The sequence below is a fragment of the Carassius carassius genome, chromosome 39 (genome assembly GCF_963082965.1).
Source record: "Carassius carassius chromosome 39, fCarCar2.1, whole genome shotgun sequence".
In the NCBI taxonomy this organism is placed as follows: Eukaryota; Metazoa; Chordata; class Actinopteri; order Cypriniformes; family Cyprinidae; genus Carassius; species Carassius carassius.
Window position 1 is genome coordinate 19,223,861 of NC_081793.1, and position 144,179 is coordinate 19,368,039.

General features: G+C 37.7%; 6 protein-coding genes across 7 annotated transcripts in view; 3 read left to right on the forward strand and 3 right to left on the reverse strand.

The window, feature by feature from the left end:
* Window positions 1–15,934: 15,934 nt before the first annotated feature.
* Window positions 15,935–30,531, forward strand: LOC132121566 (adhesion G protein-coupled receptor A1-like). The gene is made up of 7 exons (XM_059531087.1): window positions 15,935–16,259; window positions 16,792–16,940; window positions 23,427–23,554; window positions 24,730–24,853; window positions 27,521–27,672; window positions 28,402–28,497; window positions 28,705–30,531. The coding sequence occupies exons 2-7, from the start codon at window positions 16,857–16,859 to the stop codon at window positions 30,164–30,166; spliced, it is 2,046 nt and encodes a 681-aa protein (XP_059387070.1). The 5' UTR covers window positions 15,935–16,259; window positions 16,792–16,856; the 3' UTR covers window positions 30,167–30,531.
* A 12,888-nt stretch (window positions 30,532–43,419) lies between these two features.
* On the reverse strand, window positions 43,420–58,836 carry LOC132121567 (zinc finger protein 518A-like). Its single transcript, XM_059531088.1, has 2 exons — window positions 58,536–58,836; window positions 43,420–50,332 (listed from the first exon to the last, which is right to left on the reverse strand). The coding sequence occupies exon 2, from the start codon at window positions 50,312–50,314 to the stop codon at window positions 45,842–45,844; it is 4,473 nt and encodes a 1,490-aa protein (XP_059387071.1). The 5' UTR covers window positions 50,315–50,332; window positions 58,536–58,836; the 3' UTR covers window positions 43,420–45,841.
* A 5,238-nt stretch (window positions 58,837–64,074) lies between these two features.
* Window positions 64,075–65,635, forward strand: LOC132121085 (homeobox protein SEBOX-like). Its single transcript, XM_059530266.1, has 3 exons — window positions 64,075–64,171; window positions 64,317–64,489; window positions 64,594–65,635. Exons 1-3 carry the CDS (start codon window positions 64,153–64,155, stop codon window positions 65,296–65,298), a joined length of 897 nt encoding a protein of 298 aa, XP_059386249.1. The 5' UTR covers window positions 64,075–64,152; the 3' UTR covers window positions 65,299–65,635.
* Window positions 65,636–66,162: 527 nt separating this feature from the next.
* Window positions 66,163–84,102, forward strand: LOC132121568 (ribosome biogenesis protein BMS1 homolog). Its single transcript, XM_059531091.1, has 23 exons — window positions 66,163–66,322; window positions 66,847–67,026; window positions 67,248–67,438; window positions 67,587–67,666; window positions 72,147–72,335; window positions 72,413–72,555; window positions 72,661–72,782; window positions 73,234–73,427; window positions 73,662–73,801; window positions 73,954–74,528; window positions 74,982–75,083; window positions 76,618–76,772; window positions 76,892–76,973; window positions 78,365–78,444; window positions 78,522–78,731; window positions 79,188–79,376; window positions 79,550–79,730; window positions 80,296–80,354; window positions 80,490–80,612; window positions 80,733–80,880; window positions 81,765–81,940; window positions 82,033–82,194; window positions 83,572–84,102. Exons 2-23 carry the CDS (start codon window positions 66,857–66,859, stop codon window positions 83,797–83,799), a joined length of 3,699 nt encoding a protein of 1,232 aa, XP_059387074.1. The 5' UTR covers window positions 66,163–66,322; window positions 66,847–66,856; the 3' UTR covers window positions 83,800–84,102.
* A 3,988-nt stretch (window positions 84,103–88,090) lies between these two features.
* Window positions 88,091–93,917, reverse strand: LOC132121086 (SH2 domain-containing protein 4B-like). Its single transcript, XM_059530267.1, is given in 8 exon segments — window positions 88,091–88,439; window positions 88,525–88,745; window positions 89,791–89,979; window positions 90,270–90,419; window positions 90,517–90,655; window positions 91,853–92,006; window positions 92,195–92,354; window positions 93,625–93,917. Coding segments are annotated over 8 exon segments (1,269 nt in total). The 5' UTR covers window positions 93,788–93,917; the 3' UTR covers window positions 88,091–88,346.
* A 17,053-nt stretch (window positions 93,918–110,970) lies between these two features.
* Window positions 110,971–144,179, reverse strand: part of LOC132121569 (pro-neuregulin-3, membrane-bound isoform-like) — a 161,819-nt gene continuing 128,610 nt past the window's right edge. The window contains exons 3-9 of one of the 2 annotated variants that reach the window (XM_059531093.1): window positions 133,074–133,147; window positions 122,851–122,877; window positions 120,549–120,651; window positions 119,767–119,893; window positions 116,858–116,970; window positions 116,288–116,476; window positions 110,971–112,048 (exon numbers count right to left, since the gene is read on the reverse strand). In XM_059531093.1, coding sequence (XP_059387076.1) covers window positions 111,379–112,048; window positions 116,288–116,476; window positions 116,858–116,970; window positions 119,767–119,893; window positions 120,549–120,651; window positions 122,851–122,877; window positions 133,074–133,147 — 1,303 coding nt within the window. In that variant the 3' untranslated portion in view covers window positions 110,971–111,378. Of the gene's footprint in view, window positions 112,049–116,287; window positions 116,477–116,857; window positions 116,971–119,766; window positions 119,894–120,548; window positions 120,652–122,850; window positions 122,881–133,073; window positions 133,148–144,179 lie in introns of both variants that reach the window. The other variant, XM_059531092.1, reaches the window with a different exon arrangement.

Here is a 144,179-nt window from a genome sequence, read left to right on the forward strand (position 1 = left end):
AATGTGAATTTATTTATTTATTTATTTTTGATGTAGTAAGATACTTCACATTTCACTATGCATGTAAATTAATGTAATAAAATCTTTTTACTGAAAGATGAATGTTTGTGCATTTATCAGTTTATAATAATTTTTTCCACCACCCAGAAATGTGATTTCTTAGCTTCCTTGTTAAAAACAATTACCAATTAATTCACCAACATTTCATTAACATCATTATTATTCAAAGCCTGATGAAACCAAACCACATGGAGGCGCTATGTTCTCATTGATTTTCTCCATTAAGAAGAATCTCAGTCTCTCTCGTCTTCTTCTAGAGCATGACCCGAAACCTATTATCTTGGTCCCAAATCTGTGTAATCAGCTGTCTCTTAACCCTGAAGATAGCATGTCTGAGATGGTTTAATAGATGAAGAGATGGGAATATGGGCCATGGGGTTGTAAACATCTCAGTGAGATGCCCAGTCAGCCATGCTTAGGGTAGACTCTTTCTCCTGTTTCATCTAGGATCACACAAAAAGGGAACACTTCATCAAAACCCCCTCCTTTATCAGTCATACTTGTGACAGCTGCAAGCATTACAGTTTTGTGCTATAGTTTGGTATTAGGCTGGTAACATTGCGACCTATAATATTCATTATGATTAATTATATTAAAAGAAATTACATAAAAAAATGTAAAACTTAAATATCAAACGTACAAAAAAATGTAGAATGTAACTATATATTATTTTAAATTAATTTAATTTATTACATTAAATTAATCACATTTTGTTATAATAATAATAATATTCTTAGCAGTATAAAGTGTATATATATATACATTGTTTTTAAAAAAAATATTATTATTTATTGCCTTGAACAGAACTTTATATAATCATAATAATAAGAATAATGTAATTAAAAGTAAAATAAATAAACAAATGTAATATATTACAATAGTATAATAAAAATAAAATTTCACACATTTTTGTTTATAAATAATACTAATAATACATAAACTTAAAAATAACATTCAAAACACACACACATATGTAACATTTACAATATATGATTTATACATTGTATATAAATTATATGCTATATATATACAGGTCCTTCTAAAAAATTAGTATATTGTGATAAAGTTCATTATTTTCCATAATGTAATGATAAAAATTAAACTTTCATATATTTTAGATTCATTGCACACCAACTGAAATATTTCAGGTCTTTTATTGTTTTAATACTGATGATTTTGGCATACAGCTCATTAAAACCCAAAATTCCTATCTCAAAAAATTAGCATATCATGAAAAGGTTCTCTAAACAAGCTATTAACCTAATCATCTGAATCAACTAATTAACTCTAAACACCTGCAAAAGATTCCTGAGGCTTTTAAAAACTCCCAGCCTGGTTCATTACTCAAAACCGCAATCATGGGTAAGACTGCCGACCTGACTGCTGTCCAGAAGGCCATCATTGACACCCTCAAGCGAGAGGGTAAGACACAGAAAGAAATTTCTGAACGAATAGGCTGTTCCCAGAGTGCTGTATCAAGGCACCTCAGTGGGAAGTCTGTCGGAAGGAAAAAGTGTGGCAAAAAACGCTGCACAACGAGAAGAGGTGACCGGACCCTGAGGAAGATAGTGGAGAAGGACCGATTCCAGACCTTGGGGGACCTGCGGAAGCAGTGGACTGAGTCTGGAGTAGAAACATCCATAGCCACCGTGCACAGGCGTGTGCAGGAAATGGGCTACAGAGAAGCAGCACTGGACTGTTGCTCAGTGGTCCAAAGTACTTTTTTCGGATGAAAGCAAATTTTGCATGTCATTCGGAAATCAAGGTGCCAGAGTCTGGAGGAAGACTGGGGAGAAGGAAATGCCAAAATACCTGAAGTCCAGTGTCAAGTACTCACAGTCAGTGATGATCTGGGGTGCCATGTCAGCTGCTGGTGTTGGTCCACTGTGTTTTATCAAGGGCAGGGTCAATGCAGCTAGCTATCAGGAGATTTTGGAGCACTTCATGCTTCCATCTGCTGAAAAGCTTTATGGAGATCAAGATTTCGTTTTTCAGCACGACCTGGCACCTGCTCACAGTGCCACTGGTAAATGGTTTACTGACAATGGTATTACTGTGCTCAATTGGCCTGCCAACTCTCCTGACCTGAACCCCATAGAGAATCTGTGGGATATTGTGAAGAGAAAGTTGAGAGACGCAAGACCCAACACTCTGGATGAGCTTAAGGCCGCTATCGAAGCATCCTGGGCCTCCATAACACCTCAGCAGTGCCACAGGCTGATTGCCTCAATGCCACGCCGCACTGAAGCAGTCATTTCTGCAAAAGGATTCCCGACCAAGTATTGAGTGCATAACTGAACATAATTATTTGAAGGTTGACTTTTTTTGTATTAAAAACACTTTTCTTTTATTGGTCGGATGAAATATGCTAATTTTTTGAGATAGGAATTTTGGGTTTTCATGAGCTGTATGCCAAAATCATCAGTATTAAAACAATAAAAGACCTGAAATATTTCAGTTGGTGTGCAATGAATCTAAAATATATGAAAGTTTAATTTTTATCATTACATTATGGAAAATAATGAACTTTATCACAATATGCTAATTTTTTTAGAAGGACCTGTATGTCTCTGTGTGTACACATATTAACTGTATTGCAAGAAATTGATTTAATTTAATGTAACAGAGACTTAAAAGCAAGAAACTGGTTTCAAAGATTACAAATCATCCAGAGGAAATCTGTGAAGCATGCATAATGTTTGAGCTTTAGCCTTTATTTATTTAGCTTGACGAAACATTGAGTCACTCCACTTTCTTCACAGATGAGCTGCTCTCTACTCCCCTCTCACACTCTCCAAACTCTCAACTAATAAGCACATTTGGCGAGTAAGGAAAAGAGCCAGTACATTCTGTCTGCACCTGGAGCAATGAAGGCCAGGTGGTATGCATATGGCTCAGGGACAGGAAGGTCAAAAGCTGTACAACATGGATAATTTTCCACTTTAGTCCTTTTTTCCCATCTCATAAAGGGTAAAAGCCCTGCCCCATCCGCTCTATTTTCAGATTTCAGGTCACATGTTAATCGGCAGTCATTTTATATTCGGTTCACACGATGTACAGGAATGTGCATATTGAGCAGAATATCCAGCATTTGAATTCAATAGTGTAACATATAGGATTTGTGTGTGTCTGTGTGTAAACCTGTAGTGTGAAAGCTATCAGAGGAATATAGTAGACAACTAAATTATGGATGAGGTCATCTTCCAGCAATGTTTGTATATAAAATTTTTAATTGATTTTGTCAGCAAGACCATGTTGGTTGTTGTGTTTGAGGGGGGTTAAAGAAGCCCTCAAAGTAGAGCAATGACCATATCCCATATCAAAACTATAAATATGTAATTTCCATAACTAAAATAAATAATGTAGGGCCTATTTTACAGTCACTGTTTGGCAGATTGATTTTAAACACAGCTAAAAGGCTTCCTAGCAGTGTTCATCTTTCACAAAACTTAACATCTACCACAGTTTTATCATAGGTAGAATGCAAAATTTTTCAATACAAGCATTTCAATCAAATATGCAATATTTAAAACCTTCAACCCCCAGGAGAAAATCAAGCGAAGAATGGGAACCTAAGAAGAAGAAGACGCATCAAACGCTGGCTGTTGAGAACTCGCTCAGGACCATTCGGAAATTGTGGTGAATCAGAGGTAAAAAGCTATATAAATAATGTTCAGTTTCTTGCACAGACCGATCGTTTCGTGTCATACACATCAGTGTATCATCATGAGCTGCATGAGCTTTTTTTTTTTACTCTAAAACAATGATTCCCATTTACTTCCATTATATGATTGACAGATTGCAACGGTTTGAGTTAAAAATCTATGTTTGTGTTCTACTGAAGAAACAAAGTCACCTACATCTTGGATGCCCTGGAGGTAATCAGATGAACATCAAATTTTCATTTTTAGGTGAACTATCCCTTTAAGCAGTGATTTTACTTTTATGTTGAACACGCTCGAAAATGAATAGAAAATGCCGCTCAGAAACACAACAGGTAAGAGACGTACTGAGCTGGGTGAGAGACAACTTAAAATAGAGTAAAAAGATTAAAATAGCTGTAGGTTTTGTGTAAACAAGTAAACTCATAACAAACACACTGTCATACATTGAGGCAACAGTAACTTTATGTTGAAGTTAGATAGGGACAGGTTGTCCAAATTTATTGTATTTAATAAATTTTAAGTACATGGTCAAAACCATTAATATTTTTTATGTTACTGTTAACATTTTTTTGTTACTCTTTTGAGTTTATGCTTCAAGAGGGTCTGGCTGCAGACTTGCACTTGCACTCTCAGACTTGCACTCTCCATTGGCAACATGCATGATTTGTGTTGATTGCAAGTGACGTCATAGGTAGCGGAGAGTGCAAGTGGCGATTGCAAGTGACATTGTAATTTAGTCTCTTTTTTCTTGTCTTCACCACCTGGCTACTGTTAAATGTTGAGAGATTCAAACAAAAAGTTTTCAATAAATAGAACAAAATAAAAAAATAAAGACTGCAAGTGACGTTGCTAGCGGAAGCACAAGTGTCTGAGAGTGCAAAGTCTGAGAATGCAAGTCTGAAGAGTGCAAGTGCACTTTTTAAACATCAGCCCCCCCTTGCCCCACCATTGCTAATGTGTCAATTGAACAATATCTTTTTATTATCAATAGTGGTGAAAATGTTCAGTAGTTTATTTTATTAAATTTTTTTTGTTGCCAAGACTTGGTTAGAAACATTTTCTCTCTGTGCACAGAGAAACTGGCTTTCAAAAAATAAACCTACTGAGCAATTGGCCTACCCTAAAGTAAAATATGACAACTAGTCAGTTACCCAATGTATTTCACCGAGTTGGTATGTTGGTAGTGGAAGGTGCAATCATTAGAAGCAGTTTTTTGTCAAGACACAGTGCAAGAATATTTTCAGCCATTATTTTCAGTTTGGCCATATCATTTTCTATGCCAATAGATGCCAACTGGTACATACATTGACTTTTTCTGAGGTGTGGAGGAGTGTATAATGTAATTACTAAGCATACAGGGTTCACATAAGGTGTAGGACTCAGTCCCAGCACATTTGTATCCTTTTTTTTCTCCCCCATTTTATTTTTAGTTTTCAGACTGCAATCTATCCCTAAGGGTCTTCATGAATATTCATCTCCCAGTTTTTATGAGAAAAGATTCACAAATGCAAGAATAACTATTATACATTCTCAGAAGCTTTTAGACGCATAACCGCGCCATAAATGTCTATTTGGCACTTAATGTACAGGGACTATAAATGTCATACAGCTCGTATTTTCCTCTACATTTGTAATGGCATGCAGATTTTCATATACAGTTGGGCCACAGCTGAATACGAGACCTGCATTATAAGAATGCATGATGGAAATGGGTAAATCTTAGGTTAGAGCTGTAAGCATTATAGTCTACCACTGCTATCTGGTACTGTTAACACGGTGACCTATTTCCAATTGATCACGTGTTCATAAATGTAAAATAAGGTTATTAGGAGAATGAACATGAAGGAAAAATGGAATGGACCAGCAAAGGATAAAGAGGAGTGTGTGTGAATGATGAAAAGCATGGTGCGGTTCTCAGGGCACTACGCTTCAGAGCACACTGCTTCCACACAGGGAGTGGTGTTCTTTGGCATGCTGTAAATCTAGGCCATTTACTTGGCTGTCCGGCAATGGCACACATACATGCACGTGCATATTTAAACACACACAGCAAGTCTATGGGCAGACAGCAAGTGCATATATGACGGGCCAGGGGGTACAAACATGAAGAGCCGTGTTATCTTGGACATATCTCATGCTGTCATTCTGGCTTGTGCGGTATGTGGGGGTGGGGCGAGCAGCTTTTCGCAGGACACTACTAATTAGAAGAAAGTCAGTGTGGTTCAGTGCTGCAAATGTTGATTCATATGAGGATGTATATCAGCCTGGGTGGTCAAAATGAAAATCTCATAGGATATTATAATAGATTGAGGCTATTTAAATAAATTTACCATAGTTGGCCACTGGCTTATGATATTGTTTTCTGTGTTAATGAAAAGAAATCTGAGCTGTGTAACATTAAGTCACTGAAGTAATTGCCTCTTTGCAAGTGTGAGCATTTTTCTTAGCCAGTGAAACATTGATTTCATGGATGTTTTCAGGTCAGATCATCATGTTTCAGGGGTCCACACATTTTGATTTTTAATGACTGTAAAGGGTCTTGTTATATAAATGGAAACCATTATGACAGAATATACACAGAATGCAGCATCAAAATTGCCCCATTTACTGTCTTGATGCATCCCTCTGGCCTTATTGTGAGTGATTAATGCATGATATATATATATATATATATATATATATATATATATATATATATATATATATATAAATCTTATGAAAAACCCAAAAAATGGTTCAAATGTTACAATGAGGCGTTTACATGAAGTAATAGGGGCCAATTTTGGAAGATTTAGAAGCAGATTTAGAAGCTTTCTTTTCTTTACATTTATTATTATTATTTTAGATCTTTAGATAAAAGAGGGGACAAGAGGAAATTCGTTTTGTGATAATAACATTAATATACCACAAACGCTGCTGATTGAACTTAATTTGTATTGAACCTGGAACATTCCTTTAAGTTTACAACTGTTTAGTAGATATTTAGGCATTGTTTTAGGCTCAATTCTGCTATGTAATGCCCATCCAATCACATTACATAAGTAAATTGGGTTACAGGCTGCATTTTTCTGTTGGTTTTAGGCCTTTTGTTTCTTAGAGCAGCACAAAAAGAAGAGTTTGACCTCTGTAAGGAGAAAGCCAAAGAGACAAATGGGCTGCTCCCATTACCCCATCTCTCTGTAGAAGCAGGCTGATGTTATTTCATGCATAACATTACATAGATGTCAGCTCACACATTCTGTCAGGGTGGCTGTGTTTTTATTTTTAGGAGAGCACAGATTTTGATCATACTAATGTTTGAGCACTTGCCCTCATGCTGACTCTTTGTACTGACCCAGAAATGTGTTTATATTTGCAAACAATATATATATAAAGGCAGACAGAAACAAGTGGATGCAGATAGGGAGCGATGGAGAGATTTATATGACTGATCACATATGACATGTCTAATGATAGATGCTGACAGCAGATCCCCTTAAACTATGTGCTGGACTTGCAAAGGTAACTAGCTGAGACATGTCTCTTGCATTGGATGAATTGAACAGAACTGATGGGAACATGCAGAACTACCACCGGAATGCAGGAAGTATTGTACAACTCTCTGAAGACTCACCTTATATTTTCACAACTACAACAGTCAGAGTAGTCTTAGGTAGCCTTCTTTGTTGCTTTTTCTAGCCAAGGGTTGCCCACTTTAATAGGAACAAGCCATCTGAGTAATATGAACAATGATCAACTTGTTTTGTTTTAATGTCAGGGCTGGATTATCTGCAACGATATGATTAGCACAATAATTGTCATGGGATTTTTTTTTTTTGAGTCTCAATTGTGAACAATTTGAACAACTGTTTTCTGTTTTAATATAGGCTATATTAATGTGATGGTGGAAAAGTTAAATTTTCAGCAGCCAAGCACATTGCTCAATGTTTAATGTCAAACAAGCCTTCAGAAATAGATTTTTGTTTTCTTTGATTAAAAAGAACAAAAGACCATTTTCTTTGTAATACAAATCTTTTATAACATTATAACTGCCTTTACTGTTGCTTTTGATCAAATTAATGCAGCATGCTCAATAAAAGACATTCTTCATCAAAGTTTATGCAATAAAAAAACAAATGGTGTAGAAAACTTTTTTTTATCAACACTCAGAGTTCTGATTCTGAATCTACTATAAAATATTCACTAATATCAGATTTTTCTGAAAAGAAACTGTTATTTTCCTTCACATTATACAATTGTAATGTTTTTATTCTGCTTTGCATCAAAGGCCTCGGTCATGCAAATCATTTAATGAAGTGTCCTGTTGTGTCATTTGCATATTTGCACAGAAAAGAAAAGCACTGTGATGCAATATTAACTCACTCTTTCTGCAACCAACTGATGTTTTAATGACAAAATCTGACCCTCTGGCATAATGTCGCTACATTTTAACACCTCTGTGCTCTTTTGAGCTTTAACTAATGCCACAGACTGTACGGGATGTTGACCTCAACAGGAACAGATGTTGCTCCTTAATTACCAAGCTACTGACAACTGCATTTCTAAAGGAAAATGACTTAATTTGATAGTTTAGTGAACTAAAAGCTGTGATTGCCACAGGAAACTTCACACACAGTAATGGTTATGTGAGCGAAAATATCTAATCTATAACATCTCTAACACACACCAATGAGAGAAATCCCACAGAGGCTCCAGCTTAGCACTGTAGTATGGTTTAACTAGTTCAAATCAATAGATTATCTGACCAGCTGTTGACTACTGTGGTGCAGAGTGAGTGTTTCTAAGATGCTAATGACACGTGAAAAATATTGGGTAGTTCACTAAGCTGTAAGCTGTGATTTTAGTGCATAAAATGCAATGCATTTTTAAAAAATAGGTAAAATAAAAAATATAATTACATTGCTCAGTAAAATACTTGATTCTGATTAGTCAATTGTGGCATTCTGTGGTCATACATTCTTAATAATAACCACTAAGTTGTACAGTTAACAGTTGCCATTAACAGGTATTGAAATTATGGAGACTAATGTTGTTTTGGACCTCACTGACGTTCATTAGACAAAATAGTTGAAATTTCTTTAATGTTCAGCATAAGATGATTCATTAAGGTTTAAACAATACCCAGTATAACATTATTACTGTTTAATTTTGGTGGGCACATGTCAATGGCTATATTTTGATGCTGTATATCTGAAAAAGCTGCAGCTGCTCTCAGGGTTTGCCCCCTTTCACCATGCTCATGATTAAGTAAAACTGTGCATAGCTATCAGTGCACTTAGCTGCCATCAGCACTGACACTTGCATGGTGATGTACATTCTGCTCTCAAGCACTCTCTCTCTCTCTCTCTCTCTCTCTCTCTAACTCTCACTATGAAGAATAAGAGCACTTTATTGTTTCTGTGCCAAAATGCAGGATATAAAGCTCTCCACTGCATTATAATGTAGGGTATCAGTCCTGTTGACCAAATTATGGAAAAGAGAGGATTGTACAGCTAATAATAGGTAGCTAGCTTTTGAATGATGTGTAGTAGGTAAAATTTGTGTGTCATCGTGTTTATTAATTAAATAAATGGTACATTATAATTATAAAACTCTAAATTCTGATTAGACAAGCCAGACTCAAAACTGTTGTTTTATTACATTTCCCTAAAGGTTCAAACAATTCAACAGCAAATAGCTTTCTAAATTGATCTCAATAGGACTTATGGTGTGGTAAGGGGAATAATAAAAAAGAATTACATATATATGTTTAAAGAGCCCTCTGTACTTCTTATTGTAATCAGTGAATCATTGTGAAAGCTGGTAGTAACAAATACCATTGCAAAAGTCGGTTAATTCCGTTTACAAAGAAATTAACTGTTGCACTCAATTTATTTTCTCATCCCCAATATTGCAGTTATGAAAGTCCTACTTGATTGGATTTAATTTTATTGAGTTCTTCTTTTGAATTAGAGATATGTGATTTAGCCTTCTGAGATCTTTGAATGCATCTCACCTGTACTATAAAAAAACATTTTTTTCCCCACTCAGATCTCAATACGGACAGTGCAATGCAATGCTCATTCAAGCTTCATAGTGTGTCTTAAAATGTTAGCTTGATGTCCATTTTCAGGGGTTTGTTTGCTTATGTGTCTGAGAGTATGCTAGGATGTACTGTAACCCTTCTTGTGACTCTTTGTCATTGCATCTTTTAACAGACATATTCTCATACACAATTAATGACTTTTTAAATCACTGAGATGGGCTGCTGCACAGTAAAATAGAAACCTCTATCACATGCTATCTGAGTGCTCTTTGACTATTTGGGGAAGTGTTGCCTTGGCAGCGGTTTTCACCATATGACACATAATCTTAATCTCAGAATCACGTTAACCCCTGATCCTCTTGAACTTTGTTGACCCCTGACCTCAGTTGACCCAGACCTTTTGCTCAGAGGAACTGGATTGTTTCCATAGTAACAAAGATGTGGGCTGGTCCATGTGGAAAATGAACTGTGATTTACACTCCCAGGTGACATTTCCTGTAACTTAGCCATATCATCTTGTCTCAGTAATCCTGTTGCTTCTGTTTTACTATGACAGGACATACTTCACTTTGTTTATGATTTTTTATTCTTCACATTTGTGAAAATCTTTTGGACTTTTGGATGCAATAAATAAAGAGTTCTGGCATGAAACTCTAGATGGCGCAGTCCGATAGGTCTAATTCAACCTGACCTAATGACATCATTATCACATGACACAGCTGATTGGTTCTCTCCTGTATCGGTAGCCAATGAGCTTGCTGCTTAGCATTCAAATATATGACTAGGGCTTACCGAAACAGTTGCAGCTTGCTTCAGAAACCCTCCACCTATCCCAGCTCCACCTGTATAGATCTGCTAGATGATTCAAGTATGCTATGGGGGTTATTTCATGTATGTTATATTTGCAGCAGCAATATTTCTTACATGCTCACAGCAGCATGTTTTGGATGTATTGGCAGTAGCAAGTCTTGGTATTTTAGTCTAGGTAGTCCAGGTACTCTAGGTACCAAATACATTAACATTATCATATACATTATCATGCCAATCCCTCCGAGAGTTGTCACAACAGACATAATATTAATTATCAATGTTTAAATATACTACTGTTAAAAACTTTAGGGCTTGGGATTATTATTATTATTTTTTTTAAAGAATCTTATCGTATTTTGTGCTCACCAAGGCTGCAATTGTTTGATCAGTAATAATGGTAATAAACATTAATATTGCAGAATATTACTGCAATTTCACATAAATTAATTTTCTGACTAAATTTTCTATTGTAATATATTTTTCAAATGTTTTTTTTTTCTCTGTGATGGCAAAGCTGAATTTGCGGCAGCCATTACTTCAGTCTTCAGTGTTACAGAAATAATTGTAATATGCTGATGTGTTGCTCAAGAAACATTTCTTATTATTATCAATCTTAAAAATAATTGTGCTCCTATTATATTTTTACGAAATCATGATACATTTTTTCAAATTTCTTTGATGAATAGTACATTCAAAAGAACAGCATTTATTTGAAATAGAAATCTATTTAGAAACACATTATAAATGTTGATTTCAGTGATTTAATGCATGCTTGCTAAATAAAAAATACTGGTCCCAAACATATTGAATGGTAGTGTATATTCTCAGAATTTTGCCCAATGGCGACATTTACCATTGTAAATCTGACAAATTCTGTCTGGTAATCAAGCACTCTGTAAAAGCTTCATCTCCTCTACCATATACTCTTCCAGTGCTGTTGCTAGCTAATTATTGTACATTCATCACTTTGGCTCACTGCCCAACATTTAGCACCTTCTCCATCCAAAATCCTAAAATAACAATGCATCCACAATACTGTTATGCTGCTTAAAATGAACAAGAAAAAAAATCAAGTATCTCTCATGTTTAAAGGGGTCGTATGATGCGATTTCAAGTTTTCCTTTCTCTTTGGAGTGTTACAAGCTGTTCATGAATAGATAAGATCCCTAAAGTGGCAAAGACTAAAACCCAAAGAGATATTCTTTATAAAAGTTAAAACTTGTTAAAAAGTTAAAACCATGTCCACCTAAAACGGTTTGTTCTAACATGCCCCCACATCTCTATGTCACGATGTGGGAAGATTTGCATAACACTGCCCCAAATGTTTACGCAAATAAAGAAGGCGTAACTGTATTGTTGCTGCCACCACCGCCGACAAGTTGTGGAGACGCTATGTGTTTCGGTGTGAAAGAGAAACTACTTTATTTAAAAGAGGACACAACTAGAAATCAGTGGTTAAGTTGTATTTACAACACTGTTCCAGAACAGTTCAACACAAATATTCAGATGTGTGAAGCGTATTTTACGGAGGACTGTTTTCCTGATCCTGGGATAGTAGACTACAATGCCAGTGTCCTGACATTTTATCCTACTCATCAGATTTTCCTACCAGAGTTTATTGTGCATGCGTACATCAATACTGCGTCCTTTTTCTCATGCTGAATTACATTTAAAATATGTGCATCACTTTAAGAGTAGGTTTAGGGTTGGGGTAGGTGAAGACATTAATAAACCATAGACAACATTTTTTGTTGATTAATTTTGTACTACCTACTGTTTTAATGGAAGGTAGCAAAATCTAAAAGGGTAGCACAAATCGACAGAACACCCGCTGAATCACAAACTGTATGTTTTCAAATTTAAAGGATTTGCCACTGATGATTGAAATGCGAGTTTTGAGCATTGTAGAGAGTAGTGCTTGTTATTTGTCATTTCTCCGATCACATATCCAGACATGGTTTTATGTTAACGCGGCGCAACACAATGCGTAAAAAACAGTATAAGTAATTATAATCCAGTTTCTAGAGAACAGTGATTGATTGAGGCAGCCTGTCCAAGAGGATGGCAAGTATTTAACATACCTGTAATCACATATGACAGTTGACAGGCACTTCCTGTCCAAGACAATGCTGTCACTCAATCACAGCCTCATGGGGAGAGCCAGGCCATTGATATCAAATTGATATAAATAATATTTTCCCTACTTGGACTCTTATGGGCTTAATGAGAACACTCAGTGGAGAGACATCTGCCCCTCATCTTGCTGACTCTTGCACATTATTAAAGATTAAATACTCTGTAGTAGAAGAACATGTCCCCAAGTATGCAATTTTATATCATAGTCCACTCAAAATAGACATATGCCACTTGTGATGTCATTACAAAACCCCATGAAATCTTGTTGTAGTCTTCTCTCTTGTGTGACATAATTTCTTATCGAAGCTTTAAGTTAGGACTGAACTTACTATATATATATATATATATATTTATCATCCATCCATCCATCCATGCATCAGCCTTTAGTACTTGCTACTTCCTTTGCTAGTCAAAAGTACCTGGCATTAAGGATGACATTACATATATACACTGACTCTTTTCTGCATTTACTATAGTCAAAACCATCAAGTTATGCCAAGGCAATTACAACATTCATTAACAAAGTCATCAACTTATTTTTTTACAAAGTGCTAGGTATGCATCAATAGCTATGTTTACATGTAGACAAATAATCTGTTTTTAATCAGATTGATGGCTCAATAGGACTGAAAAGCCTTCATGTAAATGTCTCAATTAATCTAACTGTGCTCATCCAAATGACATTTCAATTGGATTGGAAGGAGTGGTGTAGACCTGGAATAATCTGATAATAAGGGAAATTTTAAAGTTCTAATCATCTAACCAACCTAAATTTGTGCTTTTATCAAAGTTACACAATAAACTTTCACATAGATGTTACTACTTTAGTTTTACTGATGTTCATGCATCCAGACATTTCCTGACCCAAGGCAGAACATTTTGTTTGAGGTGCCTGATAGGTCATTTTATTTAATATATATTTTCACAATGCAATACATAGAATATTTGCAATGAATAAGGAATAATTTCATCTTGTCTTAAATTGAAAACAGTCACTTGCTGGCATGGAAACCAAGTTACAGGGTTTAATTATGCTTGGCTAGTTATGCTTTTAACACAGCAACAACTGGATAAGGGACCTTTCAGAATTCTCTAGGGCAATTGCTTTATACATTTCAATTAGCATGCTAATATAACCATATTGAATAGCATTGTAGTGTAACTGCATATAATGAGTCATATAATGAGAAAACAATAACAACAACAACAAAAACAGGCACACTTGTGAAAAAACATGAGTGCATTGCATGAAAGCTAGCAGCTGTTCCATTGCTGATAAAACAGGTAAGTATTAAGATGGGGACTGTTTTCATTTAGCAATGTGGGTGACAGGGTAAAAACACGCCCCACGGAATTGCATTACTGAGACCTAACATGGCAGAAAACAAGTGGGTGGTCATAGTTTTAAGAGGAATTTGAAAAAGAGTGACAGTTTTACCACCTCAGGAAAAAGGAAAAAAAACTACAACACATCTTTGGTATATGACTATCTTTGTCTGTATTCTGCTTCTAACCTTAATCCAGAAATAAAAGTGGCATCACATATCTTCTGACATCTCTGTTCAATTTATCTTATTTTTCTGAGCAGCAGAGTAGCTTATTGATAATTAGAAGATGCTTTTATTCACTTGAGTCTGTGTTAATAGTTATTAGGAAAAACATTCCAAGATTTTCCTCCATGTAATGGACTTCAATGGTGGACATCGGGTTCCAAATTGCAGTTTCATTGGACTCTACACAATCCCAGCCAAAATTCATGCATTATGTAATCATGTTGGAAATGTCATATGCAGTTAGCTCTTCGACTGTGAACTCCGGTCCAAAAAGGTAGGGTAGGGCAGAGAAAAAAACTCCATCCTTTAAGCAGTGATTCTATAGAATTATACACTTGTTTTTATGACAAGGTCTGTAAAATGCAAAAAAACAAGAAAAAAAGAAGAGGTCCGAATTCATATTATTTGAAAAACACCCGGAAAGTACCCAGATGACTTACTATTTCTACCAAGATTATGGAGTGTGCATTCAATGGCAATTTACTGTAACATGGCAGATGTAATACATCCAAATTTTATTTGTACTACCAATATTCATACTATATAGAGCAAACTTTTTAACTGCTGTGGAGTGTCAAACCAAATACCTTCTAGTATGTTATATTGAACACAGTGTAGGCCTATGCAGTATACTCAACTGTCAATTGTACAACTAGTGATGTTGTGGCACCAATATTCATACTATATAGAGCAAACTTTTTAACTGCTGTGGAGTGTCAAACCAAATACCTTCTAGTATGTTATATTGAACACAGTGTAGGCCTATGCAGTATACTCAACTGTCAATTGTACAACTAGTGATGTTGTGGCATCATCCATGGAGGAAGCAAACCGCTTTTTGAGAAATTTCATAAATTGATGGTCAATTCTTTTAAGTATGATTTTTTTTTTTTTTTGCAGAACATTATTAAGTATACCTTTAACATAATATTAGCCTGAAATTAACATAAAACAGCACTTTCTTTCATTCACACACACACATGCAAATACAGACAAACGCATAGAAATCTTATAAGAAACGCGCACTATTTTTAGTGCGGCTTTTAAGCAATAACAGTGTGGGGTGAAACCTCCCGATGATTCCCAAAAACGCGCTGCTTGCGAAGGGTAAAACCTGGTAGGTTGTCTCTTTGAATCAGCGCTGCAGCGGTGATGTGCCCGCGAGCACAGAAGGTTACAACCATTTCCACCTCTGTTGTGGGTAACTTCAACCACGCGCGCGCGCTCAACAGCCTCTCACGCGACACGTCATTCAGCGTTCACACACTCCTACAGATTGTAGATCCCACGCTAAAGTAAAAACTCCAAAATTTAAGAAATACCAAAAATTCAACCCACGATATTTCTGAGAAACTTTTTACTTTTCTTCCCACTCATAGGGCTTTAATAGGGGCCATCGTCAGACCTGATTTTTGTTACTCAACGGCTCAATTAACTATATAGTCTAGACCTAAGTAGCCTACTTTTGATGAATAATTATTTTGGTGGAAAATAAATCGATTTCTGACTGAATTTATGGCCAACGACAGATTTTTCAATGATGATTCAAAAGTGTTTTGATTCTCAATAAAGAACCGACTCATTGGAATCATTTGCTCGAGAATCGGACTAAGGATATTGTAGTATTATAGGCTACGTTTTTGACTGACAAAAAGATCCGGCTTATGAGAGTAATTCGTTAAACACCGGTCGGGCTGTGTGTCTCACGCTGTAAAGATTCAGTGGCGGACGGTGATGCGGTGAATGGTAGGATACACACACTGTCAGAGTATTTAACTACGGTTGTCCTTCTGCATCGGAGGAACTATTCAGATCCGAGAACCATTAATGGAGCCGAACGTCATGTAAATAATTGGGTTCCGCTTAGTTATTTGAAAAATGGAACATCCCAAGACCTGATATTTGGCTTCCTTAGAGATGGATTTTATTACATGCGCTCACGCTCGTCAAGTCTATCAGATAATGGGACGTAAAGATGGGGTTCGACACCAGTTGCTCTCTTTAAAATAGGTAAGGATATATGCAGTAAATGTTACCTTTAGTAGCCAATATCTCGCTCTGATACGGTAGCCTAAGTGATATTGCCAAAACATGGTAGCTCATACTCCTGTGTTCATTTAAAAACATTTTCGATTGAGTCCTCAGTGTGCCATTCTGGTATAAGGTAAGGGGTGTTGGCTTTGTTTGCTTGTCATATGATTACGATTTTGGAGACGCGAGAGTGTTAAACTGTTCTTAGGGCTCTCAAACGGCAGTAAGATTGTTTTAAAACCATCTTCACACTGCCTACCTTGTCAAGAGGTCGTGCTGTTCTTTTTCTCCAATGCTTGTGCTTTAACGTTCCACGAGTGATATTTCTAAAGACTTACGTCACGGCGAAAGCGCACGTGCCCGACTGAAATCGCCGCAAATGACTGAAGTTAATCAATTCTGAACTGTTTTCACAAGGAATGGTTTATGGTCATGCTCGCTATTTTTGTTTGTTTGTTTGTTTTGTTATTTATTTATTTATTTTTGTTGCTTTTTCTCGGATGTTCTGCAGCCTCTCCTGCTGGAGAATGACCCCCCCTCAGCGCCTGTCGGAATGCCGTTTCTCTCGGCGTGCGCATGGGCCACGCGCCAGATGGCCACATCATAACCGACTGTGATACTATTGAACTAAAGCTGGAGCCTAACTTTGCGGATCTGATGGTGAGTGACTTTAAGTACCTCCTTTATATTTTTTATTACATTTTAAGACAGATTATGTTACAAGATAAAACTTTGGTCGCTCTTCCTGTGTTGACAACACGCAAAAAAAAAAAAAAACTTTTGGTGATGATATAAATCAACTGTTTCTTTTTAGTTGAAACACCATTGAATTGAGAGTTTCTCCCAAACAAATTGGCGTTTACGTGGCCATTAGCATTGATCTCAGATGTGATATACGAAATTAAAGCGATGCCTTACAATGGCATCGCACCATAGATTATCGTTGCATTTTCTCAGCTGCAGAGAAAGAGGATCCATTTGTAGCAGTAACAGACGCTTGCTCAGTATCGCTGCACTGGTAAATACATTTTTATTAAATTACGTATAGATGCAATGTATTTGAATCTTTGAAAATGGTAGAGATTGTGTAGACGGGATTTAGTCCGCGCTGGTGGCTCTGGAAGCTGGAGAGCGCGTGCAATGAATATCAATTGTCATTGTTAGCTAATCATCAAAAAGGGCTGTGGCGTGTCCGTGGCGATTTTACTTTGTTTTCCGATTACACTGTTTTTATCTATGACAACACCAAGGTATACTCGTGGCTTTATGACGTGGATGGAGGTTTTAATTGTGCGTTATGACGTCTACATTGGTTATATGACCGGCTGTAGCCGCTTCCTCTTTTCAGATATCCAGCCAATCAGGTCACTGGTATTAGCCAACCAGGCAAAAAAAATTTTTTATTTTTTTTTTCATACAGAAAGCACATAAGATCACTGCAGCACCATGGAGAGTGCCTTTAGCGCTTTATCTGTTTTAAGCACCAAGGACAGAGACCCGAATCAACTAGGCCTACAGTCAATGACAATGTCCGAAATTGACTTGATCTAATAATTTAAGAACATAGATCTGAGCAAGGGCATAGGTTTGCCTTGAAAACAAAGACATATTGCAAGGAAGCAGGGGAAATGATTAGGATAAGATTAGAATCTTTGTAAACAAACCAGCTATTAAAACAAAATGGTGATGATGTTGAGAAACGTCATTTGGTGGACGTACATCTGTGATGAAGAGAAAATAACATTTATTCCATCTTATCACAAGACACATATTGTATACTTTTCTCAGCCCCAAAATATTATGACAGCTGACCGATTCTGTAATTAAATCCTAAAATCTAGCCCAAGAGATCCACTTTCCTGCAGAGTTTAGCTCTAACCCTAATCCTAATCAAACACCTATTTATTTTTCTATTTATTTCTTTATTTTAAAGAGGACGTATTATGCTTTGTTATGTTATTTCACCTGTACTATGTAATATAGCTTTTGTTTAAAGGGAGTTAATTGTTTAAACAGAAAACATGTCTTAAACACCTCGTTTGTAGTTCTCACATTATTTCTGTAATGTAGCTATGTCCCCATGTAGTACATCTGAGCAGATTGGGCTTTTCAGAAGGCAGGCTTTAAATAAAACAAAAGTAAAATACAATGTTCAGCGGGTGAAAATTGGTTCTGCAGTAATGTAAAAAAAAAAAAAAAAAAAAAAAATTCCTACCACCTCTATCATCTAAAGGTATACATATAGATATCAGAATGCTTTTAAATGTAGTCAGCAACAAGTTGTTTCTTCTATTTATTCAAGATCTTCTTTGTGTCTATGTAGTGTCTTAGACAGCTTCTACCGTTTTGAAATTAAGTGATTAGGACCACCCTGAAGATATTTAAATATTAATAGATATAAATAAATAAATAAATGGAAATTAAATATTGATTATTTCATTATCCTTCTTGTAGAGACCATGTAGGGGCAGAACAGAAGTTAAATTGGAAACATAGATAACCTGGCTGAGCGGTCAGTTGCACATCATTGCCTGTGTATGAAAATATATGAATGCTGCGAATGACCAATCAGAATCGAGTTTTCCAGAGAGTCATGTAAAATACAAAGTATGTTCTCCCCAATGCCACATTATACATTAGACCTTGCAAAAGAGCTTTTTCAGATTACAGAGGACATGAAAGTGCACAGGATGCGCAGAGCAGCTCTTTTAAACCGCACACAAGTGCACACTTTCCACAAGGATTACAGTGAAGATCATAGCTCCCTACCACCAACATTGCATATGAAAATTGAATTGCATACAGAAGTCAGTTTAATTATAGATCATATGGTAATTCATTTTAGTTGTCTACACGGAAGTGAAATTTTGAATATTAAACAGTATTTGTTGAAAGAATGCAAAGATGGTTGTTATATAATGAGTGTGTTACTGCTTTTTGTTTTGTGCTGTGTGTGAGAGTATAAGAGAGAGAAAAGGAATAAAGAGAGTATGTTAGCAAGACTGTAGGCCTTCTGGATGCACATGCACGTGACTTTTATACATTGCACTGTGTATGTTTGCAACATTTGTCTACACATGTGTAAATGTGAGTGTGCATAGTTGGTATATGATTATGAATATATCTATAAGTGCCTGCAACAAACAAAGCAGTCATATTCTGTTGGAGAGATGAGTCTGTGCACTGGAGCAGACTGATTGACCAAGTTTTGTCTCCAAGATAGGCATGCTCACTGAGGCACACAGAAGGAGAAGCCAAGAACCCTCTTAATGCTCAAGATGCATCAAAGACCTAAATACGGAGGAGTCACGACAATTTTTATAACACCAATTTCATATCAAATGAACAAGTTTTATGAGATTGAACGCTTTTAGCTTTGTAGAATGCTGTAAAGGTGCTGTATTGATCAATCAATTTCAATGCCTCTTTAAATGTCAGTTTCCTCATATGACTGTGTGAAAAGTGTCAATCACAATGACTCCTGAGTGTACGATGTACTCTAAACAATTAAAGGGCCATAGTCAGATGCTATTTTGCTATTTTTTCATAAACCCCCCCCCCCCCCCCCCCCTCATCTCAAGAAATATCTGCATCCCCATGAAACCACAAAAGTGACACAAAACAATGTAGTATACATTCCAGACCAGTATATGGCGCTGTAATTCTGCCACAGAGATACACTAAAAACAGAGAAGAAGACTTGGACTATGCCCATAAAACTTGCGGATGGTATACAAACGAACATGGAACAATACATTTATTGATCTGTGTTAATGTTAGGTAAAACAAAGACAATTTGTCAGTGTCTGACTAGGGGCGAGATGTGGGCTGATGATGTCATCGTTTCAGAAAATATATGGATTCGCTGTACACATGAAAACGCAAGGGTGACGTTTTCAAATTTATCCACTCTGGGACTCAGGTTTTAAAAAAAAATTCGGTTTCAATCTCCCAAAAACACCAGATCCATGTAGACGAAATGCCTATACGATACAAAATTTATGCAAAAAACAGCTAAACGCGTCTCCATTTGGACGGGGCTAAGTGACAGCTGCCAGTTTTTTACTATTGTTCACTGCCTCCATTTGCTTCAGAATTGGATCTGTCAGTTTTCATATGATCACCATCTCAAAACTACAATTCGTCTATCAAGGGCACACATCTTTAAACTGATTTTAGATGTCATGTTTTATCAGTAGGATTGGGAATCGGTCGAAATTTTCTGGTTCCGACGTGCACAGTTATCAAAGGTGCGAGTGCGTGTACAGTCGTGGGAAATGTGTTCGGCAGTTAAAGACACGATGCGTGTTTGATTCATCAAATTATGCAGCCTTGGTAAGAATAAGGAGCTTACTTCAAAAAAATCTTACTCACCCCAAACATTTGAATGGTAATGTATATATTTTGGAAGCAACTTTTGTCTGGAAAAAGACCATTTATTGTCAGTGAAAGGGGTGGTTGTTCATAGAGCTTGAAGATTGGGCACACTCTCATGAAACTGCCATTGATGGGTGGATGAGCAATGGAGTGCCTATGTAATCGTCACAGACATCAGATGGAGTTTATTTTTACCCATCCCTAATGAAAGATCGTATTTTGGCCTGATATTTTGAGATTTCTTACAAGTGAATCCAATGTTGCCTACAAGAGTGTTGGCAGCTCTGTTGATATCAATTAAAACTATAGAAGAGTGACAACATAAACGCTTTTACTTAGGCCTTGTCATGGGCTGTCCAGTATAAAGTGCAGAACAAAGAAGTGGAGTCTATGAAAGTAATTTTAATAAATCCACAGGGAGAAAAGAACAGCAACATAGGCACAAAACAGTAGCAGACAAAGAATCTGAGAAAAACACAGGGCTTAAATACACGGAAACATAATCAAGATGAAAACAGAACAGGTGTGGAGTCGATTAACAACTAAGGGAAAAAACTAGGGAGCTAATGCAGGGGAACAGAAAATATTGAAAACTAAACCAAAATGGAACAGAACAGAACATAAATGTGACAGGCCTACACCATAGAATGAAAATCATTTTTGTTTCTTTTTTCTTTTTTTCCTGTAGTGAGGTGACACTGATTATATCTTTATTTAGTACAAACTCTGACTATAGCAGGCCCCAAAGCCTTGATAATCATTTTATGGGCACGTTGTTTAAAATTACTTCCTCTGCTTTGGGGCACTAATGGAGTTGATATTAATCAGCATTAACTTTCAGTGCAATAGTGGTTTGATGTCTTAGGGCATTAAAGGTATGGTATCTTTGCTGAAGAACTGAGGTCAAAGGATCAATAATGTGACGCTGAATGATACTTTATGGGAAACTGATTAATGAGTAGCAATTGTGCTGATCTCACCTTGGATTGAGGCAGACATGCACTCTGGGAGACAGGGCATAATGCTAAATCATAAAATATAACCAGGATTTTAGGGTTATATTTGCTTTTTGTTTTATGATCATGTGTCAAATTTAAATGTAACCGTCTTTTAGTTTTAAAATAGCCAATCTTGTGCATAATAGCATTATGCTGACCTAAAAAATAACTCGCTGTACTCTTCGAGATTGAAGGAAGTGTTGAATGAGGTCTGCATATTTGTCACACATTTAAAGATGGAGACTAACGGAAATTGGCTGTTGTAATGTGGAGCGTAGAGTAGGGGTGTGCGATATGTTAATTATGGACGACTAAAATGTCTCTGTGATCTGCTTTTGAAGAAAAATTAAACTATTGTGCTACAGGGCACATTTTATCCATTGCAGCTCTGGTGCCTCTATCTCAATATACTGTACAACGTGACATTCATTCACATCAAATCTTAAGTCAGCGGTAAAGTTACATTCATAGGACACTGCATTTAAAGTACATTATTTGCATGTGCTTTAAAGCCTTGCCAGTTAAGGATTTCATTCATGTGCAGTTCTGATATGTGCTATTCCTGAGCATATACAGCTGTGGCGTGCACAAACTAGGAAGCCTATCAGTACAGTACCTGATTACTGTACTAAGTTATCTTTCACATCTTATTGTGCTAATACTGTCAAAACAACACAAGGTTTACATATAAACACAGTTTGTTATGTCTAAGCTGAAAGTAAACAGTTGAGAGAAAAATTGATGTGTGCTTGTATGTTAGATGCATTTAATAAGAATCAATGTATAAACTGCACAGTGAATTATATGTAGTGTTTTACTTTATATTTGTTAATTTAGTTTCTTGAATGCTACTGCTAACTACACATATCTGAAAAATAAATCAGTGTTTGTTTTATTTGTATATTGTATATGTTGTATATGTTCTTATCTTATACTGTAATAACAAATATAAAATAATAACAAAGATTTTTATCTTCGCCCACTTTGGGCTAAATATCTGTCATTTTTTATTTTATTTTGTATTTAGCAATTCTTTGTTTTTAAAATAGGCAAATTAGTTTGGTTGTACTACTATACTCAGAAAACTTGCAAAATAGTAAAACCAAAATGATGAAGAATTGTGATAAAATCAAGAATCATGATTGTCCTGAAAAAAATCGGGATGTGATATTTTTGTCATATCGCCCACCCCAGCGCAGAGCGTTTTCAGTCTGTTGGAGTGTAAAGACATGCATGTACATCTGTGGTAATGCTTTCCAGGGGGGAAGAATCCCTTCAGGCACACAACAAAAGGGCTCTTCGGGCCGGATGATAAAATAGACATACTGAAAGAGATTGATGCAATGGGGGCGCAGTCTTTGGCTCAAAGGGACAATGCTCCTGTCTTGTATTGTTTTTCTTTCTTCCTGTCACCTTCTCCAACTCTCCCTCCTTTTCTTTTATTTAGAAAGATAAAACTGTTTTAATGATCAGTTTCTTAAATCCAACATCTTTATTCATGTTGTGCATCCGTACTGCAGTGCATACTTTACCACTAAGAGACTGATTACTACAATCACTACATGAACAAAATGATTTTGCTTAAATACGATTCTGCAAATATTAGAACCAGAGACATAGGTTAGCGGTATGCATTAATAAATACATACAGAAGCAAATTTGCAGACTGGTTCTATTAGGGAAATGCATATGTACAATATACAGATTGGTGTTTCTTATCATTTGACATGCTCTTTTATTTCTAATTTTTTTATTCTGATTTTATTGACAGGATTTAAAGAGGGTGCTGTCCTTTCCTCCATATCCAGGGGATTATTTGCACCCAGTGGTATATGCCTGCACTGCAGTGATGCTGCTCTGCCAGTTGATTTCTATCATGACATACATTGTACACCACAGGTATATGCTTTTTTCTGTAATTAAGCTGAACAAGTGGCATAACAAAATGTAGATCCCAGGGCTCAAGACGAAAAAATAAATAAAATAAAAAATAAATAAATTAAGGAGCCATTGTCTCCTATATGAAACAAAATTAGGTGCCAATATTTATATTTTTAAATGCCATAGAATAAAAAATGTTTTATTTTATCGTTTTAACACTTTAACATTTCAGTCATACTGTCATGTTTATGTCTCATATTTTATTATCTTTATTAGCATTTTAATCCATCTTGCAGATTTCCTGGAAACTAAGGTTCACTTAAAGTGGGAACTAAACATCCCAACTTGAGAACTATATATACAGTCACAAAGAATTGTTTATTACACAGAATCAGTGCCAATATCATGGATCATGGATATAGGGCATACATTTAGAAAAAATGCTCCTCTTTATAGTTATTTTTTTCTAGCTGACTGATGAGCATATGGACACCGAAAAGTTATCCTGAGGAAAATGTTTTGTTACGTGGCATTGTTTACAAGCTTTACAAGTATTGTTATAAACTGATAAATTAACAAGCCTAATTTTGAGTTTGAAATGAATTCATAGTTAAATAGACACTTGTCAACAAATATCTATAGGCCTTATTTGCATAACATAATAGGTTTGTTTTGGTCCAGTGTATTTCTGCAGCTGAATTACAGCAATAAAATTTACTAGTGAAATTTTGTATTTTTTGAGTGCTGCCTTTTTGCATTGTTAAACTGCTTTAGTCAAAAATAGTTTAAAGCTTTCCTCTATTCAAAACATGCCATTTGCAGCAATACTAAAAGATCACAGTAGGCAATGTTTTTGGGACAGACTGCCACAATAGTGCTGTGATCCTGAGACAGACCGCTAATATTTATAGTATCATTACCCCTGACTGTCACAGATATTTCCAGTGAGTAATGCTTGCTCTGTGGAGAACGGGCCACTTCTAACCTTAGAGGGACAGTGCCAAATTTAGTGACCTGCTCTACTTTGCAGACACTTTGCAGAAAGGGTCAAAAGATTCTTTAGTCATAGCATTGTACTTCAAGCGCAGTTACTTGTTCCCTTTAGTAATGAGCTGTTGATGTATTACTCATGGTGCAACTCTTTCTTCATCTGATGTAAGTGTGTGTGTGTGTGTGTGTGTGTGTGTCTACAGCATAATCCGAATCAGCAGGAAAGCATGGCACATGCTCCTCAACTTCCTCTTTCACACTGCCATGACGTTTGGGGTGTTTGCAGGAGGCATCAACCAGATCAAGTACCCTGTGATCTGTCAAGTGGTAAGTCTCACAGTTCTCTACCCTGTTTCTTTGGTCTGAGGGATCCACATTATTCATGCTCTGTTTCTGTGGCTCTCAGTTCAGAGTCACTAGCATATGGCCTCTTTGACTCTCGAACTGGCATGGTTGCTATTTACTAAGGCACAGAGAGCATTGTTTGACACGGCTGCCTAGTGTTAAGAAGCTAATGCACTGGGGTTTCTAGGATAGGATTCCCATAGCCTTTCAAATTGTAGTGCTTATTCCTTCATAACAGATAATTTACAGCCTGGACCAGTGAGTTAGATTAATTTGTTTATGTTTATAGCTGCACACTTATTAAACATATTTTAGTTAATAACAGCAGTTGATTCACTTTCAGTAAAGCTTCAGAATTAAAAGCATCAGATTTATGACTGGAAGCATAATGAGCATAAATTACAGATGCGCCTATACACAGTATATATACACCAGGGCGGTGAAGGTAAAATACTGCATAATATAAATGACTGTCATTCATCAACAAAAAATTATATATGATCTGTCTATCAGTCTATCTTATTTGTTTTGTTTGTCATTTTTTAAACTTTTCTTGTAGTTAAAATTACATTTATCCACCCTTTTCCTAGCTGCGTTTTAAATTATGGGGGGCACTTCCACATTATTTTCCTCCTTATTATTTGTATTTAGCTGTAACAATATGGAAAAAAGACAACGTACTGCATATTAGTGGTAGTAGTAATGCTACAATGATATTTAAATTAAATTAAATTAAATTAAATTAAATTAAATTAAATTAAATTAAATTAAATTAAATTAAATTAAATTAAATTAAATTAAATTAAATTAAATTAAATTAAATTAAATTAAATTAATGCATTTAGCAGACGCTTTTATCCAAAGCGACTTACAGTGCATTCAGGTTATCAATTTTTACTTATCATAAGTAAATAATAATATTTAAATATAAATAATAAAATTCATGTTAATATTTAACATGTGCATGATATTGTTGCAGAAATTATCAGGCTTTTGGGGTTATTCAAGGCATGTTTAAAGTAATTTATTATTGCTTTTACAATTTTAAATTTCCTTTTAATGATCGATGGTTGAAGGGTGAGTGAAATAATAATTACCTCATTATACCCAATCCTTATTATTGCATTCATACAGTATACCTTTCTTCATGGGGTGCAGGAAAATGGTTGATAATTATTTCTTCGAATTTCAGTTCATTTCAATTCTACTTTCTTCAAGTTCAGATCGCAAATCTGTTTCCTGTTTGCTTCAAAATAAATTGCTCAAATTAAATTTAGGAACTGAATTGGTGTTTAAAAAGGAATTCTCACTACATTCTGAACTGGTGCACAATACTGGAAACTAAACTGTAACTGTAAACATGGCTGACCGAGGACGTTTGATTGAAGGAAACTGTTATTAAGTTGCTCAACACCAAATGTAATGTTTACATAGCTGTGCTTATTGTGTATGTGTAGAGATATGGATTTTATGGATAAATGTAGATGATTGATTTTGATGTGCAGTACAGTGCCCTCTCAAACAAGCAGGCATGGGCCCATGCCCAAGTTGTGGGCATCAGAAGGAGGGAGGCACAGAGTCACACCATGATAGATGCAGCTAAATGAAATCTGAATCTGCAAAATTTTGTTGGATTGTGGAAAATATATATAATGATTAATGTTAAAGGAAACATTTACAACTGTAGCAAACTTTGTGAGTTTTGAGAATTTGTAGTTCTTCATATACATCGGTAAAAAACAAAAACAAAACACTGACACAAAAGATACACTACTGTTTAAAAGTTTGGGGTCAGTAGGATTTCTATTTTCAATTAAAATGAATGTTTATTCAACAAGAATGCATTAATTTTATCAAAAGTGACAGTAAAGGTATTTGTTTATGTGAATTATGTAAATTACATTTTAAAATATAGTAAAATAGAAATTGTAGTAATATTTAAATTGTATTTAAATTGTAGTAATATTTGAATATTACTGTTTTATTGTATATTGGATCAAATTAATGCAGCCTTGGTATAGGCATAAGAGACTTCTGTGAAAACATTTAAAAAAAAAACTTTAAAAATCATTTAAAAAAACTACTACCGCTTTTGAGTGCTAATAGTTTGAATCTGTAATAGTCTTGTACTGCTTCTAGGTTTTAGTGTTTTTAAGTTGGAAAAGACAATTGTGTATGTGTTGTATATTTTGTATTGAGTACACTTGTCTGGTTTCTGAAAGTGTTCTGTATTTAAGTGACAGTTTTTCCTTAGGTTTATTTATAAAGTATTTTCATTTTCCTAGATATAAACAAAAAAGTGAATTTCACATTCACTTTTTATACATTTATACATTTTCTAAAAAAGCATGAGAGACATTCATAGCACATAATTTACATCCAGTGCCCCATATAAATGTCATTTATTTCATATATGAATGGATGGTTGGGTGGGTTTGATGCAGTATGTGCATTGGAGCAAAGAGGACAACAGCATGACCTCACTGTCTGAGGAGGATTACCTCAAACTCCCCCTCAGTGCATCCTTCCTCACACACCATGGCAGCTACACACACACATACATACACACTGCTGCTTTAGTTTTCTGTGCCAGTCTGCTCTCTGTGAGTGAGCTTTCAATGTTTAATGTTTCATCTTGTTCATTGACAGGTTGGCATTATCTTGCACTACTCCTCCCTTTCTAGCATGCTATGGCTGCTCTTCACTGCCAGGAATATTTGTATGGAGGTGTCCAAGGCTCCACCCATACCTCAGGACAGGGACCTTCCCCACCAGCCACGCCCTAAAGCCACCATTTTCAGGTACACAACATGAAGGGTTATGAATTTACTAAAGGTTGAGAATTCTGATTCAGTAGTGGTTCTTCTTTAGAACTGAATTTGTTTATTTAAACATTTTTGTATTTAAGATATTTTGATTGATTGATTAAAAATACATACCCAATAAATGCAACAATAAATACTATAGATTAATTAAAAAGTAATAGTAAAACATTTTAAAGCGTTAAGTTGATAGATACAATATATACCTTTATACTATAAATACAATATATACTACCATTCAAAGGTTGGGATCAGTAAGATTAGTCTTTTATGCTTACCAAAGCTGCAGTTATTAATCAAACATACATTATTATTGTTATCAATACTGAACACAGCTCTGCACAATTAGGCAGTACTGCTTAATATTTTTGTGGAAACCATAATAATTTTCAGGACTCTTTGAATAGAAGTTTCAAAAGAACAACATTTATTTGAAATAGAGATATTTTGTAACATTTTAAATGTCTTTACTGTCACTTCTGATTTTACTTCTAAATAAAAGTATTCTTTTTTTTATCGACCCCAAACTTTTGATAGTAGTGCATATTTTCTCTTTTAATTGGCATGCATTGTTGGCAGGCAAACAAAATGACATTCTTATGGTTCACATCTCTAGACAAAATAACTTAATTAGATATGAAATTCCTTGTAAGACAAGATTAAAATCTGTTTTTTTTCTGTCTTTTTTTTCCACCCTCATCTTGTCAGGTTTTATCTGGTCAGTGGTGGAATCCCTCTAATCATAGTGGGTGTTACGGCTGCTGTTAGCTTGGATAACTATGGTAGCAGAGATGATGCCCCTTAGTAAGTATCATATTTCCTGGTAGTGTCCAGTTAGCTGTCAGATGTAATATGTGTATTTTGTTTTTAGTAAGCCAGTAAAAATCACAAATGTCATTGATTCCGGGAAATGGATCTTAATTAAAGCTATAAATTACCATGAGGTCCGTAATTAGATCTAGAGTGGTAACAACACTGTCAGTTTAATCATTGTATCTGTCTGTGTTGCAGCTGTTGGATGGCCTTGGAGCCCAGTCTAGGTGGCTTTTATGGACCCACTGCCTTTTTGGTCTTGGTAATGTGCATCTACTTTCTGTGGACATTTGTGCAGCTTAAGCAGCACCCGGAGCGCAAGTATGAGCTCAAGGCCATGACAGAAGAACAGCAGCGTTTAGCAGTAGCTGAAATCAGGCACTGTCACGCCATCAGTGGAGAGCCAGGTGAGCATGGTGATCACACAGGCTGCACAGCCATCACAGCCTCCATGTTGGCCAATGAACACTCTTTCAAAGCTCAGCTGAGGGCCACTGCCTTTACACTGTTCCTCTTCCTGGCCACCTGGGTTTTCGGAGCACTGGCCATATCACAGGGCCATTTTCTAGACATGATCTTTAGTTGCCTATATGGAGCATTTTCAGTCACATTGGGGCTTTTTCTGCTGATTCAGCACTGTGCAAAATGTGATGATGTGTGGCACCGTTGGTGGGCCTGTTGCCCTAACAAACCAAAGGTGGAGGTCAATGGAGAAGCGGCAGGGAACACCGCATCCCTAACTCTAAGTCACAGCCATAATCCGTCCCATGGGCAGAACCAAATCCACTGCCAGATCGACTCATCTTGCCTGGGTAAACCATTGCTTACCCCGCACCTACACTCCCCTTTGCCGCACTGCAAATTGGATACATTGCCCTCCACCCAGAACCACACAAGCACCTGCTGTGCCACCCTTCACAGTCCCTCCTCTTTGACGACCCACCCGCAGTCCCTCCCTGATGAACTGCCCAGGCCAACCCTTCCCCTGCAAAGCTGCTTGAAGGACAGGTCTAAGTCTCGCTCCTTCAACCGACCTCGGCCCTGCCTCAGGGACTATTCTTACCACATGACCTCCACCAGCATGGACGGCAGTGTGCACAGCTCCCACCTGGACAGCCCCCACAGTGTGCAGCTGGACAACCCTCTCACCTGCCACATGTCCCACTTGGATACTCAACTCTCTTGTCACAGCCCCCACCTGGACAACCAGCTGCACTGCCCCAGTCCCAGTCCTCACCTTGAGAATTTGGCCTCACACGGCCTTCACGATAGCCTCTCCTGCCATAGTGCACACTTGGACAGTCAGCTCTCCTGTCATAGACACATGTGCTGTGCCAAAGCAGACCCATTCTCGAGCATATGCTGCCATAAAGCTGACCCATTTGTCAGCCCTTGCCAGGCAGAGGATCCTGACACGGGGCTGCTGATGTACAGTTGCACAAAGATGGCTGATAAAGAGGATGAAACCATGCTGCACTTGGATATAACTCCTCCAAAGGTCACATTGTCATGCTCCCAGGCCACACTCAGCAGGAAAGGCACCCTCAGCCGGAGAGGGACACTGAGCCGGAACAATAGTCAGCAGGAGGACTATGTACTTACCTCTGATTGCACAGGTAACATTAGGACTGGACCTTGGAAAAACGAGACAACCGTGTAGGTCTGTAAATTATGTGCTAACCTGTTTCTCTCGCCTGAGCTAAACTACTGTGTAGTCCCAGGGCTGTTACCCAAAGGCCCTCTCTTCTTTGAGCTAAGCTACTGTGTAGTCCCCCTGCTGTGACTTCCCCTCTCTGACCCACCCCATATACCTTCTTTTCCCCTTTAAAGAGGTTTGAACCTCTGCTTACCTCTGCTCAGACTTCATCTCACGTCTCATCCCAGCTCCATTCTATTTGTCCTCTTGCCATTTTAATATTGTTGCAAAGATCACATGCCATACATTTTAATTTGGATAAACTTTTATAATCAAACTGATTTTTGTACATGTGTTTTTGGGTATGGTAACATAATGTTCAATTATATTGTTATGGGTGTGTGTGGTGGGGTGGGGGGGGGGGTTTCTGTTTAATAGGTGAGAAAGATCAGAGTGCATGTGTTTGTGTCTATTTGCATGACAACATGCCCATCTGTATATAGATAGCAAGATTTCCATTCGTATAAGAAAAGTCCTTTGTTTTAAAACCAAAATCTTCTACATGTCTGTTTTGCCTTTTAATAATAAAAAAAAACAGTGAATCCAAAAGAATCACCATGTGTGAAACCACCAGCACTTTATTAGATTTTACACTTTTAGGGAAAACTGTGAATTACCACTAATGGAATTAAGATGAATCAATGAACATATATGTGAGTTACAGTATATGTGGCAATATACTGTAACTCACAGTTGAAGTGTTATAATTACAATTCAACTTTTAAAACTGAGATCTAACCCAAAGTACTGAGTAGTCTGTGATATGTGAATAATGGTATGTGGTTGTCACAACAAAGCTGTCATTTTTTCTATCTACAGACATAAAAACAGCAAACAAATAGGCTCCCTGTGTTTCCATGGTGACAAATCATGAGGAGAGGTGCCCGGGTAGAATGCATTTTGAACTGCACATGTGATGTATGCACATACAGTATTTAGTTACTGGTAAGGAGGTGCAGATTAGTTCAAGTCAATGGCCTTACAGAACGTATTGGCTTTGCGTTGATCAAAAGTCTTACATTGCACTAAAGCATTAAAGCATGTTCACCATAATGTAGGAAGCAATCATTTACATGCCTAACGAGATACATATAGCTACCGGTACAGATATGAAAGTTATTGACAGGAAAGCATCTTAGCTTACTGGAAACACTCATGGTTATTTATTCTGAGCCAAAAAAGAGTAATAATAAAAAATGGAGGGCTTCACTTTCTACAGAAAGGATACTCATGTTGTTTATATCACTTTATATCACTCATGTTAGTTTATATCACTGCCACTATGAGGGCAAACAACCAGAATTTTGAATCAAGAAATGGATCATTTTATATAATGCAACAAGTAAGTAACTAAAGTGTGTCACTGTGTAATGATTAATTTTTGTTTAGTAAAACAATTGGTCTTCTTGTTGGTCTTCTTGTTTTCATTTAAGTCAATATGTGATTTGTTTATTGAATTCTATATCTTTGATTAACTTGTTGTTTTGTTTTGAATTAGCACACTTTATTAACAGTAAATTGGTGCAGATGCAACTGTCTTTTTTGTATTAAACTTAATTTGTGGTTTGGTTTGCATATTCTATGTAATTCTTAATTTAAAAGGAGACAAACACATGATCACAGAAATCTGCTAATAGTTACATGTATCTATATTCATTTAAAGGGTTACTCCACCCCAAAATTAAAATTTTGTCGTTAATCACTTACTCCCACATCGTTCCAAACCATAAAAGTTTTGTTTATCTTCGCAACACAATTTCAGATATTTTGGATGAAAACCGGGAGGCTTGTGACTGTCCCATAGACTGCCAAGTAAGTTACACTGTCAAAGTCCAGAAAAGTATGAAAGACGTCGTCAGAATAGTCCATCTGCCAATAACTACATTTCTTCTTATTTTTTCTCAACTGTTATGTTTATTAGGTTTGTATGTTACATATAATGTTGTTAAATTAATGTTTATTGCATATTTCAGTTTAATGAGTCACACCATGATGGTGTTTAGTGCTTGTGTGATTGACACTGTGCATCTTCTATGTATCTTATCATTTAAAAGCTGCTTGTGATGGGCTTTGTTTCATCACGTGACTTGCTCATCACCACCTGCTTTTGGTGGTTACCAGTATATTACAAAGGTACAAAACAGATTTCAGTACTTCAGTAAGTTGGTATATTAATATTATATCAGTTAAATTACGATATTAAACTGTACATTTAAGGTAAAACCGTTAAACCTGAATTTGTCTCATTTTGTTCTTAATAACATGTGCCATTTATTTAATCAGAATGCCAACTGAAGAGTAATGTGAAATATTTGGAAGATTCATGTTCCTGAGGCCAAGGAGTTTCTTTGGCCGCCGCGGTTGCTATAGTTACTACAACTCACAATGATCAGAACATAACAAACCACAAACCTACCTTTACTACAACCCCAACTGAAATATATTTACGTTATAATATATTTTTTCATGAACAGTTCTCTCTCCACCTTCAATACCACGACTTAGGTGCCCTTGAGCAAGGCATCGAACCCCCAACTGCTCCCCGGGCGCCGCAACATAAATGGCTGCCCACTGCTCTGGGTGTGTGCTCACAGTGTGTGTGTGTGTTCACTGCTCTGTGTGTGTGCATTTCAGATGGGTTAAATGCAGAGCACAAATTCTGAGTATGGGTCACCATACTTGGCTGAATGTCACTTCACTCACTTCACTCACTCACTATAGAGAATACAAAGATCACAAAAAATTTAAACCAAACTGGACAGAGGATGAAAAGGCTATTCTTTCATGAATTTCAAAAGGCCCACAGTTTGTATATTGAAATACATTATTCATGGGTACCAAATACATCACTTATACTAGGCTCGCTGCACATCTAAATAAGATTTAATAAACAATAATATATTAAAATAATAAATGACCTTTGTGACGAGTGGGGCGGGGCCGTGGGCTCCAAATCTTTTCACCGGCCTTGCACCGTTCCCACGGCTCTCGGCCCTTCCCCACTCGTCACAACCTTTTACTACCATTTTCCACACTGAGCTTTGGACCTGATTGTATTTTTAGGACCCTAACACATGACCACTAACAGTGCAGATGTTAGAGTGATTTATACTAGTTTTAAGGGAGATGAAACAGCACTGACATTCTCAACAACACTGAACAAAACAGGAGAAACACTGTCCGACAACAATCTATTAAGAAGACTTTTCAAACCACAAATCACCAACATTTTAAATTGATTTTTGTAGTACTACTAACTGTAACTGTGGTATTGTGGAATGTAGGATATTCATATTGAATCGAATGAATCAATTCAAGAAATCTTGCTGTCAAGTGCACAGAGTTTCGAAAAAGTATGAAAATGTAGTTGTGAGTTCAAGAAAAGAAATAACTAACCACTTTGTTCTTCAATGCGGATGTAAGCCTTTGGGCAAGACTTCCAATCCATTAGCCACTATAGGGAAATAACGAAAAGAAAATCAAACCAGTGTGTGTTCATAATTAAGTTAATACATTTAAATAATATGGTAAAACACACCAATTTGCAGTATAAAGCAGCAAAACGGGCTGAACAGCTAAAATTAGCTGGATGTGGATGAGCCCTGAAGCCAGACACATAAAATTTACAAATGGCCGCACCCACTCTTACAGAAAAAATAAGGTTGATAAAGAAGAATCCAGAAAAATGCCTTTAAGCATGTGCCTATTGTATCAAAAGGTATTGCACTTGTTTTGGAACAATTTAATAATTGTTTTATTATGTAAAGGAGAAGGGGCCTCTGCCACAAGACCAATCCAAAACAGCGAAATTGGTTCAAGACATAATAGGGAAGGATTCTCCTACTCTAGTTGATATTGCAGGTGTTCCTCAAAGCAGTTTGAATTAATGCGGATGACCTCTAAGAATTAATAATAATAATAATAATAAACAACATAAAACCAGCCATCACATTTGAGTTTGCGATGACTTGAGGGACTTGTTTTGGTCTTTTAATTTTTTTAAGGTGAAATGGTTATTAAGAACTTTGTATCAATGCTTAAGGGAACACTTAGATAATAAAGGGGGAATAATTAATAATGACAGCCTTAAAGTTTCTTAAGTTGACCATTAGGTTTTTATCTTAACCTTATAACTAAGGGATTTCTTATAGATTAAGGGCGTTCATGCAACCGGGCCCAGGGATCATGTTGCATTTTTACAAGTACAACCACACAATATATACATTTGCATGAAATTAATATTGGCTACTGACCCCTGGGTGTTTCACCAAATTAAAAAAAAATTTATTATAAAAATTTGATTTTTTTATTTATTTATTTTTTACTTAAACTGTCCTTCACCAACCAACCCATGCTTCTTCAGATGTGTGTGTAGCACATGGATACAATAAAGCCCTCCCTTGAATCCTTAGAGGAAATTAAATTTGTAGCTGCCTGATTTACCTTGTGTTGTGCTTTATCTTTACCCACACAACCAACAAGAACTGCAGTCATTTTTTGGTCAGTAAATGTGATTTGTGCTCTGACCTGACCTGAAGCTAGTCATTTTTTTACATTTGTCTTAATTTTCAATAAATGTATTTTATCACCTCACACTGCATTCCTGTTCTCTTGCTCTCTTTTTAGAGGCATCACAGTAGTGAGCAAAAATGCAATGCATAATGCCCAAAGTTGCCTGAGTGCTTCCCTAACTAGATCTTTTTCTCATTCCATCCATTCGCAGTGTTGTGAGAAGGCCAGTGCGCTTTGTCAAAATCATCCATGAATTCGGCAGGAAGAAAAGGCATCGCCTTCGCCTTGAGTTGGGCATGTGTTTATCGTGCCTACGTCTCAGCTCTTGCTGACAGTCTTCAGAGCTGCAGGGCCTGGACGATTGTTTATTCATCAGTCCTCCCCATTCTGCAGCTGATCCCTGCTCACGCATTCTGTTGTCAAGGACTCTGACATTATCTCAGAACTGTAGGAACCAAGAGATGATGAAGAACTGCTAGTATGTCCTTACTGAACCTGTATAGATGTTTTTACCTCCCAACTAAACAGCTGTGAGAGGTTACCACTGGTACATGATTGGAAACTTTTCAATGTTTTATACTGAACATTTGCTGCAACACTTAGTTTCCCACTGGGTTTCTTGAGGTTATGACAAGAAGACTTCTTGAAACATAAAACAACCCTTTATGTTTAATTAAAGAGGAGTTAAGTCTACTTAGAAACATGTAAGAATTCAAATGAAGAAGAAAAGGAAAAGAATTAAGGGGCAAACGTAGATCATTCGTTAAAGTGGAAGGCAAACAGCAAAATGCATTCACATGGCTAAATAGGATTTAAGCAATGCTGAGTTCACTGAAAAACCCATCGGGTGTTGTTGTTAAAATGTTCTGTGGATACGGACACATTCCCTTCCAATCGCTTCAGAACTGCGCCACTCCTCACTTCTATCTGCTGGCGGATTTCATCACTCTCACTCAAACAGATTACAGTCTTGATAGGCTCAGATCAGGTGACTTGCTGTCTGAGATGATGTGCTTGATCAGCTTGCATTTTATGCTAAAACTGTGGCAGTGTTAATCTCGTAAAAAAAATAAAAAAATAATTCCAACTATAATAAGGATGAAATATGTGCATTGTGGCGATAATTTAACAATTTGAATGATTTAACGCAAGAGATTAATCACATATGAGATCTTTGCCTAACACTGACTAAAATAAATAATTACAACATAAAAAATTCCCAACATTGTTAGTGCATTTAGAGGTCTAGCATCCCCCCCCCCCCATTAAAGCGCAAACGCAAATCCCATTGGCTAGTGGTCACCTTTAACCATTTAACTCATTAGTGCACCAGACACTACTGTGCAACTGAATGCACTGGTTGGAAAATGTGAGCAAAAAGAATAGACTTGATTAGATTGACTGTAATGATGTTAAACAGATTTTACATTTTACATTTAAGTACTTATAGCGGGTTCCTAATCTCTGACTTTATTATTGTCAGTCTTTTTTTTCCACAGAAACACTGAAAGAACTCAAGCTCCACCACAAGCTCATAGTTATGTAAGTTCAGTTTAATGTCCAAAATATGCATTTTCATGTAGGATGACATGGCTGCATCATTTTAGTTACATTAAATTGGGTTATTAATGAAGGAATTCAGCCGTTTCAAATCTTTTTTATATTGTTTCATTGTTGCACTTCTCATCAACAAGAATTTTATTTAGCCAAAAGATCTAGATGTAATTTTAGATAAATGTACATTTTATATTAAATATTGACTGCATTTATATCATGTTTTGTTAAATACAGAAAGTATGACTATAACTAAAAAATGAAATTAAAATGGATGATTTTTATCTATTAATTCACTATTTTTTCACTATTTATAATTATTTAACCGTTCACATCATTACTTTTTTTACATTCATGTGACCTAATATTTAAAGGAGCTATGTGGAGGTTTTTACTTAAAAAAAATCTTTAAGATAGAGTTTTCATTTGTACATGTATGAGCCAACCATGATGTAAAAAAAAGAATGACACCTCGACTGTCCACCACGGTTGCCTCTATCAGCCTGTAGGCTCAATTGTGTGTGGAGGAGTCGGGCCCGAATTGGCGCGAAAATTCACAAAATGTGACGTCATGCGCGTTCTCGTCTACTTGGGCTTACAACCATACGGCACGCCAGCCATTATAGTAAGCAGCGGCAATAGTGTTTTCAAATGGACTCTGCGGATGGAAAGAAGCGACCAGCCTCCAGCACAATTCAGACACCCACGGCTACTCCTCGTAAGTAAAAAAAAAAAAAAAAAAAGAGCGTGCGCACTGAGAACGAGCATGAGACTGGCTGCAGTTCCTCTAACGGCCACTGGTGTCAGTAATGGTTAGGAATTTCAGAACCTACGCAATGCTCCTTTAATCATTCCAAAAAAAGGACAACACTTAAGGTCTTTGGGGTCATTTTGACCCCAAACTTTTAAAAAGCGATTGCATAAGGAAATATACATTTTTTATATGGAAAACTATATATCATTTTTTTTATTTACTTCTCAACTATACATTTATGCTGTGTTTTTGTGGAAATTTTGAAGTTTTTTACCTATTTACTGCACAATTACATAACTAGGCCATAAATTGGCTCATGAAAAATGATTTTTTAAAGAAAAAATCACTTAAATGATGATCTTAATTAAATCTAAATAGTTTCTGGACATTGCTCTATGTGTTAGGGATAGAATACTGCCATCAAAAGGTTAGTCAAAAAACTTTATTTCTTATGGGTTAGGAATTAAAGTGCAATGGCCACATGTATCCACTAGAGTGCTATAGAGACTCATTCATTTTCACTTCATTTTTCTTGATGCTTCAACTTCTCCTCACAACTTTATGATATATATTTTGTGAATATTTATTTAAACATTTTGAAATACATAAAAAATCTGTAGTTTTGTCAGAGTTAGAATTTGTTTTTGTTTTCTAATATATTTTTAATTATCTGCTTTTGCAAATTATTATACATACATTTGAAAAAAACATTACAGGTCACCACTATGACATGATTGTAATCACACACTATTTATTTCAGAAAATTATTTATCAACAACTATTTATTTTTTTAGAACAAGAGATTTTAGAACAAGATGAATTTTAAAAGTAAATAAACCAATATAATACAAAACAACAGCACCAATAAACTGTAATGAACAGGAGTGAAGGGTACACAGAACAACTTTTTTTATAAATCACATGGCTAATAAACATGTGAAAGAACAAGCAGAGTGCAAAACACTGATAATGGTACTTCATATCATGAACTAAAGTCGATGCACATCTGGCAGATGTTGACAGTATGAGCAGTGCAGATGTTCTTCCAGTTTGTGCAGTCCCATCTGAACTCCACGTCTCTGCTGCGTGGACACACCTCACAGCGCTTTCTTTTTGTGGATGGATGAACTAAAGACCTTTTGGCCATAGTGCTGTCACAGAATGAGCTGTGTGCGGGAACCAGACTGCCACTTTTATACTCTAACTGGGATGTTTTCAAAATGCTGCTGCAGCTCTTTCATCTAACTGTAAACTTTCTCAGAGTGCAAAAGTTCATCTTTCTTGTATCTGCCCTTTCCCTCTCTTTCTCTTTCTCTATCTGTGTGTGTGTGTGGGGGGGGGGGGGGGGGGGAGACAAGCTTGTTCCATGTTGCATATGTGACATTTTTCAGATTTGTGCCAGTTTAGTTGATTTTATTTGCCAATTTCTATAAAAATGCTCTCTGTTGCAGTGGCATACGTGTGTTTGTGTGTGTGTGTGTGTGTGTATGAGATAGAAAGTTTGTTCCACTTTGGGTTTATGCTCTAGGATCAGACCTTGAATTAAATGTAAAAAATTTTAGATTTATGCCAGTTTAGTTAATTTTATTTGCCAATTTCTGTAAAAATGCTCTCTGTTGCAGTCACATACATGTGTGTGTTTGTGTGTGTGTGTGTGTGTGTGTGTATGAGATACAAAGTTCGTTCTACTTTTTATTTATGCTCTAGTACCAGATCTTGGTTTATTTGTAGAAATTTTCAGATTTATAATGGATTTAGTTTTATTTTTTTGACAAACAAAATTTTAAAAAGTCATTTTTTGCATTTTCCCATTCATTTTCAATGTGAGGTCTGTGACCCCAAAGACCTTAAAAGGTAAATTTTTTTTTACACACCTTTAGAACAACCAAATCAAGCCCAGTTTTGTGCATGTTTAGATAGATTATTTAGGAAATGTCACCGAGTTTCATGCCCCTGCGATGAAGGTAACACTTTTAAAAAATGAAGGAAAAGTCCATTGGGGTCATTTTGACCCCAAAGAGTGATTAAAGGTTAAGCAAAAATATTAATGCCTCTTCCTACTTGTAATGAAATCTCTTCCTTGGTTGGGAAGAAAAGTTTGCCGCAATTTCCGATTTAGGCAACTTTAACCAAACATTGCTTAGTCATTATATGACACATTATAGTCCACAGAAATCAGATAGCTCTCAGTATTTGAGCACCACTAGAAAACTGCAATTACTTCAACCATTGGCATTCACGGGATGGTGTGACCTATTTATTTTGTGCCTTATAGAGGCAAGCGTAGGCCTACTCCCTGATGTTCTGGTTTTGGTTTGACGGGTAATGGACAGAACTCTCAACTCAAAATCAGATGACATACTATCTGAGAGAGTGGGAGGAGGAGGCAGCAATTGAAAACGAGGCATCGAAGAAAAGGAAGGAGGACAAATAGATCCATAGACAGAAGAAGGCACAGACAGGAATAGAACAGCGTGGTGAGCTGGATACGTGGACGGGTGTCTTATAAATAGACTCCTTTGCTTAAAATTTAAGGATGGTTCTTTTTTTGTAAGCATTTTGGAATTCTTGGCCATAAATGTCAAATGTGGGGTAAGATATAATATTTATGAATGTGTGTAGGGACATATACATGTTAAAGTGAAAATTACCCTGGTAAGTTGGGGCAGAAAACTCAGATTGGCTTCTTGTTGCTGGTATTTTTTACTGGTATTTAATAAAAATAATAACATTTAAAATGTCATTATTTATTCTAACATAAAAATATATAAATAGTATTCATTAATTATTAAAATAATGAATAAAATATTAATGATAATACCTAATTGTTCAATGATATTATAAAATTATATATTCCTATTAAACAGTGCAACAAAATGGTGACCGTATAACTAATGCTTAATCAGTATTGTCCTCTTCCTTTTCTCATCTTTGTGTGTTAATGCTTTATTTCTCATGGAATGTGCTGCCATCCCTCCTTCCCGCAGGCCACTTTATGGCCTGAACCCCTTTAATGACAGGAAGTCAGAGGCAGTCTGCAGACAACTCTGGTACAAGCATGACCTATTTAAATCCTGTCAAAGCAGGCGGACCTGTCTCTCACTTTCCTGTTCAGTGAGGGTCCACAGATTTTCTGGAACACAGCATTGAATACCAGCACATAAAATCAATCGGATGATCCCAAACTAATCATTCATTCCCGATTGTGGGTGTCATGAGGCCACAAGTCTCCCCTGCTACAACGCCTCTTTTATGCATCTCAAATATCCTCGTAGTGACAAAGGATAATGACTCACAGCAAATCATAGCCTGTTAGAGATTTTGCCCTCATTATCATGACAGAGCCTTCATGAGAATGAAGGTGAAATTAGCGAGTGTATGGGACAACATCTAAAATAGGATAATAAATACATTCATTTGGAGTGTCATGTACTGTTAAACTTTATTCATGTATTGATTCTCTTGTTTCATTTGATAGATAACATCCACACTATCATAACTCTCTATTGAACCGGATTCACAAAGACTGCATAAAATAGGCTAAGTGTCATTGGAATATATGAAAATGAAAAGGCTCAGAAATTTGTTGGAACAATAAGAAATTATTAGAATACACGTTTATTAGAAGAGGAATGAAGAGACCAACTGCTTAAACCCCCATTTTTTTTTACTATCATTATTTTGTTTAACTGATACATGCCTTGATTAATACTTCTATATTTACATGTATTGTACTTTATTATATTGTATTATTTACTTCTATATTTATTAATGCCATTCTAGGTGTATGCATATTTTATTCATGTTCATAATAAAAAGGCATAAATAGAAGGCACATTTTATATTTTAAATTAATACAAATATTTATTATTACAATATGTGTTGGTCAAAACAATGGTTTCATATTTTTGCATGTTATCCTTTGCTTGTTCATAATTCTTCTTCCAGGGCAATAATTTGAATACCCCAACAAACTGACACACAAATGTTTGTTTAGGTTATGTTACTAAACTGTGGCTGACACATATTAGAATATTAAAGTAATTCGTGAATTTACAACACAAAATGATCTGTGCAATATTAGACACTGCGGTCCTTATAGGGAGTATTTTTGTGAAAGAATTTTGAAATTTATTACCATCAGGTTTGGGGAGTAACAGAATACATGTAACGTCATTTTGTATTTAAAATACAAAATAGGCATAAGTATTTAATTATATAAAATGTTTACATTTTAAATGTGTTGTAATCAAATTGGCAAATTGTTGCTGATCATATCTGTGCTCAGATATTTTAGGTATTTTGCAAGACCTTATTGATGGTGGGAAATCCTTCTCCACTTTTAAGGTCTACTTAACGGCTAGTGCTACATATCATGTTAGGTTTGGTGGCACTACGGTGGGGAAACACCCCCACCATTTATTATAGATTTATGAAGGGTGCCCTTCCAGTCACCAGAAGAGTAGTTCCAGTATCGGACCTCTCTTTGGTGCTGGAAGCCTTGTCTCAACAGCCTATTGAGCCCCTGGGAGATATCTCACTTAAGCTTCTGTCTTTAAAAGACAGCTCTGCTCCTGGCCTTGGCATCAGAGATTTGCACACTCTCTGTTCATCTCTTGTGCACTAAATTCTCTCTCAGTGGAGATAAGGTCTTTCTCAGGCCTAACCCAGCCTTTATGCCAAAATGATTCCCAGCTTTACTTGTGACGTGCTTGAGCTTACTGCATTTCGCCCTCCTCCATTCTCCTCTGTGGGGGATCAGAGGCTACATGTTTTATGTCCTTTTTTTGCCCTGCAAGTTTACATTACAGGACACTTTCAGGAGGAGTGGTCAGCTCTTAGTTTGTTGGACAATGCCTCTCTCATTAGCAAATGAATCTAAGGGAGTGCGGCCTCCAGCCTCAGAGCACACTCCATTAGGGACATGGTGGGTTCATGGCCTTTGTTTAAAGGGGTTTCCTTGCATGACATTTGTGCCGCTGCAAGCTGAGCCTCACATTTGTCAGATACTACCAGCTTGAAGTTACCCAGACCCCAGTAGTTCATTGTATTTTAGGTGTGGGTTCTTTGTAGCCTTGTGCACTTACACCATTTAAGCCTGGGTTGGCTAGCTCAGCTTTTTCATGTCATTAAGCAGGTCATCTGTACTTGACTGTACCCTGACACAAATTAAATATATGTCAATATATAATATACTATATGCCTTCAGCATGAGATGTGTTGTCATGTTTTGTATGCATGTTACCACATCATTTCTATTGCTGGTATTGCATTCTCACTTTGTGTGTGTTCTGATACTTGGTGATGTGTCAAGCACCATCTTTCCAGGTGACTGTCCTCTGGCTCACAGGGCCTCACTGTGAGTGTATTGAGAAACTGGGCTTCAGAACTGTATTCTGTTGTTTATCAAGTATAGTGACAGGTTTCGGGTGAAGGTGTTGGGAGGGCTTTGTCTCATATTTCATTGATCAAAATGTTATATTTAAAACATTAATCTCATAATATTATAGATGCATTTATAATTGCTTCAAATGCATCAATGTCACTAATTTTAAGAAGTGGTTCTGTGTACATCTAACTGCCTCCTAATTATAAAAAGAAAATAAATTCTATGCCTTTACATTTTCTATTCTCTCATTATCATTTATCCCTTCCTGTTTAAGCTTTTACTATTTTAAACGATGACTGAAACCATAAGTTGCTTTGGATAAAAGTGTCTGCCGAATAAATAAATGTAAATATAACATAAAAACAAGACATCAAAGTTAATATGACCCTTACCTTAAGTATCCCAAAGTATTTAGATTTAAGTTACTGACTACCTGAGTACTAAATTACTTAATTTTAATAATTAATAATTTTTAAAGCATGTATTTTGTAATCTGTTGTGAAATACATTTTAAAAGTAACCTTCCCAGTCTTGATTACCATTCAGATCGCTTCTCAGTTCGGCATAAATATCTCTGAAATGGTTCATCAGTTGTACATCTGCAACTGTGTTGAAGTGAATTATTATATCTATTGGATTAAAAAAAAAAAAACCAAAAAAACATTGATAAGCACAGTTGCTCTATTATGTATTCATTATATGTGTAGCTGACTCCACACAAACGTAGAGAATACGTTTCTTGTCAGAGGAAAAACACCCCTGTATTTGCATCATACTGCTGAATACCAATGAAGTCAATATTATGCCAATGTGCATATAAAACACTATTTGCATGACAGTACAGTATTGTATTACTACCTTAATGCAATACTGCCATCTAGAGGCGAAAGCTCCCTTGTAACATTTCCCTGCAAGATTAAAAGTAATATATATATATATAACTGCCAACCACAGAAGCGACAAAAAAAAAAAAGAAGACATTTTTACAGTAAAAAAAAACTCCATCTCTTTCAAAGGTATTTACATTTATTAAAGAAGGAACTGCAAGGAGGTGAATACAGTACAATATAGTGTCAAACTGGTGCATCACATTTTAGGCACTTAGCATAAAAAAATAAACTTGTCTCTCAAATCCCAATAAAACCTGTCTGACATGGGCAATACAAGGAAGCAAAGAAGGAAGAACTTTTTTGCTTAAGGACAAACATTATTTGGTTGTCAAGTGTCTGAGTGAGGACTATATTTTTGCTCATTCATGGCGTGACTTGTTGCAAGTTAGGCCAATTGAGCTGAATATTAGTCAACTGTTATGGTTTTGCATAAACAACTCCACTACTTCATGTATAACAGTGATTGTCATGTCACAAGAAGGGTGACAAACATACATAGTGAATACTGAAAATAAAACTTTATAGGCCAACAACATTCTCGTGTTATAAACAAAATTAACGGACCAAACACAGGAAAGTAAAGCTTCAGAAAAAAACAAACACTTATTCTGACAACTATAAAACACTGAACACTAGCTACTTAAATCAAGGATGGATTATTACTTCTCTACCATCAAAGCCTCTTTCAAGCACAATAGACAAAGACCAATTAATGGACACAGACAAATGAATACATCTGTCTTTACAATAAGTGAGCTCTCTCAGGGAGACTTAAGTGTGGCAGATCGGAGAACTTGAGGACTTTGTGTAGATTAGATTTAAAAGAAATTCTATAAAATAAACTTTAAAAAAATCAGCAGACTCAGATTAAAAGCACCACTGAGTACACCATCAGTTCTCGACAGTGCTGACATTTAAAACAAAAGCTGCATAACATTTAAATAGTAAACCATGCTTTTAATGCAATGGATATACTGAATGTTATAACTGCGAAAACAGGTGACCACCTCAATTTTGTTTTGATTTGTGTTTTAAACTCAATTTGTGATGTAAACCATTAACCAATTGTTTCTATGGAACATACACTGAAAAGGCTTGATATTCATACTATCAATGGGAAAATAGTGTCTAAAAATAGTTAAGGAAGTCTGGACTCCTAATTTTATGGTTTACAAATCAGTTGAAAACAAAAATCAATGTAGCGAGGATGAATGGTCACAACTTAAACTTTGAACTCTGCTAAGCACACAAGAATCTTACAAATCTGGACTTTATCATGAAAAACACACCCTCTTGTTAAAACTTTGAGGCAGAATGAGGCACTCAAGTATTACAGAAAATGAAAATACAGTTAGTGTTTGGTTGGCTTTTTGAGGTTTGTTGGCTTGCATCTCAATACATCCTGTTTTATCTTTTTTGTTTTTTTGTAAAGAATAATAGTACATTGACAGGTGCATTACTTCATTTCAAATGTGAAAAAAGGACAACAAAAAGCACCAAAGCCATAACTAACAGATGTAGGTTCAGAATACCTTTACAGAGAACAATTCCAACTATTATAAAGTCCATTATTGCTACTGAAAGGACACTGGGTCTGATTTGACATAATGAAGGGAGATGCATGGAACCAGCGAAACATGAAACTGACCCGAAGAAACAATATGAGAACAAATACAGAGTATTAATGTTAAAAGGACATAATTTTAACAAGATGGTTTCCACAGGAACCAGCCGGGTTTGTTTTAGGCAATATCATGCCTCTCAAAATTCCTAAATAATACTTTGATTGTTCACACCCAAAATGAAAATTCTATCATCATTTACCCACCCTAATGTCACCTCAAACCTGTAAGACTTTCTTTGACCTCATTCACATTAATTGCACGAACAAAAACTTTTGATATAAACTTCAGAATGTATTTTTTTGTGTGTGTGTTTCACAGAAGAAAAAGTTGCACAGGTTTAGAACGACATGAGGGTGAGAAAATGTAACTTTCATTTTTGGGTGAACTATCCCTTTAAAATTTGCATTAATTGGAAATCAAAATTGGTTCAGTGATGTAGGTATGACATATGTAGCCAACTTAAACTATTAAACACAGCTTCAGAATGAGAGATAATTATTTATGAACTGGACCATTCACGCACTCAAAAATTATGGAATTACCTGAGAAATCAATTCAATTGTCTGCATTAAAAGAGGTCTATAAGAGACAGCACCATCTTATACCAGTGATCTTTCTGCTTGCACCATAAACATACAGTGTGTCCAGTTTTCACAGTTCCGTTCTATACATACTCAAGGGTTTAGATTTAAATATACAAAAGGTGAAAATTATTTACATACAAACTCATTTCAGGTACCAAACTCTTCTCTATTACACTGAAACATTTAAAAGCTTCTGAAGAGAATTCTATGGAAAAATATCATCGACAGGTTAACTTTATCTTGTACTATTAAAAGAAGAAAAGGATTACAAAAAGTCTTTTCTACAATGAAGGATGGCATTTGAACCCAATCCAGGGGCTGTGTACTTGCATTACAGCAGCTTATTCCAGTCTCTTGTTGCCTCCATTAGATGCCGTTGACCATGGCCGATCCAGTCTTCTTGGTTGTTGAAAACTCGGCCACAAAACCAGCAACAAAATGTTGACTGCTGCTCTGAACCAGAAGAAGAGGACCTCACCACCTCATATTTATTTCTGCTAGTCTTTTTTAACTTCAGTTTCAGAATGAATCTCTCTTGAACAACACCTCCTACTGGCCTTAATCTTTCACTCCCACTGCCATTGGAAGCATTCTGCTTTGAAGGTGTTCTTGGAGGCTCGGAGAGGGCTTTAACTGTATTTTGGGACAAAGCCACTTTGAGAACTTCACCTTTGTATTTGTTCACTGACCTCATGATGCTAGCAACTTCAGGAATGTCTGCATCCGGATGGTTCAGCACAACCACAGGCTGGTTTCGATGGGGACATTTGATTTCTTGAAGTGGACTAAAGGGACAGAGTCTCAGCGTTCTTACAACATCTTTTGCAACAGGCTCCCAAATTGAGATAGCATCTTTCTCAGCAGACAACTTGCTTGAGATTCTCCTCATTTTGGAGGAGCTCTCCAGCATTTCCTCAAACAAAGCCCTTCGTCTCCGTTTCCTTTGGCTTCGTGGACGGATGGAACAGGGAACATGCGGCACCTTCTGTAAAGCTACATCATGATCAGACCTGCTTTTGATTTGAACATTGGACTGGGGTAGAATGTGTTTAAACTGGGATGCGGGGATGAGTTTATGAAGTGAATAAGTAGAGGTTTGAAGACCTGACCCTAAAGATTTATTTGAGGACATTAACAAACAAGGTGACTGCAAAGAGCTTGTGGCAAGGTATACTGACTTTTTGTCTGTGGTGTATGGAGCAGTGGAGAGAAATCTAGTGCCATTAGGACCTCTTACTACCTTAAGGAAAACCCTGTTTTTGACACCCTCATTTACCCTGCCCTGGTTCAAAATTTTCCTGTCTGAATTATTCAAAAGTATACCTGACTTAGCAGGAGAAAGGTATCGAACCAAGTAAGCTTGTCTCCCAGTCTGCAAAGGACTGGTTTTATCTGCTGAATTCACAGGCATGGCCAATACAGGACGAGTTGAAAACACAGTCTTAGAACTTGAACCACTTGACTCACTACTAACAGAGGTAACAGGGAGTGGTCTCTGAACTAAGTAACAGGTCTGTGGCATGTTGGTCACGGGTTCTCCAGATGGAGACTTGACAGCACCTGATAAGAGAAGAGATGTTTTAAGAGCAGAAGCACTGACGAAGTAGCGGTTTCCACTGCCACTTGGTGCCATCTGGGCAGATGCTTGATCTTTAGTTTCAAGATTTGAACTTTGTGCAGACATGCCAATTCTGCCTCCATTTAAAGTGAGAGCTACTCCTGTAGCCTTGCTGGTCATCTCAATCCCGGGTTTCACATAAGACACATTAATGTTGGGAGAACAGGATTTAGTAATTCGCTTGAACCCGGCTCCACTTTTCAGCTGAACTGGCACAGCATATGGAGTGTCTGTGGTTTGAAGGAACATCTGCTGTTTTCCTTCAGGTGTCTGCAAGATCCGAAGTGTGGTTTTGGTCGGCCTAACAGTTTCCTGTGCTGTAACCGAAGACCTCTTTCTTTCTTTTTCAAGTTGCTGGCTGATGATGGCGTCTGAGTGCTTTTCAAGTATCTTGCCCAAATCAGCTGCACTTCTCAAGCTTGCTGCTGCATTCTCAGTGGCAAAGGTGATACCTTCCTGTTTCTCCTCTAGTGCTGATGAACAACTTCCTTTTTCTGGAGGCACAGGAACGAGTGAATCATCGACAGTAGCTATGCACTCATCGACCTCAATATCACTATCTGACACTCTCTCTAATGCATTCTCTCGGCTTTCAGAGACTGGATCACTCTCATTAGCCCCTCCCTTGCTATCTTCTTCAGTTGAAAGAGGCGGCGATGCTGGCAGAGTTAAGCTCCAATCACCAAAATCCTCCTCACACTCTTCTTCCTCCAGCCCCTGCGGTGAGTCTTCCTCAGGCAGCAATGAATCAGGAGAGCTCCCAGAGGTATCTTTAGAATAATTGTGGAAACTAAAGACCTCTTGACTTGGGGAACTGAGCAAGTTATTTTCAACTTCTGTGTTACAATCTTTGGCTTCAGTTGATTCACTTTTACTAGTTTCATTTAGCAAGTTTGCCTCTGTGGTTTCATTTTTAGTTACTTCAGAGGACTTTACAACAATGTTGTCTGAGGCTGGAGTCCCACTCGAGTAATAATGAGCATTTGAGTAAAACTGAGACCTCTCTCCAACTTCTGTGTCAGAGGTCTTAAGGTCAGTCATCTTACATATGGTCTCAACTTTGTCAGAACCAGAGTCCTGTCCTTCTTTACCCATTAAATCAAGCATGTTCTTCTTGACAGGACTTTTAATAGGGGAGTTTGGTTCAATGCTATTCTCAAGTGGTTCATCACATTTTGAGCTGAATAGAGGTTCCTGGATAAGAGATTTCTCCGACAGCACTGAAAATGTTGCATATACAGTTGTTTTTGATGGAAGTTTAGATTTCAGGATATCAGTGTTTGTGGATTTGACTTCTACAGACATTTCAGGGTCTGATTTTGAATCAGAAACTGCATCATGACCTGTGGTTTCATCAGCAGGCGACTGTGATCCTGAGGATTCATCCAAAATTGAAGCTAAGGCTGTAGCCTTATATCTAGATGAATCTATTTCAGCCATCTGCAGATCAGAAAGTATGGTCTCAGAATCAGTGGAGGAAAGCTCTGAAGTTGAAACAGGAAGTGTTCTGGCTATCTGGTTATCATCAGTGGAGCATTTCTCACTTGAACACAGGAAAGATACGTCATGAATATGAGGTGATGACCTCCCATTGGATTGACGGCTCTGACACTGGGAAATTACAGCATCTTTTGATGTCGCAGACAGTACTTTAACACTATGCAAGACATTATCCTGCCCTGCTTTACATGCACTCTCAAAGCTAATTTTGTGCTCCTCTGTCAATGGGAAATGGTTGCCAATGTGATTTTCAACTTCCTGTGACTCTTCTTTTATTGAAGACGCCTCATTTGATTCTCCTGATTCTAAACTGAGGAGAGATCCTATGCTTGGTGAAGATGAAGAGCAGGGACTGTTGGTCATTTTATCTCCGTCGTCACCGATGTGCGAATCAGAAACCTCATTTTCGGTGGAGTCCTCTTGTTTTGTCGGTATGACTTTTAGAACTAAATGTTTTTTCCCATCTACCATCTTAAAGCCCATGACTTTAGTGGTGCAGTTCGGTGGAACAGAAATTTTATTCTTCACCATCAGAACAGTCAGTCCATTGCTGTTGGTTGAATTCAGAAGATCTGGACAAATCTCAAGCTCTTGTAACTTTGTTTGTGGCGTTGTTGATGGAATGAGTTGCAAAGTTTGCGGCTCACTGTTTAGGGGAGACTTTGTCCATTTAATACTCTCTTTTTTAACCCCAACAGCTCTTTCAAGGAACTGCTGGGTCTCCTCCAAGTTTTTTTCAGGATTAAACAACCTACCGTTATGATCAAGCAGACCAAAACCAGGGATTGAGTTAAGTTTCGACATCCACTGTGGTTCTCTGGATCCTCCAACTGGAGGAGACTTTTTAAGCAACTGTTTTACTCCAGATGAATTAACTCCAGAATTGTCCTCATTTGTTTTCCACTTGTTCATCTCCTCACCATGTGCCACAGTAAGATGTTTGTTCAGGTACTCTCTGCGAGCTGCACTATATCCACAAATCTGACAAGAGAAAGGAAAAGTCCCAGAATGCATCACATTATGCCTCTGAAGCTCCCCTTGTGTGGGGCTACCATGCGGACATTTCACACATTTGTGATTACGTTCATTGTGATGATGAATGTGTTGAACAAAGGTTCCTGCATCTCGAGTGGAGAAATCACACTTTTTACAGCGAAACTGTCCATTACGGCTGTGGCAGTTGGTAAAGTGCCTCGTGAGCAAAAGAAGTGAATACTGCACCCCATCGTTGCAAATCTCACACGTAACCAAAGTGTTTCGATGTCCGATGCGATGACGTTGAAGAGATGAGAATTCATTGGTGACAAACAAGCAGAGATCACAAGGATAAGTTGGAAGTGTACCCTTGTGTGTACCTTGAAAATGTTTCAGCAAGTCGTTAGGGCTGTAAGTGGTGTCATCTTTGCATTCTGAGCAACAAAAACTCAGTATTTTTCCAGAGAAGATTGCACCCTGCTGCATCTTACATGGAGTCATTCCAGAAGCTTTGCCGTCTACTTGAAGATTATCAGTGGTTGACTCCTCATGGGGTGCTTCATCTTGGTCACAATGCTCATTGCAAGAGGCTGTCTCTGGAAGCTGATGTGCCAACTCAAGAGGCAAAGTGTGGTCCAATGAGGTTTCATCATCCTGGCTCTGGTCATGGCTCTCAGGGGGATTGTCTGATGTTGTCTGGTCAACATCCATGCTTTAGAATAAAGGTTCCTGCAATATTAAAAAACAAACAAACAGAATTATATTGTAATATGGGAATAATACTACTGCACAATTCATGTTTTACAGCATATGAGGAAATTTACCCCTTTAGTAAATGACACTGTGCTTTATGTAAGCTTTTTCTCAAACATATATGGAACATGTAGAGTATATAAGTATTACACAAATAATTTAACTTCAACTTACAGTAATTTTCAACAAAATGAATTACTTTACGCTGCATTCTCTCTCCTGTGCAGTCTACAATAATAGTATTTGTTTAAAAATTACAGACTACATCCTTTTGCCTTTTATGCTTGTGTTGGCACTGGCACGACCACTGCGTTGCCCAACTCATAAGCTCTGCCATTTCGGTGGCATCTAAGAAACATCAAACGGCAAAGAAAATGAAAACTAAACTATACCATGCTAAGTTTCAGCTGTGCAGCGCAGCCCTTTTATCAGCTCGGACCGTGACGTAAACAAACTTGTCCGAGCTCAGAACAGCTTTCCTCGGGAGCCAAAGTTGATTTTGCTACACTTGATTCATGATTTACTGCACAGATGCAACAGTTCTGTGAGATCCAGTGAGAAGCATTTGAATTCGCCACACAATGATAAGGTTACTGTGAGATCTAGTGAGAATCATTCAGTTTCTGCACAGAAATCTCTGTTATAAACAGCACTGACATAATTCAGGAAACCAGAAGCAGTAACGCTTACTGTTACCTTGGTGTTGTGGTAGAAATAGTCGAATGCATTATATCATTCATTTCAGGGTTTGTACAACCTTTAGAGAGAAATTCAAGCACTTTTCAATGACTTTCAAGCATTTCAGCACTTTTTCAAATATTTCTAGGACTTTAAAGCTCTAATATGACCCAGTTTGACAGTTTTACAGGTGCTGGTCATATAATTAGAATATCATCAAAAAGTTGATTTATTTCACTAATTCCTTTCAAAAAGTGAAACTTCTGGATTATATTCATTCATTAAACACGGACTGATATATTTCAAATGTTTATTTAAATTTTGATGATTATAACTGACAAATAAGGAAAATCCCAAATTCAGTATCTCAGAAAATTTGAATATTACGTAAGACCAATACAAAGAAAGGATTTTTAGAAATCTTGGCCAACTGAGAAGTATGAATATGAAAAGTATTAGCATGTACAGCATTCAATACTTAGTTGGGACTGCTTTTGCCTGAATTTAGAGATGCATCGATCCGATACGTGGGATTGGTATCAGCTCCGATCCTGGCCTTTTCTGCGGATCGGGTATTGGACAGACGGGACCGATCCAAATCCAATACTGTGCATGTACTATTCTGTGTAATTGTTGAGCTCCACGAAAGGCACAAAAACATTATAAAGCACCAAAACGTTTTTGGGCACTATGTTTCAAGAGTCCTGAAGCGGTTCCCTAGTTCAATGTGAGGTACAGAATAATAAATTTAAGTCATTAAATTCAAGTTCACAAACTCTTCTTTCTGCTGCGGCTGTGTCATCCTCCATTCAGCAATCAAACTGTGTGTTGTGTTCAGTTACTACAGTCGAAGCAATGAAACTCTCTTCAAGAGCGCACAGTAACTGAGGTCTAAAACTGTTCAAAGAAAAGGCTCATTAAATTAACGCACATTTAATACACTATGTATCAATATCTCTTCCCTTTGCACTAGTGAAACGGACGAATCCTTTGATTTAACCAGTTCTTCTTAGTGAACCGGTTGAACCAGTTCACCAAATTGGATTGAATCGTTTGAACCGGTTCGCGTCTCTAGTAAGCATCAATCTACAAATTACTTAAATTATTCACTTTTTTAACACTCCCTCTGAGTCTAAACAAACCAATATCCCGGAGTAATGAATTTACTCAAACAGTACACTGACTGAACAGCTGTGAAGAGAGAACTGAAGATGAACACAAGCCGAGCAGCATGTGTGTTGTACTAACTGTTCTATGTGGACTTGGAGGGCTGCGTAGCCTGCACACTGTGACTCCGTGTTGTTTCAAGCTCATAATTTTGCGCACGGGATGCGCATAAGTGCTCTGTATTGGCACCTTCAGTATTATAATATTTTCTGCGAAATCAAATATTATTAATAGTCATTCTTGTTCTGTCCTATCTATGATATGTTGCTGCCTTTATTATTGTGCTATACATTTAAAAGAAACATTTTATATTTTTATATAAATGTAAATACTTGTTCTTAAATTAATGTACTTTACAACAATACAAAGAGCAATGTGTAACATTTTACCAGATTTTAGACTTCTTTTATTTGTTAATATAATATTTTACTAGATTTTATAAAAAATATTGTGCACCTGTGATTTTTCTAGAACTAGATTTTTTGCTGCTGAATAATCCACTAACCTAGTTTATAATTTTATTATACTATTATTATAATTATTATTTTTAATTTGTTATTTTTCATTAAAATGAAGTTGTCTATATGTAGTAGATTGTGTTTAACACAAAAGAGTGATGATTAGGTCAACACAGCGTATAGAAATTCTACATATTTATATATAAAAAAAAATTCTGTGCTGGTATCGGATTGGATTGGTAACGGCAGATATTCAGAATTTTCTGTATCAGATCGGATCGTTTCTGAAAAAATGGTATCGTTACATCCCTACATGAATTACTGCAGCAATGCAGCGTGGCATGGAGTCGATCAGTCTGTGGCACTGCTCAGGTGTTATGAGAGGCCAGGTTGCTCTGATATGCTTCTGCATTGTTGGATGTGGCATATCGCATCTTCCTCTTCACAATACCCCATAGATTTTCTATGGGGTTAAGATCTGGCGAGTTTGCTGGCCAATTAAGGACAGGAATACCATGGTCCTTAAACCAGGTACTGGTAGCTTTGGCACTGTGTGCAGGTGCCAAGTCCTGTTGGAAAATGAAATCTGGATCTCCATAAAGTTGGTCAGCAGCAGGAAGCATGAAGTGCTCTAAAACTTCCTGGTATATACGGCTGCGTTGACCTTGGACCTCAGAAAACACAGAGGACCAAAATCAGCAGATGACATGGCACCCCAAACAATCAAGGACTGTGGAAAATTTACACTGGACCTCAAGCAACGTGGATTGTGTGCCTCTCCTCTCTTCCTCCAGACTCTGGGACCCTGATTTCCAAAGGAAATGCAAATTTTACTTTCATCAGAGAATATAACTTTGGACCACTCAACAGCAGTCCAGTCCTTTTTGTCTTCTTGACGCTTCTGACGTTGTCCGTTGTTCAGGAGTGGCTTGACACAAGGAATGTGACAGATGAAACTAGGGATGCACGATCATGATTTTTCATGGCCGATTCCGATACCGATTTTTTACAAGCAAACTGGCGGATTCCGATACCCGATTTATTTTTCTTTAAGCAACAAACAAAAAAGAAGGAAAGTATGCATAAACAAGATGTTTATTTGGTATTTAATAGGCCAAACTGGCTTTTGGCTATTGAAAACAATAACCATAACCATCTGAAATTAACGGCAGTAACTGCACAGTAAATAGCCTACATTCAATACAAACATAGATGGTACAGACATCAGGCTTTAGCTTTTGTTTTTGAATTGGGTTGAAACTACATAGAACTGGCGTTAAATAAAAAGATTAACTGTAACCATGTGAAATTAAAGACAATAACTGTATAGCTCTACAATCCAAACAACAAAATCAACACACATTCAATAAGATGTTTCTTAATCAGCATTCAGTATTTGTTTTAGTTTTTAAATTTGGTTTTAAATTAAAAAAGGTCTTTACTAGTGAGACTAAATAAATGTATGCTATATAAATACATTATTCTAAAATGTTAAAATCAAATAATGTTGGTGCGAATAAAACAAAGATGCAAAGTGTTTCATTCATCCAATTAAAAAAAATAAAAATAATAATAATAATAATAATAATGGGTAATGATTCACATCTATATTGTTTTACTTGAGCCAATGAATAACAACAATTATAACCAGTAGACATCAGCAGAGCACTTTTTGGCTTATTAGTCATTCATTTCTACTTTTTCAAAGTCTGCTTCATAGTCAATTCTTCCACATGTACAGCACATATATACAGATAATTTATTTTCTCTATATTTTGAAATGATAAAAATCACTATTCTAAAATATCAAATCATCAAAAAAAACAAAGTACACCTTTGTGTATGAAGCAAGTAAGAAAAGTCAAAAACTTTTCTTCAATTTGCTACTAAATCACACAATCACTGAAGATGGTCAGTTCCATAGGCAAGAAAAATAATGGTACATTTAATAAGAGTGAAATATATACATTATCTGTATTAGTGTTGTCAGGGTACCAAAATTTCAGTATTCGGTACCGATACCAGTGAAAATCCACGGTTCTCGGTACCAATTTCGGTACCAAAGCAAACACAAAACTTTTTAGCACTAAAAATAAAACCAATGCCATTCTTTATACTTATTTACAATTGTGTTTAAAGTTTTTCTACAAGTTATATAATTATGAAAAACAGTAAACAAGTTTCACCCAAATGTCATTTGTCTTTTAATTTATAAATTTAAACACATTTTATTTTTGGTAAATAAAGGGGATTTGCTATTAAAATTAAAACATGGAAGAAATATTGTGATTTATTTCTTTAAAAAATAAAGTTTAATAAATTTTTTCAACAGTAGTAGCAGTATCACATACATTTTACTAAATAATAGTAATATTTCTAGCACAATGCCTTTATGTAAAAATTAACTTTTAGGCCTAATGAATGCATATTTGTCATTTTAACTGAACTTAAGACTGGTGGTGATGCTTAAGATATTTTTAGTCATTGAGGGTTTTCTGTAAAAAAAATAGTAATAGATCATATTAATTATTAAAAGATAATACTACTATTAATTCTACTATCATACTAATGTATATACAATGCACTATGAATTGATGAGCTACTGGGTTCATGAATATTAATCATGTTGTCTGCGTTTGGTCAAACTGATTTGCTGAAATCAAAACAGGGACGGTACTAGATTAAATGAGCCACTGAAATTGCCATTTGCGCATTAGCTCCGCCCATTACCGGAGAAAACGGTATGTCTTCTGCTTGTTCGAAAATGAATATGAATAATTCTAAATGAACTCCATTATTTTGACAGGAGAAGACAACAAAGAATAGTTTACATGTAGCATGTTGATTCAGCGTGGTAAGACTCTCGCTCTCTTTGCATGTGTGAGAAACAGCGCTATCAGTAAAGCGACGGTGAGTCGTGCGCCTTCACAAAGAGTTTACAGAGCATCAAATACAGGTGCGCTGTGTGTCCATTGAGATGAACTGAAAAGTTCAGATCGCTTGATGGAGAGAGAACTCTGAAGCTCAGATGCTGAAATTAATGCAAGTGTCATGCGCTTCAGTCTATGTAGTAAACAAACCCGCACGTCTCTGCCATTCATTAATTCACATAGAGACACGCAGAACACGGATTCATATTTCAAACAACTTTTGCGGCTTAACATTTACAGATACTGGTCCATATGGAGATTTGATTTGATTAATTTACGCTAACTTTGACAAATTCCATGACTGTCCATATTAAAATGTAAGTTTCATTTTCATGACTGGATTTTGAGATTCCGTCCTCGTTTTCTGCTTCGCGGAAATCATAGCGCTGAACCGGGTTTGAACGGGACCTCGGTACTACCGGTACTTTAAGAAACCTGGTACCGTCACATTTAAATTTTTTTAGTACCGACTTGGTTCCGAAGTACCGGGTCTTTTGACAACACTAATCTGTATATAAAAAGTAGATTTTGCATGTGTTACTGTTGTTAACAAAAGTCAATTTTGTATGCATATTAACTCAAGCTTAGTGCTTTACTGTCAAATCTGTATTAACAATAAACAAAGAAAAATAAACAAGAAATTAACATGAAATATTATTAGTAACTGTACTTAAATGCAAAACAATAGTAATTTTATGATTAAATTATCTTTATTTTTAATACCCCCACACACCATCCCAAGCTCTACCAAATCTAGTATAATTTAGTGGCGCTGGTACCACTGCTCTCAGATGTTAATCTGGAGCCCTGTATAGGCAGAGTTGTATCCTATGCTGCAAAATAAGTATAAAAAAAAAACGTATAGCCATGAATGCTGATAAAAGCACTTCTATGAAATGTCAATGTAATTAAAAGTTCAATTATTACCAGGCAGCCCAGATGGATTTTAATTTTTTTTACATATATATTTTACACCATAAAGTATAATATTCCAAACAATATTTGATAAGGGGCAGATGATGTGTAGAATTTTGTGCATTGGTTATACGAGTTCTATGATAATTTTCAGAGCACTCTGCAGATTTCTATGTGGGCCTAACCATCACAACGTTTGTATGCGTTTAAGAGATGTTCCGAACAGCATACTACACTTACTGCAATCTATACTACGCATATGCAAATTTTCTGTATACATAAAATACATTAATGACCCACTACATTTTCAAAAATGACCCATTTCCAATGTGAAGAATGAACTGGCAGAGGAAATTAAAACTGCAGATTTTTAGCATATTTGACTCATGATTGAACCGAAGCCTTTTTTTAACACAAAATTGGAAATAATAAATGGATGCAATGTAAATGATAAATGGATGTAATGGAATGATGTCATGTGACAAATGTACTGAGCTAACCTAATGCTCTAATATGGTTTAATACTGTTTACTGTGGAAAAATGCTCAGAAAAACTTAGTATTTACACTTGTAGCCTATAATGAACATGTAATAAAAATTTATGTGCAAATTGAAATGAAATTATGTATAAATAAATGTCCATCATTTATCACAAATATGTTGTGATTCAAATAATTATACAACAATCAGTACAATTTGCAATTAAGTCATAATCCCACTTGTTGTGATCAACATTTTATTTTGAAGGTCATAAAAAGAGCTGTTGAACTATTTTAGATCTATTTTATCATAGTTATCATCTGTAGTGCAGTTTGTCTTGATTTCATGTGATCATTTTTATATGGCTGAACGGTCTCATGACTACAGCAGTTTAATTCTAGTTTGCCCCTCTGAAAGATGAGTTTGTGTGTTGAAAGCTTCATAAAAGTAAAATAGGTCAAAATACACATAATTTCTGAAACACAAAATAAAGCGCCTATTATTAATATATTTTAAGACTACTTTGGCACAAATAAACCTATAAACATGTAAATGTGCCAGAAGTCAACTTTGTGGACAGTGTGAATGCCTTCAAACTAATTTTCAATAATAATTAATAATTGAATTAAAATAATTTAATTTAGATTCAATAAAAACAGATTTCTTATTGATTGCATCTTATTAAGCAACTGAGCAATTTGACTACCATCGGCTGTAACTGTGATCAGCATCACTAACTTATTCAAACCTTTAGAAAATACATTTATTTCACTGAGCTATCTGGTGAGCTGTGGAAACACTGGGGCTTTTCCCCGTTTTTATCATGACTTATATACTAATATCATGAAAATACTTATATACTAATATTTTCAGTGCCCCTAGAAAGTGAATGTAGGAACAAGTAATGTATAAAATGATGTGCCATGCATCACTTCAAATGTAAACTCGCGTGTGAAGTGTAAACTTCATAATCTCATGGACATTTTAGTAGACTGCGTTGATTTATTTTCCACAACTACTGTATTAGTCAAACTTTTGACCAGATTTCATTACTTCACATTAGCTCTACAGATGCACAAACAAACTTTTTAAAAACATGACACAAAACCAGTAACAACCAACATCTTAGTTATGCATCTGCGAATGATTAAATTAGGTTAGGTTATCTGAATTAACTTGACATTCACCAACTTTGTCCGACGCGGATTCGCACAATGCACATCCAACTAAAGGAAGTGGCATGTCAAACGACTCAACACGACAATTATGGCCGTGCATTTTTAGATGCACACCGACTATCCCGGTACTCTCTTAGCGAACACGTCAACAAATGACACTCAGTCATTCACTCAAAAACCATGCTGTTTATCCACATCAACAAAAATAAAGCAAATCGCCCCCACCCACGCTGGATGTAACCAAACGGTTACAAACAAAGAAGTCCACGCAACAGCACACTATTAAAAAAAGTGACCGTTATGGTCGAACTGAATTCCATTATGCATTAATTGAAACTGCTGTTTTAAATAAGCGTAGTTTAGAGAAATGTACCTCTTTTTTTCTTTAGACTGGCAGGTCGGTGACGGCAGCCATGACAGTTCCATCCGGGTTCCGCTCCCTTCACTGCGCGTGAGGCAGGAACTCAGAGCGGATGAATATGGATTACCTGAAACTCATTAGATTGTCTTTACCAACACACACACACACACACATATATATATATATATTTAAGTCTCAAAACAATGCATATAAATGGAATACAACGTTCCTTTGGTTAATTAAAGAATATAACGTGTTGTTTAAAGTCCATGGCGCTCTCGCTCTGTTTTAGAAGCAGTTAAGTCCATTCTTAAAAGTGGCCATGCATACTGCTGTTTTGTAGACTCTAGGGACGCCATGACTCACTGATGATCATGGCGCGCCATCTTGATCTACAATATCATTCTTCTAACGATAAATAGTGGGTAATTTATAGACACACAGAGGTGACGCAAATAGATGTATTTAAGTAATGTAAACATTTTATTCAATGTCATTTAACATAACTTTATTGTCATTCTTCCACATACGCAGTATACAGGAAAGCGAAATGTCGTTTCTGACGGCCCAAGGTGCAATTGACAAAACAAGTATAAGCACTCATGACAGCAGGAATTTAAACATATGGGCACATTAAACATAACATAATAAAAGCAATAATGCAACATCATGAGCAATAAACAGGTAGGAGTGTTACATTGTAGTAATGTGAGAAATGTAAGAATAAAGTGCTAGTGCACAATTGAGGTGGATCAGAGCAGACAAAATACTGTTAAATAATGTGCATTTGTATAATGTATAGTGCACATTGGGTGGCTAAGTGCGGCTGTATGTAAACTGACCGTTGTGCAGTTGTGTAAAAGTATCTATAGTGCACAGTTTCAAGTGCAAGTGCAGGTATGTGAATATCCGTTGGAGTGGTTTTACTGTAGGCATGGGATGGGAAGGCAGTTTATAATGGGTGTAAGATGCATGGTGGGTCTATCAACTTATTTAGGATGGTATCAGCTTATTCAGGATTCTGACAGCCTGGGGGGGAAAGCTGTTGCAGAACTTTGCCATGTGGGTCCTGAAACTGCGTAGTCTCCTGCCTGATGGCAGGGGGTCAAACAGATGGTGGAAGGGGTGATGGGAGAGGCTCTGTGTACACAGAATGCCTGGAAGATGTCCTGGATAGAGAGGAGGGAGACCACTTTGATCCTTTCAGATGTCCTCACTATGCGCTGTAAGGTCTTGTGTTCTGCTGTTTTGCAGATTTTGAAATACACAGTGATACAGGATGCTCTCTACAGTTCCCCTGTAGAAGGTGGTGAGGATGGGTGGTGGGAGCCTTGCTCTCTTTAGCTTCTGAAGGAAGTGATGTCGTTGTGCCTTCTTCACAGTGGAGTTGGTGTTGATGGACCAGGTGAGGTCATCAGAGATGTGCACACAGAGAAACTTAGTGCTGCTGACTCCCTCTACAACAGAGCCATTGATGAGCAGAGGAAGATGGTCAGTTGTCCTTCTCCAGGAATCAATAAACAATCTTTTCTGTCTTCTCCACATTGAGCAACAGATTGTTGTTGTGGCACCAGCTTACCAGTTGTTCCAACTCCTCTCTGTATGTTGTTTCGTTTTCGTTGCTGATGAGGCCCACAAGTGTCATGTCATCTGCAAATTTGATAATAAAGTTGGATTCCGACTTGGCTGTGCAGTCGTGGGAAAGCAGCGTGAACAGCAGTGAATTGAACACACAGCCTTGAGGGGCACCTGTGCTCAATGTTATGGTGCCTGATGTACTGCCACCCATGCACACTGACTATGGTCTCTCTATCAGTAAGTCTAGAACCAGTTGTAGAGTGGTGTGTTGAGACCCAGTAGGGAGAGGTTACACACTAGTTGGTGGGGGATGATTGTATTGAATGCTAAGCTAAAGTCAATAAACAGCATTCTGACTTATGTGTCTTTTGTGTCAAGATGTGATGAGACAGAGTGCAGTGTGTAGGAGATAGCATCATCTGTAAAGCAGTTGGGTCGTTATGCAAATTGTAGTGGGGTAGTCCAGTGAAGAGGGCAAAGTTGAGTGAATGTGTCTTTTCACCAGACGTTCAAAGCACTTCATTGATGGGAGTCAGTACAGGGCGGTGATCATTAAGACATTTCACTGTTGACTGTGGTCTTCTTGAAGCATATAGGGACCATAACATCAATTTTGTTACACACTATCATACAATTTTTACACAAAGCAAACAATGAATTGAAAAATCGGAAAGACATTTTCCTTATATTGCAACTTGCGGCTATATCACATTTGATTATTAGATACTTTTCCATGATAGATTGATTTATGTAACAAATGCACGCCATAATTTCCAAAATATATTAATTAATACAACAATGAATGTTAGGGCAAATAAATGTAGACCTAAGACTTTTACAGGGGTCATATGATGCAATTTCAAGTTTTCCTTTTTCTTTGGAGTGTTAGAAGCTGTTTGTGAATTGATAAGATTGCAAAGTTGCAAAGGCTAAAGTCTCAAACCCAAAAATATACTCTAAATAAAAGTTTAGACTAATCCACAACCTCCTAAAACGCCTTGTTTAAATACACTGCACATGTCTATGTCACAATGAGGGAAGATTTGCATAATGCTGCCCAAATGTTCACACAAAGAAAGAAGGTGTAACCTTGATTCTCGCTGTTGCCCCGGGAACCATGTTGTGGAGACGCTGTTTCGTTGTGAAAGCGAAAATACTTTGTTTGGCCTTCCAAAAGAGGACACAACTAGAAATCAGTGGTTCCCGAACAGTTCAATACAAATATTCAGATGTGTGCAGCACATTTTATGGAGGACTGTTTCCTGATCCTGGGAGAGAAGACAACCATGCCGGCTGTTCTGACTCACAGACTGTAAGTTTACATATGTAAAGAATTTGCCACTGAAGATTCAAACGTGAGTTTTGAGCAGTGTAGAGTAGCGCTTGTTGTTTGTTGTTTCTCCAATCACAGATGCAGACATGGTTTTATGTTTACCCGACACTATGCAACACAATGTGTAAAAAGACAGTATAAATCATTATAATCAGTAATTATGTCCCCAATGGATGCAACAAATGGCCCGTTTGTAATGGGTTTTTATTGTTTTTGTCTTGTCACCCAGGTGTTCTGACCGGGACACGCAACACAGTATGTTAAGGGGCGTAACTTTTCTGTCACACGCTTGAGGCATTTTGGGTGATCACAACGCACTGGATAGCTGACCAATCAGAGCACATCTCGCTTTTCAGACCGATGAGCTTTGTAAAAAAAAAAAGACATGTTTCAGAAAGGCGGGCATAGAATCAAAAATATACAGTATGTGTAAAATTGTTTTTTTTTTAAACCACATAAACACATTTCATTACACCAAATACAAAAAATAATGTTCTTTTTGGCAACATTATATGACATTTGAAGAATTCTAAATAACTCCCACAATGATGTTAATTCACAAATAAGACAAACATTGTGCTTTAACTTGCAACTACAGTTGACCTACCGTTAAAGTACTGTAGGTCAAGAGGATCAGAATTTCACCAGCCCAGAATATCACCAAATATGACAAAAATATTTATATATTTAAATGTGTATATTTCAGATATGTTTTATAATTTTATGCATACTGTATTAGCAATATTCTATGCATAGAGTGAAATGTCTACTTTTACTGTATTTTTATGACTGTATTATAGTATTTTTAATATTTTAAATTCAATAAAAGTTATCATGAACTTTATAGGTATAGGAATTATAGGTATATATAATCATAGTTATTCGTTTACAAAAAAGACAACTAAAATGTGTGTTATAAACTGAAAAATATGGTAACATACCCCAAAATAGATTTATTTTAAAAGTAGTAAGCAGTACTTATAAATAATATTTCTGTCAATAGTCTTGCAAATTGTCTTGACAATTTAGCAAATTGATCAAGTGTTTGTTATGATCAACAAAAGAGGATGAATGAATGAAGTGTTAATTAAGGTGTAGCGTGTATGAAGGTGTGACTTGCCCATCAGAAACCTTTATGCATACAGTACTTAAAAAATTCACATTTGAGATAGTAGTTATGTTTATCGTCATAGGCCATATATGCTAAGATCCAGAATGAAGAATGATAACCAAGATCAGAAATTTACCAGGCCTTGGGGCAATAAGGCCACCAAACATGACAAAAAATACATGCATATCAAAAATGTTAGGAATTTGACATATTTCAGATATATTTAATAATATTTTTTTGTTTACATTATTCATTTGTGAATTCTACTAAAGGCATATGTGTTCACAACTGATACTATTCAATTACTATACTATTAAAGACAATTATAGCCCCTTATCTAAAGTTAATTTCTGACATTTGGCTATATTTGTCTGTCTGAACTATATTAGAGTCAAACAAAGATTTAATATGAAATTTGTATGTGTGGTAAGAAATGCAATTTTAGCCAATTCTCGATACCTATGACACAGCAGATTTAGCTCTTTTTTCCCCTTAAAGAAGAGCTCTGTCCTGAAATCTCATAATTAAATGTTTTGAAACACTTGTATGGAAATATAGACCTAGGCAGCTGTGACTGGGGCCTATTCATATTAATAAAGGAATATTCACAGTTGTTAAAGAGTTAGAGTTAGCTCTTTAGGAGCTATTGTAAAAACTGATTGTGGCAAAGAAGTGTAAACACATTCATCAAACCCATTCACACCTAAGACAAAAGCAATATTTTCGATTATCTCAAAATGTTGAAATTTGAGAGAATTTTCCAAAACAAAATAATATTTTAGTTCTACACTACTAGCTACTTAAGGATCACACCATTTAATACAAACCTGCTTTAAGTGATGAGAAACAGTGTGGCATGATTATAAATATTTATACTTATATTAAATATTGTAGCAGTTCCCCTTTTGGAATATTAAACAAAAACTTCAATAGTACTTGCAAATAGTATATACACATAAGAATAAATGTAAACCCTTATGCATAGTTATTTATAATAAAAAATGTTATACAAATAATAAAATAGAGAGGGTAAAATGTTTGCTATAACTAACATATTCAATTTTTATTTAAATATAATTACATATTCAATTTTTATTTTTTAAATTAAAGTTATCATAACTTTTTTTGCAAGCTGGATAATTTATTTACAAAGAAACAAACAAAAAATAAATGTAATTTCATGTAATATAATAGCCTAATAAATATAGTCATGTATCTGCAAATTCTGTAAATTTTTTCAAAAGTTGTAAGCAGTAATAGGCTACTTAGAAAGTAGTAAAAGTAATATTTCTATAAACAATCTTACAAATTGTCTTGACATGTTTGCAAATCGATCAAGTGTTTGTGATGAACAACAAAAGTTGATGGATGAATGAAGTGTAAATTAAGGTGTGGCGTGTATGAAGGTGTCAATTGCCCATTTGAGATCATAGAGCCCACTTAACATTGAAAGTGATTAGGACAGGCCCTTTTGGGCCTATTAGGTGGGCAGGTACAAATAGTGGCAATCTTCAGTTGTTGGTCAGTGTCACAAGGAGCCGTAACAAAGCATTCAGCTTGATCTACTCAATCCTCATAAAGTGATCATCACAAATCCTTGAAAAGACATGTGGACTGACTGCGTTGGTAAGAATTCCTTTTCTTAAATTTATTTATTTTTACATTTTATATATTGGGGTAAATTTTGTGAAATATTTTGTAAATATATATAAAAATAACTTTTTTGAATATATATTTACATTGTTCATGATATCCTTATTTACTCTTACAGCTCAAGATGAAAACTCACAGGCCAGTAGGATTGCAGGGCGCAGGAAGAGAACCTGTTTCACTAAAGACCACTTGGAACTTCTAAAAATGGCTTTCAGCGTGGATCCCTACCCTGGGATTAGTGTCAGAGAAAGTCTGTCTCAAGCCACAGGCCTACCAGAGTCCCGTATTCAGGTATGTCAGCATCAGTATAGAAAGGAAACTGTTTTGCATAATTTTCAGAAAGTATAACAATGTAAATCCATCAAAATTCTAACATAAATGTTCTGTTTTTCCAGGTGTGGTTCCAGAACAAGAGGGCCAGAACCCTAAAGAACAGAGCCACTTGGACCTCACCACAGCTGGATAGTCCCTCTCCTCTGCCCAGCCCTTTTCTACCTCTTCACAAAACTAGTGTTGGGGTCAATGGCCAACAAAGAGGCATTCAAGAGACATCATTCAACATTCAGATAGCTCAATCATCTCCACAGCACTTTACCTTTCCTCCAACTGACTACAGCACACCTGCTATTAAGCCACGACAAAACAGGCTGATGGGAACCAGTTCTTGTTCCCCCTCTTGTTCCTCTGATCTGCAGACTGTGGCAGACAGCTGGAGCTCTGGAGGAAGCACACAGTCCTCTCCTGAGTCTACATGGAATCTACCAGCACAGAGCTTTGGGAATTCCTACAAGAATGAGAGCCATTTCTTCCACCACCCACCACATCCTTATCATCATGGAAGTGCCAAATTTGGGTGTGTTAGTGGCCTGGAGTCACTTCCCAACTCTCCTGTCTCTTCTGACTCTGCATTTTGGGACATGGGACTGGAAAACTGCTCTCAATCTGTGCCATACACTGACTGTGACAGCCCGTGGGGCATGCTCGCCGAGGAGCATCCTGTGGCCCCACTTCCAGATCTGTCCTCTCAGTATCTGGAGGATGTCCTTGGAGAAATGAAGCCAGCCTGGTGGAGCTTCAGTGGTGAGATGGATCTGGAGTAATCTTGCAAACATCCATAACCTAAGGAGACAAACACTGCTTTGATTTAAAGGGTTTCTTTTGGACTGTTTTACAAATGAAGCATGGTATTGTGCAAGTGCCGGTTACAGAGCAATATCAGATATCCACATTGGACTTTTTTATTGATATTTTCTACCAAGGAGTAGATTTGAAACAGTATGGTTGCACCAGAAAGTAATTTAGAACTTATTTATTCTTTATGCTCTTTTAAGGTATTACAGTACAGTTGGGATATTTATTTCTATATTTAATTATGCTCACACAACCTATACTGTCACTTTGTAAAGTAATAGATATTTATTTGAAATAAAATGTTACAATTTATTTATGAATGTGTGTCCTCTGATTTGCTAACACATTACATTTTATGTAACATTTTTATTATTTTTAGATGTTACATTAAATGAGAACTGATTAATTGATTCTGAAGTGTTGAATCAAGACATCTCCAAAGATTATAGTTGATTGCAAGAGTAGAGGGGTCTAAGATGTCTGGACATATTACGTTGACAACATAGGCTACAGGGTGATTATTAAAGAACCATTTTCAGTTGGTCGAATTTATTCATATATTATCTCTCTGTAGGTTACAAAATTACACCAGTTTCTTTGACTCAAAAGATAATTTCCTTTAAACCTTTTGACACCATTTACGACAACTTTCGAAATTTTGCATATTAAACGAGTTTATGATTGGTTTTCTGTTGCTAAACAACTTGCTATAACATTCAGTTTTACTACGATAAAATCATCAACAGAGTACATGTTAAAAACAGACAGTCTTTTGTAGGCGGAACGTGTGACACGGATCGCTCCGTACACGCTCTTGTTTACACTACAGACACTGTCGAACGTAACCACTTCCGCCTCTAACCGGAAGTGCGACACACGTGTAAACCGGGGATAGAGTCACGTTGTACTACTGTGATATAAAAACATGAATTAACATCTTCGAATTCTGAGATCATATGTGCATCGGATTTAAATAAACTGCAACCCCAAAAGGTGAGCCTCTATTTTAATGCTTAAACTACAATGCGGCTGCATTGATGGCTATTTAAAGGCAAAGGCGTATTTATTCTCGAACCATGCGAACGCAAAATGCCTGAAATTAAATTCTGTTAAATACCAAGTAAGTCCATCTCGTATTTTGTACGTTGTCCATGCATGTTTACTTAAACTGATAGATTTTTAAAGCTTTCCAGTGAGCGTGACTCTAGATAAACACGAGACAACGCGTGGGTTATTCTGTTTTAAAAGTAGTTTAATATTTACAAGCGTTTTGTTTTTGTAATGCTTAGGAACTGATGCTAGTTGTTTAATGGGAATTGTTTGTCATCATATCTTGTCAGACTTTGATGAAAATATGCAACAGAAAAAAACAGTAGCTGTCACCCTGTAACTCTTGCCTGGTTTCCTACTAAAATTAAGCAGGGTTGAGTTTGATCAATACCTGAGTGGGAGACATCTATATTATTATGTGAGGTCAAAGATCGTTGTTGATATTCTGTCTTATTTTCTGGACCCAGAAAAGCAGAGATGGAGAAGAAAGAACAGAAACGGCACCAGCACAAGCACAGTGGACCCAAAGCACAGAAGAAGAACAGAAAGAAGGAGCAGGGCACTGAACCAGAGCAGGATGAGCGCAAGAGGAACCCACGGGCGTTTAGCGTCCAGTCAGCTGTGCGCATGGCAAAAACCTTCCATAGGTCAGTGCTCAGCCAGCTTTGTTTAATATTACCCATCCTCCACTGTTTTCTCTTACATCAGTTTATCCTATTTATGAGCGAAACAGTTTTCAGATTATTCCTATGGTCTGCCTCTGTGTGTATCTCTGCTGTCATATACTTTGTGCTTTTGCATTGCACTTTTATAAAGAAAATTAGATGGTTTTATTGCTTTTTAATGTCTTTTTAACATTGGTTTGTAGGACTCAGGATATTAAAACGAAGAAACATCACATTCCTCTGGTAGATCGGACCCCTCTGGAGCCTCCACCTGTTGTTGTAGTAGTGATGGGACCTCCAAAAGTGGGCAAAAGCACCCTCATTCGATGCCTGATCAAAAACTATACACGACAGAAGCTTTCTGACATCTGTGGACCTGTGACTATAGTCTCCGGTCAGTTTTGTAATACTTAATGCAAGACATATGACTAATAGTTTTCATTTTCACCTGTTATTAACATCTGTTTTGGGTGTAACGTCAAAAATCAAATGTCACAGTTGTGGTGACTTTTTTTTTTTCTTGTTGTTTCTAATGTTTTCAGGAAAGAAACGCCGCCTGACCTTTATTGAGTGCAACAATGACATCAACAGCATGATTGATTTGGCAAAGATTGCTGACTTGGTGAGTGCAGGCAAGCATTATCTGAGAAACGGTCCAAGATTAAAGGGGTCATATGATGTGATTTCAAGTTTTCCTTTCTCTTTGGAGTGTTACAAGCTTTTTGTGAATAGATAAGTTCCCTAAAGTTGCGAAGACTAAAGTCTCAAACCCAATGATATTTTCTTTATAAAAGTGAAGACTCGTCCACGTACTCCTAAAACACTGTTTAAACACGGCCCCACATGTCTACATGGTGCACCACCATGTCGTGGAGGCGCTGTGAAAGCAAAAATGCTTTGTTTGGCCTTCCAAAATAGGACAAAATCACTTTTTGTGGCACAGTTTTTGTTTTATCCAGTTGTATTTAATCAGTGCAACTTACAACATCCGAGTGAAAGACATAACACCAACATATCATAAATAAAAAACAAAACAAATCATCACTGAGTTGGAAAAAGGATAAATCCATTGTGTCAGTATTTTGTTGAACCACCTTTTGCTTTAATTGCAGCCTTTAGTCTGTTGGGATGCGTCTCTACTAACTTTGCACCTACAACTCGAATTCTGGAAAAGTTGGGACGTTTTTTAAATTTTAATAAAATGAAAACTAAAGGAATTTCAAATCACATGAGCCAATATTTTATTCACAATAGAACATAGATAACGTAGCAAATGTTTAAACTGAGAAATTTTTACACTTTTATCCACTTAATTAGCTCATTTCAAATTTAATGCCTGCTACAGGTCTCAAAAAAGTTGGCACGGGGGCAACAAATGGCTAAAAAAGCAAGCAGTTTTGAAAAGATTCAGCTGGGAGAACATCTAGTGATTAATTAAGTTAATTGATATCAGGTCTGTAACATGATTAGCTATAAAAGCTTTGTCTTAGAGAAACAGAGTCTCTCAGAAGTAAAGATGGGCAGAGGCTCTCCAATCTGTGAAAGACTGCGTAAAAAAATTGTGGAAAACTTTAAAAACAATGTTGCTCAACGCCAAATTGCAAAGGCTTTGCAAATCTCATCATCTACAGTGCATAACATCATCAAAAGATTCAGAGAAACTGGAGAAATCTCTGTGCGTAAGGGACAAGGCCGGAGACCTTTATTGGATGCCCGTGGTCTTCGGGCTCTCAGACGACACTGCATCACTCATCGGCATGATTGTGTCAATGACATTACTAAATGGGCCCAGGAATACTTTCAGAAACCACTGTCGGTAAACACAATCCGCCGTGCCATCAGCAGATGCCAACTAAAGCTCTATCATGCAAAAAGGAAGCCATATGTGAACATGGTCCAGAAGCGCCGTCGTGTCCTGTGGGCCAAGGCTCATTTAAAATGGACTATTTCAAAGTGGAATAGTGTTTTATGGTCAGACGAGTCCAAATTTGACATTCTTGTTGGAAATCACAGACGCCGTGTCCTCCGGGCTAAAGAGGAGGGAGACCTTCCAGCATGTTATCAGCGTTCAGTTCAAAAGCCAGCATCTCTGATGGTATGGGGGTGCATAAGTGCATACGGTATGGGCAGCTTGCATGTTTTGGAAGGCTCTGTGAATGCTGAAAGGTATATAAAGGTTTTAGAGCAACATATGCTTCCCTCCAAACAACGTCTATTTCAGGGAAGGCCTTGTTTATTTCAGCAGGACAATGCAAAACCACATACTGCAGCTATAACAACAGCATGGCTTCGTCGTAGAAGAGTCCGGGTGCTAACCTGGCCTGCCTGCAGTCCAGATCTTTCACCTATAGAGAACATTTGGCGCATCATATCATTATACGAAAAATACGTCAAAGACGACCACGAACTCTTCAGCAGCTGGAAATCTATATAAGGCAAGAATGGGACCAAATTCCAACAGCAAAACTCCAGCAACTCATAGCCTCAATGCCCAGACGTCTTCAAACTGTTTTGAAAAGAAAAGGAGATGCTACACCATGGTAAACATGCCCCGTCCCAACTATTTTGAGACCTGTAGCAGAAATCAAAATTGAAATGAGCTCATTTTGTGCATAAAATTGTAAACTTTCTCAGTTTAAACATTTGCTATGTTATCTATGTTCTATTGTGAATAAAATATTGGCTCATGTGATTTGAAAGTCTTTTAGTTTTCATTTTATAAAAATTAAAAAAACGTCCCAACTTTTCCGGAATTCGGGTTGTAAGTGGAGCGCGAGAACAGAGCAGACTGGGCATATGCCTTAACTCCAGGTTCACTCACTCTGTCTGTGATGCATAGCCTTTTTTTTCGAGCCCATGTTAATGGAACAGAACGTTCACACAGCACGCAATAAAAGGATGAGAACAGAAAAGGTTATAAATAGAAAGGTGTGAAAAGATTTAATATCTTGCGCATGAGCACAGAGAGAGTTGTGAGTGCACAGGACACAGGTTGAGCGAGAGGAGACACGTTGTAAGGCAGCATATATCTGAGCCTTATACAGTCTATGATCTGTTCCAAAATGAGCGGGTGCCTGCGGTCGCCCGCGGTTACTAGTCATCCAAAAATATTTTTAATGATATTCGGATCACGGTCGGTCGGGTCCTTTGTCCTTTCGTTTTGTATAAATTGTATCTTAATTTTGATCAGTTTTATCGATCAGTTGCCCGTATATAGCCTAGCAGACAATTTAATAAGGCGGCACGATCACTTGCATTGCATGTGAACTAAACTCAGCGCGTGCCTCACAGATTTGAGAAATATAGGCTACATATTACAGAAAGCTTGCAATGTCTTCTTTTAAACGAAAATATTCAAACCAAAATAAATGGGCTACTCTCTGATGATGTAATCCATATGAAATGTGCATTTCTCTCTGGCGTTCATGGCGAGTCTGCATAGTCAACTTCATCTTTGCAGCGACACAGAAAACACCAGTTTATTACTAAACAATAAAATGACTCCTTGCATATTTTCGAACCAGCAGGCCATTCTGGCCATTATTTATTTCCATATGTCTAGACATTTTGTTTGACATCTTTACTTAGTGATTATTTTGACTTATGTCCGTTCTAGAGACATTTGATAAAGCTCTCATTGGTTTTCTTTTGGAAATATGTTAAAAATTTATACTGAATGCATTTATGACTGTAAAGCATGTCTCTGTGTGTCAAAATCGTGATTAAAATCTAAATCGCTAAATTGATCAAAAAATCGTGATAGGTTTTTTTTGTCCATATCGCACAGCCCCTATTTTGCCCCATCCATTTTTCATTTTATCCTGACAAGTGCTCCAGTCCCTGCTGCAGAGAAACATCCCCATAACAGGACATTACCACCTCCATACTTTACTGTAGGAATGCTGTTATTTGGATGGTGAGCTGAATTGGATTTCCGCCAAAATAATTCAATCTTAGTCTCATCTGCCTCAGAATCTTCAAGGTGTGTTTTGGCAAAGCTCAGTCATGACTGAATGTGGTCTTTCTTGAGGAGCAGCTTTTTTTCTTGCAACCCTCACATACAAGCCACATTTGTGGAGAATTTGTGATATTGCTGTCACATGCACACAATAAACACTCTTCGTCATAAATTCCTACTGCTGGTTCAGGGTTGCTTTAGGCCTCTTGGTAGCCTTTCTGACCAGTTTCCTCTTGGCTCTTTCATCCTGTTTGGAGCGGCGTCCTGATCCAGGGAGGGTCTGTGTTATATCAAATACAATCCACTTCTTAATAACAGACTTTACTGTGCTTCTAGGCATTTATAAAGCCTTTTGAATTTTTTTTCATGTGCCTGTACACAACTTTATCCCAGAGATCTTTTACAGTGCCTTGCCACCCATAGTTGTTTGATAGTTTTTTTTCAGTTGCACTACCAAGGACTGAAATGCTCCATGAAAGCTCTTTTCAAAATAACCACAGCTCATCACAGTTGAAAGTCAAATCATTTTGTGCGCCATTGAGAAGGTGATTGGCTACACCTGATTTAATTTACAAGTTTTTTTTTTCAGCTCAGTGAATAAATTTTTTTTTTGACATGTTAGTGTTATCATCTTTCACTTGGATGTTGTAAGTTGCACTGAGTAAATACTGCTGGATAAAAGCTGTATCCGTCTTCATTTCAAGAACAAAATGTGATTATTTTAAGGGGCGCTGATTCCTGTCATGGCAAAACAAAATTTTCAGCAGTATTACTCAAGTCTTCAGTGTCACGCAGTTCTTCATAAATCAATCAAATATGCTGATTGGTTCTGTAGTAACCTTTATGCTACTATTATTATAAATGTTGAAACCGTTTTGAAACGGCTGTTTAATAATTTTGTGGGAACAGTGATGCATTTTTTCAACATTCTTTTGGTGAATAGAAAGCTCAACAGCATTTATTTGAAATATATAATTATTTTGAAACATTATAAAAGTCTTTATAAGTTAGTACTGTAGAGGCAGTACTAATCTGGTAACTACAAACTAAAATTTAAACGTTTTATTAGACTGTGTTATTACTTATACGTGTTAATGTTGTGTTTACCAGTAAGGCAGTATTGATATTTTAACTTCTATATTAGGTTCTGATGCTGATAGATGCAAGTTTTGGCTTTGAAATGGAGACCTTTGAGTTCCTGAACATTTGCCAAGTTCATGGCTTCCCTCGGGTCATGGGGGTCCTCACACATCTGGACACTTTTAAGAACAACAAGACACTCAGCAAAACAAAGAAACGCCTCAAACACCGCTTCTGGACTGAAGTTTACCAGGTATGTCAACAGCCCGATATATAACTGACATATCTTTAAACTGGACTGTCTAGTGTCTCAACATAAAAGTCTTGCAGGGTGCCAAGCTCTTTTACCTGTCTGGAATGGTGTATGGAGAGTACCAGACACAGGAAGTTAAAAATCTTGGGCGGTTCATCTCAGTCATGAAGTTCAGACCTCTTGTTTGGAGGACTTCTCACCCTTATGTGGTGGCTGACCGGTGAGTGTACTTAAGTCTTTCTATTATTTATGATCTTTCGAAGTTTATGTTGCCTCTTATAACTGGCAATTATTTGATTGATTTATATATTTATTTCCTGGACAGTATGGAAGATCTAACTGATCCTGAGGCTATTAGGTTAAATCCCAAATGTGACAGAACCGTCTCTCTGTACGGCTACCTACGTGGGACATTCTTGAAGAATAAATGCCAGGTCCACATTCCTGGTAAAATGGAATTTATGTACATGTGGCAACCCAGTATTTTCTTTTTCAGGAAAACAAATCAGTTTTCAAAAAAGTATTAGGCAGCACAACTGTTTTTAACATTAATATTAATATAATAATAAGAAGAAATGTGTCTTGAGCACCAAATCAGCATTTTAGAATGATTTCTGAAGTATCATGTGACACTGAAGCCTTTAGTTATGGCTGCTAAAAAGTCAGCTATTCCATCACAGGAATAAATTACATATTATAAATATAAAACTGTTTAAATTGTCTTAATATTTTGTAAAATAGCTGTTTTTAATGTTTTTTTGATCAACTAATTGCAGCTTTGTTGAACGTTAGAGACTTCATAATCGTTTGAACATTAGTGTATTTACTTTGCTATTCTAACTATGCATAATTATATTACTTACAACTACTGTTAATCATGATATAACTCTCTGTATAGGTGTGGGTGACTTCTCTGTGGCGGATGTTAGTTTCCTCCCGGACCCTTGCCCTCTACCGGAGGTGATTAAGAAGAGAGCGCTGAATGTTAAGGAGCGGTTATTGTACGCCCCCATGGCCGGTGTAGGGGGATTGGTGTATGATAAGGACGCCGTCTACATCGATATGCCCAGTGGACATGCCAACCAGCAGCAGGTCAGATTTCAGTCTCAGCATGTCCCCCCCCATGACCGCATTACCTATGGTAGATTTAATACCAGATGCAATAATATCTGCAGTTTACAGGGCAGTCACAGCTTATTACACCAAGTAATAACACTTTTTACACTCAATTTTGTTCCATCAGTGAAAATGACCTTGAGGTTTAAAGACGATATGTGATCTGATGGATATTAAGCGTTTTAATGGTGTGAGAAATGTCTGTCCCAGGAGGAGGTGCGGCCCACCACTGAACTCGTTCAGTCTCTTATTGGAACACAAGCCACTTTGGATGCAAAAATGGCTGCCAGCAAAGTGTCACTGTTCACAGGAACTGCTGCACTGACACCAGAGGAGGTGCAGGAGAACGAGTAAGTAGTTTTGCTAAACAACTCTGATTATATTGTTGTCATTTATACAAGGATGGCCCCAGTACCTGAGCACCCAGAAAATGATTTCAAAGATCATTTCAAAGACTTTTTTTCTTATGCACTTGTTTGATGTTCTCTGAATTAATCGTCAGGAAGCAGAACCCTATGGAAAGCCGGGAATGGGATGAGAGAGCACAGAGAGAGAGGAGGAGAGCTGTTTTTGCTGATGAAGATGATGATGATGATAATGATGATGATGGTGAGCAAGAGAGCGATGAAGAGGAGGATGAGGAAGAAGATGACGAAGAGGATGAGGATGAAGATGGGGTGACAACACTAAAAAAGCACGATAAGAAAGCAGCTGAGACAGCAGCTCCTCCTGTGAAGAAACAGAAGTTTGAGAAACCAGTGGAGATGCCTGCATTTGCTGACAGTGATGATGAGCTGGAAAATAGTGAAGGAGAGGACACTGAAGAAGATGAAAGTGAAGAGGAGGAGGAGGAGGAGGAGAATGAAGAAAATGAGGATATGGAAGAAGGGGAGCCTGCTAAAAGATGCTCTGGTCCAGATTCTGGTCTCTGCTCAGAGGACGATGATGAGGATGATGAAGAAGATTCTGATACGGATGAAGACGGAGATGGGACTGTAAAATCAAAGATGTCCTCCAAGCATCCAGAGGAAGAAAAGATAGACACAGATGATGCAGAGATGGGTTATGAAACTGCAGGTGCTTTTTCTTTGATTCACAATTTCTGAACGTTGAGCTCAGAAGTTCAAAACAGACATCATTTAGTGCCTAATTTGATGAATAATATCAATTAATTAACACATTTCATTAATAAATAATAGTTTTATCAATAGTTATCAAAAAAAAAATTTTTTTTAAAAATTAGTTCAGAAACCGTAAACAGTTATTTTCTCCCAAATACTCCTAATGTTATCAGATTGTATTATTTGGTTTGAAATAATGTTATTTAATTTAATTCCATTTTGGTAATTATAAAGTAGATCGTGTTTTGTGTTTCCTATACTTTTAAATGATGAAATAAGCTGCACTTTATTCATACTAATTTTCCCCAGTCCCTACTTAGTGCTGTTTTATGATTATTGAATTTTACCGCTCTGAAAGCCCCTTCTGAATATGTTGGTTGTGTTGTGTGTGCGTGTGTTTATATTGAAGGAGCGCTACGGTGGAAGGAAGATTTGTCCCAGAAAGCAACAGAGGCATATTTAAGACATCAGCTTGCAGCCCCAAACCTGCGCAAGCTAGTGTACGGTACAGGTGAGTTTCTGAACTAGTGCTGTCAAGACTGCTCAAAAATGACTTTCAAATATTCCCTCTTAAAAAAACATGAATATTCAAACATCTGGTTGCGCATTTTGTCAATGACGCGCATTATGTCAATAAGACAAATTAATACAAAGAGACATATAACTACTTGTATAGGTAGTCTATTTAAGTTAAAAATATTTCACAACATATTACCTTCACAAAAACAAGTAAATCAACCAATGGCCAAGACCGCAGACCTCACTCTCTCTCGCCCTCACCCTCTGCTCTCTGTGCATAACTGTTTAAATGAATGAACAAATTTTGAGTGCTGATCAAGAGTTTTGTGCAAGCAATTTAAGGTCGCGACTCTTCTCCCAAATATAGCAGGCTTCATTCAGTGATTGAAACAAATGTTATTAATATTAATTGAAGTTTTACAGTGAACGCTCCGAGCGAGCTGTGCCGTGGTAAACATGGAACTTGACATGAAACGGTAAATAATCAAACCAGCGGAAGCAGTGCATTTATCCTTTATTCATGCAATATCTATTCAGTCAGTAGGGATATGGTACCTCGGTTCCATTGCTTGACGGAACTCCCTGAAGCCTGCCCCATCCACGACATTGATCAGTCTCATGTCCTTACAAAAGAAATAAAAATAATTTCTCTGTTATGGCCTCTTGTCGTGTTGCAGACAAAGAGCTTGTGGTGGGCAATGCAATGTAAGTGTCAAGACGTGACTGTTTAGCTGGAGTTCCACACATTATGCCATGCTAATTTGGGTGTACGTTTTCGAGATGTGACCTCATGTTGCTAGTGGTCAAATGGTATGCTAACTGTATCGTACATAGCTTGCATATAACTTTATCTCGCCACTCAACAATTTTACCTCCTATCGACCAAAATCCAAAGTACTTCCAGACATGGCTTTTTAGATTTTGGGGGGGTTAAATTCACTTTCTCTGCTGCGGTCGAGTTGGGCTCTGCACTTTCTGCCATCTTCCATCCAAGACGCGTCAAATTTTAGCACTGATGCTATGCCTCGGGCATTGTTTTTCCCACAATTATTATTTTTTTAATATAAATTTTTACCTTTTGAATTTTTTTTTTTTACTATTCGAATATCCATTCGAATTTAGAATATTCGTTGGCAGCCCTACTCTGAACCTGTTTCATTCCAAAAGTAAAATCTTATTTACTCACTGTCATGTCATTTCAACATGTATGCTGTTATTTCCTTAGAAATCTTCTGTAGAAATGTTGAAGACTCTTTAGTCAGTCCTTCTCCATATAATGAATAAGTGATGTCTGTCATGCTGCAAAAAGAGTCCACATGGCCTGCGTGCTGTATATCGAGTCTTCTGAATCTGAAGCCATATTTAATTTATTTACTATGTTTTATTTAATACTTATTTATTATTTACACAGGGAGGGAATAGGGATGCTATATATAAGGACTGATATATTAAATGTTTTCATTGGCAAAATATAAGGCACATAAATCTCTGTGCTATAATGCATCTGCTATATGTATTTTTGTCAGTGGCGGAGGAAGAAGAGGACGATTCTAATGATGAAGAAGAGTTGGGTGGTTTATTTAAAGTCAATCGACCAGAGAAGAGTAAGAAAGTACGAGCCGATGCGATGGACTGTTCTTGCTTTCAGCCAGACAACAGGCATGACTGGGATCAGGAGGAGGTGAGATGCAGTGTAAAAACACACTTGCATATGCATTTACATGTATTTGCATAATGCATGTAAATATGCCATTTGTTGTCTATGTCCTTTGCATTTTCTTACGAACTGTGTGTTTTCAGATGCTAGCCTCTATCAGGGACTGTTTTGTGACTGGAAAATGGGAGGAAGATAAAGATGCTGCAACACTGCTTAAGGAAGATGGTAAGAAAGCTAAATGCACCAGACGTCGTCACCAGCCATTGTAGGTGTTTCCCAGTTCTGGTAATTAGTCAGTATTAATACATTTTTTTTCAAACGATACTGAATTTCTTCAATATGTATTCATTTATCGTGGAGCGTGGAATGATGGGATTTGTTGTCTTCTACCCAACCGCTGACGGCCATCAATCAGACCGAAAGATAAATCATGAATTTAACGCAAGTTCAACGATTTGCGCGAGTAGATTACATACAAAGTAAATGCAAAGACACGATCAGACTATGGATCAGACGCGTCCTCGCGCGGGTCTAGAGACACGATGTCCCGCGTTTGCCGTGTATGCCCCATAATAATAATCTTGTTGATCGTTATAATAGTATACGTTTTCGGTAAAGATACGAATCAAAACAATTGATTCTCTTTCTAGTTGAATTTTGTCGCGAAGCTACTTCCGCATTTGTCTACGACACTGTTGTCATGTGGTTTCTACGTCAGTAAAGGCGGTAACAAAGGGTAACTAACGTCATTGACAGGCGGCTGCACTGCCCCATGTCACTGTTTAGAATGGGAATTTTCTCATAATTTACTAAATTAAAAATTAAATAAAAAATTTAAATTTATGCATTTAGTAGACGCTTTTATCCAAAGTGACTTACAGTGCATTCAGGCTATCAATTTTTTACCTATCATGTGTTCCCTGGGAATCGAACCCCCAACCTTAAAAGTAGTTGAAAACATACTATTATATTACATACATACTACTAGAGATATTGTTAATAATCAGGTGGACAAAATATATAACACTAGCCTAGTGGTTTTTGGATATTTTACTTCAAATGTCTTACAAATTGTACCTTTAAGTGATAAACTGGACAACATTTCAGATTTAAAAATGATTGAAAGAGATCAGTCTTAATGCAGCTTAATTGTTTGATTAATATTATGTCATTAATATGTTTCTGTGGGTCAGTGGTAGAGCATTGCGTTGGCAGCGCCAAAGTTAGTGGGTTAGATTCCCAGGGAACACATAATAGGTAAGAAATGTTAGCCTGAATGCACTGTAAGTTGCTTTGGATAAAAAAGACTGCTAAATGCAAAAATTTTAATTGAATTAATTTAATATTAATCAAACAGTGATATTGACCAGAAAGAATGAAAACCTCTTACTGTTCTTAACTGGATAGATTTAGTACCTTCTTGATCTTTTTAGTGAGCCCTGTAGAATTTTAAAATAAACCTTTGAGTGTAATGATGTGTTCAGTAGCATATTATTGTTTTTGTTCCATGTTCGATTTGGTTAAAAGATAGAAAATTTCACTGGCTGGATATCGACCATTAAAAAATGTGGTACATCTATATTATATAATGTTTTTCCTCCCTTTTGCCTTTCTAGATGAACTCTATGGAGATTTTGAAGATTTAGAAACAGGACAGGTTCACAAAGCAAAGACTGGGGATAAAGACCAAGCTGAGGTATACAAATAGTTTTTCAAGCATTATCATCTGATTTGCATCTGAGAAAATTTAGTTAAACTGTTCTTTAAACACAGGGAGGGAATGATGATGAAATAAATGGCGGTGATGATGATGATGACGAAGAGGAGGAGGCTCCCCAAGTGAAACTTGACGACGATGAAGTTCAAAAGAACAAGCGTTTGGAGAAGAAGAGGCGGCTGAAGGAGAGGTTCGATGCACAATATGATGATGGTGACGCCACATACTTTGATGACCTGAAGGAGGAGATGCAGAAACAGGCTGAGGTCAGAGGTCAAATTTTGAGACATGATCAACCTCCTTGTAGGGGAGAGCAAGAATGTGTGTAAAGCTTTGTTTTCCCCCCTGTACTAACTGAATAAGCCTAACGCATTAAATTTGAAATTCATTTATTTTTATTTATATATCTAATTAGATTTAAGTAATGGTACAGACCAGTAAGCATTTATTTTGTTTCTGTGAAATACAAAAGAAGATATTTTGTAAAATGTCTCAGTTTTGTCCATGCAGTTATATATATAATTTTTTTTATATATATATATATATATATATATATATAAATAACCTCAGTGACTTCCACTGTATGGTTAAAAACAGCTGAATTTTTTATTTTTTAATATCATCTTTTACTTCATTCACACAAGAACAAAAACCACACAGGTTTGGAATGACAGGGGAATAAATAACAGAATTTTCATTTCTTGCTGCTTGTTTTTCTCTAGATGAACAGGCAAGAGTTCGAAGATGTAGATGATGAAATTCGTGTTCAATATGAGGGCTTCAGGCCAGGCATGTATGTGCGTGTGGAGATCCCTGCTTTACCTTGTGAGTTTGTCACCAACTTTGACCCCCACTATCCCATCATCCTTGGTGGACTGGGCCCCAGTGAGGGCAATGTTGGCTACTTGCAGGTAAGTCTGAAGGGATTTATTTGACTTATTCATATCGGACATTTGCAACTTCTAGTGTAGTTGATAACCTTGGGAATAAAGTGAAGGGCACCTGCTTTAACGCCAAACCAAATGCCATTACAAGGCTGGGCTGGATAAAACATTCAGGTCCTTTCTTTATCTCCTCTGCACAGATGCGTCTGAAGAAACACCGCTGGCACAATCGTATCTTGAAAACCCGCGACCCTCTCATCCTCTCTTTGGGCTGGAGGCGCTTTCAGACCATCCCCCTCTACTACATCGAGGACCATAACGGACGTCACCGCCTACTCAAATACACACCTGAACACATGCACTGTGGTTGCACCATCTGGGGTGAGAGACAAACCACACACCTCTCCGGCATTTTCCCTGTTATTACATTCAAATTGCATTTGCAGTCATCTAATGCTCAATTAGGAAGTTCATATTTAAAACACTGATATAAATGTTATAACACTGTGTAATGCAGTCTTTAGTAGATCTAAAAATGAATGTCCATTTTTATACTGTACAAAATGTTGTGATGCCTACAATTCACTTGCATAATTTAAAACAATTTTTTAAACTTAAAAAACTTAAATCTTTAATCATAAAGAATCATATATGAGCCCAAACAAAACATATAAGAGTTTCAATATTGGTGCATCCGTAATGGTACTTTTTGTCTATGGCAACTTCATGCCATATTCTTTATATAGGTTAGACATCTAAAACAACCTGTGAATCATTCAGCAGCATCAAAACACAGAATTGAACTACTTGCAAATACTTAAGCAGTTCGGCACAAGCTTTTTACTATGAGTTTATTTGATTAGTTGTGAAGTTTTACTGTGTTTCCCAATTCTCTTTCTTGTCTTCTCATGCACACTACACTCTTTCTTTTTCTACTCTTGTACAGGGCCTATAACACCCCAGGGTACAGGCTTCCTGGCTGTGCAGACGGTCGGAGGTATTAAGGTAAGACACCAGCATATGATGAGAGCACAGGAGTAGCCTAGGTCACAGCTTCAGTCCGAGTCTCCAGTCCGACAAACAGCCAGATGAAAGGCTTCTCTTTTTTTCTTGGACTCAGCCTATCTTATTTCCCCTCAGGCCAGTTTCCGTATCGCAGCCACAGGAGTGGTTCTGGACCTGGACAAATCAGTTACAATTGTGAAGAAGCTCAAACTGATTGGATACCCTTATAAAATCTTTAAGAACACCTGCTTTATCCAGGTAGGGAGTCCTGCAGAGTCAGGAGCGTAACAGCACAGCACACACCTCGTGCTCTCTCGGAATAATTGGACCCTCTCATCTTTGGTCATACATTTCTTTTCTTTTTTTTTCAACTCCAAGGGAATGTTTAACACCGTCTTGGAGGTTGCAAAGTTTGAGGGTGCGTCCATCCGCACCGTCAGTGGCATTAAAGGGCAGATAAAGAAAGCCTTGCGGACCCCGCCGGGCTCCTTCAGAGCCACGTTTGAGGACAGACTACTGATGAGTGGTGAGTCAGACTTGTTTTTCTATTTCATAAACATTTTGGTTGTAGCAGTGTTTTTTTTTTTTTTTTTTTTAACCAGAGTTTTTATTTATTAGAATTTTATACAATGTGCGGTGCTACAAATGTAATGACTCCCCAGATTTTCCGTTGTACAACCTCCTTGTTAAAATGGAGGGGTATTATTGCTGATTATGCTCCTCTCTGGAAAGACAGGCATGTGGAAAAACTTGCAGTGAGGCAGTTTGTGTTTTTAAGGCTTATTAGGTCTACTGCATCTTTTATAAGATGGTGATTGTTTATATTAGGGCTGCGAAATTGATTGGAATAATAAATCGGAATCATGTTATTGGCTTGTGCGGTTATTAAACTGCAAAAGGCTGCGATTTAATCAAAATATGAGTATGCTTTCACTATGTGTTTCAAAGGAAAGGTGCATCACTCTGCTTTCTGTATTATGCTACAAAAAGCTTTATTCAAGCACAAGCAAAACACTCACGGTTTGCATAATTTCAAACATTTTGGCAACTAAAAAATAATTGTACAAATCCAATTTCACTGCGTTTGCAATGAAACAGAAATGTTTTTCTTCAGTGTCCTACTAAGGATATATAATTTTTATGTTTACTACCCACCACTATTAATAATACTCATTAACAATCATAAGAACAACATGTTATTATTATTATTATTTTTTATTACCAATAGCAACAATACTACTTTATAATTCTACTAAAATAATTCATTATACTGTACACTCTCATTCAAAAGTTGGTAGATTTTAAGAAATGTTTTTGACCACCAAGACTGCAAAAATTTGATAAAAAAATACAGTAAAATTATAATATTGTGAAATATAATTACATTTTAATATGAATGTTTCCCTGTAGATATTGTGTTCCTGCGTTCCTGGTATCCGGCCACAGTTCCTCAGCTGTATAATCCAGTGACATCTCTACTGATGCCGGTTGGAAAAAAGGACACATGGGCAGGTATGAGGACCCTTGGACAGCTAAAACACGACCTGGGGATCCACAACAAACCAAACCAGGACTCCCTGTACAAGGTAAGCCCTCTTACAGAAAAGTGGAGTCAACCAGTAACTTATTGTTCACTGTTGTACTTTTCATCGTCCACTCTGTCTTTGAATCCCTACAGCCGGTTGTGAGGCAAGTTCGACACTTCAACCCCCTCCACATCCCCAAAGAGCTGCAAAAGGCCCTCCCCTTCAAGAACAAACCAAAACAGATGCAGGCCAAAGGCAAAACCCCGCGGGACCTGCAGAGACCGGCTGTCGTACGAGAGCCCCATGAGAAAAAGGTGAGTGCTGTCGGACTTGCCCTTCTCTGTTTTACATATGTCATACCATTGTAACTCCAGTGAGCTTTTTTTTTTACTGTCATTACACAAAGACGGTTTTAATATCCACTATTAGTCGAAAGTTAATTCACCAAGGAAGCCTCCAGAGTGCGGAATTTCATATTTCTTTAATCCGTGTCCCTGGCAAATACCAAGACGGCTTGCTGGACAATTTCTTTACCAATCCCCTTTGAAATCCTCCTGTCTGAAAGATGACACGGGGGGCTACATTTTTAATCAATTTCTTCTCCCACAGTTTGTTCCAAGATGTGCTAGGCAGTGACATGAGAAAGTAATAAAGAGATTTGTCTGTTTAGGCTTGTTCTACGGAGCATGTTACACATAGTTATCATTACTGACTTATTTAATATTCAGTACACATGCATGAAGTGTAAAAAGAGAAGAGCATAACCTCACGAAAAAAGAAAACACAAATTGTGATTGCTGCATTTCTCTGCGGTTTGCTCGTCAATAGGGTGGTATTGCGTTATGGTGACAGCTCTACATGTGGTGATGTAGGGGCTGTTTAATTTTTTTGGCATTCTGACCCCAAGACTCAACTGATCTCTGCAATTCTCCAGCTGTGGTCCTTGGAGAGTCTTTAGCCACTCAAACTCTCCTCCTCACCATGCATAAGGATGATATATTGTTTATGCAGATTTGTAACATCTTTAGTTGATTGCAACTTCTTAATTATTGCCCTTATGGTGGAAATGGGGATGTTCAATGCTTAAGCTATGTTTTTTTATTTTTTTGGGGTTTTTACAGCCAATTTCTGTTTTTGTGAAGCTCAACAATCTTGTTCTGCACATCTGAACTATATTCTTTGGGTTTACTCCTTATGATGGATGATTCAGGGAATTTGGCTTTTGAGCTCTCATATTTATAATCCTGTGTAACAGGAAGTCATAGCTAGAAAATTGTATGTTCCTAAAAAATGAATACTAAAAAAGAAAAAAATTGAACGGGAATATACTTCAAAGATATTTTATGCATAAGAATTTCTAGGGGTGCCAATAATTGTGGTCAACATGCATTGGAGAAAAACATTTATTACATAATGTGAGTTTCCCCGCACTTTCAATTGGTTTACTTCAATGAAATGTTAGAATTTTGTGAATTTTTTAAATGAAAGATCAAAAAGATAAACAATGCATTATTTTGCATTTCTAGTCTACTGTAATAATGCAAGTCTGTGATTAAAAAAAGTAAAATATTGAGAGAAAAAAAAGGGAAAACTGAGTGTGAAGATCATATATTTTGTTCAAGGTATTTTTGGAGGCCACCCAGGGCTCACATCTCCTCTAATAAATATGACCTCTCAACCTTTTCCACCAGGTGGCGGCATTGCTTGATGCTCTGAGCTCAGTCTATGCATACAAGAATAAGAAGGCAAGAGCAGAACAGCACGCCAAGCACAAAGAATTCCTGAAGCAGAAAGAGAAACAGGAGGCAGAAAAGCAGAAGAGGCTGAAAGAAGAGAGAAAGAAGACTTTCCGTGCAATGGGACAGAAAGAGAAGAAGAAACTCAAATCCAGCCTGAAGGGAGCATCCAAGGACAATTGAGTCTACCTCCCACCTGATTCTGTTCATCTGTAACTCCAGGCCAATCGGATCAGTGTCTGTTAGGCTCTTAGTTGGACTGTTTGAAATGCGCCATAATTCTTTTCCCACACCGGCTGCCGTTTCTAAGCTGGCTCAAGAGTTGAGGAGATGATACTACAGCAGACACTGAAGTTTTTAGTTTTTTGACCCTGGTTTTGCTGAAGTTTTTAGAAGATACAATATCCCTAGAAACAAGACCAAAAAAACTGCCTGGTTAATGTTTAGTGGATCTAAAATGATTTCTATAAAAAAACAAAAAACAAACTATGTATTACAATAAGGTTCAATTTGTTAACATTGAGTATTTTTACAACATTGAAGAAGATCAATTAAATGTTCAAGATCAATGTTAATTTGTACAACTTGTTAAAATATATTAGTAGATATATTTATAAATTAACCTGCATTAAAAAATGCTTTAAAAAGATTGTTCATTGTTAATTTTACTATGGCATTCATAATGTTAATAAATTGAACCTTTTTGTAAACTCCAACCAAAAAGATCCATAATGCATCAAAAAAGTATATTTATAGCCACTTCTTACTGATGTTTCCTGCAGTCATTTGAAACTGCTTATACTTATTTTTTGTTTTTAATAAAAATTGTTGTGAGAGTAGAAAAATGGGAAGGAAATGACATTTGTTGTTAGATAAAAGGGTGGCGATACTTGTCAGCCTTCAGTGGTATTCACTTGTAATGAATTCTTGAGCAGGTGCTGGAGGCGCCCAATAGCGTTCTCTGTTATAGCCTACACATTGGCACATCAGTTTTGTCCGGACCCTGTTATTTTAAGCAATAGCCCTGTTTTTTTAGGTCTTATTATCAAGTTGGAGTGAATTTTTCTGGTTGTGTGAGATATTGAGTCAGACATAATCCGGTGCCTGCTGCTGAGCACTTTCCAGAATACATTTTGTGGTTTTTCCTCACAAAGCAAAATGGCAGGTTGATGAAAAACCTAAGAATAGCAACTGAACAGCAATATGTCAGCATCAGGGATTGTATGGACAGATGTTTAATAGTGTGGGAGTAGTGTCTCCATATGTGTGATAGTGATTTATTGATGCTGGTAATTAAGCATGTGAGGTGTTTCAGTGTCTTTAGAGGAAGTAAACATCACTGAGAGTGTCCTGCACTACCAAGAGTGTCGTGCACCAGTCTCCAAACAGTAGCAATTAACAGCACTGTTTTGTTTTTTTAAAACTGTCTTTTGCTTGAATCAGCTGGAAAAACATCCAGACCTTTGACATATGAACCATTCTGTTTAGGATGGGTTTAACTAAAATAGATTATATTGTAATAATAGAGATTGGGAGTCATGGGAGAATTAATTGAAATAATGACTAATATCTCTGAACAACTGCACCAAAAACACTGGGGAAAATAGAGGACACTCTGTCCATAATCAGAATCTCGGTAATAATATGTACAGAGTATTACACAGACCTAAATGGCCAAAAAAAAAAAAAAAAAAAACTACATAAAAAACATGAACTAATAAAAAAAGCACATAATATTAATAAAAAGTAAACTAAAATTTTTTATAAAAATATTATTCTAGTATATTACACAGTATAAATATAACTTAAAATAACACTGCATTCTGGTAAATTGGGATTGTATGGTAACCCATAGTGTTGAAGGAAAGCTGATTGTAGTGGGTCTGAAAACCCTGCATGCCAATCAAACTCTTAACAGCTTAAGTCTAAGTATCTTTTTATTGCTTTTCTTTTGTTGAGTCTAGATAGATATATATATATATATATATATATATATATATATATATATATATATATATATATATAAACGTTTTCCAAGGTCTCCCATTTTGTCTTACCATCATTTAGAATTTTATTGCAAACTGCTGTTTTTTCAGTACATCTAATCAAAGTCAAGCTTCACTATTGACAACACGTTGTAAGGGTATCTGAGCAATTTGAGAACAAGCATCACCTTTTTTTTGTAATTCCTACAAGAAACTGGGCTCAAATAGAAAACAAATAGATATTTTTCCTTAGCTGTAGTAGCAACATATTTTGTGCTTTACTTAGCAAGCAAAGTTACGGCAGAAGGTTGTTGGTTCCAACTCTCATGAACCATCTCATTTTTGCAATGCACTTTTATAACTTTTAGCCACATGCCCTGTAATTGTTATAACTGCAGAAGCTTTTATTGTATTGTTTTTCTTATATTATTATGCTGAATTTGAATAGGCATATAATTTTTATCTACTTTGACATCTTTGGGTAAAGCAGGTGCTCTGAAGATCAGTTTAAGGTCAGTTTAATGTATGTCGGCATCATGTTTCTTTGGCTGACATTTGACAGGAACCCTTTGTGTCCAGGCTAATGGCTTTGTTACTTTTTTATGATTGTTATCAGCTGCCTGGTATATCAATAAGCATCTCATTTTCCATTCCCCAACAGTCTTATCAATCGCTGATCACAAGCAACTGAGTCAGCTTTTCTTGACTGGAAATATGTAACCATGGACCACAAAACCAATCGTAAGTCGCTGGGGTATATTTTTAGCAATAGCCAAATAAACATTGTATGGGTCAAAATTATCTAGATTTCTTTTATGCCAAAAATCATTAGGATATTAAGTAAAGATCATGTTCCATGAAAATATTTTGTAAATTTCCTACTGTTTATATATCAAAATTTTTTTGATTTGTAATATGCATTACTAAGAACTTCATTTGGACAACTTAAATGTGATTTTCTTATTTAGATTTTTTTTGCACCCTCAGATTCCAGATTTTCAAATAGTTGTATCTCGTCCAAATATTGTCCGATCCTAATGAACCATACATCAATGGAAAGCTTAGTTATTTAGGTTTCCGATGGTTTATAAATCTCAATTTTGTAAAATTGACACTTAAGACTGGTTTTTTGGTCCAGGGTCACATTTCTGGAATATGGAATGTTCTTTTGGCTAAGATGTAGAGCATTGCGTTAGCAGTATAAAAGGTCATGGGTTCAATTCCCAGGGAACACACATGATAAGTGAAAAGTAAGTGAGTGAAGTGACATTCAGCCAAGTATGGTGACCCATACTCAGAATTTGTGCTCTGCATTTAACCCATCCGAAATGCACACACACAGAGCAGTGAACACACACACTGTGAGCACACACCCGGAGCAGTGGGCAGCCATTTATGCTGCGGCGCCCCGGGGAGCAGTTGGGGGTTCGATGCCTTGCTCAAGGGCACCTAAGTCGTGGTATTGAAGGTGGAGAGAGAACTGTACATGCACTCCCCCCACCCACAATTCCTGCCGGCCTGGGACTCGAACCCACAACCCTTCGATTGGGAGTCCGACTCTCTAACCATTAGGCCATGACTTCCCCAAAAAAATGATAATGATAAATGATAAAAAAAATGTATAGCCTGAATGCTTTGGATAAAAGCGTCTGCTAAATGCATATATGTAAATATGGGTAAACTGAAACAGCCTTTCCCATAATTTTTTTTTCTGTCTTTCATAACAGTTTCTCTGTCACCCTGCACCTCTACTCCACTCTACACTGTGTTTATCAGGTCTTTGTCGCTGCTGCTCGCTGAAAGCTCCTTCCTCTTGAAAAATGTGCAGATTTGCAAGGTCAGCCGTGCACTCCACAGAAACCCGATACCCCTTTACACCTCTGTGTGAGTGTATGGGAGGTCACAGAGGTAACTGTTTGTGCTCAGTGACATGGGACATGCTGAATCATAGAGGGACACTTGTGTAGGCTGGAAAATTACGGGGGTGAGGTGGTCACACTACACTTGAATATGCACAGACATTTCATTTTTAGTTGCAACTTGCATACGAATGTATCCATTTGATTAACTTATATTTTTGCCCGACAGAAGACCTGCTTACCTGAAAAAAAAAAAGTTGTATTGCATCACTTGCTCAACAATGAATCTGAGACAGTGAATGGGTGCCATCAGAATGAAAGTCTAAACAGCTGATAAAAACATCACAATAATCTTGTGAAGTGGAAAGCTGCATGTTTGTAATAAATTCATTAAGGTGTTTTTAACATAAAACTGATGTTATCTAAAATACCATTCTCTTATAATATTGCTTTCTCCATTTAAAAAGTTATTTTGTCTGAATCAGGCTGGTCCGAGATGAGCTACTTTAGTTTATACCTGCTAGCATGTTCCCAAACACTACCAGTTTAAGCTTAATTTTCCAGCTGGAACAAATAAGTGCAAGACTTGTAGTGTTGGCATATTTTAAAATCATAATTTATTATTGATTTAAAACAAAAGGGTTAGGGTGTTACATCATTTCCCATTGCCTATATTCTCCTGTTGGAGTCTAAATTAATTCTGCATGATTAAAGTGTAATGTGACCGCATCTTTTTTTTATCACCCACATTTTAAACCTGCTAAGCAAATTTACATTTCACAGAAGAAGCTTGGCAGACTACAAATAAAAGCTGTGCCGTGCTATTGAAAGGATGTGAAGGCAAGAGATATGGTAGCCAAATTGAATTTCACAACAAGGGAAACCATCACTGAAAAAGCCCTCCATAGTCAGCTGTTGAGCTTCTCTGCTTGCAGGGGTGCTGGAGTAATTCTCCAGAAGACGTGGTGATCACTTCCTCCTTCAGGAAAAGCAGACCCCATAAGCATGTTTGTAAGTCACCCTACGACAATAGTACAATTTGATAAACACAAGTTCCAGCTTACCTTATGGAAGTCAATGAGGTCAGCTAAGGTGGCGTGACGGTTCTGGTCTACACCTAGGAAGCTGTAAAAATCACCCGATGCGTCAATGAGGAAGTGCTTAAAGCTTGAGGTGGTCCGGTAGGACAGCGTGTAGCCCCAGATCCGTTCGCTCACTCTGACCAAGAAACAGCCATCTGCCGCATTCACTAGCAAAGCCTCTGAATCCTGCCGTGATATTATTCCTGCAGAGGCAGGAGATGGGTGACAGTGAGAAAGACAGATGGAGAGCCGGAGACGGGATGAGGCAGAGTGATAGACGGGAAGAGGGAGATATGGAGAGAGATTGAGTGAGAGTGCAGGTGTTGTGCTCTGATCTTAGAGTGAAGCTGGCAGCACTCTCTTGTTTCCTGGTCGAATAGCATCACTCAAATGGTCGTTAATCTTATTATTTTCCAATCAGAGGCCACACACTGGGGCTCCAATAATCCTGGCACAAGTGGTGAATTATTGAGTTTTTCTGTCTGCCTGTTTTTTCCCCTTTCTGTCTCTTTCATTATAATTTTTTCGATTTAATCAGTGTCTCTCTTTCATTGCAACCACTAAACTACTGCTCGTTTCCACTAAACTTCAGAGTCTATTTCTAAAAAATACATCAGAGGCTGTTTTATGCGACTCCTGTCAACATTGCCCCAACGCTCTGAACTCTTTGGAGTGCAGCGTCAGCAGTATCCTAGTGCGGTCAAACGTTGTAATGTTACTTGAAGTTCAAACTATTTCAAATCCAACTTCAACTGACCCTGTTTCCCACTGACCTTTTGAAGCGCAGTCAGTGGTTAACAGACAGTTTTCATGATGTGTCTGCGATCTTTTGCAGTCTTTTTCAACCTTTTTTTTTCGCTTTCCACCCATGCTTGTAATTTTTCATTCAAGATTGTGCCTCTTTCATCTATTATTTAAAAAAAAGAAATCAATTTAATGTGTCCTTGTGGAATAATTCATTTCTGTAAAAAAAAAAAAAATCTTTAAAAGAATTACTGTCCCCAAACTTAAATTTATGCAGTTATTTATAAGTTATGCAATGTTTATTTGCTAATAATTTTTCTGAAATTCAGTATTTCTGTGTTACTCGGCAAAATGTCAAATGTGATGCATCCTTTCCTTTGATAGTTTATTGTGTTCTTTTTAATGTTAGTTTGCAAAATCATCCTTCCATGACACTGTGCTTGTATTAAAGCCAAACTGGTGTGAGCTGTGAAAAGGCCTTAGGAAAGTTCTAGCTGTCTTTACCGTGGAACCAGGGTGCGATGGTGTTGCTACTTCGCTCATATCCAGCTCGTCTTGGTATCTGCTCCTCTTTAAACCAGCGGATAATGGACTCACGAGAGTTCGGTCTGGGTGGATGAATCCAAACTGGGCTGAAAGGCAATGGAAGACAGTATTGTGATAGTAAGTATCATTATTTCTTTTCACTTTATTCTGCCATTGAAGACCAGAGTATGTAATATTAGATATTAACTTCTTGTTCCATAAAACAATATCACACTCGTAAAAATATAAATGGGTTATGGTTGAGATAATTTATTATTGATTTGATTATTGATTTTACCATTCTGTGAGTGACTGTTTGACTGTACTATTGTAACATTGGTGTTGTCTGCGCCTGTAATGGCCCGAGGTAAGTTGACCCGAGCTAGCTGTAGGTGAATGGGTGGCCTCAGCTGGAGGGGTCAGATATTCAGTGACCTCGCCATGCCGTCGGATGTGACCTGATCTGTTCAGGTGTGTCTTATGAAACAGGCCGCTGACTCCAGCCACCAGGCCCTTCTCGATGCCCCGCAGAGACTGGCGCTTATATTCATCTCTAGCCCGTCGTGCCTTGCACTTCATCTCCTCATCCGCCGACTTGGAGCGTTGCACTATAGAAAGTGGAGTGGAATTTGAATAGAAATGAGCTACTTTGTTTTAGAACAGCCAAACTACCCATTTTCTTTTCCATTCTGTTTGTTCCCTCACATTGTTCCTGCCATTCTTTGTCATCTCTCTCGCTCCTCTTTTCCTCCCGCTTCAGAGAGATGTACAGCTCCTTTGCTCTTCTCTCCTCTGTTTTGTGGATTTCTTCCTCGCCTCGCTGTCTCTCTTCCTCCTCACATTTCTGTGAATAAAGGAGAAAGCATCAGCCCTTCCAGGCACAGAAGTTTCACCCCAGCTTGCTTTAGTTTTTTTCATTTTTGGTGTCATTAAGCTGCATCCGAATATAAATGATTAATTTGGTGGACAATGTCATTAACCCAAACATCAGTGCTTTCAACCCTATTATAGATCAGGCATTTTAATGTTGGCCTTGGGTCTCAGAGATCACTATCTACATTCTGAGAGGTTGCCATCTTTTAAATAATTCATTCTCAGAAAATGGAACACATAGTAATTAAGCTTAATTAACCTTAAACTCTATTATGAGACTATGATTAAAGACCTGGTTGAAGAATAAATGCAAGGACCCTTAACTATTAGGTCTTTTGCCACAACTGAGCCATTGAGATCACAATTGTTATGCTATTTTTGGGGGGGTTGTAGATTTATTATAAAGGGTGCTTTCATAGTAGTTAGAATTAGTAGCAGTCACCCATGAAAAAATAGATCAGTTATTCTTATGTGTACATATTAATCTAGACCAACCAGTGTTATTTTAGAAGAACTGAGATACTGTTATTCTTTTTATTAATTTACAAATTAGTTTAGATTTTTATTTATCTGTTTTAATTTTAGATGCAATTTTAGTAATTATGTTGTTTTCATTATTATTATTATGTATTTGTTTATATACTTTTTATATATTTTTATTTAAGTTTAGGCTTTAGATATTTTAGTACATAAAGTTAAACTAAACAAAAATAAGAATTGTTGTTTGGCAACTAGCGGAAATAAAATAAGTTCAAGCTTTTTTATAATTTATTTTATTATATTTTATTTCAGTTAATGTTTATTTTATTTCTAGTACAAATTTGCTGTATTGTTTTAGTTATAGTGTATGTACTCTATTTTTTGTTGTTGTTGTTTTACTTATGCTGCACCGGCCAGATGTCTCATAATTAGAAATGTTTTTAGAAATGTGAGTTATACAAAATTATTTTTCATCATTTTTCAAAAGCACTATTAATGTCTTTATTTGTAAAACTTTTTAATGAGGACAAGTGTACTTCAAAATCCACTTGGCTTTAATATCTGAGTGGACAGATGGCATGATGCTGTATTTGATATTTTGTTTAGAACTGTGTCACCCTTTCAAAAGATGCATACAATATTCTGTGTTTTTGTCATATACTCAAAGGAACACTCCATCCAATCCCACCTTCAGTTCCTCTCTAATGCGATCTTCCTCTGCTTCCTGCTTGGCTGCCTTTCTGTCATCTGTCTCCTCCTTCCATTTTTCTGCCATGAACCGAGCCTTTTCCTTTGCCATGGCATCTCGAAACTTCTTTTCAATCTCTGCCTCCTTCACACGCCTCAGGAAATTCAGCAGGGGTTGAGTTATGCACTTTCCATCTCCCTACACTTCTATCATTATTACCCTGACACCCCCCTCCTCGCAGCCCCCTCTCTCAATTTTTAGCTCAATCACATCTGTCAATCTTCACCCACCCCTAGTGTCCCATTGCTCCCATCCCTTCATCCTGTCCCATGGTTCTCTCACCGGAGTTCCTGCGTCTCTTGCTGGGCCTGCTTTCTTGCTCTCTCCTCCATCAGTTCTTCCACAATGTCTTCAAAGAGCTTGTCCCCTGGGGCCTCCCCCATTGCCCATACCCAAACCTCTCCATCTGAGCCCAGAAGCCACTGAATGCCTCTGCGGTCGCCTGGGAAGAGATAGCAAACAACAAATATGAAAAAACAAAACAAAACAAAAAACGATTTCTTCCACTTTCCAGACCCATCAGACCGTGTTCAGATAAGATGAAGACAAAATAACACAGACAGCGCGACAAAACTGGAAGAGATTCTCCTACTGGGATCCTTTGCACTGCAGTAACATGACAACTGAATAAGATAATGTAAGAACTTTTGAAAACAAGGTAGCAGTAACTGTCAGCATACACAATCAGTGATGCAGGAAGATTGCACTTGCAATATGATGTAAACCTAAATGATATAAACCTTCAGCATATGAACCGGCCCTACGCAGCAACATTGGTTCTGTGGAGTTTTAAAGCAATTAATATTTCTGCATTTTTATTTGGTAATGCTAATGGAACAAAATTACACACTTTAACCTCACAACACAATCTATGAATAAATTGTTTTATATTCCATATGATTTAACTACTTAAAAGGGCAAAATAAAATAAACCTTTAAAATGTTTAAATACTTTACAATGATGATCAAAATAAATTAATACTTTTATTCAGCAAGGATGCATTAAACTGGTCTAAAGTGACTGAAACAAAATATTTATGTTTCAAATAAATGCTGTTCTTTTGAACTTTCTATTCATCAAAGAATACTGAAAAAAATGCATCACGTTCCCCACAAAAATATTAAACCGCACAAATGTTTTTATAATTGCTAAAAATACAAAATTATTCTTGAGCACCAAATCAGCGTATTAAAATTATTTCTGAAGGATCATGTGACACTGAAGAGTAATGGCTGATGAAAATTCAGCTTTGCCATCACACGATAAATTACATTTGATAAAATAGTAAAATATAAAACAGTATTACTTTTAGCAGTACTAATATTTTGTAATAAACTGTAATTTTGATCAAATAAATGCAGCTTTGGTGGACTGATTGCAAACCTTTGAATGGTAGTGCAAAGAATTACAGAAATTTGACATAACATTACAGGAAAACGTGTGTGTAATCATGCATTGCGTAATAAATTCAAAGTTTGGTTTGAAAAGTGTGCTTGAGTTCAATCTTTCTTTAATAAATACCACTTGGTTTGGTAAGTTGTTATGTAATGCAAAGACATTCATACATTTTTATAAGTGGCTTAAATGTCAAAATATTTCTTATAACCCATCCATCCATCCATCTTCTTCCGCTTTACCACTTTAATAAAAACATTCATGTGTCATTTGTATAACTCATTAAATAAAGGTACAAAATGAACCTTGGACTCACACTTTTTTTTCAAAGCATGGCTGGGGTCTCTTCTCTCCCTCTCGTTCCAGCGCCGCACCTGCTCCTCCCGAATCTTATAGAAGAGGATCTGTTTCTGCTCTTCGTGGAGTTCAGACAACAGCTCAGGTTCTATATACATATCCTGAAGAATCTGCTGCATCATCCTGACAGCCTGCCAGGTATATGTCTCTCTCGACTTCTTTGACCTTTGTCTGTAGTCACCACAAACTGCAACCCCAAGTCTGTCTGTCTCTCAGGATCAATCTTCACTGACTGAGAAAGGCCCAAGGTGTGTCCAGTGTAATGCACTACTGATGTGAAGCTCTTTAAGAGGGTGTCATATAACTGGGAGCCCTCTCCTTCCTTTCACCCTCTATTTTATATACCACTTCTCGCATGCTGCAATGGTGTTTCGTTCTTGCGTTTAGATCCTTTATGGGGTTTCATTTCTCCCTCTCCCCCCTCTGTCTGTCTCCTGCAGTGACCCTACAGACCAGGTGTGTCTGACACTGCTACCTGCAGCTCGAAATTTGACAGCTAGAAAAAAAAAAAGAATGTTCAGCTCCTTTGCAGGTTAAAATGTCTATTTTTATCATTTTTGATTAATTGACGCATATAGTTATCTCTAGGCTTCACCTGTATGTCAACAATTAGCCTAATATGGCAGACTAACAAACAATATGCAAGCAATTACTCAGTGAGGTCAAATTATGAAACAGACATACTATTGCGAAAGAAGAATTGACATGTAATTATGGATGCAATATGAATATTTGAGATGAGTTTGTATTTACAGTATGTGTGTGTGAGTGTGGGCATGCTATCTGATATGTGGCTTACTCCCTCTCTTTTTATTATGGTGTAATCTGACATCTGCAACTCATATTACCATAGCTCTGCACTAGCAGATGGTGTTAACCCACCTACACCCCCCTTTTTAACCCTGGACACCAAGTAGTCCCTGAGAAGAAAATAATGGCCTTAAAGGGACTTTGGTTTGCTTTATAATTATTGGTTTGAAGTATAATTTTTGAGGTCTCATTTTCTAGTCTCATTGCCTAATTGACAACCTTATTATTTTTGTGCCAGATAAATACTGCTCTGATTGCCTCTGATCATTATGTCTTTTGATTGTTATATATTTAAAAAGATATTACCCCTGTCAGTGTGCGAGAGCAGAAATCTGCCAAGTGGTGGATCTTTGTGAAAAACACTGAATAAAATTGATGTAGAAACTCAGAAACTAGTAAATTTCACAAACAATTACAAATCGGCAAGTAATGCATTGGGTTAAATATGAAACTTGTAAATAGTATGTTAAATGTACTGAAGTGAACTTGAAAAGTTAAATTTAAACAAAATATAAATAAAAACCTAGAATACTTCCAAAGTCGAAGAAACACAGTGTATGGGGCAAGGTAATCAGTGATCAGATTACTTTTTTCAAGTAACTATTAAGTAATGGAATACTTTTTAATAAAAAAAAAATTCTTTTTTTTTCCGAATAACACAGCTACTTTGTTTTCCGATTTATTGACTTTCAGCTCTTTTGTCCCCATGGTGAGAGAAATCAGGAATAAGTGCAGAAGCATTGTGTGTGTGTGTGTAACATGATTGTTACTGTAGTTCTAGACTAAATGTGAACATGCAGATACTTGTCTCGCACAAAAACACATTCATTATTCCTCAAAATGAATAATTCTGCTGACAAAGTAACGAAAAAATCCAACAAAGTAACCTAATTAGTTACTATTTTAGGGAGTAATGCAATATTGTAATGCATTACTTTTAAATATAACTTTCCCCAACATTGTAGAACAAACTGAATTCACTAGAATTAACCAAACTTTCTAAAGCCACATAAGAGAGGAGGAGGATCATTTAAGTTGAACCAGTTCACTAGAATGAATACAAATGTGACATTAATAAATGCTGCTAATTGTGGCCTTCATACGACCTGCCCCCCTTCAGCTTTTTTTTTTTTAGCTTGTAACTTTCTACTTCTTCAAAAGTGCAGTTTGTCCTGCAGTTTATTTGCTTGGACAAATAAGAAGTTTGTAGCTTGACATGCTATATTGTCAAAGCAACTTCCCAATCACTGGCTCTGTGTATTGTAATTGTCTTTCTGACATCAGTATTTTCATCTTCATGTATCTCTTCACCTCTTGTCCCTTGTTGCCCTTAGGACCTGATTTCTACAAGGGGCTTCTTATGTTCTGAATAAAAACCCCTTGACCTCATAATTACTCTTCTTCTCTCTCCTGACTATTATTCTAGTGTCACTTATTCATCCTGGTCACTATTAGCCAAAGGGAACAGAGAACAAGAGTGAGGGAAACAGAATAAAGAATGAGAAAAAAAGAGAGAAAGAAAGAAAATGAACAAACTAATGCATTTTGCCATTATCAAACTGAAACGTTTTATGGAAATTGTACATCCAAAAACACTACAGCTGTAATATGTTCTGCTAAAACCTGTCAAAGAGGCTCCCGCGTTCATGGGAGAACTCCAACACAAATGCTAATTACACCATTGATGTAATAATCAAGTCTAACAGTGAGACACGTTATCAAATACAATTAATCAAAAACAAAACCCGTCATGCCTGTCCAAAGCTCAGTGTTTACACTAATGCAGCTAATTCATGGTGCGCGAATTTGGGCAAAGATCGAGACTAATTATGTCATTTAGCCTTTCGCACTACACAGCAGCTTTCTGCATGTTTTCTTTCCTTTCCGCTCAACCCTGTTGACTTGTGACCTGAGAGGGCTTCACATCCATTATGTGGAAAGCAGTGGCTTTTAAAATCACTTCTGCAGTCAAAGATGTGTGTTGGATGTTTATGTCAGTGTTGCTTAATAAAACAGGAGTACCCTTCATCTTCATCTGATGACCTGTCAAGCCAAATTGGCCCTTATATACAGTAGAGGACTGGGAGGAGACGGTTTCCATGCGAGGTCATTAAATAATGATTATTCACTCCATCTGATTGCTGTGCATCTTGCATTCAGATTGATACTTGGAGTTTATTTAATGCGGCACAGCAACATACGCTGAACTTGTTTGATCTTTACTGTCATGGAGTAGTTTTAATGCAGGCTTGAGCATAAAAAATTGTTACTTCTTAAAGTGAAGGATGGAGCAGAGGAGATTGAGATCTGCATTGACAGCTGTCTGCCATTGCTAGGGAAAAAAAACAACAACAACAACTGTGAAACTGTGGGATTGTGAGTTGCTGTATCCAGAAATGACCACTAAAGGCCACTGTTTTTCAGTTCGACCACAATGGGGTACTGTAACCCATCATCAGTAGTATGTCAGTGCCCTTGCCTCCCTCTCAAAACATAATTACTGCGGCCAGAATTGGTCCAACCGGCCCGAGCCCATCTCTTCCTGTGAGTGGTAATGAGAACAGCTCAGACGGCTCAGGAAATGAAAGTGGAGGAAAATGAGAGACAATGGTGACACAGACAGGCTGACATGTCATGTCAATTTGACCTAAACAGGAAGAGAGAAGACACGAGAGGTAATCCAATACACATACAAAGCAGTCATACTGTGCTTGGCTTGATGCCTCTAATTCCGTATTCAGAACTCATTTACACTGCAAAGGTCACACATTCCTCATTTCTACATAATATGATGGAGGAAGTGAGTGTCTGAAACTAAACCTTGTTTTCACAGTGTGTGAACCAGTTTTTTAGCGTCTGAGAAAAACCCTGCTGCTTTTCTCTTCGGTACCTCAGAGGATGCGTCCCCTTTCACCTCCTGCAGGTCATTCTCTCTAGGAAGCCTCCGTCAGAGTCTGTCATCAGTGCCAGCTGTGCCTTGGTGAAACCAGCATATAGACAGGCAGTTTTATTTGCGACTTGTCAAGCTATATTTGGACAAAAGTGAAAAACGTAGCAATTAACATATATGTTGTGTTAAGAAAAAAAACAATGCAATCAATCTATGTGAAATTAATATTACATTCAGTGATATTAAATAACTATTTACTTTAAAAGCATCTTTTTGTAATGTCCGTTTAACTGATTTGTCACACGAATAGCCTAATGTATTTGAATTGCCTTCATTTAAGCAATTTTCTCTGCAATCATTAATTTATGCAACTAATTAGATTTACTAATCGCCATATGATGCCATTAATTCAATTAAAGTTTTCAGTAGATTGACAGCACCATCTCTGTTGTAACCACAAATTTAACAGGACATCCTGTCGTCTCCAGACCAAAGACAAAGAACCAGACAACAGTCAAAACTGTGACACTGATAAATATTTTTATGTGACTGCTGGGAAGGTTGTGATAGTGCCCTTCACATTTATGATTGTGAGTTGTATTTTATTATTTATTGATTTGCCCGATTTTTATTGTGACCCATGAGATGGAGGACGAGAAGCCATCTACAGAAGATAGCTTTTCAACATCACTTGAACACATGCTTGTTTATTTGTCTATGGATTTTGCTTGTGTTTACCTATGAAAATATATTTAATTTGTAAATTAGTAATGAAATAACATCTAATATATATATATATATATATATATATATATATATATATATATATATATATACAGTACAGACCAAAAGTTTGGATACACCTTCTCATTCAAAGAGTTTTCTTTATTTTCATGACTATGAAAATTGTAGATTCACACTGAAGGCATCAAAACTATGAATTAACACACGTGGAGTTATATATGGAATTATATACATAACAAAAAAAGTGTAAAAAAAAAACTGAAAATATGTCATATTCTAGGTTCTTCAAAGTAGCCACCTTTTGCTTTGATTACTGCTTTGCACACTCTTGGCATTCTCTTGATGAGCTTCAAGAGGTAGTCACCTGAAATGGTCTTCCAACAGACTTGAAGGAGTTCCCCGAGAGATGCTTAGCACTTATTGGCCCTTTGGCCTTTTGTCTGCGGTCCAGCCTACCCCTAAACCATCTCGATTGGGTTCAGGTCCGGTGACTGTGGAGGCCAGGTCATCTGGCGCAGCACCCCATCACTCTCCTTCTTGGTCAAATAGCCCTTGATGCCTTCAGTGTGACTCTACAATTTTCATAGTCATGAAAAGTCTCTACTGTATATACAACCCGAATTCCGGAAAAGTTGGGACGTTTTTTAAATTTTAATAAAATGAAAACTAAAGGAATTTCAAATCACATGAGCCAATATTTTATTCACAATAGAACATAGATAACGTAGCAAATGTTTAAACTGAGAAATTTTACACTTTTATCCACTTAATTAGCTCATTTAAAATTTAATGCCTGCTACAGGTCTCAAAAAAGTTGGCACGGGGGCAAATGGCTAAAAAAGCAAGCAGTTTTGAAAAGATTCAGCTGGGAGAACATCTAGTGATTAATTAAGTTAATTGATATCAGGTCTGTAACATGATTAGCTATAAAAGCTTTGTCTTAGAGAAGCAGAGTCTCTCAGAAGTGAAGATGGGCAGAGGCTCTCCAATCTGTGAAAGACTGCGTAAAAAAATTGTGGAAAACTTTAAAAACAATGTTCCTCAACGTCAAATTGCAAAGGCTTTGCAAATCTCATCATCTACAGTGCATAACATCATCAAAAGATTCAGAGAAACTGGAGAAATCTCTGTGCGTAAGGGACAAGGCCGGAGACCTTTATTGGATGCCCGTGGTCCTCATATGTGTGGTACTCATATGTGTATAGTCCATGGTATAGCCTTAGAGCCCGTGTTTCCCTGGCAGACTTCTGCCTTTCCAAGAGGGTTTTAATCAACTCAAATTTATCCATATACACTTATACGTGTATTTGCTCCCGAAAACTCCTTCGGGAAGGATGGGGCTTCCGCAGCATCCCTGTTCCAAGCGTAACGGGTACGTTTTCCCAGTGTTATCCAATCTCACCTAGTGAGGTAGTGCTTTGACAATGGTGAGTGGAACTACTTGTTCCGAGCCCCGGCCTAAACCTAAGAGGGGCACAGGCGACTCGCACAGGGCACTGGAAGGGGGCAGCACCCATGGCGCTTTGGTAGGGATCCGAATTTCGTTGGTCATCGACGTGACATAGAGAGTGACCGATTGAAAGGGAACATCTCGGTTACGTATGGTAACCCTCGTTCCCTGAAGGATGGAACGGAGACGTCATGTCCTGTTGCCACGGTTGCTGTACCACAGCTGAACTGCCGGGTCACCGGCTCGGCTCCTCAGCGAAAACCTGGTATGCATTGCACCCGCTGCCTTATTATACTCGCGCTGTGATCAGCGGCAGCTGGATGCAATAATTGCATGCCAATGTGCATTGGGTCATTTAGTTTAAACTCGAAGTAGACTGGTCTATTGAAGCGTTATCCCAATTTTGTTGGTCATCGACGTGACGTCTCCGTTCCCTCCTTCAGGGAACAAGGGTTACCATACGTAATTAATTCATTCAAAATGCAGATTGATTTCTAATCTAAACACCGCTGTGTTGCTCTGAGATGCTCAACAGATCTGCCGTGGCCTTAAAAATAGGTAATATTTTCATTGGCAAAAGCAGACAATATTGTGTATAATATATAATACAATATTAACTTACTGAACTGTTGTATAAAATCACATTTGCACTCGTGCAATTCAGGACAAAAACAGTGCTCACTGCTTGTGATATCTCTTATTATATGATAGAAATATGAGACAAAAACTAATTACATGATGCAGCATTATATAAATTCACAGTGAACATAAGTAAATATAAAAACATTTTACTTTGTCTTACTTTGTCTTACTTTGTCTGTACAATTTTTATGGCATAAGTGATAGCGGCAATAATCTACCATTATGATTTCTACGTTGTTAAATAAATAATAATAATAAATAAAAATTATAATGACCAAAACACATGTAAAAACTACTCTAACCACAATCCTAAACTGGGATCCAATCAGAGAAGTCGCAGTTACCATAACAACAGCGCTCATCGTGAGAGACCACGCTGCCATGAATTGTAGGAAACCATATCTTCAGGCCTGTAATGAACGAGCATCATGATGTTTTGTCTGATCTCTGTCATACGCAAACACCTCCCCCTGTTTATGTGTAGGCCTATTTTTAACTGCATTTAACTAGGCTACATATAATTTAGATATTGGAAGGCCTAGACCTATAGCCTAGTAGTAATGTTGTTTTGTACAGTATTTTTGTTTTATATGGTAATATGATGTATTCTCTGGTAATAGTCTCATGTATTCGTGACATTATATTATTGTAAAAAAAAATGTAATGTGTATTTTAATAAAGTATAATTAATAGTAATGATCTGCAGTTCATCAAGTTAGTAAGTCAGATTTTCAGTGAACAATTTTGAATTATTCTGTAGTGGGCCATTTAAGATTGATGAGTTTGTCTGTTCATCTAGAGTCATTCATCTGGGAATCGGATGACACTAGCACTGTTATGTGTTTGTGTTGCATGTGATTAGCGCGGATAATGCAATGCAGGCTTCAACTTTTCGAGTATGAATTGAATTCAATGACGAACTATCAGCGTTCTTTAGATACGCAGCTGAGTTGAAAACATTCATAGTTATAACGCATCAATCAAGTTGCTATAGTTTAACTATGTTCGTTGACCTTTAACGTTCAAACAACTATGTTTTAAGTTGTTAAAAATTTATTTAACGATGTTTAGGAACTGTTAGAACACCATGAAACGAATTTGATTCTGGTGTTAATATTTTAAATGGAGCAGTTCTCAATTCCCAGTCCTACTCAGTCAAGTCTGCAGTTTCTTTCACTCATTTGTTACAGACCAGCTCTGACAGTGTTCACTTGGTGAACACAGGAGCTCCCAGACTGAAAAAGCAAAAACTGAGAAGAATCAGTTGAGATGAAACAGTGTTTATGAACAAAGGCTCTAAGATGTGACAAACTCTTGCTCTTCTTCTGTCATTCACACAGAGTGTTTTCTTAACCCGCTTTTTAATTTGTGGTTTTACTTTTTGGTGGGCTTCTGCTGTCTGGCTCCTATGGATGACCCTGTGTCCTTCTGCCAGTCTCTTCTTAACTGTGGTGACATTGACACTGAGGTGGAGTGACAAACACACTATTTGTGTTTGTGACTGTGTGTATGTCTGTTAATGTCTGACAGTGCAAATACAACCCTTGCATTGACCTCTCCTGGGATGTTTTCAGCGGATACACACTACCTACACTGCTGAAAGGCGAACAGGTTTCATCAGAGTGGACAGGCCAGGGAGCATCGCACAGCAGCCTTTTGCTGCTGTCACTCAAACACCATTCCTTTCCTCCATCCCTTACAAACAAGCTCTCAATTTGCAAACCTTTGACTTATAGAGAGAGAGAGTGTATGTGAGCAAAGATAAAAGCTTTGATATTGTGTTGTTTTGTTCTGTAGACTTAATGTATTTTAATGCAATGCTGATGCTGTTTGGGCTGCTTTTCACACATCTTCATCTGCATGCATCCATGCTGAAATAGAGCTGATTTTCAGTCCTGTCCTAAGGCCCATAAAAAAAAAAAACTAATAAAACATGTATGTCTATTGACTAGATGTATATTGTTGTCTGTTTGTCTGATCCCGAGCTGCACCTTTGTTCTGATATTTGTTAGGCATAAAGAAAAAGTCAAAATATGCACATTCAAAAAAAGTCTTGACCAGGTACAAGATCAAAGGGTAAATCAAATAGTAGAAAAAAAGGTCTGCACACTGTTATGCTCCCTTTATTCAAAAAAGTATTTAGATATTTGTTAGGGCCATCAATTTAAAGTGGTAATTAAGTGCAATTAAGTGCAAAGCTTTGATCTGTATGTAATCTGTTAAGCAGCAGCACAACTGTTTTCAACATCTGTCAATAATACATGTTTCTTGATGCAAAATCAGCATATTAAGTTAATTTCTGAAGGATCAGGTGTCACTGAAGACTAAGGGTAATGCAGCTTTGCCAACACAGGAATACATTACATTTGAAAATATATTAACATTGAAAACAGTCATTTTAATTTGTAATAATATTTCACAGCATTGCTATTTTAAATAATATTACCGACCCCAAACTTTGATTCCTGTTATGATAGTTTACTAACTGCCATTTAATGCCAGAAGAATTAGGAATAGCACATCTGCCACCTAGACATGAGAGTGAAGCGTGAAAAAACAGTGGCATTTGCAACAATTTTACTGTAAAGTTGCTTAAATATTTAATGAATGTTAAATGAATTATTGTAAAAATCAAGTTGTTTTTCATCAAAATGGTTCAAAACATTTGAAATATAACCAGCAAGCCGCACATAGTTTTACTGACACTTTTGAGTTTTTTATTTTCTGTTAAAGTGTTATACTGCAATTGTATTGAATTCATCAACCTGGATGTATATTTATTATTAAAATCTTATTTTGTGTTTCACAGAAGAAAACACAGTCTGGGTTTAGAGCAACATATCGGTGAATCAGTGATGTCAAAATAAAGATTTTCAGGTGAACCATGCCCTTAAAAGTGCCCTTTTTTGAAGCGTTAAATACTGTACCAATTAAATTAAGTATTCACTGTGTAATTAGCTTTATTTTTTATTTATTTTTTATTTTATTTATTATAACAAGTCTTACACTTAAGAGTGTTTTCCTAAAAAATCTCTGAGATCTGTTAGCGTTTCCTTCCTTGTGCTCTGGTAGACTGCTAATTGAAGCAGATTTAATGTCTGATTTGTTTAAACCTCTCTCTTTCTCAGCACGGTTGTGGGCTTGAACAAGGATGCATTGTTTTGTTTTTGTGTTGACATTAGAATAAATGAAGGAAGTGTTTGGATGTGTGCATGAATGAGAGAGAGCGTAGCTGGCTTCTTATTGAAGTGGAAATGGCAGTACCTGACAACTGGATCATCGCCAGAGCGAGTGCATGAGAGTCGCAGACTACACTGAGAGTAATTTGTACGCTCATCGTGGGTCCAGGCTGCCATCTTAGAGTTCTGTCTAGACTGCAGGGAAGATCCAAAGACTGTTGGGGCCACACAAACTTCCATTCATGACAAATTACTGTTGTATTAAACCTCGGACTACAGCTTGCGCTCTACACACTAGATTCTTAGCATCATTTCAAAAAGGTTTGGGAGTGAAAACAAACAGTAAACAAACATGTTACACCTGGGAATTTTTCTTTATTGAAACAAAATTATCACTTTTTAAACTTTGGGAGATATTGAATTATTGCTTTTGTAAAGACTTTATCAGAGCTTGCTTAGTGCATGTTTTTTCATTGTGAGAATGGAGCTGGTTGGAAAAACAGCCTTGTGTATATTTATCTAGCTTGCTAGCATTTCTGGTCTATGAAGCATTAGTGGGGATGGAATCTTCTTTTTGGTATCAGAGGTTACTAATGGTGAATTAGTACTAGCTCTCCATCCTATAATAAGTAGCTGCATATAATGCACACTCGAGGACTGATAACATTACTCCACCATTAATACACAACACTGTTTTAGATGACTTTTTAATACATTCCACGTGTATTCATCCTGCATGTACGGATGGCTGTGAATGAGTGGGGAGTGATTTAATGGTAATTCCTGAAATGCAGTACAGTCAATCTGTTGTGTTTGTAATTAGTTCACCGCAAAATGAAATACAATTACTCACTTTATGTGACTCCAAACATATGAAATAAATGGTAAGGCAATTGCAATTTATTTTGCAGTTATGATTCAATTTCTCTCATAATTGTGCATTATTTCCCACAGATAATTAAACCCATGACTTTATATTTCACAGTGTGTCTTTATATCTTAAAATTGACCATTCGTTTCTCGTGATGGTGGTTTTATATTACAAATAAAGGTGACTTATATTACAATATCAGATTCGATTTTAATAATTGCAAGTTTATCTCTCAATGTGACAATATTTCAAAATTGCAAATTTTGATTTTATGTTGCAGTTTCAAATTTGTTTTTCAGAATTGCGAGTTTATGTCTTGTGACTATTACGCCATTTCAGTTTTCTTTCTCCTAATTGTGACTTTATCTTAACATTTGTTTGCTATGATCTGTCAAATTGTGACCACTTCTATTTTGTAATATTAGTTTTTACAATAGCAACATTATTTCTCATAATTGAGGCTTCATATTATTACCATTTTAATTACAATATGAGTTTTTTACACTCTTGGCTATCATACAAGCCTATGTGACTTTATTTCTAGTATGTATATAATTATTCTAATCACAATATATATTCGCATGCACCTTATGTCCGTTAATGCCCTAATATATTGGATAAATATGTTGAAGACATGAAAATGTACTGTGTAACAGGAATGACCATTAAAGCACTGCTCCAACCTGTAAATCTATAACTATTTATTTCCCAACAGTGAATAGGGAATGATGGATTATCTCCAGCGATAAAACAGTGTTTTCAAGGCAAGGATAGAGCGTGTCCAAATAAAACATTGACCTCCAGGCCATGGAACCTAAACAAACACTTTCACAGTCTGGAGACTAAGAGGTCAACAGATCTAGTTTAAGCTGTGGTGACCCTTTGAACCCACAATGGGATATCTTCCAAATGGCTGACTCACACCAAAGTGTTCTTCTTTCCAATTCCCTTCATTGTTTCTTACAGTCTCTTTTTTTCCTCATTCTCATTTTCCTCAACCTTTGTCTCTCTTTTCCCCAGCCTTTTCCATGTGTCAATTATTATTGTTTTTCTCATTGTCTTTTGCTAGCTTGCTTGTTTAGCAGCATGAGAATAGAAGAGCAACACAGAAACACACAACAGAAGAGCAATACATGCAGGCGATATCTGAAACTCAATTAGGCTAATTTGAATACCTCTCCACGTTAATGAGATTTACTGAATACCGGATCAAATGGAAAAACTAAAAGAATGCAGTTAGATTTATCAACATAGACCTATATTTAAAGCACTGTAAATGTTTATCTATAATGGCAACTTAAAAATGTAATTCAAGGGTAATGAATACCTCTGTGATTTGAAGTGATTGTATAGTACAACATGAAGGGCATCATATTGTCGAGCGATATCTTTGTCTCTTTATTTCTCTTGTTCCTGCCTGTGTCCGATACACTTGTTCTCCATCACTTCCTTCTGTTCGCTCTTCTTATCTTATCCACAAACACCAAAAATAGCTTACAGAAGTGTATTTATTTGCCAGAGATCATGCAGAGCTCCCTCAACATGCTGTTTTCTCTTTTCTTGTCCTCCTTGCAAAGATCTGCTTTCTCTTCTGCTGAAATGGGTAAATTGGCTAGACCAGTGAACAAGAAAGCTAAGGTTAGTTTGGTTTATAGGAATCCTCAGGGTACGGGCATGTGCAAGGAGCCCAAGATCAAATAAATGTAATTGTGATCATTATTCATTTCATATAAAAGTTTAATGAGGCAGTTTAAAAGATGCAGAGTCCATGTGGATTAGCCAGCCATGGTAGTGACGCCTCTGGTTGCTTTAAAGTTCTTGTGAAACCATATTTAGATGACTTCATATGTCGAGCTGCAGCAGAACGGTCCCTGGCAGACAAGGCTTTCAGCGAGGAGTGATCGTGGATTTGATATTATGTTTCAGTCACCAGATGCAAAACTATGCCATGCATGTACAAACATTCATTTAATGTCAGTTTTGTGCTTTTATATAAATAATTTATTAACAATTAAATTATTAATTTAATAATACAAATCCGTATAGATTTTTAATATAATTATAATTTTTTAGGCTTCATTTGTATTTGTGAGTGAAGATATAAAAATATACATAATGCAACTCGACAAATCATGGATTCTTTCTCTAACATAAATATTAACATTATTTCTATTTGAAGTGCTTCGGCAAGTACTCCATCTTTGTTTATTTTCAATTTGAGATTAATCATATTGTGGCCAGTATTCACACATCTTGAGTCTTGGCAAATAATCACATCTATTAATTTAGAAATAATTGTGTATTTCTGCTTCTAATTTCCTTGGAAACACCCACTGAGACTCGTTTCTCGTGTTATAGCCTCTCTGCACTCACTTATAGAGCCCCTTCTCTCCTCAGCTCATGATTTCCTGTAATTGTATTTGCAAGAGAAATTAGATACCATCTTTCTAATTAAGCTCATAAGCATAATCTCATTGCTCTTATCAATTCTGCTGTACACAAGTTCAAAAAGTATACCAATATCAGATAGGAGAAGCATCACAAATCCAGAACCCATAATGCTTATCTTTCATTAGAAAATGTGGATATGCGCATGAGAAATGGAAAATGTGTGGTTAAGTTTTTATTTTATTTTATTATTATTTATTTATTTTTTTTTTTTTTTTTGCATAGCGCTTTTAACAATAAAACCAGCTTTACAGAAAATAGTGTCTAAAAGCCCCACCAGTGAGCAAGACTGCTAAAATTGAAAGCTGTTTAGTGTGGATGAGAAAGAAGCCGAGAAAGAAACTCAGCAGGTGGATCTAAACTTTCAGGCAGATCTAAATAAATTTGCATATGCAAAACTAGTTGTATATGTGCAGTAGGAAGTAGTCATGTTTATTAATTGTAGTATTTGTCCGCTGAAGTGATGCAGGTGGTGGTCAGCGAAGCGTCCGTCACTGTCTGGATGTAGTTGGAGCTTGGTGTGGCACAAAGTCAAAAATTCTGTTTGGAATGGAGAGTAACACATGTAACAAATTAGTTGCATCTGTTTCTACATTCTGTGTTGCCAGAGGAAAAACTTACTGTAAACCATTTTTAAATAATTTGTATCTTATGATATTGACGGCCTAATCTTTGTCACACGACTCACACCACTAACCCTGGTTTATTGAAAACACTGTGAATTTCATTGTGAAAATCCAATTTAATGGGTTGCATATACCATGAAATGAATTTGAATGTTTTAATATTTTATCGATCACATGCTTTTTTCAGTGTTCTCACCGGACCCATTTTTAATCAACTCCATGATATGAAGTCATTTCACTGTATTTTATGGACACCTTTTATACATAATGTTCATGTTATACTAAGGTAGACATAGAAGTGTTTTGTATCATTTGCTACTACAATGCACTAGCCTCGAACAGTAACAACAAATATTAAAATTTGCACTTTCTTTTAAACAGCGGCAGTAGATTTATGATCAAGTATATTAAAGTAGTCATGTATGTTTTAATGATGCACCACTGGGATGCAGCTTATCATGGAGAATCATAAGTTCCCTTTTTATGTAATCAGTCTCATTGTCAACTTCATATCACAAACCACTGTCTCACCTGGGAAGAATTCAGAGTCAGTCTATTGTGCACATATATTGCCTTTCATCTGCTTTATGAAGAGCCCTTTGTGATAAAGTACCTCAAGGAAATGCTGAATGTTAAGGATGTATAGTTTCACTTAACTGCTTATTTAAAGGTGCATTTAATACTTTTGTGCTCATTTAAAATGTTTTGCAAATTAACAAAGGGATGTTTTTGTGAAGAGTTATCAGAATGGTATACTCGCATCAGATGAAGATTGTACTTACAGCAGATTGCTATAAAAAATGTTCAATTACAGTATTGTGCCGGTTTCGATTTTGGTTTGAGTAATTTTGTTGTGTTTGTCATATTTATTAGTTTTTGATTTTTAAATATGCCTATAGTTATTAATTTATTTTAATAACTTCATTTTGGGAATCTCCTACAATAGGTTAACATGCATGTAAGGTCAAAAAACGCTTTTGTTTTCTCATAATATGCATTTAGCATCACCCTTTTTTCTAGTGATTCTCAAGCGATTCATTCATAGCAGTTCTAAGATTATCTCTAAACACCTCCTTTCTGTGAGCCAACTCTGATTGGTCAGATGGCCCAGTCTGTTGCGATCAGTCTACCCCGTACAACGCTTGTCAGAAACTATAAGCCCATTGCCATTGTTCTGTATTATGAACACTTGATAGAACATCTATTATTTCTCATACTTACAAGTTGTGATTCAGTGGAGCCAGCTGGTCCAAATAAACTGAGTACTGAGCCATCTTTCAAGAGCAAGCGTTTGATGAATCCTGCATTGAATCCCTGAGATTAGAGAAGCAGTCGTCAGTAAAATGACGGGAACATAAAAAAAGATTGGGGCTTTACTGCTATGGTACAGTGGAAAAAAATATTTTAACCACTGATTCTTTGCAGCCTTGCCTTTCGGAAGTGATAATAAAACAAATTCACCGGCACAGCATCATGATGTTATACACCGTGACATATATCCGTCACGGAAGTGGGATTTTATTTACTGACAAATCGTTTAGGCTGTTCAAAGTCGATTCTTTCTTTTGGGAGACAATAACTTTATTGTGCACTTTCGGCTTTACAACTTTGCAGATTGTTTACATTCACATACAACTACATTACACACTGCATTAAAGGCTATATCCGAAATGGCATAATAGGGGCACTTTAAACAAAATAAAAAATGAAGACCGCTCTCTAAAACTCACTAGTATCAGTATAATTTATATAACTTTTACTGAAGAAAATTGATGGTAATGCTAGCTAAAGAACTACAGAATGCACCTACATTTAATATAAAATTATGTCTGGTTTAACATGGGCAACAATAATCAAATCAATGAAATTGACAATTTATTAAGGCATTTTTCAAGACAAAAATTTAGACCTTTTTAGGATTTTTTTACAGGATATGTGCAAATGACTTCCATTTCACATAGATTGCACTGATTTGCATGTGTGATATTGTTTAAGCATCCCATTTGTAATAGAAAATGTTTTTTTTATTAAACATGAGAAGTTCTTCACATCCTTTCAAAACCAAAGCTATTTAAAGTAAGTGATCTTTTTATCTACCATATCAATGAATGCATGCATTGTTCATTATCTTTTATCTATTGAATAATGAAAAAGCTAATCATCCATCAGAAATCTTCAGTTTTGGTTTAGGCTGTGAGTTGAATTGTGAAAGTGTTTTCCTTAGCAGTTTCCTTACAAAATTACACGTTTTACCAACAAATTGTATTCTGTGCCAGTGCGAACCATCTAGACAGTGTGAATGCTTTAGGCAAAAAAAATAAAAAATGTAACTAGACAACCCAAAGGTGCATTGCTGTGGAAAAAAGTAATTTTGAAGTTATTGCAGCTCCTTCCAGGTGACAGACACATTTCACATCTTTCCACTGCCCTCATTGCGTCTACGTTCTCTGCGCTTTGTGTTCAGCTTGGCATTCATTTCCCACCAGAATCTGTTGGTCTACCCCTGTTGTGCTGTGTAGTTGTACTCTCTCTACTATTAGCAGCCTGCCTCAAAGAAACATACTGCCTTTATTAATATATCAGCATAGAGGAGAAATGGGCCTGCTTCTCAATCAGATGCAATAGCACAGGGATGCAGTGTTCTACCAACCTCCCCCCCCCCCCCCCCCCCACACCACCACCCCACCAAGACATCCACACAGGATTCCAGCTCATTGTACATTACATCAGTGTTTTCATGCCTCTCTCCCATCGGAGCAAATATTGACTTGAGATTGAATATTAAACTGTTGGATGAACGTGTAATGTTTTTACAAAATTAAAGGATCACCCATTATGATTTTCAGAGCCAATGGCTCACACAAGATCTGCATAGAGACACAGTGCATGAGAGCAAAACAAATATGTTTATCTGCAAATTAATTAAAAGAATTGCCAAATGTTGCTTCTGTGGAGCTCAGTTGGAAGAAATTGTTGGAGCAAGCTGCCAGCGGTTGTTGTTGGTTTTTTTTCTTATATGGATTATAATGTCACATCCCGCTGAGACTCGTGCTCAGAAAATTAGCATGATAACTCATAAAGCTTTCAGGGTGCGACTCACTCGTTTGAGGTAAACACGATGAGGGACATCAGTGACACTGTACTTTAATCTTTCTGGTGATTAATTCCACCCTCACCTGAAAAAAAGGAGCTAGTTGAGGAAACTTTTTTTCCTCCCCTTTTGCGGTTTCAAAATAGCTGATGCAAAATAATGAGTCTGGGCTCAATTAGCAAGAGCTACTTTCACTGGAGATAAACAAGTAAATGATTAAATCCGTTGATGGTCTTGTCTCTGTTGCCATGGAGACAGATGGTGACTCTGCCAGTTTCTCTCCATTCAGCACGTTCCTTGGATCGTTTCAGGTGATGTTTGCAGATACCTGGCTGCAGTGTTCAGTGAGCTCTCTGCTAAAAACAGAAGGTGTGAGATGCACAACATCGATCGCACGGGAAGGGGCAGATACTCTCTGATCAAATGACAGGGTGACATTCAGATTTTATTCAGAAACTGCCGTTTTCTTCTCAAGACCTCAAGCAAAACAGACAAAAAGACAGAGCTGGGCTGAGATTATAGAACAGCAGTTATTGGAAAAAAAAGCTTCTGCATTACCATGTTTTGCATCTTTATTTTTTCGTCACTTCGCATGTCATATACAAGGAATATATGACATACATATAGTTTTGACATCTATTATATTTTTTCTTTACAGTAGAGAAACAACATTGAGATGACACACTATTTGGTTTCTAAATTGAAGCTTTTGTTAAATAGTGGCATATAAATCCTCTGTAGTACCTCTTTAGATCAACATCCCACCAAAGTCTTCATTCTCTCGCATCTATTCGCATTGTGTCATCAGTAAGTCAGTGTTTTAAATTCAGTTCAGCAGTTGTACTTCACAATGCAGTAAAATAGTTCCAAAAGTAAGTGTTTTACAGAAGCGGGAATGTTCCTGCCCCATCCACACCAACATTTTTGTTGAGTTTTCCAAAGCAATCTTTGCATTTATCCAATCAGCTTGTGGGATATGTGAGGCAGGTCACACCTCTAACCCCATCAGAAAATAAGCTGTCTTTTTCATCCCCCACAAATGGGGTTTGTAAAACATCATCCTGTCCTCCCCCGAAAGCAGACAGTCCCTCCTGTCCTCTGGTAGTGTTAGACAGCAGGATGGCGGTGTACTGTGTGGTTTTCACCCCAGATCCAAGTACAGTCATAGAAATGACAGTCTTTGCTCTCCTGGAGCTTGTACCTGATCCCAAGGCTGTTGTGTAGGTAACAAGGCTTTTGTGTTTGATTTGGCCCCTTGACATCAGTGCAGACTCAGAGCAGGTGAGGGTCTGTGGATCCTGCACCGCCACAGAGGAGCTGGCAAGTGATCCGCTGGAATTTGCCACTGACTTTGCCTCAGTCTCAGGATTGATTAGGTTGTAGCTAGAAGATCCCCTACCCCCATTATGCAGCTTGTTCCCACCCCCTTCCCCAAAATCAGGTCCCTGAACGGAGGGGATAATGGGTACGGAGTAGGCTCGGAAAGAAGGGGGAGGAAAGTTTGTTCCCTGGTCGAGACGGGTGCACGGAACATCGGTGTAGCCCATCTTTCCTTTGGAATGGGTGGATAACATAATTTGCATATTCAAATTGCAACAGCTTTGTTGATTGCTGTCCGAGTGAGACTGGCACCTAGAGAATGAGAAAACGAGGGAATTAGTGCTTACATCTCATTATCCATTACATTAATTTAGTCTGTTACACATGAAAGAAATCACTTGGTCACTGAGAATGTTGTGAAAACAATTCTATAACAAAAAAACAAACAAACAAAAACAAAAACAATCACAGCAGTGATAAAATAATTTTGAGGTGGTGGGAATTTTGTATCTTTTGAATCTCAGTGTAATTATGTATAATCCGGCCACAGCTTGGGCTTTGCGCCTGTGGTGGCATAAATGTTAACGCTGAGCTCGTTCTCTCTTTGTCAATGATTGGAGCCATTCGCATCAAAGCTTGTGTATCCTTCACCCAGGCCTATGAGTTTATGAAGGCCACTCTACTTCATTTAGCTGTGGTTTTGATCTGCAGGATGGGACTGCTTATCGAATCCAGCACACCTTGTGGTGACAAACCAAATATCTTTTAGTATTTTGCTTGGAGACCGCCGTGATGTTACACTCAGATCTTGCGAAGTGACCCAGACCGGTTATCTAGGGTTTGTCAGATGTAAAATCATAGGAAATGTTGTGGGTTTCTTAAAGTTGAGGTTCAAACTGGCTCAGTTATCGCCCTCTTTTCTAAACCTTGAAATGATGACATTTAAATTAAGCTTTGCAAGGGCACCAAAGTGAAGTATAAAAGCTTCACACAAAAATGCTAGGTTTTGTTACTTCCCAGAAACCCCAGCTCATGTAACCACTGAGTTGTTGTCTGGTATCAAAGACTGTTAAATAACAGGGCTTAAATAATATAACACAATACATGGGTGTTAAAAGTGTATTCTAGCTGCAGGTTAATCTGGCAGATCGCAGCAAATCAAAACAATATCTAAATATAACCGCACCAATGAAACACACAGTTTCAATCCATATTTCATCTCTGACAAGTAAATATGTGTCTTTGCAGAGTTTTTTTATTTTTATTTATAAAACTGACAACATTCTGTGGGGGTCCTGTTGTCATAGTGAGGGGGATAAGCGAGCTCTGCGTGCCCATCTCTCTTTCTCTTCCCCCCATCTTCACTTCTTTTTTCTCCATTAGACTGGAGGGTGTCTCCATGGCAACAAGAGAGAGGTTCAGGGATGGTGTTGGTGTTTTAAAGCTGTTAAGTCTAGAAATAGGTCAGCTCAGCCCCAATCTGTCTCTCTTTGGGCTGGGCCTAAACCGGCCTGAGAAAGGTTCAGAGAAGCTTATCAATATTTAATTAATCATGAACAGTAATAACAATAGCTAAATAGTGTGTAACCCTAAAGAGTGTAACCCATTGTTTGTGCTTTCAGACATGAGCTTAAATTAAGCAAAAGTCAAAAATGAACCTAGCAGACTTTACAAAAGCACAGAGAGCCCTGCTGCTGGAAAAACAGAAAACCCCCCATTTGTAACTGTGTTAGTATATATGTGCTCGATCACAGCCCTTAAATGAGTCTCCAAGCTCAAAGCTGCACTGTTTAAGAATGTAAATTATGGAAATAGGTCAAACAGAGAGAGTTTGGCAGAAAGCAGAGTTTACAAGTCACTGTGAAGCTGGATCAAGTTGGCATGGTAATGAGAACATTGCTTGGAAATTCAAGAGTAAGTGCTACTTGTTCACATACACCCTACTTAACTGAAATTCATTTTTCCTGTAATGGGCCCTGTCAGTGAAACCCAGTTTCACTCTATGTTCCTTGGAAATCTCATTCAACTCTGGATCTGGTTCTAGACCAGGTCTATACAGAACAGTTCAGCAGTTATGGTCTTTAACATTTAAAGGTTTTTCTACAATCATGTGCACCTTTGGCTCTATGGACCTGATTTAATCTGTCTACTAACAATGTCAAATGGTTTTCCAAAACTTTGGGTTCGGTAAGATTTTGTAATGCTTTTGAAAGAAGGCTCTTATGCCCAACAAGACTGCATTTCCTTAATTAAAAGTACAGTAAAACAGTAATATTGTGAGAAAGTATTACAATTTAAAACAATTGTTTTCTATTTTAGTATGTTTTAAAATATTATTTTATTCCTGTAATGGTAAAGTAAAATTTTCAGCAACTTCTTGTGGCATATTTCATTGTCAAATGATCCTTTAAAAAACATTCTAATATGATGATTTGTTTGTGCTACTTAATATATTCATGGAAACATGGTAACATTATAAATCTATTTGCTGTCACTTTTGATCAATTTCCTTGCTGAATATAATTCATTTCTTTCAAAAAGTAAAACCTTAACCCAAATTTTTGAAGAGAACGTGCATCCCAAGAGAATTGTCGTTTTGACCTAATCATTTTATTTTTCTGATCCATCCAAGTGTCATTTCCATCACATTTCAAATAATGACTCAAATTATAGTGATGGAAAACATATTTATGTATTTTACTGTATGTATATTATAAAAGTTTTATTTTATATACATTTTGACTATTTTATATATATATATATATATATATATATAGTATATATTAGTGCTGTCAATCGATTAAAAACTTTAACTAGATTAATCACACATTTTTTTCTGTGATTAATCGCAATTAATCGCAATAAAAAAATAAATGTTTTTGTACGTTTTTAATATATTTTTTAATGTAATAATTTCACAATTAAATTTAAATACTTGTTTAAATGACATCTTTTTATGAATGAAGGCCAGTATTACTGATATTAATACAGCTACTGATTTACATTTATTATTAGGCTTCAAAAATATAACAGTTTTTAATTTAAGTAAACTTAAAACAATGCTAACATAAACCCATAATAAATGTCATGTTTACTCCTGCCCTTCCTGTCTTAACAGTTAAGAAATATACAGAAATTTAATAAAGTTATCAAAGTTATATGCAGTCTGCACTGCATAAACTATAAATTAAATAGTTAATCCTTATTAAAGCTACAAAAGTTATTTAGTCAAGAGCAGCGAGTCATTTTCTCTGTTCCCTTTGTTCTTTAACTTTACTGACAGGAAGCTTTATTGGCTGCTGTCCCTTTAAGAGCAGACAGACACGCGGATCTCACCGTTTATATACTGTCTATGGATATCGCCTCATTCTCTCACAACTCTTTTTGTTCATTTTAGACTTTATATAAATCATTTAAGATCGCTCCTATGAGGATAATCGACAAAACTGGCACTTTGGGATGTTTATTGTTAGTTCAAGCGCTTAAGAGAACTGGATTCTGGCGCCCTGTCTATGCATTGTGTGTGTGTGTGTGTGTGTGTGTGTACGTGTGTATGTGTCACATAAGGGCATTCACAGACAGCGCATTCTCTTTTGTCTAGCCGCGCTTGAAATGTTTAAAAGCATTTAAATGAATAAGAGTGTGATCATATAATGTAAAGCTAGCCAACGGATGGCAGAAAATACGGATGCTGCGTTAATTGCGTTAAATATTTTGACACGTTAAACCAGACAAAAATTAATCGCATGTGTTAACGCGTTAACGTTGACAGCACTAATATATATATATATATATATATATATATATATATATATATATATATATATATATATATATATATATATATATATATATATATATATATATATATATATATATATATATATATAGTTGTGAATAATAGTACATGGTTATGGAAATATGATAATATTTTGTAATTATCATTTAAATCTGATTAATTTTCAAATTGTTTCTCTCAAATCAACATCTCAGGAAAATGTTACGGGGTTTCAAACAAAAATATGACTTACTTTTATTGAACAGGATGTTGATTTCTTACATGTCCACTGTAGAGGACACCAGGACTAAAAGCATGTTTATTGTGCATTTTGGGACACACGACAAATTAATAGGAAAATAAATTATATGTCAATATTCTTATGAAATATTAGATATTTTTATATGAAAATCTGGCCAATAAGTACTCGCACTATTACACTTCTTTTTTCAACATGCTGTCCCAACAGCACATTAATATGCAAAGTAGGTGCAGTGTATAGATAACATTGTATTTAATGAGGAAAAATGTTTATGGAAATTCTAAACACATATTGTATATAGTAAAATGGCATATCAAATAATTTTGTTATATTTTTCATAAAATAGTTAAATATCATCCTTATAGAAAAAAACAAACAAACTGATAACTAAAAAAATTATTGGTGATATTTAAAACATATGAATAAAATATAATTTTTCAAAAGAGGTGCTATATTTAGATCTTGGGGAAATAAAGAGAAATCATTGCAATCGTTGCATTTTATTGCTCACCTTCTCAAAGATTGTGGCATCACCTCATTGACATCCACTTCCTGGAGATGTTTATAGGAATTAAGAGAATCTCGAGACCCTCCACTGAGATGATGGCCTGCTCTAGAGATGGGCGGAGTCCACTTTGAGACAGCTCGATAACCGGTTACCTTGTTTTTTAGGGCAGGGCTTGAGGAGAAGGAACAGCTTCTGTAGAAACAGATTAAAGCTTCTGGAGTTAGGAGACAAAAATGTGCAGGTTTTTTCAAATATTTTATATGAGACAGCTTTAGGATAGCACACGGCTCCAATGATAGAATTCAAAATAATTAATTCTGGCCCTGTTGTTAGATTCTTTATATAAATCAGTGCTAATAAATTACTTTTATGGAAAAAATATTCGGAAATGCTAATTTTCATGGTTGTTACCAATTACAATTAATATAATTATTTAAAGTGGTTCATTTTTGACATTAACATATGGTGCCATATTGGAAGCTGATTAAATTTCTTCCTCTGTTGCTTTCACTTCTGTGGAGAGGGACAGTGTGTCAGAAGTTTTACAATAGATGTGAAGTTCTGGGAAAGTACCTGCAGCGCTTCCCCATGGAGAGACTGCGATTATGATTTGGTAGGGAAACTTTAGAGCTGCTGAGAACTATGCTGGCCGCCTGCGGAGAGGAGAAACCATGGGCTCTTCTGCTCTGTAGAGACGAACAGGAAATAAAAGATATTATTGCAGATGAACAAAACTATATAGTAGATGACCCCACTGATTATCATTTCCATGCATGTGTGAATGTTTAATGGGTGCTATTAACCAAAGAGAGTGAGGAAGATAGATGAGTGGATGCACATAAGAGCTGACTTTGATGTCATGAAATGGTAGCAGCTCAGCTCATGAATATTAATTAGGATATGCAAAATCTATTTCAAGAGATATTTTGTTATTATTATTTTATTTATATATACTGTATATATATATATATATATATAATTTTTTTTTATTATTATTAAACAGATCAGTAGTAAAGCATTTGTTCATACCCTAGTCTAATTTGAAATGTTAGCATAACATTGCGATTAGAAATGTCCATAAAATCATTTAAAAAACAATTTCAATAGCATATTGATTTGATAAGCTGTAATTACACACTGGGTTGAGGCAGAAATCACTCTTTCTAACCAAGTTCACATACTTGAATAATTCAGTGACATTTAATTTGACAACTTCACCTCTATATCTGCCACTGTGATTTTGTAAGTCAGTGGATGAATGTGTAAAACAGCAACTGAGGCCTGAATATGGTTTGTTGGTCCAGCAATATTTTTCAAGTTTTGGTTTCGGGGTCCATCCTTATGTAACTTATTTTAATTCATTTGAATTGTAGGTGAACTGCAGTCTTGGGTCAGTACTTCAGTAGTCAGTCAGTAGTATTTTTAAATGTTTCTGAAATAATTTCATATAATTATCATGGTTGTGCTACCTAATATTTTGGTGGAAACCTTGATACATGTTTTTTGGAATCTTTTCTGACAAGAAAGCTCAAAGGAAAATAATTTATTTGAAATATAAATCTTTTGTAACATTATGAATGTCTTCACTGTCACTTTTGATCAATTTAATGTGTCCATTCTGAATAAAAATATTCACTCTTTCTTTCACTTTTGAATAGTAATGGGAATGCATTTGTTTGATTTTGTTTCATGACTTAACTAGAACGGATAGCGAGCTGCGTGCATCTGGGAGCCATGTGAACACTGTCGCTTTCTGCCAATGATGACAACCACAACAACCACTCAGCAAAACATTCAAATCGAATTCCAACGCCGGATTGCCACTTGTTACAACACACACTAACAAAATGAAAACTCTTGCTCTGTATTATATACATTAATGCTGCAAGCAATTTCATGAAGTGGTGTGGACACGACTGCCTGTAAATGACACCTATGATTGCTCTAGTGTTGTCCAGCATGTCATCTCACTTCCCCTCACTTGTATAGACAGATAAATGTAAGAACACACACACAGGCCAAAGAAAAAATAAAGGGATCATGAAATCTGAAGAGAGGCTGCATAGAAATGTTCACTCTGCGATATACAGGTCCCTCAGTGAGGAAAAGCCAGTTTAATTAGACTTTACATTTAAACTGCAGATTAAGCGAGACACACTCTAATTATTCTTCCTTTCGACTTCCCCAGTCAGGAATTAATCTCAGACAAGATTACATTAATGAATTCCTAAACTATTTTTTTCAGTCCACTCTTAAAATTAATGCCATTAAATAATAACAAACCAGCAATCTGAGAGCAGACAGCTATAAGTACACCAAGACCCCCCCCCCCCAACCTCGTCCCAAATGTTGCTGGAGCTGGAAAAGACAGATAATGCAGTTATTCCAGTTAGTGAAATCTCCCTCCCTCTGTCTGTCTTGTGGAACATCATTAAAACGATTGAGTTTGACTTAAATGTAGTTTGGGGCCTTACAGCTGAAAAAGCATGTCCTTCTAACACTGCTGCTTCCTTGGGGACCTGTTGGCATTGTTCTTCTTTCCAACAAAAAAAGTGGATGATTTCTGACCACCCTTTCATTGCCTCAGCAGGGTGAGAAAACTCAGAGAAAGAGAAGCAGAACCAAAGCTTTACTGTGAAAGAAATTCTGAAGGAGGGGAGAAACAAGCAAAATTCAAGTGAAGTCTGAACAAAAGATTGGAGCTCCCCATCTCAGCTTCTTCTGAAATTTTATAGTTGTTAATAGAAATTAATAAAATTAATAGAAATTAATTTTATAGTTGTCTGCTACTAACTCAGCAGATATTGGTGGCAATTATATAAGTGGTCCAATTAAATCTTTGCTGTGCATGCTTGGATTAGCAAAAGTCACTGATCTGACATGCTGCACCCTGTGTCATTTACACACTATTTTCATATAAATTACTTTGGTATTAAAGCATCTGTAAGGAAATGTACATGTAAGCCACTGTTTGATTGCTCACTCTCATTGGACCTGATAACACACATGGGAATGTGAGCCATCAACATTTGTGTATGGGATGAGAATGAACTGCCAAGTGGCAGCAGAAAGAAACTGATTTTCCAGTTTGGATAATGTAACTATTTATCCAGTTTTTCATCAGCTAGGTGGCTGGCTGCCTTTGACTGTTGCATCAGATCGATGCAGTGTTTACTCCCCAAGCTGCATGCAGTGTTATTTCTGTCAACTTGAGGGATCTTTGGAGCAGGTGGGAAAGCAGTAAAACCATGGAGGGCATCATTCCTCCAACTGCATTCATTACTGGTGACTGTTATGCACAGGGGACTTTATTTCAATCTCCATTAAAGCACATGAGGGTGACTTGATTTCAGACTGTACATGTATATATTTGGTATACACACGGGTTTAGGCTTTTTTTGGACAAGCAATCATTATGTGCATTGTCAGCACAAATGTGGACTTCATGCAGATTTGCTCTGTGGGACATAAACAAACATCACCTTTTGAAGCTGGAGGGTGCTCTCCAGTCTGGGGCTGGATTTAGACATGAGACCTGAGGCATTGATAGTACAGTCCCTCATGTTGCGAATTTCAGTCAGATGGGCTCGATGCTTCTCTCTTTGTCTCCTGTAAAATTTACAACAAAATTTAATAATCTGTAATGAGACTCATGTCCGTGAAACAAAAGAAAAGAAACAATCTAGTTTAGTTTGCGACAGGTTCTTTGAAATGTACTCTCTGTATTCATGTTGGTTTTACATGATTTAAAAAATATTCCTTGCATCTTAAAACACGAGTGTACCCATTACTTTAAACTGAGTGTACACATTGCTTTTTACTTCAAATACAAATATAAATTATTCATTTAAAAATATATAGATATATTGTTGATGGGGAGTTGCATAATATGACATTTTATAAACCTTCCCTTGTGACGAAAATGTTGAAATTTTTCAATATTTCATGAGCCCTTGACAAGAGAGACCTTGATTTTACAGACAATAGCTTTCAAATATTAATAAGCAGTGTAGTTTTGTTAAAATATTTATTATCTAAGAAACAACAATACAAGATTATGCCAAATACTAAATAATGTTTTCTTTTCAAGAATTTCATTTTTAAATAGGAAATCATAGAAGAGGCATAAGCCATTGCATGCATGAATTACAATTGTAATTCATTTTTAATTGTCTTTTCACTTATTATTTTCCACCTATTACCTTCAAAAAACAAATATGTTGAAACAATGTTATTCCAAATCCCAAGGATGATTGGGACTCACTTATTTTTGCAGTAAAGAACCATGCAAGCCGCTCCCAGCAGGCTGATCCCCATGGCTATGCTGAAGATGGACAATATCTGTCTCTGATAGGTTTCTGCACTCTCTGAAAAGACAGACAAAGATAGCACATAATTCAGGCTTTATTCACAGTCATCACTTTGCCTGTCTTGATTGAACAAAAAAATCTTGTGTAGATAATTGTCTCTTATAGGTTGTACAAAATAAAAAAATTAATCAATGCCACAATAATGGAAACATTCCCAGTGCGATGGAACATACATTTTTAGAGACAATTGAAAAGGGACCATCTCAAAATTAATTACGGCTGTTTTATCATTTCAGCATATTTAACTAGCATGCAAACGTGCACAATCATATTTGATTTGATGTTCAGGGACAGACAGCAGAGAAACATGCAGGGAGCTGTCAGCTAGACGTTCATTTGTGTCAAAGGTTAGGCAGGCTTGAAATGTGCTTGAAGAATCGGACTAATGATCGGTTCATAGGCCGCCATAGGAAGCGTTTTTCCATCTTGGTCCATGAAATAGAAAAATGATTGCTTGTCTGTCTGTAGAGCCTATAAAACCTTCTCACATCAAGAAATTGTAAGACATTGACAATCCATTGTTCACAGTTCGTCTCAATCAAACCTTTCTTTTCTGGTTATAAATGAAACATTCATGCATTGGATTTGAAAAAAGCATTCTCAATTCACATCTAAATTATAATAACTCTGATAAGTAAGTTGTTGATCCTCCCTAACAATTTATATTCATCTGGGAGAAGATCCACTTGATGTCAGAACATCAATGCTGAGATTTGCTGTGTGACTCATATCCTGTGATTCAATTAATTGTAAAAGTGTTCAAAGGGATTCAGGTCTGAGCTTTGTTCTTTAAAGCTACTCCTAGTACATCAGAATCACTAAATAATCTATATAGATCTATCTTTGTGTACAGGAGCAGAAAATGTCCATCCAAAACAGTTTAGCATCATGTCTGTGGAAAACCAAGAACAGCTAGTGGGATAGCAGAGACTGAACACTAGTTCTCAAAGGGAATTGAGCCCTGGTTTGGTGGAGAGTGTCTGCCAGCAGATGGCTAGGCTCACTCACAAACGTGACTGAAATGCTCTCTCATGCCACAAATGCACAAAGCTGACCATTCATGCACACATGCACTCAACAACCACCCTCCCGTTTCTCTCTCTCATGGAAAACACTCCATAATGGCCACAACTGGACTCGCTCACCATCCAGATTAAAATCACTCAGGCAGTCATTTCCGAGAAGCAGAAATGCATATCAGTTCCACTTTAACTATCTCTCCTTCTCTGACAGTTTTTGAGGAAATCTTGAGACGAGCGTGTGAAGCACGACTAATGGAAAACTTCACAGGAATCACTCGTTCACTTAAAGAAATGCTTTCAGTTGTTAGGCACATGATAAAGGATGGTCGGGGAAGGGGTGTGGATGCATAAAAGGAGAAAGCCTGTGGAAAATCCATTTTCACAGCAGTTTTTGGGCTTCTGTTTGTCGACACTGCTTTAAGTCTGTGGATACTGTGGTTTGTCAGGGTAAATGCATCTATTTAGCTCTTGGCTGTGTGATATTTCTCATCCCCAGAGACTTGCTATACAACATGCCACCTCAGCAAGGTGCACACCTCAGGGCTTTGCCGTAATTAACAGTGACAGACATAGTAACACACGCAGACAAACGCAAGCAGACACATGTATGCGCACAAGCCACACAAACCACATCGCCCATACAGATGCTACCCTGTGCCTTTACAATACATTTCTTTTGCTTTGTTTCCATGGAAACTCAAGAACATTAGGCTTTTTGAGGAACAGAGAGCATCATGTGATTTTGTATACATTAATGACTGCCAGGAATGAGAGTAGAAGCCTGTGGGTGTTTATTTTTTCGAACATCATCAATATGCTAGATTGAAATTTATTGGAACTTATATGGGAAAGAGTCTGTCTTAAATTAATTTTAAACATTTATAATCACCGTTTTTATAATCATTTAAATGGATTTGCAGTGTGAAGAATGCATCTCAATTCAAGTCTCTTAATTCAAATGTGGTCTTAAAATTATAAATAAAATGAATAGTGAATAATATAATAAAATGAAAATATAATAAAATTATATATATTATATGCTAGATGGAGTACAGCTTGTCACACTACAGAATTTTCCAGAAAAATTTCTTATCAACTACTTCTGTTTGCATGCTAATGAGGGAGAAAAGAAAAGGGATTAAATAAATAATAATAATAAAAAAAGATTTCTTACCCATAAACTCAATGCCCAGCTCATCTGCTGCTTCAGGAAGTAATAAAAAAGGAGAAAAGCGATTAAACAGACGGAGAGAAAGACAGAAACAAGGAGAGAGATGTTATCATACAGATTTCCACAAACAAAGACATTAAATCACCCAGATAATAACCGTGAATAAAAAGCAAGCGAGTTTTGTGTCAACTAAAACTGCTCATTGTTCAGAAAGAGAAAAAATTCTGTAGTGGCATCATTTCGGCAACAAAAAGAGCTTTCTCTTGATTACCCAAGATACAAGCAACCACAATTTTAAAGAGGGTGAAGTAGTTTATAATATAAAGCACATAAAGGCCTGTTAGTTGCCTGTAGAAAAGACATGCTCCCCAAGAGAAGCTGGATTTTGTCAGAGACGGGCTTTAGAAATGCCTCAATGTCAACTGTTCTGCCCAGGAAATGCTTTAAATTGCATTTTTGGTTCCAAAATGTTATTAATTCATCTGAAAGCTTTAACCAATATGTTTCCTTTTTAAGAAAGTCTTCTCCAGCAGAGCATTGCACAAGCAAATCGCCTTTGTAAATGCAGTCACTCCCTCTCTTTCTTTCTCTCTCCTCTATCCCACTGAAGCCTCAAAACTGCTGGTCCAGATAAAGAGAAGAACACTCATGCTTCTTTTCATTTGAATAGTCCCCTTTTTAATGCTTCTGTAATATAATCTCATTTAAATTAAAACGAAACCCTCAAACTTAATTGGTTTTCTGACAGAGGTGGTCTAAGGTTTTTTAATAGACTGCGGCTTGCCCGAGAAAGATTATTTTAGTGGACATACTTAGGGGGGAAAACAGAAATCAAACAGTGACAGAAAACCTTCTGTCAAATGATTAATCGCCACATGTAGCCTCAATTTATCAACGGTGCGTTTTTGAATATATTCATGCAGCATTTTCAACATGATCTTGGGGAAAATAATAAGCCAAAATGTCAATTTTTTTCCGAAAAGGTCATTTAGTGGTTCTTAATGAGAATGCTAGGAATGGTAGTTTTTGCCAGTTCCTGCTTATGATTTAAATTCATGGTGAGTAAGGACAGAACCTTTGTTTACTGGCAGCTGCACCATAGCGCAGGCACAATGAAGTATGGGGAATCGCTTAATGGTTGTTTTAAATGCTAATGTAAGCAGAATTGTTGGTAATACTCCTACCCGAGATTTTTGCACAGTGTCTCTCCTCTGGGCCTTTTTAAATTCACAGTGTTTTGTGGTATCGGGTGAGATTAAAAAAAAAATACAACAGCTCTATGAGACAAAAGGGCCAGGCGATGATCCAGCGGTTCTGTCGTATCCCAACTGCCAGCATTGCTTGGCCCATTCATGCTGCGGCTGCCTCTGATTGCCCACAATAACTGCCACATTCATCCTGTCAAAATCGCTGTGCTGTCATGAGCCACACACAATGTCATTAAGCACGGATATGCATGCATTCCTCGAAACCTGGCAGCAAGGTCCTGATGTACTGTTCCTATAAACCACAGCCTTCCATCCGTTGTCCTGTCACCCTTGGGAGACATTTACGCCATCAAAGAGCGATGGGACCCAGCACACTGAATCAACGTCAGACGCTCAGAGACTGATCGGAAGAACTACAATAATGAATCAAATCCTTAATCCTTCGGTTAGTTTGAGCAATAGGCGAAAGCCCCTTTGTGCAGCTTACTTACATAGCTTAATGCTTGAGAGATAAATACCTAAATAAGAAGGGCCACTGTCCCCTGAGCAAGCCACTCATGAAATCCGTCTCTCTTGAGTTACCGGGTGAATCCTGGGTTTAACCACAGCTTGGAAAATGGCTTCACTAACCAAAGTCCTTTTTTTAACCACTACAACCAGATTATTGATTTAGAAAATGAGAACCAAATGAGTAAAATGTGAACAAATCATTTACATCAGTTTTGTGAACCAAATCAAACAATTTGTCAAAAAGATTCAATTTAAAAGAGTTATTTGTTCATGAATCAGACAACACTACAGCTCTACAGCAAAAAGCTATAATTTGGCTTTAAAAAGAAATTGAATATAGTGCACAATACCACTTTTGATGATACTTTTATGCATGGTTTTTATGGCCTTAAAACATATGTCCCCAAAAGAGCACAAAAACAATTTTCTCCTTTTTTGTTCTGTGGAAGAAAAAAAATTCATACAGCTTTAGAACAACATGAAGGTGAGAAAATTTTTAAACTTTTGGGTGAACTTCTAATACCTCCTATCATACAGTGCAGGCAAAATTCCTCATATTGAGCAGTGGGGTTTCTGCTGACACTGACCCAAAGTGTTTTCTCATGCCAGAGAGCTGGGGGGAGGTAGGGGCCAAGCAGAAGCAAGGCTCTTTGGATCATCTCTTATGTGATAGTCGATTTGGAGACAAAAACAACGGTCGACGGATGATTTGTGCTAGCGTGTTGAGCAGAGATAGATTTTGAAAAAGCTCAGGGGACAAAAGACTAGGTGGCAGACGAAGCCAAGCCACCCACAGGGGGTGATTTATGGCTCATTTGGTGGGTTAAGTGAATAAAGATGCACTGGGCCATACACATCAGGCTCAAACTAGGAATGGGAAACATTAGCTGCGTCTCCACTGTCGGGCCAAAAGCGGACGTGCTTGTGCATGCCAGGGCCAGTCGGTTTCCACAGTCACTTCCGGTGCTTGATCGTCCATCGACGATGCTTCCTTGGGGCCAACATTTGGTTATGAACAAAGGTGGAGTTTCTCCGCGTCTGGAGAACGTCAGCGCTGCGGATCATTTCATAAAGCTAACAACTATAACACCAGCATAAAAAAAGTCTAAGGTTACGTATGTAACCCTGGTTCCTCGAAGGAACGAGACACTGCATCGAGAACGAATGGGGAAAGCGTCCAGCGTGACGTCTCTGAATAACGTGTATAATCAGTCCAATGGAAGGGCGATACATCATAGGCGGGTGACGTCAGAGACCAGGAAGCATAAAAGCATGATCGGCGAAGCCGGTAATCAGCCTCAAAGGATGAAGCAAGCGCCGGCCAGAGATGCCGGAAGTGTGGCACTGCGACGCAGCATCTCGTTCCTTCGAGAAACCAGAGTTACATACGTAACCTTAGACGTTCCTCTTCAGGAACTCGAGCTGCGTCGAGAACGAATGGGGAACGAGAATGCCCACGCCGCCAGACTTTCAAATTTCTGCCTAGTGTGGAAGAGCACAGCTAAAGCAAGAGAAGAGGCCTGACAGAAATCGGGGACAACCGTCCAATGGCCAAACTTCAGAAGGAGTGAGTCTTGATCCCCAGGAGAGGGGAGATCAGAGGACTCGAGGCTTAGGATAACATCCTGATCACCGCTTAGCATAAGCTTCTTCTGGCCGGAGGCCTCAGCCTCAGCGCACCATTGAGGAAACATGTAACCAGAGGGTTTCTGCCCACTGACTGGCCACCGAGAGGGGCGCGGTAGGCCACCATGGCCGCCACGTAGACCTTCAGGGTGGAGTGGGTCAACCCTGTGGAGAGCCTGCAGGAACTCCAGCACTGTACCATCCGGGCAGTTAACTGGGTCGAGCTGGCGGTCTCCGCACCAAGAAGTGAAAAGCTTCCACTTCAAGGCATACAGTTTCCTCATTGAGGGAGCTCTGGATTGGAGAACGGTCTTACAACCTCGGTTGAGAGACCGGATGCTAAGAGTTGTGCCTCCTCAGAGACAAAACCTACAGCCTCTAAGCTCCACGCGGGGGCGCACCCTCTGCCTGCGAGAGTAGATCTCTCCTGACGGGAACCTCCCATGGAGTGCCGTCAAAAAGAGAAATCAGGCCCAGTGGAGCTGGATGAGTCAGAGGAAGCCAGAGGGGACAATGTCTCTCGAGTCGCAAACAGATCCACCCGAGTCTGGCCAACATCTCCAACTCTGCTTCATCACTTCAGTGTGAAGCCGCCAATCTCTGGGCCTCGGCCCCTGCCTCAACAGGATGTCTGCTCCCATATTAAGATGCCCAGGAATGTGAACTGCTCTGAGCGAGAGGAATTCGTCCTGGGCCCACACAAGGATCTGGTATGCTAGTTGTATAAACAGCGTGAGTGCAGACCTCCTTGATGGGTGATGTAAGAGACCACCGCTGTTGCTGTCGGTGCACACCAACACATGGTGACCTCTTCGGTCTGGGAGAAAATAACGAAGTGCACGAAGCATGGCCAGCATCTCCAGGCAGTTGATGTGCCATGTCAGATGGCGACCACTCCACAGACCACGGGCAGGGTGGCCACTCATGACTGCACCCCAGCCGGTAAGGGACGCATCCATCGCTAGCATCATACGGCGACAAGGAGCTCCCAGCACCGGGCCCTGTGACAAGAACCAAGGCTTCCTCCACATATCCAAGGCACGTAGGCAGCGCCGCGTGACCTTTAGCATGCGAAGTGGGTTTCCCCTCAGGGAGAACCCTTTGGTCTTGAGCCACCACTGTAGGGGTCTCATGTACAGCAGGCCAATAGTATTCACGTTGGACGCAGCTGCCATCAGACCCAGCTATCTCCGTGACTGCTTGACAGTGAGTGACCGGCATTCTCTCACTCTCGCGACTGCAGTGAGGATTGACTCGATCCGAGCAGGTGACATACGTGCCTGCATCGTGGTCGAATCCCACACCATGCCCAGATAAGTGGTTCTCTGAACTGGAGAAAGCACACTTTTCTTGGCGTTAAGTCTTAACCCCAGCTCTTTCATGTGAGCGAGAATGACACCTCGGTGCCGAACCATCATCTGCTCAGATTGAGCTGATATCATCAATCGTCAATGTGGTTGAGTCGTGAAAGTGTGGGGTGAGAATGCAAGGCCAGTGGAAGATCCGTATTGGTAGGCTTTTGCCCCCAAAAGCAAACCTCAGGAACTTCCGATGAAGAAGGATGGAGAAAAGTGCATCTTTTGATAGATCGTGACACACCAGTCCTCGGACTTGGCCTGTGCAGGCGTGCTTAACTTCAGTCCCCTGACTGAGAGGTTCAAAAGCACAGATCTAGAAAAGGACACAACACCTCATCCTTCCTCGGAACAGTGAAGTACCGGCTGTAGGCCCTGGACTCTGCAACCCAAGGAGGGACCACCTCGATGGTCTCCGTCCTCAGAGAGAGTCTACTTCTGTTCCATTACCAGAGCCTGCTTGGGGCCCACCAGAACTGGATTCTGTGGCCTCTCACTACAGTGTGCAGGACCCACTGAGACACATTTGGCAGTAGTTTTCACGCTGCAATATAGTCTACTAAGGGAATCAGCCTCTCAAGACTGATCTCTGGTTGCATCAGAGCAATTAGCTCAGTGCCCTGAAGCGGCGCACCGGCAGGAGACGGCCGAACTAGCTGCTCTGAAAACCTCCCAGGAGGTCGCGAGCCTCTTAGCACCGCTACGTTTCCGGGCGGTAACTGAGAGAAGCGCTCGCTGGAGACCTCTGCGCCCTGGAACACCGGCAGGGTTGGCAGATCGATCTCCTGAGGGCACTGAGGAGAGACGGGCACCGTGTAATGTGGTGTACATTGCTCTTCCCCAGAGGTGCCTGCCCTCCGAGGTCCTGTGCCACAGCATCAGGACTCTCGTAGCTGAAGTCTCCTAAAAACGACGGTCCTCAGACCCACATCGTCTGCTAGGAAGACTAGACCAGAGCCTGCTCGGGGCAGGACCCCGTGAAGTACATTGGCAGGGGCTCCCACACCGACATGTGACCTCTTAAGGGAACCAGTCTCGCGACACTGGCCTCTGGTGCGCCTAGAGCCACTAGCTCGGTGCCCTGAAGCGGTGGACCGGCAGGGGACGACCGTACTAGCTGCTCTAGAGACCTCCGTAGAGGTAGCGAGCCTCTCAGCACCGCTACGTTTCTGGGCGGTAACTGAGAGAAGCGCTCGCCGGAGATCGCTGCTCCCTGGAACACCGGCAAGGTTGGCAGAACGATCTCCTGAGGGCACTGAGGAGAGACGGGCACCGTGTAATGCGGTGTACACCACTCTTCCCCAGAGGGAGCTGGCCCTCAAAACGTCCTAGGCCTAGGCGTCAGGATGTTATGATGAAGGCTATCCAGCGAAACCAATGGTCCGTAGAACTGCTTTCCACTAGAAGCCTTTGGCCTGGGAGTACAAAAGTGACACCCCCGGCACGTGGGGCTGGAACACGGTTGGGACTGCTCCACCCAGCAGCCCCTGACCGCCTCAACCTCCTTGGAGGAAGAGCGGTACACACGTGTTCTCACACTAGAAATCACATCCCTAGAGCCCCTGTACATCTAACTTCACATAGTCAGATAAATATGTCATTTTATTCCTTAGAATGAACTGTAGTCAGCAACCAGACTAGTCAACACGGTCTGGTGTAGAAAAAAACTCACATAAAAATTAAACAATGTAATACACGCGTTGCCTCGGCAGCGCTCAGGTCTTTTTTTTCCATTTTGTTTTATATATATATATATATATATTTAATTTTATGCTACTCAGTCACACAAACAAAATCAATCTCCTCAGAGAAAGATGGATGCTGCAGCGAGCTGTCTCAGAGGGCGAAGAAACCGCAGCGCTGGTTTCCAAGCCTCGAGAACGAGCTCTAGATCTAGTGAACACGTGTGGAGATAGGACGAGCCGTCTCCAACCGGTTCACCAGATTCTGTCACGAAAACTAATTCCTCGTATGTGTGAACATACCTGGCAATAAAGCTCATTCTGATTCTGATTCTGAGATCATGTGCGATTCCCGCTATCGCGGTCGCCGCCATGCCTCAGCAACAGCGCGACCGCAACTGCAAGATCACATGCACGGACACACTCCTCGGAGCGTGCCCAGCGAGAGAGCATGCAGCAGCAGCGAGCTGTCTCAGAGGGCGAAGAAACCGCAGCACTGGTTTCCAAGCCTCGAGAACGAGCTCTAGATCTAGTGAACACGGGTGGAAATCTCCAACCCGTTCACCAGATCAATGTGCGATTCCCGCTATCGCGGTCGCTGCCGTGCCTTAGCACCAGCGAGACCGCGACCGCGAGATCGCATGCACGGACACACTCCTCGGAGCGTGCCCGGCGAGAGCGGAGCGCTTAACAGCGAGAAAAGCACAATAAGCCCCCACGAGAGCTGACTGCGCCAGCTCCACTCTTCATTACTGCTGCTTATGTTAATATTAGGCATAATATGCTTGTGTGACTGGTGCTTGTGTGACTGGTGCTTGTGCAACTGGCGAGCTCATCGACGCCTTTCCACATCAATCTCCTCAGAGAAAGACAGGCAGCGCGTCGCACCCTCTCATCGGGGAGAAAGTACCGCAAACGCAGGCTTCCGACCACCGAGAGTGGGCGCCGGATCTGGTGGCTAAGAAAGAAGATAGGGACTTGCCCTTCTTACATTCCTTCCAGAGAGCCTTCTGAGAGTGAAGCAAAGGCTCGCATCGCAGCCGTCAACTCCCTCGAGAGCTGACACTGCGTACTTCACTCTCAAGCAGACAACACACGGGCTGCGTGTGTCCCTAACTTTTTTTTTTTTTTTGCAGGGAAAACACACAGCCTGAACGCTGCCTGCTCTCGCCCAAAACTTCTCTTGATTGAAGCTTTGACAATGGAGTTTATCAGTGGACAAACGACTACGACTAAATAAGACTCACAAACAGATAGCGACTGACACACACAGAGCGCTTGCTGAAGACACAAGGCTGATTACCGGCTTCGCCGCTCATGCTTTTATGGTTCCTGGTCTCTGACGTCACCCGCATATGACGTATCGCCCTTCCATTGGACTGATTATACACGTTATTCAGAGACGTCACGCTGGACGCGTTCCCCATTCGTTCTCGACGCAGCTCGAGTTCCTGAAGAGGAACTTTTTAAAATAAGTTGAGCTCAAAACTTTCAGTCAGCAGCAAGTGTTTCAAATAACTTTATCTGTTGTGGATTATAATCACCATACAAGGCAGACATATTTATAAGTGATGCAGAAGACTATACACGCTAGGCATTAACGTTACCATAGTAAATATAGTAAATACGACCACTTGAAGAAGTCTATCCCAATCATGTATTTATTAAGTAACATATTTTATCTGTCACAAGTCTCATCTCGAGAGTTTAGCTTTGTGTAGCCTATGTAATAAATATATAATAATGTTTTTTTTTCAGGAGCTTTTATAAAAAATATAGAAATTATAATTCCTTCTAAATGTGATGTAGCCTATATAGGCTACTGTGACTACAAATAAACAGAAACAGACTGGACTGAATAAGCAGGGTATGTTCATAATGCTTTATTTCTGTGTGACTATTTTTCAGTCCTAATGAATTAATTCATTATGTTCAATGTTTCACTTATTATAGTAAAACATTGATGCTTTTGGATTTAAATATTTAAGAAAGCATGCAAACAAACGACCACTTTTATTGTGTTCGTTTTGTGATCATGCTAGTTCCAGTGACTTATTTCTTATTAGTTTTCTGATAACTTCTCTTTGTTGGTGAAATGATTGGTTTGAGTGATGTTGTTCCTGAGAGGCGTGTAAAGGGCAGGTTTTAGTGAAGTGCAGCGGAGCTTCTGGCCCAAACACAGCGCTATTTTGGCCTCAGTGCTACAGGTCTGAGGCTACTAGCCCCACCTGGCCTGTTTGAAGCACTGGCTCGCACTGGCCCCACAGTGGAAAAGCGGCTATTGGCCTCTACAGGTTGGACTTAAGATACATTGAAAACATACAGTAATAGGTTATAAAAAATTATAAAGGCCAGAATTTGACATAGGATATTAAGCACTGTGATTGCTCCTCATGCCGCCTGCTCCAAAGCCTTTTGTGTTTGTTTTTACGGCCGGAATGGATTGTAATTCAAGCATAATCTGGATTAACTGGCTCATCTCTATCAATGTTGTATAGACAAACAAAAAACAAAAACTATAGATGCTGAAAGCTTCATCCACATTTAGCAAATTTGCAATAGCACTGATTTAAAATTGTTGTATTGCTAAACAGTGTCAACGGGAGGGTGGAGGAGGCAATACCAGAAGGATTGTGTAGGTGTATCCGTGAAGAAGATGATGGCACTGCTAAAGATGATGGCTCCATCTCAGGGTATGATGGATAACAGGGATTTGAATGCTCTCATTGAGAAAATCAGATATGAAAGAGAAGTATAAGGGACATAAAGTGGGCCTTGGCAGAAAGGCTACAGAAAGATCCCATTACCAGCCACTCAAAGTGCACTAAATGGGAGTTTAGGTTGCCGTCTCACTCGCTGTAAAAGATCTCGCCCCAAAAGCTAGACAATTCATACAACACAAGCCATTCTGTGAAAACAGCTTCGCTGCAGATTCATATGTGTGCTGGACAGCTCTTTTCTCTGATTTCTCCTTCCTAGGCTTCGACTTCCTTTCATATAGGTATAATAGCTCTAGGTTCCACAAATCTCTCCAATACCATCCTGTAAGAAAGCAAACATCTCTCTTTGACAGCTTTTTCAGTGACTATGAACTTCCCTTTGGCTACTTATGCTCCAAAGTCCCTTTTTTAACCTGTGAGACACTCATCTGCCACAGAAATGGCTAATAACTTTAGCATCAACCTAAAATTAGCAAAGCAATTACTTTCATTCAAGGACTTTAGTAATGGCAGGGGAAATGTGCTCTTCATGAAAAATGGTCACTTCATAACATTTCGTAGCCACTTTCAGCCTTGTTAGAGTCTAGAGTCACATTGTGTAGCAGGACAATGAAAGTTAACAGGTTACACACTATATCTGTCACACTAAACAAAATTCTGCTCTTGAAGAGTTAGAGATCAGCTTTGCCAAAGAGAATAGCATATGCAAATGCTTTCTGATTTTCATGAGAGTGTGGCATTGTAGGGTGATGGCAGTTTCAGCACTTAGAGCGAGAGGTATAATTAACTACTTAAGCAATACACGGTTTTGAGGAAATGGCAGAGAACTCTCAGCCCTGGAGGCTAAGAGACTCACCTGATGATAGAGAGGCAGGAAACTTCTGAAACTAAGACTGGAAAGCAAGTAAACAAGACGTAAATTATGTTCTCTCATCTTTGGTTTGCTGTATCATGAAGCATGTTGTTGCTGAAGGGCTTTGTGTTGTTCATACTGGTAGGAAATAACTCAATAACTTTGTGTTTATTCAAACGACATTTTTCCTGTGTCCATGTATTAAGCCCAGAAAAGAATAGATTCCCTCATATTTTCCCTTAAAGTAAACATACATTGACAAAAATACATACTTGGGTCAGATAAGATGGAGTCGGTCTTCGGGACAAACTGGTCACAACGAAGTCCACGGTAACCCTCTTTACACCTGCAAAAGAAGATGGATGTTCAACATTTCAACATAGCAATATAAGTGGCCTAGTTGTAGGGCTGGGATAAACGATTATTTTTTAAACGATTAATCTAGCGATTATTTTTTCGATGCATCGATTAATCTAACGATTAATTTTTCAGAACGATTCGATTTCGATTATCTCCCCATTAATTGACTACTAACAATTTATACATGTTGATTTACATATCTGAATGAAAAAAAACATGAATTCCTTAACATTGCAATATATGTTTATTGCTCTTAAAATTACAAAATAAAAGACTGACTAAGAATGCATTACTTTGCACTTGTATAGAGATAGCATTCAATAAAACCTTGAAGCCTTGAAAACACATAGCTTACTGAAACAAGCTTACTGAACACATAGGGCCTAGCTTACTGAAAAAAAAATCTTCTTTCAGATGAAAATAACAACAACTTGATGTCTAGCATTCAATAAAAAAGTTCACCCAAAATACTTGTTTAGAGCAATTGAAAGAATACAGCAACCAGTGTAAACTTTAGGGCTTTAAGCTAATACAGAGAGTGCTTTTCCAAAAAAAAAAAAAAAATGTAACAGTGGGAGCCAGCAGCCTGTAATGGAGAGAAAAAAAAAAAATCTCCGAATGCTCCACGTGAAACTTTGGCGTTCCGCCCTTTTTCTATCGTGTCTTATGATTTTGGTTAATATTCACGAGGGGAGGGGGGTGGGGGAAGAGAGAGAGAGAGAGAGCGCTCGTGTAGTTTGAAGACTGTGAGTGAAACTGCGCGTGAAACTTTGGTGTTTCGCCCTTTTTCTATCGTGTTTAATGATTTTGATTAATATGCACAAGGGAGGGAGAGAGCAAGAAGCGCTCGTGTTGTTTGAAGACTGTGAGTGCGCGCGCAGCCGGGGCTCTCTCTCGTACGCGCTCTGTCACTGTCACTCACCGATCAAATAAGGCTTTGACAGCCGCCAAAAAAAAAGATAAATGCAGAAAAACCCCTGGATTGGTTATATAACGTTGGACAGAATGTTGATCCGGCCATCGCGTATATTCAGCGCACATAAGGTAAACGTATATTTTACGATGCGCATATTTTGCGTCGACGTATTTTTTGCGTCGACGTCATCGATGATCTCGACGCGTTGTCCCAGCCCTACCTAGTTGTCATCAATATTTTAGGTTAGAGGATGTTCTCATTTTATTGGGAACCGCATGCCAACCCATTTAGAATACAGAAGTGTAATTTTAAAATACTGCGTCCACATGTCCATCCATCATTGTCGTTTTCAGAGAGAGATTGACTCACAATTAGAAATCACAATATCCAGAAATGTTATAAATTAATTCCAATGCAGAATAAGTAAAGTAGTAGAAGTAAAAGAAAGAGGGGTGACAGGGACAAAAAGAAGGGCGGGTCTGTCAAGAGCTCAGTGGTGCCTGCACTCACACAGATAACACAGTCTTGACATTTATGTCACATCCCCACTGAGCTATGGGACTGTATGGGAGAGAAGGAGGCATTTGACTAGACTCTTACTGTGAGATCTATTTGAAACAGGGGACTTCTTCCAAAAGTAGCAATGTGTTATGAATACGTGTTTAGAAGAACCACAGAGAACACCAGCTGCCCTCCAGCTAAAGCATTTCAGACATCTTCTAATCTCTGTCCCAGTCTCTCTTGTCCTTTCTTTGCCGTTCTTATTTTACATCTTATATCTTCTAACAACTGTAGTTTTCACCTACATAAATATAAATACAACACATCTCCGATGCTGCAAACACATACTCCCCATTTACCAGCAGCTTTGCGCCTTTTATTCAGCACATTTACCAGAAAATTATTAAATTCTGAGATCTGCCTCTGTGATCACTTCTATCCTGTGCAACGCTAACATGATTTTGATGAGGCATACCATGATAATGACATAATGGCTTCATAAAAGGAAACAACAAGCGTACAGGCTGAGAAGCATCCGATAAGCCCTTAACAGAATGATCTTGATGTTGTTTCATCTGGCTTCATCAGCAGTGTGTGTGCGACAGTTACCTAGACTCAGTCCTGTCTGTGTGTCTGGCTTTGAGAAGCATGACTGAGGTTTGCTGAAAGAAACAGGGAAGAGTCTGAAAAGAAATGACTGCAATGAGGGAAAAACATGGTTAGACTGTAATTACAGTCATGGAGACAGGTGAGGAGCATGAAGTGCGGTCTGATCTCCTGCTCCCTCGCACTCTGTTAGCTCACCGCCTGGTTAACACTGACTTACGCGTTGATGTAAGAATGATAGCCGTGACTGTCAGAAGCCTATTTGTTTGTTTCTCCCCTTTCTCCCCTTTTTTGTTAAACAATACTGTAGAGCTTTTAGGCGTATGCCCAGAAAACAAACAGACAAATGATTTCATGCATCATTGTTTACTTAGCATCGGAGGAAAATCAATGTGTGCGCATGTAAATATGACATTCGAGGTGCCTACGGAGTAAACAACATTGTAAACTAGAATGTCTGCATCTGCTTCATGGCTTTTCATTATCATTCAAGGACATGTTGCTTGGCATCAATGATCTTGCCCCCGTTGGTTAAATTACAGCTAGAGAGAAAAAGAGAAAAAGGATATATCTCCCCCGAAGGAGGCCAAGGCAATGAGAAGGACTCAGATTTGACTACTGCCCAACTTGTTAATTAAAGCTAAAGTGTTTAATTTTTTTATGTTAAAATACTCCTTTCCCAGATTAATATGTAGAGACAACTAAAAGTAAGCAATTAGGGGGGCGGTTTCCCTGAAAAGTGTAAACACTGCATCTCTGTGGCCCTATCAAAACATTGTTCTGTTTGTCTGAGAATTCCGACCTGCCTTGCAAGGCAACAGTGACTCAGCCAGTTGCGTAAGTTAGGGGGCAGGGCACTCTGCTTTCCTGACTAATGGCAGATGGTCAAAATTTTCAGAGGGAACCTCTTTGAAAACAATAATTATTTTTGCAATAACTTTTGATGATTCTTGTAGTGCAGAAAATACACTTTTGAAGGTATGTGGATATAAGTTGGAGAAAACAGGTGAGCTTGTTTGGGCAGGAAATTGTGTCTATGAGTGGGATGTGCGTGGTGGTATTCTTTTCCTCCCTGTCAAACAGCTCCCACATAACAGACTGAGCCTGTGACTTGCATGTGGGTGCTGCATATATTAACTATATTAACACACCCAAATACTGTACAAACACACATTTACACAAACATGTTGTCATCCCTCCTCAAGATCCCGTGACAACTTTCCTCTGTAAATAAGGCACAAACTGATCCTGACATCCTCTAGTATTATTGACGAAGAGGGAGGCTAAAATAAGGAAAGTAATGGAACTATATCTGTCCAATTGTTCCTTACCCAGCATTCCTGTCAAAAAAAAAAAAAAAAAAAAAAATATTTGTTGAAGAAAAACCTGGCTTCTCTATTATCACACGGCCAATCTGTCTGGGTTAGCAGAAAGGGAGGGGGGAAAGTGGGCATTGCAATTTGCAACAGAATGGTTTAATTTGTTAAATGACATTGATTGATGCCCACTTCACCATTCAGGATGTTTGTTTGCCAGACAAACCTCGCTTATCAAATACAGCACACAAACAAGGACAAGTTCCCTACCTCAACTAGTGTCTCTTCAACTCTGGGCATATTTATGTCCCAGGGGTTGACTTCAGTTCTATATATATATATATATATATATACACACACACTCACCTAAAGGATTATTAGGAACACCATACTAATACTGTGTTTGACCCCCTTTCACCTTCAGAACTGCCTTAATTCTACGTGGCATCGATTCAACAAGGTGCTGAAAGCATTCTTTAGAAATGTTGGCCCATATTGATAGGATAGCATCTTGCAGTTGATGGAGATTTGTGGGATGCACATCCAGGGCACGAAGCTACCGTTCCACCACATCCCAAAGATGCTCTATTGGGTTGAGATCTGGTGACTGTGGGGGCCATTTTTGTACAGTGAACTCATTGTCATCGTCAAAAAAAATATTTGAAATGATTCGATCTTTGTGACATGGTGCATTATCCTGCTGCAAGTAGCCATCAGAGGATGGGTACATGGTGGTCATAAAGGGATGGACATGGTCAGAAACAATGCTCAGGTAGGCCGTGGTATTTAAATGATGCCCAATTGGCACTAAGGGGCTTAAAGTGTGCCAAGAAAACATCCCCCACACCATTACACTATCACCACCAGCCTGCAAAGTGGTAACAAGGCATGATGGATCCATGTTCTCATTCTGTTTACGCCAAATTCTGACTCTACCGTCTGAATGTCTCAACAGAAATAGAGACTCATAAGACCAGGCAACATTTTTTCCAGTCTTCAACTGTCCAATTTTGGTGAGCTCGTGCAAATTGTAGCCTCTTTTTCCTATTTGAAGTGGAGATGAGTGTTACCCGGTGGGGTCTTCTGCTGTTGTAGGCCATTCGCCTCAAGGTTGTGCGTGTTGTGGCTTCACAAATGCTTTGCTGCATACCTTGGTTGTAACGAGTGGTTATTTCAGTCAAAGTTGCTCTTCTATCAGCTTGAATCAGTCCGCCTATTCTCCTCTGACCTCTAGCATCAACAAGGCATTTTTCCCCACAGGACTGCCGCATACTGGATGTTTTTCCCTTTTCACACCATTCGTTGTAAACCCTAGAAATGGTTGTGTGTGAAAATCCCAGTAACTGAGCAGATTGTGAAATACTTAGACCGAGTATTAGTATTAGATTAGTATTAGAATACTTATATATATATGCATAAAGATGACCTTAGAAACATTTTACCATACATTTACCATTACTCAGACTTGCAATATTAAACTATGAAATTATCCATCTTAAAAATATTATTTCATGTTAAATTACGGTATAATAATCGAAGCAAATAATGAAAAAAAACATAAACCACATCCCTTATTGTGTGAAAATAAATTATTCTCAAGTTTTATTGTCAAGTTCCACCGCTGTGAATCTTTGGCAAGGCAGCGATTCGATTCAATTACGATTCATAGGTTTTCGATTCGATTAAAGAACGATTTTTGCAAATTTAGAACGATTCAATTAGATTCGATTCACAATTAAATTCGATTCGATTCGATTATAACGATTCGATTCTGCATTCTTTAAGTGCATTCATGGGATTATTTAAATGCTTCTACTAAATTCTTTAAATGCTTAGTCAGGGGGCAAATTACAGTAGCATTTATGGTTAGAGAACCATAGGTTATAAAAAAAAAAACTTTTGTCCATTGTTAAATGCTAGTTTAATGATGCGACATGGCATACGTAAAAATGTATGTAAGCCAAGTTTTTAAAAAAGAGCTTAAAGAGTATTATGTATAAGCTAACATTTTGTCACACCAGGGGCGTGGCCATATTTTCAGAAGTGACAGAAATGTCAAATACAATCATTTTATGTATGTAGCCTATATAATATTAATAATAATAATAATAATAATAATTATTATTATTTTTACAAGGAATTATCTTCTTTTTTAATTACTTTTAATTAGCTGTAATAAATCAAATACACTGCTGGACAATAATCAATCAGTTGTAATCGATATTTTTTTCCTAATGGCAATTTTATGATTGTTTTATATACTAGGCTACATTTAATTAGCAATTATTTAAATTTTCTGCACAGAATAAGGTAGAAAATATACTTTATAGTTTCTGTACTGTAATAAATGTCAATTAGCACTGCATCATTCATAAATTGTTTGTGGGTTTCATCAGTTCATTCTGCTTTTATTCAGTTTAGCTGCAGATATAGCCTGGCACGTCTATGAGAGCGAGATCGCTTCTCTTTCAGTGTGAAAACGTCTTCATCTCTATTTGACTTTTCCTCTCCATCAGCGAATGATTCTGAGAGAAAACGCGCCAGATGTCTGTTTACTAATGAAACAAACGCTAGGCTACTTTCATGCATATTATCAGATAAATCTCGTGCTCTTATTTCAAGGTCGTTGTTAATGCTGTGGTTAATTTTAAAAGTTTCCTTCGTATATTCGGTTCATCCGCATTGTTTAAACACATTTATCATTCAGTGGAACTGTGCGTATGATTTAGACACTTACATTTCTGCTCCGTCCATGCAATAAATACAGCTGTCGACGGCTCCGGTAACTCCGTCGGTAAGATGCAGAGAGCCATTGACAAACTACAGAAAAGTAAAACTACTTCACGTTAGCATCACTGGCCACGAGTCCTATAGATCACACGTCAGCTGCGTCAGAGACGAACGGAGCGCGAGCGCAATCCTGTGACAGTCTCAGGCGGTAAACAGTGGAGCGCGTGAAGGACAGTTAAGAGGCACGATTCACGAACACTCTTCAAGGTCTCCATTAATTCGTGCGTGTAGTAATTTAATGTGTATACATTTTGAAAGCATTGAATCGCTATAGAAATCGGGATTCATTCGATTCTTAGCATTTTGAATCGATTACTGTCCAAGATCGGCGATTCACGATTCAAAAATCATGTTTCAAGATCGATGCATATTAATCGACAGGGTTTGTACTCGTTGCATCGAGAAAACGAGTGAATCGTTGCACCCCTAATATATATATATATATAAAATGCTATAATATATGACATAACAGTTTAATACAAAATGGTATTACATTTTAGTAATTTTTCATTCAAATAGTTATGTGTATAGCCTTAACAAGACATTAATTTCCACTGCCTTTTCCATCACATTAAACACATTCATGATTTCAGGGCAAAAAAGAACTATGAAAAATAACTAGAGTGTGAAAATACTTCAATTCTATTCTAACATTTAACAGGGCCAAAGGTGCCTTTAGATGAATAAAACCCCACATATGAAATATGTATAGAAATGTATGGAAACAAGCAAGACAGTAAATAATAAATGTATCTTCTTTTAGGAGCCACACATTTACCCTGAGCTTTGTTAAACTAAGAGTTTTTCTACCTTTCACATGCTTTTTAAGCCACAATAGCTTGACTTGAAAATAAACCTATTAAAATGGTAATCGTGCATGAGCAGATAAGTCCCCCTAAGCTTTTACTTGCGGAAGCGCAAACACTCAACCGGGAGTTCTCCTGATGATGGTATTGTCATGAAAAAGCCCTGGTTAGAGATAAGAGGAAGCACAGCATTGTGTCACAAAACAGTTTGTGTGGAGTCTACCACCAGCGTGAGGATCAGCAACCGGCTGAAGGGCACATGAAAGGAGGATGACAATAAGTTAGAGACATTGATGGCCATCTTCACGTGACTTCACAGCTCTGACACACACACAGGTGCTATTCGGTGAGGCTCTGATAAAGGGGTGATCACAGTTGGGTATATAAAACAGGGCTGGGTTCTAGACAGTTGCTCACACAACACTAAACTGTTCCTGTCAGATTTATAATCTCACAGGTGTCAATAGGAACTAAATGCTTTTTTGTCACACATCACATTCTACTCTTGTTTTTAGGTCAGTGATGATGGATTGTTCAGGTAGGTGTCGATGTGATCTGGTGTGAAAGTGTGCATACGTTCACAAGGATCATCTCACTAACACACCACATCATGACGCAAGCCGGCACATGTGCAAAGACACCGAAACTGAACTGCCAGTGCCTGTCTCTTTACAATGAAAGCATGAATATCTCATTTTTCATCAGATATGGTGAGATAATCCAATGAAGCTGTGAGAGCGGCAGTCTGTCTCAGAGGTGTTTAAAAGCTTATCCTCCTAAATATCATTTACATGTCCCTTCTGCAGTCTAGGCAATAAGTGTAATTCTGTTAAATTGTGATATTGTCTTTCCCATCATTCCTCAGTCTTTATATATAAACCCTGGTTAATCCTTTCCTTTTTAATCAAGCCGCTTTGATGTATTCATCATGCCATTTTATTTAATTGGCTACTTCCCTGCAGGGGAGGATAGAGGTGGACACTGATGGAATCAACATGCCGATGAGGTGTGCATAGGTTCTGCATCTCTGTGGTAACATTCACCATGGTAACTTGTCGTCCTTGTGGGCTTGGTGCCCACTGGATTCAACGCAACTACAGAAACGCATGTGAAAATAAAAGAGATGGGCATTGTTGCCAACGAGATGGTAAATGTTCCTAAGAATCTCTAAAGTCCATTAACACACTGCAAAGAAAAATTGTTCCACGGATTCAAAGGTGCATCTCTAAAAATCAATGCATTTGATTGACAGCTCATTACAGGTTAGCTTGTTCAAAAAATTTTCCATGGGTACAGAGCAAAATTTATATTAATTCAATCTTGTTATTAAGGCGAAGGTTGTTATCATATAACACTAATCAAGATTTCATAGAAATTTTAGTGCCGCAGGCAGTATTGACCCTATTGAGGTCCAAATTTAATGCACTTCTTATCTTTTTTTCTTTAAGACAAAAACAAATGCTTTATCAGCAGCCACCTTATCTGTGTGACAGACATCGATTTACTTGAAACTGGAATTACAGAATTACATTTGCTCTGAGCTCTGTTTTTCACTGTTTTCTTCTTTAAGCAGGCCATGCTTCACTAAGGATGCTTTCAATAAAATTGCAGGTTTTATCATTTTTATGATAATGCCTGTATAAAGTAAGCCAAGCAGATTTAAGATCACTCAGTCGAAACCCGTCTATCTGAGCTGAATTTCAAATCTTTTTTTTAATTTATTTTTTTATTTTATTTTATTAATTTTTTTTATTTACTATTCACTCTTTGCTTGACTGGGAAGTGTGTTAGCCAGTTAGAAAGGCCAAAACTGCACTTTTAAGCATCTGGTGCATTAATTAGCAGCTCTTATGAAGGTCTGAAGACCAAACAAACATATAGAAGATAAAACTGATTATTCGCCAATTCATCAAGGTGTATGATAATACAGATTTTTAAGTAGCAACAAGGCAAGGCAACGGGGCAATCAAATCAGAAAGCATTTCTCAGGCACAGTTAACAATACTGGCATTCACAAGTCCTTCGGGTGCTGGATTTTGGCAGACATTAGCTGTCGCATCTTTGGATGATCAAACAATCCCCACATTTTCCATTGCTGGCCTGAACGCTTCTATTCATCTGGCCAACTGCAAAGTTTTTTAGCGTGACCTCGCTGCCAAAAAAAAAAAGGATGCCCTCTGCCGTTTTAAAATTGTTTTGTATAAATAAAGACAACGTTGCCTTTGTGAGCGACATTTGTGATTTTAACATTTGCTTGAGCAATGTTAATCCTGTCAGCGGCATATTCAGGATGACTGAGCTAAAATAATTAAAGATGAGAGTGTGCTCAGAGGGACAGGATCTCACTAGCATGCCTCACAAACACACACACAAATTAAACTTGGCATGCTTACTTTAAAACACACACTAATTCGTGAATGGCTGTTTACCAGATTAAGGACACTAGCTGGATCTAATTGTCACAGAGGTGTGCCAGTTCCTCCAGACTCGCTCTACACCACTTCTCGGGACAGGAAGTAAAAGGCAGCCATTTTAAACCCATCTGAGCCACAGCTACAGCTAAGACTAAAGTAAAAGGCTTGTCACCAACCTATATCGAGCTCCATGTGTCAAGGACAGGTTTTTGGAAAGAAGAAAAGAAGGCTTAAGGAGCTCAGTAGTGGCTAAAATCCATAACCTGTCTGTGTGCCAGCTATAATTCACTGCAAAATTGTTGTGATACCATGTGAGAGGTAATAGGCATGTCACGGGTCATATATATTTGTACAGAGCATATTTAGAGCATGAGATGTTTTGTACATCTCTGCCTTGGCTTGTTTGTAGGAAAATTAAATCAAAATCCAATCAATAGCAAGTTTAACAAATAACCTTTTTTTCCAGGAACTCACTGGTGAATAAATGAGAAAATATTGGTGTGTTTACAAGAATGTTTGGTACATATGCATCACTGTCAGGTGAAGACAAGAATAGATTTATAAGGTTGCAGGAAAGAGCACTTTGGGAGATACAGGAACAAGAGTGGCGCCGATACAGGATGGCTGCCGCCGTGACGTGCTCTGCAGTTGTTTTTGTGTTTTTGTTAGTTTGTCCTGACTTTAGTTATATTCCTGCAATCAGTTTCACCAGGGACGAATTGCTGGATATTCGGCTACACACATCTCCCGATATTTCACCGGTTTTCGACTATTCTGATGTTTTGCTAGACATTCTTGTCGGCGGAGCGGCTGCGCTGATCACACGCTTCAAGAGGACGCGCAGGCGGGGAAAGCGAGCGGGAGCGCTCGTGAGACTCTGAAAACGCGGATTTCGAACGCCGTTGCCTAGCATCCATCTGGCAAATCTCCGCTCTCTACCCAACAAAACGGACGAACTGCTTCTGCTCTCTCGGACAAATAAAGATTTCTCTCACTCTGCTGCTCTGTGTTTCACGGAAACTTGGCTGAATGACACCATACCGGACAGCGCGCTCCATCTGCCGGACTTTCAGCTGTTTAGAGCGGATCGCGACGCAGAATCAACGGGGAAATCGCGCGGCGGCGGGACATGCTTTTACATCAATGAACGGTGGTGTACAGATGTAACTGTGTTAAAGAAGACGTGCTGCTCAAATCTCGAAACGCTCTTCATTAACTGCAAGCCGTTCTATTCGCCGCGGGAGTTTCATTCGTTCATTCTGGTTAGTGTTTACATCCCTCCTCAAGCGCACGTGAGCTCAGCTTTACAGAAACTCGCTGAGCAGATCACAGAGACAGAACAACAACACCCAGACTCTGTTTTAATCATTCTTGGGGACTTTAATAAAGCCAATCTCTCCCGTGAACTGCCAAAATACAGACAGCATGTTACTTGTCCCACAAGAGACAGTAATATATTGGATCACTGTTACACAACAATAAAGGATGCATTTCACTCTGTTCCACGAGCAGCTTTGGGACGTTCTGATCACCTTCTGGTTCATCTTATACCGACCTACAGGCAGAAACTAAAATCAGCTAAACCTGTATTAAGGACCGTAAAAAGATGGACTAATGAAGCAGAGCAGGATTTACAATCTTGTTTTGACCTCACTGATTGGAGTGTTTT

Bases quoted from the DNA above. Each gene is read 5' to 3' on its own strand.
- LOC132121566 (XM_059531087.1), top strand. From the start codon at position 16,857: ATGGGCCACGCGCCAGATGGCCACATCATAACCGACTGTGATACTATT. The intron at 23,555-24,729 runs GTATATGCTTTT...GTGTGTCTACAG, and splicing joins ACATACATTGTACACCACAG to CATAATCCGAATCAGCAGGA. The intron at 27,673-28,401 runs GTACACAACATG...TCATCTTGTCAG, and splicing joins CCTAAAGCCACCATTTTCAG to GTTTTATCTGGTCAGTGGTG.
- LOC132121085 (XM_059530266.1), top strand. The intron at 64,490-64,593 runs GTATGTCAGCAT...CTGTTTTTCCAG, and splicing joins TACCAGAGTCCCGTATTCAG to GTGTGGTTCCAGAACAAGAG.
- LOC132121567 (XM_059531088.1), bottom strand. From the start codon at position 50,314: ATGGATGTTGACCAGACAACATCAGACAATCCCCCTGAGAGCCATGAC.
- LOC132121568 (XM_059531091.1), top strand. From the start codon at position 66,857: ATGGAGAAGAAAGAACAGAAACGGCACCAGCACAAGCACAGTGGACCC. The intron at 73,428-73,661 runs GTCAGATTTCAG...TGTCTGTCCCAG, and splicing joins GACATGCCAACCAGCAGCAG to GAGGAGGTGCGGCCCACCAC. The intron at 82,195-83,571 runs GTGAGTGCTGTC...CTTTTCCACCAG, and splicing joins GAGAGCCCCATGAGAAAAAG to GTGGCGGCATTGCTTGATGC.